Source organism: Hyperolius riggenbachi, chromosome 5 (assembly GCF_040937935.1).
Source record: "Hyperolius riggenbachi isolate aHypRig1 chromosome 5, aHypRig1.pri, whole genome shotgun sequence".
NCBI lineage: Eukaryota > Metazoa > Chordata > Amphibia > Anura > Hyperoliidae > Hyperolius > Hyperolius riggenbachi.
Genome location: NC_090650.1, coordinates 15,378,101 through 15,522,279, shown reverse-complemented (window position 1 = coordinate 15,522,279; position 144,179 = coordinate 15,378,101). Strand labels below are relative to the sequence as shown.

Below are 144,179 nucleotides of genomic sequence, written 5' to 3'. Positions count from 1 at the left end.
ACTCCTCACCACTACAGTGCCAGGCACCCCGATACCATACCGATGTCCACCGCTCCTCACCACTACAGTGCCGGGCACCCCGATACTATTCCAATGTCCACCACTCCTCACCACTACAGTGCCGGGCACCCCGATACCATACCGATGTCCACCGCTCCTCACCACTACAGTGCCGGCCTGCCGGGCACCCGATACTATCCCGATGTCCACCGCTCCTCACCACTACAGTGCCAGGCACCCCGATACCATACCGATGTCCACCGCTCCTCACCACTACAGTGCCGGGCGCCCCGATACTATTCCAATGTCCACCACTCCTCACCACTACAGTGCCGGGCACCCCAATACTATTCCACTGTCCACCACTCCACACCACTACAGCGCCGGGCACCCCAATACCATACTGATGTCCACCACCTCTCACCACTACAGTGCCAGGCACCCCGATACTATTCCAATGTCCACTGCTCCTCACCACTACAGTACCGGACACCTTGATACCATACCGCTCTTTCACGCGCACCGGTGCAACGTTTCGGGTGCACCAACTTAACGCATGATCAGTAACAGCTTTGGATGTGCAAACCACTTAGCACCCTAGTTTGCATGTGCAAAGCTTTTAGGCGTGATAACTGTGTTAGCACCCTTTTGTGAATCAAGCCAAATGTATTTATAGCTTAGTGCTCTTTTATTGTATTATCAAAAGTAATGACAGGCAACGACAGCCCGCTGTTTAGGCCAAGAGGCCTTTATCAAGTTGCTCAAGAAGTCATAATCATCTGGCAACTAACATCACATGGTGAATGACATAATGGCATGCAAAGAACGTCAGCTCTGTGGGCAAGTCTTTCCAAATGAATCAATGATTTTTCACTCACACGACAGGTCCTTTTAGCTCACTATTAGAGGTCAACTGAAGTGAGAGGGAGATGGAGGCGGCCATATTTATTTCCCTTTACACAATACCAGTTGCCTGGCAGCCCTGCTGGTCTCTTTGGCTGCAGTAGTGTCTGAATCACACACCTGAAATAAGCATGCAGCTAGTCCACTCACACTTCAGTCAGAGCACCTGATCTGCTGTATGCTTGTTTAGGGGCTATGGCTAAACATATTAGAAGCAGAGGATCAGCAGGACAGCCAGGCAACTGGTACGGCAACTATGCCTGAAATACCCAGGTTATGACTTCTTGAGAAATTCGATAAAGGCCTCTTGGCCTAAACAGCAGGCTGTCATTGCCTGTCATTACTTTTGATGATACAATCGTGATAATTCATAGCACAGCCGCGATAACATTTTCGCACGCAATCATGAATTTTCGCATGCAATTGCAAATTTAATTTGCAATTGCGCACGAAAAATGTGCAATTGCGCGCAGAAATTTGCAATTGCGCACAAAAACGCACGCAAAAACATGAGCGCAGCCATGCTATGAGTTATCACGGTTTAGTGAATCCCATTGTGTGGTGTCGGTCCTTGAAGTGGACATACTGTACATTGTGACCCCCTTGGTACTGGGGAGAGGACCTGGGCACACCATCAAGATTATATTCCTTTTGGCGCTCCTCGATCCACGTTGTTGTAATCCTTTGTTAAAGTGAACCAAAGAAGAAGCACCCTCATGTATTTTACCATATATATCAGTGGGAACATTAGAGAAAACACCTACCCTGCTCTCTGTTTCATCCTTCACTGCTCAGCCTGCTTCCTTTAAGCCCTGATAAAATCCCCAACTGAGCATTCAGTCTGGCTTTGCTCAGGAATCATTATAGCTGAGTCTGTGTTCTCTCATGTCTTTGCAAGTCCAAGCCTGCCCCCTGCTGGCTCTGCTCAGGAATCATTATAGCTGAGTCATTATAGCAAAGCCAGACTGAATGCTCAGATTTTATCAGGGCTGATTAGAAGCAAGCTGAACAGTGAAGGATGAAACAGAGAGCAGGGTAGGTGTTTTCTCTAATGTTCCCACTGATATATATGGTAAAATACATGAGGGTGCTTCGTCTCTGGTTCACTTTAAATACAAATATTGTGACCTACAGGATATTTGTGTTACACAAGTCAAGTTTTAAGCTAATGTGGTTTATCAGAATATTTCCTTTTGAAATGACAGCCTATAAACTTCTAAAATTGATGACATGTACTCAGCAGTTTTCCCCCCCAAGCAATAAGCATGAATTCAGTACTCCTCTTAGAGCTCTCCAGATCACACCCATAGCATTACATTAGTAAGAGCCAGGGGTGTAACTATAGACCCTGCAAGATATGCAGCTGCAGGGGGGCCCAGAAGCCACAGGGGGCCTCCTGGGGTAGAGAATAATATTTTCCCTTTCTTGAGAGACTGACAACTAAGGGCACGGAGAGAAAAAACTTTCATCTTTCTGTACAATTGTTTTAATGACTGCATGTGCTCAGTCACTGATCATGTATAATACAAAGTGTTGTAGACAAAGATTTGTAGACAGTCCCTATTCAGCGTTAAGCAGGGTCTTGTGTACAGCGCTGCTCTACCCCCAGCCTCTCCACCCCCTTCCCAAGTGCTCTGTACTGTAGTGATGCAGGAGAAGGGCGAGGGAGCGGGGGCCCCATCCAAAGATGGTAAGAGCTTTTTACATCTCAAGCGCTTAGAAAAAGCTTCTGGTGGGTTCCAGACCTTAGAGCCCGATGGAATGGTTGTATCTGTGTCAGAAACAAAATGATACGTGCAAAAAATCCATGTGGTATTATAGAAGGGGGCAGTTTGGGCGCCCAAAACATTTCTAGCCAGACAGAGAAGTTTTGAAATGTTTGGAGTTCATGAAAATTTGGGGGACATACCTAAACAATGGGGGGGGGGGGGGGGGAGGGGTTCTACGTAAAGCAAACCTGAAGTGAACATAAAAAAAGTATAATGAATTGTATGTGTAGTACAGATAATGAATTGGACATTAGTGGCAAAGAAAAGAATCTCATATTTTTATTTTCAGTTACCGAATACAACTCAGCCTCATGTGTAAGTCGACTCCAATATTCAATACTCTTAAGCTGGATTTTTTTTATTGGCTCAAGTATAAGTCTACCTAGAAAAGTTAATAGCTGCACTTGGGGCTCAGGAGGGGTTAATGATTGCACTGCATACAGTATTGCAGTCATTAACCCTTCCTGTCCCTAAGTGCAGCAAATACCTCCTCCAGCCCCCAAGTGCTGCAATTATTCACTCCCTTTTATGCAGCCCAGTATTTCCCCCTTCTCCTTTCCTTGTTAGTTGTTGTGGGCAGGACTTTCAGACCGGTGTTTTCTCTGCATTTCCTTTCCTCAAAGTATCACTTACCACTGGGTACATTGCTACACACATTACTCTCTGCTCAGTGTTGCCCATGACTCCTGTATAAGTCTACCCCTATACTTTTATGAAGTGAATCAGACCTACATTTCTAGACTTATACTTGAGTATATACAGTATATAGCTTTTTTTTTATAACATTGCTTGTTTGTCACATTTGCAGTTTTAAAACCACACTCTATCTTTTAAAGTGAAGCTGAGGTAAGAGTGGTATGGAGGGCAGGCTGCCATATTTGTTTCCTTTTCAGCAATACCAGTTGTCTGGCAGTCCTGCAGTAGTGTCTGAATAACACCCGAAACAAGCATGCAGGCAATCTTGTCAGTTCTGACAATAATATCAGAAACACTTGATCTGCTGAATGCTTGTTCAGGGGCTACGGCTGAAAGTATTACAGGACAGCCAGGTGACTGGTATTGCTTAAAACGAAATACATTTGACAGTCTCCATATAACTCTCACCTCACTTTAAGCCAGTGTTCCCCAACCCTGTCCTCAAGGCCCACCAACAGTGCATGTTTTGTGGAAATCCACAGAGGTAGTTAATCAGCTCTGCTGAGACACTAATTACCCCACCTGTGAGTGTTTGTGGTTTTCTGCAAAACATGTACTGTTAGTGGGCCTTGAGGACAGGGTTGGGGAACTCTGCTTTAAGCTATAAAACAAAGCAGAAATAATAACCCTTTGAACTTTCCTGCAGTGAAAATCTCATCTCAATCTTAGGCCCAGTGCACACCGAGCGGTTTTTGGAGCGATCCGCCGGCCGCATCCGCCTGGAAAAATGCTTGGCTAATGTATTGCAATGGGATGGTGCACACCGGCGGTTTGAGGTTTTTGCCAAGCCGCAAACGCGCCTCCTGCTGCGCGTTTGCGGTTTGCTAAAAAACCTCAAACCGCCGGTGTGCACCACACATTGAAATACAATAGCCAAGCGTTTTCACTGGCTGATGCGGCTGGTGGATCGCATACAAAATCCGCTTGGTGTGCACCCGGCCAAATATCTGCTCTCTGCTCCCAAAACGTTAGCGTTTTGACGATCTGCTAGCGGTTTTGGTGTGCACTGGGCCTTATCTCAAGCTGTCTCTCTCATCGTTTCTTGGCTGTTTAGGTGCTTCAGAAAACAGGACTGATCAGAGGAGCTCTTTTTCATAAATAACTGAAGTTTTTTTTTAACTCTTTCTGTACTAGAAAACAATATGTGACTATTTTCTTTGCTACTAATGTTCTATTTCTTAGCTGTACTACACATTCAATTCATTATTTCATATGTTTATTTTTCCTTCAGGTTTTGCTGTAAATCAGGGGGCACATCTGGCTGTACTGGGGACTGGAGGGGGTTCCTAATACTTGGGACACATCTAATTGTCTATACTGGGAAAGGTTTCTTCCTTATACGGTAACCACAAATGTTCACTGAGGGCTGATGCACACCGGAGCGGTTCTGGAGTGTTTTTTAAAACACTTGCAGGGGGAAAACCGCTTGGCTAATGCAAGTGAATGGGGTTATTGGGCCTAGCAGCGGGGAGGGGTGTCGGACCCCCCCCCCTCCCTCGCCTGGGTCCCCCGTCCTCCCCTCCAGCTTTAAAAAGTTGCGTGGCTGGCTGCAGCTGTAAGAGGCAACGGGCGGGGATCACTCACCACTTCCTCGTTCCAGCGTGCTCTCCACTGACGTCACTTCCTGCGGCGTAGCAGGAAGTGACGTCAGTGGAGCGCAGGCTAGGCTGGAACGAGGAAGAGGTGAGTGATCCCCGCCTGTTGCCTCTTACAGCTGCAGCCAGCCATGCAACTTTTTAAAGCTGAAGGGGAGCAGAGGATGGGGGACCCAGGCGAGGGATGGGGGGGGGGTCCGACCCCCCTCCCCTAGCCCCAATACCCCCTTCCTGCCCGCTATCCCCTCCAGCTCGGGCGGGCCCTCACACCCACGGCTTGGTGGGGGGGGGGGTTGCTTGCCTCAGGCGGCAAAAAGTCTAGGGCCGGGCTTGGCTGCACTAACGTGCACCTGTAACGTCCCTGTGTGGAAGCAGCCTAAAAGTCAGAAACAGGCTGTCTACATGAGGGGTTAATGTGGCTGTGTAATATTTAAAGCTATAGGCTTGCTATACACCAGCAGTTCTGGATACTTACCTGGCTTACAGGGGTGAAAAGAGATAATTTGCATATTCGGTAGTGGTGCATTGTGGGTAACAACAACTGTTCACTTATAGCTGAATTATTGCGAGTTTCCTTCTGTTTTAAGAAGGCAAATTTCACCAAGCATTCCTTATACATGCAAACCAAAATGCCTAACATCTCATCATTGACTCTGTTGATCACACAGAGGGCAGCCGCGTTGCAGAGGTAAGATAGTATTTCTGCCTGGCATTCAGCTTCCGTCATACACACACTGGCAGGCGGCGATGTGTTTGGCAGGAGACGGTTGTAAACCTACAGCCAAGACATACTATCAGTATCTAAGACAAATACGATCGGGCTGTGCACTGTGATAAAGCAAGGGAGTCTTACAAGGGCTGCTGCAAGATCACCTGGCAACCGACATCACAGGGTGAATGACATAATGGCATGCAAAGAGTGTCAGCACTGTGGGCAAGTCTTTCCAAATGAATCAGTGATTTTCCACTCACACTACAGGTCCTCTTAGCTCACTATTAAAGCACAATTGAAGTGAGAGGGAGATGGAGGCTGTCATATTTTTTTTCTTGTTAAACAATGCCAGTTGCCTGGCAGTCCTGCTGATCTCTTTGCCTGCAGTAGTGTCTGAATCACACCAGAGACCAACATACAGCTAATCCAATGCAACTCGGACAGAGTACCGGGCTGTCCAGCGGGGGACAGGAGCTGCCTGGGGAGTTGGCGAGGGGGCCGAGCGGCTTCAAGGGGGTTGGAGAAAGCCTCGGGTAATGGGTGCGTTTCCACTAACGCGAATTCGCATGCGTTCCCCGCATGCAAATTCGCATAACCAATAAAAGTGAATGAGCCTGTGTCCACATGTCAGGAAAACGGAGCGTTTTCTTGTGCAGGAAAAGTCTGCTCAGCAGAGCCATCCGAATTCGGACACCGCACACACGCATGCGATTCGCATACAATGTATTTAATAGTGAATTCGCATGGTGTTTTTTCATGCGAATTTTCATGCGAATTCGCATACGATTTCGCATGGAGTCAATGAAAAAGCACACAGGCACTGACATGGTTAAATTCGCACACAGCGTCATCCATGCGAAATCGTATGCAAATTTGCGGTAAAATTCGCATACAACCGCATGCGATTTCGCTCCTGCATGCGAATTCGTCCGCGGAGAATCCGCGGCGATTTCCCACCGCACTAGTGGAAACGCACCCTCAAACCTGAGGTGTAGGTTATCTCAGGTTCCCTTTAAATTTTACTGAGGTTTTGTGAATATAGCCTCATACTTACCACCTTTTTGAGATAACAAAGAGGGGCACTTTAAGACACGCCCCCTGCCACACCTCTAATTACGTTCCCACCACACCCCTCCCCATGCTTATCACAAAGAATTTAGAAGCAAAGGATGCAGTTATAGCCTTCAGACCACACTGTCTCTATTATCAGTAGTTTTCCTTCATTTTAAAGAGAATCTGTATTGTTAAAATCGCACAAAAGTAAACATACCAGTGCGTTAGGGGACATCTCCTATTACCCTCTGTCACAATTTTGCCGCTCCTCGCCGCATAAAGGGCTGGTGCACACCGAGCGGCTTTTTCCGCGTTTTCAGATCCGCTTGCGGCTGCGGATCTGCTTGGTCAATGTATCTCAATGGGGTGGTGCACACCAGAGCGGCAGGCGTTTTGCAGAAACGAAAAATGCCTGGGTGAGGCATTTTTTGGATTTCGGATGCGTTTCTGCCCCAATGTTAAGTATAGGAAAAACGCAAACCACTCTGAAAAACGCCTGTTCAGAGCGGTTTTGCAGGCGTTTTTGTTACAGAAGCTGTTCAGTAACAGCTTTACTGTAACAATATATGAAATCTACTATACTGAAAACCGCAGCAGCAATCCGCAAAACGCTAGCAAAACGCCTCATAAAAATAAAAAAGAGCGTTTAAAAATCTGCTAGCGTTTTGCGGATCTGCTAGCGGGTTTTGGTGTGCACCAGCCCTAAAAGTGGTTAAAAACAGTTTTAAAAAGTTTCTTTATAAACAAACAAAATGGCCACCAAAACAGGAAGTAGGTTGATGTACATTATGTCCACACATAGAAAATACATTCATACACAAGCAGGCTGTATACACCCTTCCTTTTGAATCTCAAGAGATCATTTGTGTGTTTCTTTCCCCCTGCAGCTATCTTCCACTGAAGTGTCAGGCTGTTTCTTCCTGCAGAGTGCAGACAGCTCTGCCTGTATGTAATTCCTCAGTATGTGAAAGCCCAGCCAGCTCAGAGGAGGATTTATCCAGCTTGTAAAAGATAAGAGAGAAGAGAGAAGCTGCCCTAATCTAAATAATACACAGGCAGTGTGCAGAGAGGGGCCTGGAGGGGGGAGATGCATCACAGAACCACAACACTGAAGAACTTGGCAGCCTTCCAGACACAGGCTGACAAGTCTGACAAGAGAGAGATAAGTTGATTTATTACAGAGATGGTGATAGTAGAACGTGCTGCAGTAAGCCAGAACACATTAGAATAGCCTTTGGAAGTTGTAGGATGATAAAAAACAGGATGTAATTTTTGTTACTCTTTAACATTTGAAAATAAGAAATAGCTGTTTTGTCAATTTAACTGACAATATATCAATACTTAAAGTCTGTAATAAAACAACATCCCCTGGGGGGTACTCACCTGGGGAGGGGGAAGCCTCTGGGTCCCAATGAGGCTTCCCCCTCCCCTGTAGCTGCAGGCAGTCCAGCGCTGGCTCCCCCCGGAGTGTCCCGGAATAATCCCCCGACAAGCCTGACAAGCGCTGATTTATTTACCTTTCCTGGATCCAGAGGGTGGCGCTGTTGCGGCTCTCAGCATGGAAATAGGTGGAAATAGCCGATCTCTGTCAGGTCCGCTCTACTAGGCAGGCACAGGAGACTTGCACCTGCGCAGGAGAGCGGACCGACAACGATCGGCTATTTCCAGCTATCTCCGAGCGGAGAGCCGATACTGCGCCTGCGCTGGAGCCGGGAAGGTAAATATTTACATCCCAAGAGCTAGTGTTTTTAAAAGTGCTCAGAAGCACTCTTGGGGCCTGATTCACAAAGCGGTGCAAACTGTTTCGCACGGGTGCGTTAAACAGTTAGCACGTGAAGTGCTTTTCGCAGACTCTTGCGTGTGCAAAGTTCCACGATTTGCGCGATCGTTGCGTGCGCAAAAGTCAGTGAACGCGCGAATCGCGGCACTTTGCGCGCGCTAAAGTCCGCAAAAAGCACTTCACGTGCTAACTGTTTAGCACACCCGTGCGAAACAGTTTGCACCGCTTTGTGAATCAAGCCCTTGGTGTGCACCAGCCCTTAGATCTGTACATCAGTCCTGAAAGAGGGACACGTGTGGGAGAAAGATGGACAGGGGGAGCTATGTATACACATATTACATAGATCTGTACATCAGTCCTGAAAGAGGGACACGTGTGGGAGAAAGATGGACAGGGGGAGCTATGTATACACATATTACATAGATCTGTACATCAGTCCTGAAAGAGGGACGCGTGTGGGAGAAAGATGGACAGGGGGAGCTATGTATACACATATTACATAGATCTGTACATCAGTCCTGAAAGAGGGACACGTGTGGGAGAAAGATGGACAGGGGGAGCTATGTATACACATATTACATAGATCTGTACATCAGTCCTGAAAGAGGGACGCGTGTGGGAGAAAGATGGACAGGGGGAGCTATGTATACACATATTACATAGATCTGTACATCAGTCCTGAAAGAGGGACGCGTGTGGGAGAAAGATGGACAGGGGGAGCTATGTATACACATATTACATAGATCTGTACATCAGTCCTGAAAGAGGGACACGTGTGGGAGAAAGATGGACAGGGGGAGCTATGTATACACATATTACATAGATCTGTACATCAGTCCTGAAAGAGGGACACGTGTGGGAGAAAGATGGACAGGGGGAGCTATGTATACACATATTACATAGATCTGTACATCAGTCCTGAAAGAGGGACACGTGTGGGAGAAAGATGGACAGGGGGAGCTATGTATACACATATTACATAGATCTGTACATCAGTCCTGAAAGAGGGACGCGTGTGGGAGAAAGATGGACAGGGGGAGCTATGTATACACATATTACATAGATCTGTACATCAGTCCTGAAAGAGGGACACGTGTGGGAGAAAGATGGACGGAGGGATTGGGTTCACAAAAAAAGGACAGTTGGGGGAGCTTTGGACCCTGAAGGCTAGCTGCCATCAGAGGCCTGATATCTGGTCAACGGAGCGTAAGTATCAGTACGCCGCTGGTTAGCTGGGCTTAGGGTGGGCCGGATGATACCGTTTATTGGCTAACTTAAAAGAAGTTTGGTAATAAATGGCATCATTCTTATTTGAAATGTCTTAATTTTCTCCCTCGGTACAGTCCATTCGATCCTACCCCACCTCACATGGTTATTAAAGGGGACCTGAAGTCAGAACTTCCTCTCTGCCCTGAAAGATAAGCAACAGCATAATAACCTTTAAAGAAAAAACATTTCTTTGTTACAGCTGATCCAAATCCTGCAATAAATCTGCAGCATGTCTACTTCCTGCTTTCAGGGAAGCAAACACATTGTTAACCTCCTGTGTTTACAAATTAGCGGCTCTTCTGAGGCAGCCAGCTGACACAGATGAGAGATCAGATTAGAACTTGTGATTAGTCACAGATGAGGGGGAATTACACAGGCTAAGCTCTCTAAATATATACAGGGTGCATTCCTCTATGCTGTGCAAGAGTTCAGTCCACTATAAGCTATAGAAGCCAAAAAGTATCCTCACGCATAACTCCAACCCTGATTAGGGCCTGATGCACAAACCTTCGGTAATATTGCTGTGCGCATCAGAGTACCGTGCACTGAGCATTTAGTGCAAGTCCCCCTCCTCAGTATAGGTAGCCAGCTGTGTCCTCAGAATAAGGCTGGCCCCCAGTATAGGAAGCAGATATCCCCCTCAGTATAGGTAGCCAGCTGTGTCCCCAGAATAAGGCCGGCCCCCAGTATAGGAAGCAGATATCCCCCTCAGTATAGGTAACCAGCTGTGTCCCCAGAATAAGGCCGGCCCCCAGTATAAGGAGCAGATGTCCCCCTCAGTATAGGTAGCCAGCTGTGTCCCCAGAATAAGGCTGGCCCACAGTATAGGGAGCAGATGTCCCCCTCAGTATAGGTAGCCAGCTGTGTCCCCAGAATAAGGCCGGCCCCCGGGATAGAGAGAGCAGATATCCCCCTCAGTATAGGTAGCCAGCTGTGTCCACAAAATAAGGCAGGCTCCCAGTATAGGGAGCAGATGTTCCCCTCAGTATAGGTAGCCAGCTGTATCCCCAGAATAAGGCCGGCCCCCAGTATAGGAAGCAGATATTCCCCTCAGTATAGGTAGCCAGCTGTGTCCCCAGAATAAGGCCGGCCCCCAGTATAAGGAGCAGATGTCCCCCTCAGTATAGGTAGCCAGCTGTGTCCCTAGAATAAGGCCAGCCCCCAGTATAGAGAGCAGATATCCTCCCCAGTATAGGTAGCCAGCTTTGTCCCCAGAATAAGGCCGGCCCACAGTATAGGGAGCAGATGTCCCCCTCAGTATAGGTAGCCAGCTGTGTCCCCAGAATAAGGCCGGCTCCCAGTAGAGGGAGCAGATGTTCCCCTCAGTATAGCTAGCCAGCTGTATCCCCAGAATAAGGCCGGCCCCCAGTATAGAGAGCAGATATCCCCCTCAGTATAGGTAGCCAGCTGTGTCCCCAGAATAAGGCCGGCCCCCAGTATAGGGAGCAGATGTCCCCCTCAGTATAGGTAGCCAGCTGTGTCCCCAGAATAAGGCCGGCCCCTAGTATAGGGAGCAGATGTTCCCCTCAGTATAGGTAGCCAGCTGTGTCCCCAGAAGAAGGCCGGCCCCCAGTATAGAGAGCAGATATCCTCCTCAGTATAGGTAGCCAGCTGTGTCCCCAGAATAAGGCCGGCTCCCAATATAAGGAGCAGATGTCCCCCTCAGTATAGGTAGCCAGCTGTGTCCCCAGAATAAGGCTGGCCCACAGTATAGGGAGCAGATGTCCCCCTCAGTATAGGTAGCCAGCTGTGTCCCCAGAATAAGGCCGGCCCCCGGGATAGAGAGAGCAGATATCCCCCTCAGTATAGGTAGCCAGCTGTGTCCACAAAATAAGGCAGGCTCCCAGTATAGGGAGCAGATGTTCCCCTCAGTATAGGTAGCCAGCTGTATCCCCAGAATAAGGCCGGCCCCCAGTATAGGGAGCAGATGTCCCCCTCGGTATAGGTAGCCTGCTGTATCCCCAGAATAAGGTCGGCCCCCAGTATAGGGAGCAGATGTCCCCCTCAGTATAGGTAGCCAGCTGTGTCCCCAGAATAAGGCCGGCCCCCAGTATAGGGAGCAGATGTCCCCCTCGGTATAGGTAGCCAGCTGTATCCCCAGAATAAGGCCGGGCCCCCAGTATAGGGAGCAGATGTCCCCCTCAGTATAGGTAGCCAGCTGTGTCCCCAGAATAAGGCCGGCCCCCAGTATAGGGAGCAGATATCCCCCTCGGTATAGGTAGCCAGCTGTGTCCCCAGAATAAGGCCGGCCCCCTGTATAGGGAGCAGATGTCCCCCTCAGTATAGGTAGCCAGCTGTGTCCCCAGAATAAGGCCGGCCCCCAGCATAGGGAGCAGATGTCCTCCTCAGTATAGATAGCAAGCTGTGTCCCCAGAATAAGGCCGGCCCCCAGTATAGGGAGCAGATGTTCCCCTCAGTATAGGTAGCCAGCTGTCCCCAGAATAAGGCCGGCCCCCAGTATAGGGAGCAGATGTCCTCCTCGGTATAGGTAGCCAGCTGTGACTACTTCTGGTGCCCCTGACTATGTTGTGCCCTGAGTGACCACAGGTCAAAGGGCGGCCCTGATACAGGGCTACCCTATCACATTTATAGAGCCAAGGGGTCAGGGTGTAACTAGAGGGAAACCCCCCCCCCCCCCTGTGATCACAGGGGGGCCCATAGCTTTGGGGGCCCAAACTTCTAACCTTCCCTTCAGGGGCGTAACAATAGACCATGCAAGGGATGCAGCCGCAGGGGGGCACATAAGCCGCAGGGGCCCCCGTGGGGGGAGAAATGTATTTTCCCTGTCCTGAGAGACTGACATCTAAGGACACAGAGAGGAAAAACTTTCTGCTCTCTGCACAATTGTTCTAATGACTGCATCTGCTCAGCCACTGATAAGGAATCATACAAAGTCACCATCCAAAGTTTCACAGGGGGCCTAGTGATTTCTAGTTATGCCCCTGCTTCCCTTCCTCCGATACAGCGGACTGCACTTCAGATCAGGGGGTTTTGTGGCTACACTTGTTATGGGTGGAAGGTGATGTCCGCTCTTGTTTTAGGACCCTTGTGAGATGGTCCCCAAGGCCGTGAAGGGCACCAAGGGGAGACAAGGGAAGGGGTGGGACCATTGGGGGCCTCAAGTTTTGCTGGGGGGCCCTCAAATTGTAGTTACGCCACTGCAAGGGGTACACGAGAAGATGTAACCCATAATTAAGTTACTCAGCTATGTGAAAATAAGATCTCTACAGTTTGTGTTATTGTTTCACCTCAACCTGTTGACACACCGTTTTAATTATTGCGTTAATTACTGAAATACAGTTATTATGAATAAGATTGTGTTCTCTAAGCGGAAGGAAGCGTGTCTAGGCGGAAGGAAGGAGGACAGCAGAGCTCGGAATCATCAGTGGAAATTCTCCGATGAGTTTTCCGACACACACAAAGCCCACTCAGTGAGAGTGGCGGGCGTGGCGTCCTGATCCTCCAATAATGGCCTTCTGAGTGTTTGTTTGACAGCCGATAGCTGGTGTGTTTACTCTGTGGATGGAGAGACAGAAGGATCCGGGATGGAGAAACAGGCCAGGATATTTCTCAGCACAGTCATGCTTGGAGAGCCGACATCTACTGATGAATCAGCTCTGGAGACTTGTGGAACTCTAATGATGACGAGTCCTATTCGTGTGACTCAGGCCACCGCTCTCCACTGCTAGACCCATGGATCCAGAGGGTTAACTAAGAGAGCAGACCCTGAAATCCCAGGGGGTCCAGAGCAGTGACTATTGACCTTCACTTTCTCTGATAAAGGGGTCCACCCTTCAGATCGGGTGGTTTTGTGGCCACACTTGTTATGGGTGTGAAGATCCTGATGGCCGTACTTGTTTTATGACCCTTGTGAGACGGCCCCCCAGGCTGTGAGGGTCACCAGGGGAGGCAAGGGAAGGGGTGTGACCATTAGGAGGCCCCCATCAAAGTTTCTTGGGGGGAAGGGCATGATTTGTAGTTATGCCACTGCACGGATCCCATACTTTCTACCATCATCACTAATCTAAAGTTATCTCATCATGCGGCATTACCGAGGGAACATAACAGCCAAAGGGTGGCCATACATTAGGCCTGGTGCACACCAAGCGTTTTTGGAAGCGTTGCGCCTGTGAAAACGCTTTGCTAATGTATCTCAATGGGATGGTGCACACCGGCGGTTTGAGGTTTTTAGCAAACTGCAAACGTGGCTCCTGCTGCACTTTTGCGGTTTGCAGAAGCGTTTCTGCCTCAATGTAAAGTATAGGAAAAGCTCAAACCGCTCTGAAAAACGCTAGGCATGTTTAGAAAACGTTTCTGTGGCAAGAAAACCTCTCTATACATGCCTAGAGTCGCTCTGAAATCTGCTTCAAAAACCTCTAGCATTTTGCGGATCAGTGGTTTTTGCTGTGCACTGGGCCTCAGGGCCGGATTTGTACTCTTTCCCACCCTAGGCCACTGTCACCAGCCGCCCCCCTTCAGTATAGGTAGCGAGATGACCCCTCCCCCTTTCCCTCCAGTATAGGTAGCCAGATGACCCCTCCCCCTTTCCCTCCAGTATAGGTAGCCAGATGACCCCTCCCCCTTTCCCTCCAGTATAGGTAGCCTGATGACTCTCTTAATTACTCCCTTTCCCACTCCCCCCCCCCCCTTTCTGTATAAGTAGCCAGCTCGCCTCCAAGCTGCAGCAGCTATCAGTATTACTCACATTTCTGTTCATCTCCAGCACAGAAGATTCCTCTTCCATTTCAATCAGCCACCGCTGTGCATCTGTCCCTCCAATTGGCGTCTGTTACAAGTGAGGGGAAGAGAAGCTTCTATGTTGGAGACGAGTGGAGATGTGAGTGACTGGCAGCTGCTATTCCACTTCCTTCACTTGCTCCTTTCCAATGTTGCCCAAGTCTGTAGCTTCCCGCCACAATGCCAACGTGTAGAGAGCAGGTCAATCACTCGCCAGATCTTCCTGCACAGCAGCATTTGCAAGCTAGCTAATGCTGCATCAGTTTAGCCTGTTGTTTTGGTGCCCTTGCTCCTGTGGTGCCCTAGGCCATGGCCTAGGTGGTCTTGGCCATCCGATCGATTGCTCTGACTGAATCACTCACCTGTCCACACACTGCAGACAGTTAGTTGCATTAGATTTCAGCAAGTAATCTATTGGAAATCGTCCTAAAGCCTTGTACACACTGGCCAATCACTGAGCAATTTTACCACCTGCACATAGTGTGAGGGTCAACAGATATTGATACTATGAGCAGATTGTGTAGGTAATCCCTCCTACTACAGGGAGGTGGTAACATTGGTCAGTGATTGACCAATCCTAGTTGAAAGTGTGTACCGGGCTTAGCAACGCCCCCTGTAGTGTGCACACACATCCAATTTTGTTTGGCCAATAATTGGCCAATGTTACCACCACCATGTAGTATGAAGGTTTACTCACACAATCTATTCATAGTATTCAAAATCTGTTGCTACATGGAGGTGGTAAAATTAGCAAGTCATTGGCCAATTAAAATTGGATGTGTGTACCTGGCTTAAAGTCTGGTGCGCGCGTATGAGGAATGTTGCTCTGCAGGGGTATGTGCGTGGGGCGGAGGGCCAATGGAGCAGCGCCGTTGTGACATCACTCAGTGGGCATGGTGAGTTGGGGGGTATAAAGCTGTCTGCCAGCGACCAGACAAATCAGTCCACCCAGCTCATAGCTGGGGGCCGCTGTACACATGCTAGATTGTTGGCAGAGGTGGTCGTAATGGCGTGTGTGGATGTGGCGTGGATGAAGAAACACCTGGTGTACTTGTTAGGGCCTGAGATAGCAGGGTGCAAAAGTGAGGAACTAAAAAGTAGATGTGAGTGTTTTCTGTATATAAGGGAACTAAAATGCAAAGCAGTGCCTACATTGTCCCAGGTAGCGAATGAAGATGCAGAAGGAAAAGGGGCCAAGAACAGAACCTTGTGGTACAGATAATGCATTGCATGCTGAAGGTTACAAGAGCAAAAGCATACATGGTGATTAAGCCTACTTGTGCAGCAGAATATATGATCTAGTACAGTGTTTCTCAACATTTCATTGGTATGTACCCCTTTTAAAACCCTGTACTCACCAAGTACCCCCTAGCATAGTAAACATTATTACAAGTACCCCTTGACAAATCTATATTTTATTGTAGTACATGATAATTGGTTCTAAACAATTTCCAAGCATTTACTATTGCTGTTAATTAGCTAAAACATGAATTAGGTGTTTGAATAGGATTTATCATTTTCTAAAACTCTAAATTTGTTATTCTTAGTAAAGTTTATCAAGCCTGAGTACCCCCTGAAACCATCAGAAGTACCCCCTGGGGTACACGTACCACACGTTGAGAACCTAGGATCTAGTAGATATGTTGGTGACTTCAAAAAAACAACTTCCAGTAGCCTCAAGAAGTTGAGTGTAATTAGCAAATAAATGCAGATACATAGACAGTCCTTCAAAATTCCAGGTAAAGGTGAATCACTCTGCTAATAAATATCGACCACATATTCCCATCGCTCAACCCCCAGTTTCATGGTTGGATCACTGTGCCTTAAAGGGGAACTGAAGAGAGAGGTATATGGAGGCTGTCATGTTTATTTCCTTTTAGACAATACCAGTTGCCTGGCAGCCCTGCTGATCCTCTGCCTCTAATACTATTAGCCATAGCCCCTAAACAAGCATGCAGCAGATCAGGTGTTTAAGTGGTTCAGACTTATAAGTCTGATCTGACAAGACTAGCTGCATGCTTGTTTCTGGTTTTAATCAGATACTACTGCAGAGAAATAGACCAGCAGGGCTGCCAGGCAACTGGTATTGATTAAAAGGAAATAAACATGACAGCCTCCATATACCTCTCTCTTCAGTTCCCCTTTAAAGGACACCCGAGACGAAAATAAACTAATGAAATAAACAATTGTATCTATCTTCCTTCTCCTAAAATTGACTTTGAAGATATTCCACAGTTTTATTTTATGTTTAAATCTACTTTTTAAGTTTTTACTATTCTTGTGTATTTGCTCATGCTAATGCTAATGACACATTCAGTGAAGTATGCCAAAACTAAAATCTATGAACTATTGACCCTTTTTATCTCTTTCCTGCTCTCAGAAGCCATTTTCAGCCTGGAAAGTGTTTTATAGTTGTAATTTCTTATCAGTGAGGGTCACGTTGTAGTCACTTCCTGTCTGAGTCAGGACTGAGTCAGCCACTTACATACCTGATATTTAACTCTTTCAGGCAGAGAAAGAAAAAAAGGAACACAGCCTAGTTATTTGTGTGCGAGGCACTGTACATACCCATGTCTATTTCATCATGTCACATGTCACTTCGGGTATCCTTTTAAAGTGAATCTAAGGTGGGGGTTATATGGAGGCTGCCATATTTATTTCTTTTACAGCAATTCCAGTTGCCTGGCTATCTTGCTGATCCTCTGACTCTAATACTTTCAGCCGTAGCCCCTGAACAAGCATGCAGCAGGTCTGGTGTTTCTTACATTATTGTCAGATCTGACAAGATTAGCTGCATGCTTGTTTCTGGTGTGATTCAGACGCTACTGCTGCCAAATAGATCAGGAGGGCTACCAGGCAACTGGTATTGCTTAAAAGGAAATAAATATGGCAGCCTCCATATCACCCTCACCTCGGGTTCACTTTAACACGCAATGTTCTTTTTTTATCAGCACAAATGTATTAGACTTCTAACAGCCAATAAGAACAATGATTAAATTGGACACACACATAAGGATGCAGCGGTGAAAGAACTCAAATTTCGATCTTAAGATTAATTCATTCAGACCAACCAAATTATCAACAGGCCAAAACGTTTGATCATTTTGAATGATTATGTTACTGTTACCCGCTTTGTCTTTTCTCCAAAGAGGATTCCCCTGAGCTCTGACGAGGCTCAGGACAAGGCGGGAACTTTAGGCACCTCCCCTCCTACTTCCTAGCTGCGTCATAACAGTCCTCTGCACCAATGCAGAGGGTGGTCTGTGGTCACATGGGGAGGCCATGCCGGCAGTCATGTTTGTAGTCAGACTCACTTTATTGAGTAACATCAACCAATTTTTTTACATTTCAGTTTTAGGTAGCGTGAGGGAGGTTTGTTACCTCTGGCAGGTTTTTGTTGCTGTCCATGCCTTTACTGGGTAGTTTTCTCTTTACCCCTTTCGGCAAGACAGGAAGTAAGGAACCTCTCTGAGGGAACACAAACAATAAAACCTGATGCATACAGTAACCCCTTCTACTACTTAAAGGGTACCTTAACTGAGAGGGATAGGAATGTTTCCTTTTAAACAATACCAGTTGCTTGGCAGTCCTGCTGATCTCTATGGCTGCAGTAGTGGCTGAATCGCACACCTGAAAAAAGCATGCCGCTCAGGCCCAGATTTACATCACAGGAGCCTATAGGCACAGATGTCCTGGCCCCCTAGACCCCACCCTCCATGGACCTCCAACCCCTGCCAAACTGCACTGCAACTGTGCTGGCTGTCCCAGCTGTTACTTCTCCCTTACTTCCCTTGCCTGTCATAGGTAGCTACAGGTGCCCCTTAGTATTAGGTCGCCAGGGCTGTCTTGTCAGTGGAGTGCCGAGACCTAGTTAAGTAACCTCCCATTTACACTCTTATCAGGATTCTGCATAGGCAAGGGGGGGAAGCACTTGGAAAGGGAAGTGGGCCGCCTTTTCCTCATCAGGCGTCTGTAGGCACATGCCTACCATGCCTTATGGTAAATCCGACTCCGGCCCTGATGCAGCTAATCCAGTCTGACTTCAGTCAGAGAACCTGATCTGCATGCTTGTTCAGGGGCTGTGGCTAAAAGTATTAGAGACACCGGATCAGCAAGAGAGTCAGCAGGAGAGCCTACTCAGTTTAGGTTTCCTTTAAGAACACATTATTTTGATTTTGTTTTCTGTGTCTACATTGGACAAATTCCATCTTAAAGGGAACCCAAGCTAAGTGACATATGGAGGCTGCCGTTTTACACAATACACATTGCCTGGCTGTCCAGCTGCTCCTCTAATACTTTTATCCGTAGACCCTGAACAAGCATGCAGCAGATCAGGTCCTCTGACTGAAGTCTGAGGGGATTAGCTGCATGCTTGTTTGAGGTGTGTCATTCAGACACTACTGCAGCCAAAGAGGTCAGCAGGACTGCCAGGCAATAGGTATTATTTAAAAGGAAATCAATATGGCAGCCTCCATATGTCTCTTACCTTGAGTTCTTTTTGGGCTCTCTCTGTATTCTGCTCTCTCTCCTTGAAGTGGACCTGAACTCAGAACTTCCTCTTTGCTTTAAAAGATAAGCAACAACAGCATAACAACCTTTAGGCCTCTTTCACAGCGCGACGTTAAAGTCGCACGTTAGAAAATGTTTTAATGTGGACTAACGCACAGCAATACTAAGTCTGTGCGACAGTCACAGTGCACACGTTGCATTTGTGTGTAACGTGTAGCGTTATTAGAAAGTGCTGCATGCTGTGCGTTATACACGTTATTAGCTGCGTTGTGTGTGTTGCACATGCTCAGTAATTTTTTTTCAAAAAATGTAACGCATGCGCCGTTTTCGTTCCATCAGTATGCGACGAAAACGGCGCACCAAGAGACACACAACGCAGTGCAAAATTACGTCCAATTTCATAACCTACATGTGCTGCGTTAGGGGCACGTTGTGCGACCTTAACGTCGCATCAAACGCAATGTCCCCCTGTGAAAGAGGCCTTAGAGAAAAGCATTTCTTTGTTACAGCTGATACAAATCCTGCACTAAATCTGCAATGTGTCTACTTCCTGCTTTCATAGATGCAGATATAGGGTTAACATCCTGTGTTCCTGAGCTGACACACCTGAGAGATCAAATTACAGCTTGTGATTAGTCACAGATGAGAGGGGATTAGAAAGACTAAACTCTCTAAATACAGGGTGTGTTTCTCTCTTTTCCTTCTGCTCTGTGCAATAGTTCAGGTCCACCTTAAAGCTAGAATAGAAAGTATTGGTTAGGGTTCTACTTTAACTGCAACGTCTGATGCCCATTGCCCAATACTAGAAGCAGAGATTAGAGTACAAGAGAAGTGCGGTTGGAGGAAGCCCCAGGTATGTATAAAACTTTTATTTTATATGGTCTCTGGTACACTTTAAAGCGGAATGAAAGGCAGCATTTCTATTTTGCTCTAATAGATTATTAGATTAATTACAGCATATTATATACAACCAGCATTTTTTTTCTTACTAGAACTGCATTCAAAGGGTTAACAGGCTTTAGAAGCTTCCCTGCCCAGCAGAGCTGGCCGCTTCTGAACTTTACATAATGTTATCTTGTGTTTAATTGTATCAAGTGAGAAATGTAAACAAAGCCTTCTCTCACACTGCTGGGTCCCCTGAACAATGTCAGACAAGCATAAATGCTCTCTGATGCTTTCTGATTAAGTTAGAGGATGAATAAAGAAGTTATAAATAAAATGCAATGTCAGCTCTCAGAGTAAAATAAGTGTGCTTTAGGAACGTATAATTTCTAAATAAATAATAATTCTTGTGCACAAATGCAAAAAGTAGAAAAACATGTTTTTATTGAATATGTCAGGGTTTTATACCGCTTTAAGGTTAGGCATCCGTGGTGGCGGTTAGGTAGAGGCTTTGGAAGGGGTTATGGTTAGGTATAGTAAGTCATTGGAGGTGGGTGATTAGGCATCTGCTCGGGGGGTGGTTAAGTTTGGGCTTCCGAGAGGGGCTGGCTAGGGTTAGGAATCGGTAGAAGGAGGTTTTTGTGCCAGAGTAGAGTTAGGTTTAGCTGAATTAAAATATCAGTATCATTTACTGATCTTTTACTATCAGAATTTGCACTGCAAAATAGTAGAATACATTTAGTATCTATATATATATATATATATATATATATATATATATATATATATATATATATATATATATATATTACTTTATATTCTACTAGTGGCTATTTCAGGGTGTCCTTTTTGCATGAGACCTGTACCTAAAATGGAATTATTCTGGAAAAAGCAAATGCCTGAAATGTGAAATCAGGCTTGTCTTAAGGAAATACGACATCTGCCAAATATTGTGGACAGTCTGAGTATGTCCCCTTAAATCTAGCAGTTGTTCAGGTTTTACAGCTCAGATCTCAGGATTAAGGTTCACGTGGCCCAAAGCCCAGGCCGGGAAGGTGGGGCCCAAATCCTGTTCCTTAAACAGAGCCACTCCCTGGTCACTATGGAGCTGATTGCTGTGAGCAGACAAAACGTGACGTACTCAGCCCAGATCCAAACATCCAGCTTACAGGAAGGAGAACCTGTCTTCCTCTGATGAATCAGAGCTACTGACCAATGAGAAGCTGGCCCAGCCCTCCAAAACTGGCCACACATCCAGCGTACAGGAAGGAGAATCTGTCTTCCTGCGATGAATCAGTGCTACTGACCAATGAGAAGATCGCCCAACCCACCAACACTAGCCACACGTTTATACAAACACAGAACATTTATATTTCTCCTGGCGGACTCAAAGCGCCAGAGCTGCAGCCACTAGGAAGCGCTCTATAGGCAGTAGCAGTGTTAGGGAGACTTGCCCAAGATCTCCTACTGAATAGGTGCTGGCTTACTGAACAGGCAGAGCCAAGATTCGAATCCAGGTCTCCTGTGTCAGAGGCAGAGCCCTTAACCATTACACTATCCAGCCACTTATAAAGTGTACCTGTAGGGAAAAACATTGCCCCAAAGTGTTACTCCCCTGAATAGAGGAAAGCCTGCAGTGGCGTAGCTAAGGAGCTGTGGGCCTCAATGCAAGTTTTATAATGGGGCCCCCAAGCACTCTATACGTAACAATTGATACCGTGCACCAAAACCTGCCAAGGACAACTACAGTGTCAGAGGTGCAAGAAGGGGATGGGGAACAGTTTGTTAATGATTACCACTATTCAAAGTATCTATATAAGTGATTATTATGAGCACAGGATCAATGGAGAGCTAATACTGTAGTTGAGGGAGGACCCTTCAGGGGGCCCCGTCTGGCCCAAGGGCCCGATGCGGTCGCAACCTTTGCAACCCCTATTGCTACACCCCTGGAAGCCTGTGGATAATTCAAAGGTTTCACCCATCCTCCTCCACCAGGTTTGTGTCCCTTGATAGATCTTCGACAAGCCCTTGTTGATGGCTTAGGCATGTGCAGTGTCATAAATTGCAAACTTTGGCCTCAATTCACTAAGCTTATCTCCTGTCTTTAATAACGTTTCTAGAGTTGTTACCATGGTGATAATGCATGTAGTATTCAGGAAACATTTTACCTCAGGCAAGCCTAAAGTTAACTCTTCTGTCTTTAAGCTAACTCTCCAATCCTTAAAATAACTCCAGAGTTAAAGACAGGCTGTTAATTAACTGCGTGTGAAAATAACTACAGAGGAGGTAACTTAACTACAGAGGAGGTAAATTAACTACAGAAGAGGTAACTTAAGGAATGAAGAGGTAAGATAACTCTCTCACTGTGTGGAGGTAAGTTTTCTCTTGCCTTATTATCTCCAACATGATCTTAGTGAATTGAGGCCACTACTGTGTCGTAATTAGGAAATGCCAAATTTCAGCTCATCACTAGAGGGCTCGAGTGAGAATAGGGTAAGGTTTAGTGATCAGGAAAATCGATAAACAGTCAGTAAGGAATTACCACTGCACAGGGTAAGGCAGCGGCAAGAGAGGCTCTAGCCTCAGGGCGCAGTGTAGGAGGGGGCGCACAACTCACTCAGCTATCATTCCCCTATTGTATGAAGCAGAAAGAAATAAGAAAAGGGGATACATAGCAGTGATTGCAAGCCCGATAACTAGAGATGAAGGTGTTGGGGGCCCTGGGGTGCCTCTTAGTCTAATAGCAATCAGTGTGTGACGGCTGGGGTGGGAGGGATGGGGGAGGAGCCTCTTAGTCTAATAGCAATCAGTGTGTGACGGCTGGGGTGGGAGGGATGGGGGAGGAGCCTCTTAGTCTAATAGCAATCAGTGTGTGACGGCTGGGGTGGGAGGGATGGGGGAGGAGCCTCTTAGTTTAATAGTAATCAGTGTGTGATGGCTGGGGTGGGAGGGATGGAGGGGCGCACTTTTGTGTCTCAGCCTTGGGTGCTGGAGGACCTTGTCCTGGCTCTGCCACTGCACAATAGTAGTACATCTGTAATTTTCCCAATATTCTACTAGCGGCTATTTCCGGTGCCCTTTTTGCATTCCCGCCATCCAGAGTTTTACACCTAAAGCATCTTTCCACTCACTGTATTCTCACTGTATTCTGGGACTTGCTTCTTTTTGTTTTTTTGTTTTAGATATTTGTACAACTGTTTGATTATTAACTTTTTTTTTTCTTATTTTAATTGTTTTCTTAAAAACTTGTGGTTTTACTTTATTTGCTTTTTTGGATTTTTGCAATTTACTATTTTCAAACTGATGGTATCATCATTACTATTATTCTACTGAAGACCTTGTAAAGGGCTTCACCTATATAGAGTTCACTTGAACTGAGAGGAATATGGAGGCTGCCATATTTATTTCCTTTTGAACAATACCAGTTGCCTGGCAGCCCTGCCGATCTTTTTGGCATCAGTAGTGTCTGAATCACAAACCCTGAAACAAGGGTCGGTTGTGCCGTCGTAAACGAACCGTCATGTGTATGATTGTTTACACAATCTCAGCAAAACCTGCAAATGTCAAGGAGGATCGGAACATTTGCTGCAAAAACTTATTCGGAAAAATCGCATCGTAGGTATGGACCTTTAGAGGCAGAAGATCAGCAGGACAGCCAGGCAATCTGCATTGTTTAAAAGGAAATAAATAAGGCAGCCTCCATAGCTCTTGCAGTTCAGGTGCGCTTTAAATTCTATATCTTCACTGGCATCCTGAGTATTGCCTTGCAGTGGCTGATGGGAAATGTGCTAAGAGTCCTGTGAGGTTACAGCATGGCCAATAGAATAAAATAGTAATGTTGTCATTAGCGATGTGACATCCTGTAATGTTGTTATTAATGATGTGACATCCAGGCTGGCATGGAGTAGGTGAAGCATCCTGGGCCACATGTTCAATATTTGTCTGAGCCGCGTGCCAATGACACAAACATGTCACCCCCGCCCAGCATGGGGAGGAAATGAGAGCCAAACGCTTGTCCTCTCCTGTGTACATCAGAGTCTCCTCCTCTTCCTCATTCTTTCAGAAAAATCGTTTCCTCCTGGACATATATCCTACCTTCCATTAAACAGTCAAACATAGGGAAACTAGGCAGTTGCCTGGGGCACCACCTTCTGGAAGGGGCACCGTAAAACTAGATAGGTGCAGACCTGTTTCTTTGTGTGCATGTGAATGTTAGCAGGATACAGAAGCTGAGACTTTGTACAGACTTTATCCTTTCCTGATTATTTAAGATTAAGATCTAAGGTGGGTACAGGAGTACTCTGACGTTGTTGACAGAGATGGCTTAAGATGTAATGGGGCCTTAGGCAAGGCAGTAGATGTGGGGTCCCCATGTGGTCTCTTTGGTAAGTTGAAGGTGAGAGAGGTTAGAGAAGGTGGCAGTTAGGCCCCTTGACATCCACTAGGCCCCAAGCACCTGCCTAGGTTGCCTGGGGGATGATCCTGCTCTGATTGTTGACCTCCAGAGATCCTGATGGACAGGTCGCTCACATCTGACCATCATTGCAAGATCTTATCTTGTAATTGTCACAGCTCTACCCTCCCATAGAACAGAACACACTGTGGCCAGCAGGGCGTCTGTACAAACGGTCACCTGAAATGATCTCTAACCATCATTTTATGCTGCAATCATTTAAAGAAATAGGCTGGTGTACAGACCGTCTATTAACTGACAGCCATTCATTGCACAGAGCAGGAGCCCTTGCCGCTAAGCGTCAGCTGTACAAGTGTTAGGCAGCAGGCTGTGACTGTCACATTGGGCATTAGCTGTTAGGATTAGGAACACTGTGGAATGGATGTACTCTTCATACACATCAATAACCATGTAAGTCAGCAGTCATAATATTAACCGTTAGTCCTTTGCCATGTATAGCAGTGAAATGAGGATATTTGTTCTTTATTTGTGAGGAAAGTAAAATTTCTCTTTAATGGACATAATAAATACAACTTTGGGGATGAGGCAATTGGCTTATAAATAAAAACTCTAGACAGCCCAAACAACGACTATCTCAGAGGGGCAACAAAGTACTTGTGGGGGTATCAGAGCACAAGGTGGATATTTTGTTTCATTTCATTGGACTGAGTAAACGAATAGGATCAGCTCCTCAGAGCAGCCAATCACGCTGTAGCTGTAGAAATAAACATACATTCTGATTGGCTGCTTTGGGCAAATACTTTTGCTACAGTTTTTTAAGCACTTGTCTTAGGCCTTGCTCACATTGCGTTCCGTTCACGTTTCTGTCCGCGTTGAGGTTGTTTTTGAGGTGTCTTTTTTTTCCGATTCCTGGTGCTTGAGTGGGCGATTCGTTTTTGCGCTTAGCGGTTTTCTAAGCGTTTTTTCCCGAGCGGTTTTGTAATTCACTCCCTGACGCAAGTCAGGAAGTGAACTGTTTGACCCGGAAAAGAATGAATACAATGTATTACCCTGTGTATATGTATTAAATGTGTTAACAACGTGAGCGCAATCGCCTTAATGCGCGTTTTTGTACGCGTTCGGCAATTTTCCTATACCATCCATTGACGCAAAATGGCCCCGAAAATGGAACACGCACCGCTTTCATGGCTGCACCGCGAACGACCTGCGCTGATATGAACCTTCTCATAGACATGCATTGGCCACGCGGTCGGGGGGTGTTTTTAAAAAACGTAGGCGGACAAAAAAAAAAGAGACGAAAGCACCTGCAGTGTGAATAAGCCCTCAAAGTGGACCTGAACTCTTACACAGGACAGAAAAAAAACACAGAGAAATGCACCCTGTGTGTATTTAGAGAATTTAGCCCGTCTAATTCCCCCTCATCTATGCTAATCACAAGTTGTAATTTGATCTCTCAGCTGTGACAGCTGGCTGCCTCGGCAGAGCAGCTTATTGGTAAACACAGGCTGTTAACCCTATGTATGCTTCCATGAAAGCAGGAAGTAGGCACACTACTGATTTATTGCAGGATTTGTATCAGCTGTAACAAAGAATTTTTTTCTTTAAAGTGTATTATGCTGCTGCTTATCTTTTAGAGCAGAGAGGAAGTTCTGAGTTCAGGTTCTCTTTAAAGTGAATCTGAAGCCCCGCTATCGATGTAGAGGGAAGGCTTTGATTGTATACATCCTTTCTGGTCATCTTGTGTCCGCGTTCCGCCGCTGTCCCCCGGGTAATTCATTCGACATGCAAGTCAAATAAGTCTTTGGCCCTCGTTGGGCCGGCTTCGGATGTACCAGCGTCCCTGAGTGCTTCCAAAGACAAACGCATCTATACTGCGCTCTTGTGAGTGAACGCTCGCACATGCGCAGCACGGATCCGCCCATCTTCTTAAAGGACAACTGAAGTGAGAAGCATATGGAGGCTGCCATATTAATTTCCTTTTAAACAATACCAGTTGCCTGGCATCCTGCTGATCTATTTGGCATCAGTAGCGTCTGATTAACAACCCTGAAAGAAGCATGGCGCTAATCTATTCAGACTGTAGTCAGAAACATCTGATCTGCATGCTTGTTCAGGGTCTATGGCTATAGGTATAAGAGGCTGGTGATCAGCAGGACAGCCAGGCAATGTGCATTGTTTAAAAGGAAATCAATAAGTCAGCCTCTACATAGGTGAGTAGGATCTGAGGCCTGGAACCCACTACAAAAGGCTATCGCTAATCGCAACCGCTAGCGTTTTGTTTGAGCTTTTTTTAAGCGATTTCATGAGCGTTTTCGAGAGCGATTTTGAAAAGTGTAATTAATTTGTCAGCAGTTGTGTAGCGATTAGTGTTGTTAAAGGGAAGGTTCAGGGAGGGTGGGTAAAAAATAAAAATCAAATTCCACTTACCTGGGGCTTCCTCCAGCCCGTGGCAAGCAGGAGGTGCCCTCGCCGCCGCTCCGCAGGCTCCCGGTGGTCTCCGGTGGCGCGCCCGACCTGGCCAGGCCGGCTGCCAGGTCGGGCTCTTCTGCGCTCCAAGGCCCGGAACTTCTGCGTCCCACGCCGGCGCTCTGACGTCATCGGACGTCCTCCGGGCTCTACTGCGCATGCGCAGAACTACTGCGCATGCGCAGTAGAGCACGGAGGACGTCCGATGACGTCAGAGCGCCGGCGTGGGACGCAGAAGTTCCGGGCCTTGGAGCGCAGAAGAGCCCGACCTGGCAGCCGGCCTGGCCAGGTCGGGCGCGCCACCGGAGACCACCGGGAGCCTGCGGAGCGGCGGCGAGGGCACCTCCTGCCTGCCACGGGCTGGAGGAAGCCCCAGGTAAGTGGAATTTGATTTTTATTTTTTACCCACCCTCCCTGAACCTTCCCTTTAATTCTGATTGGTCCTTTCAATTAATTTTCATTTTGTGACAGTGTGCAGTAATGTAAAATGCTTGCAAAATCACTCTGTGTAGGTTTTGACGAGCGATTACGCCAGCGTTTATATACTTTGCATTGCAGAAATGCTAACGCTCAAAAATGCATGTCCTGAGTTTTGCGATTTGGTAATCGCAATCGCTCCAGTGGAATTTGGCCCATCCACTAACATTAGCTGAGCGTTTAGGGAAATCGCTAGCGGTTTGAATCGCTCCCTAAACGCTCATAAAATCGCTCTAGTGGGTTCCAGCCCTAAAGTGAGTTTTCTCTCTTCAGGTTTGTTTTAACAAATCACCACAGGTACACTTAACAGCCCCATGGAAAATGATTGTGCTATAAAAGTAATAATAAAAGTGTGTATAGCTAGTACAGCCACCCTGCTGACCGCTGCCCCTCCCCCCTTTATTTACACATTCCTTCCTAATACCCGGTTATGGGCGCCATCCAAGATGTTGCTAGCTGGTAACACTGTGACTTCACTCTGCTGCTGTTATTAAACTGCAGAACAATAGGGGGGAATAGTTCCTGTTCTACAAGTTATTTTAGCTGACACTTAAAGGAGAGTCAAACATCACAAGGTATTAAAGGTATTAAAGGTGAACTCCGTCCACATCCGTATGTAGAAAGAAGAAAGATAATGTATATGTATGTATGTAGTGTATTACTGATAGACCAATGGCATAGGTAGTAGATAATGTTATACTCACAAGTCTGGTTTACCGACTGACTCTCATCGCGTATGGGGAAATTAGACCTGTCCCCACTCAGGCTAAAAAAGTCGCTCTCCGTAGAAAAGAAAGGGCATACACACCCATCCACCCAGGGCCGTTTCTTGGGCAGTGCAGGCAGGGCGATCGCCCTGGGCGCAGACCAGCAAGTAGAAGAAGGGGGCGCAGGCAGAAGGACAAAACCGCTACGGAGCTGGTGATGCGCGATGCCGCCAAATGGAAGAAGATTACCAGCGTGATCACCCTCCTGGGCTGCCTGCGTTTTAACGTCAAGTCATCATCACGTCACCACCGCCTGATGACACCTGATGTCCAGTAGCGGTACTGCAGGCTGTCACCACTGCGTGATGCCACCTGATGTCCTGTAGCGGTACTGCAGGCTGTCACCACCGTGTGATGCCACCTGATGTCCTGTAGCGTACTGCAGGCTGTCACCACCGCGTGATGACACCTGATGTCCTGTAGCGGTACTGCAGGCTGTCACCACCGCGTGATGCCACCTGATGTCCTGTAGCGTACTGCAGGCTGTCACCACCGCGTGATGACACCTGATGTCCTGTAGCGGTACTGCAGGCTGTCACCACCGCGTGATGCCACCTGATGTCCTGTAGCGGTACTGCAGGATGTCACCACCACGTGATGACACCTGATGTCCTGTAGCGGTACTGCAGGCTGTCACCACCGCGTGATGACACCTGATGTCCTGTAGCGGTACTGCAGGATGTCACCACCACGTGATGACACCTGATGTCCTGTAGCGGTACTGCAGGCTGTCACCACCGCGTGATGCCACCTGATGTCCTGTAGCGGTACTGCAGGATGTCACCACCACGTGATGACACCTGATGTCCTGTAGCGGTACTGCAGGCTGTCACTACCGCGTGATGACACCTGATGTCCTGTAGCGGTACTGCAGGCTGTCACCACCGCGTGATACCACCTGATGTCCTGTAGCGGTACTGCAGGCTGTCACCACCGCGTGATGACACCTGATGTCCTGTAGCGGTACTGCAGGATGTCACCACCACGTGATGACACCTGATGTCCTGTAGCGGTACTGCAGGCTGTCACCACCGCGTGATGACACCTGATGTCCTGTAGCGGTACTGCAGGCTGTCACCACCGCGTGATACCACCTGATGTCCTGTAGCGGTACTGCAGGCTGTCACCACCGCGTGATGACACCTGATGTCCTGTAGCGGTACTGCAGGCTGTCACCACCGCGTGATGACACCTGATGTCCTGTAGCGGTACTGCAGGATGTCACCACCACGTGATGACACCTGATGTCCTGTAGCGGTACTGCAGGCTGTGTGTGGCGCCCATGGAGGAGTCGGCTTTCCGGGCTCTCTTCGCCTGCGTGTTTTCCTGATCACTGCTTCCTCCTGGATGAGCGGCTGGTCACTGGTAAGTAGGCAGATCTACTTGTGACCTGTGGTTGTCCCTGAAGAGTAAGGCCAGGTTCACATTACGACGCATCCGCCCGTACGTTTGCGGTCCGCTCCGTGAGCAAAGCGGGAACGCAAGGTCCCGCCATGTCGGGAACGTCCACTCCGATGAGCGTAACGCAGGGAACCGAACGGAACGGAGCAATGTGAACTTTCCCATAGGGAAAGCATTGCTGCTGCGTTCCACTCAGAGCAGAACGTAGGCTGAAAACAGCCTAATGTGAACCGAGCCTTAGGGTTTGCAAGTCCACAGGGGTGGGGTGGGGTGCAATTTTTACACCCTCGCCCTGGGTGCAATTTAGCCTAGAAACTGCCCTGCATCCACCAGGTGGATCACAATGTATGAAAAAGTACAGAGGCGCCAGCCTCTGGCGCCTCTGTACTTTTAAAAGTAGATAAAAGTAGTACCAGTTTAAAACCAATTAAAATGTGGGTGGCGAGGGTGGACTCACCTACCCAACAAATAACACAACCACTGTGCGTGGTGAAATACATTTTAATCAAATTTAGTTAGTACTCCAAAAAAACACAATGCAACGCGTTTCACGGGTCTCAAGCACGCTTCCTCAGGCAAAAGTACAAACAGGAGTAACTGAAACATAAACATAAACATAAAAAATTACATGTAAAAATAGATAGATGAAATTCAAGACAACGGCAAAGTCTGAGATGTGTATAATCACCCATCTAAAAGCTGCAGTCGAACTTAAAATACCTCTGTAAGTAACTAATAGTGTGTGTTTTAAATAGCGCCCACATCCGGCAAAAATGAGCCTGATTGTCACCTTCCTTAGATGTAATTTATATGACAAGACAAATAACATTTATATCGTGCTTTTCTCCTGGCGGACTCAAAGCGCCAGAGTGGCAGCCACTAGGGCGCGCTCTATAGGCAGTAGCAGCGTTAGAGAGACTTGCCCAAAGTCTCCTACTGAATAGGTGCTGGCTTACTGAACAGGCAGAGCTGAGATTTGAACCCTGGTCTCCTGTGTCCGAGGCAGAGCCCTTAACCATTACACCATCCAGCCACCACATGATATCCTGTATAATGCAACCAGTGGCTCTAATGACTAATGTGTGTGTCAGCGGTTATTCTACGATTAGTGGGGTATAACCATGAGTGTAACAATTGCTATTGCTAGGATGGGGGGTAGGTGGGTCAGGGGGATAAGGAGGCCTGTCACTCTCTCTACCCCTTATTGCACGTGTTGCTCCGCTCCCTCCTCTACAATCTGCGGCGCGTTAGCGTTCCTCCATAAGGCCCTGATGCATGTCATGTGACATTGTGGAGAGTGAGTGGAGTCAGGTGATGTAAGTATGTACACACTGCGCTGCTCTACATATAGGGGCCCCAGAGGTAACAGACGCAGGACACAATTATGGGGGGAAGGTATTTTTAAGCTTGGAGCACCACAATGTTTTTGGGGAGGGGTAGGGGGAGGGCTTGTACATTAGTTACTACCCTGGGCATAAGGAAGGCAGCCAAAGTTGGCGTTTGTAACTGTTTTGTGTATCAGCAGTTAGGCTCCTTAAATAGCAAAATAGAATTGCAGGGGTTTTGAAAAGCTGCATCGGGCATTACGAGTGCAATGCATCACTTGCAGTGGATCATGCGATCAGGGGTGCTTGGATACCCCTTTTCAAAATCCGAATTGATTTGGACCCGGATACCCAGATATCCGGATCCGGATCGGATATCCGAATCCGAACTTTTTGATATCCGATAGAATTGTATATCCGGACCCAGTATCCGGGATATCCGGGCGGATTCGGATATCAGGATAGAAAACCGGAAGTGGCCTTTAAATTCCTTCTAAAACGTTTTTTAGGGTAAATGAGGCATGTAGCATCATGTTTTTTTTAAAGGGAAACACTATTTGATGATGTGGGGACTTAAAATCCCCCCCCCCCCCCCAAAAAAAATGGCTGTCAATTAACATCAGGCCTGGGTTCCAGACAGCGGTTGTGCAGCCCACATTGTGTCCAAAGTCCAACCGCACAACTGGGACATGACAGTTTTCAGGCCGGACACCTCTAAAAAAATTACACAGCAATTGTGTTTTGGGTTAAACATAGGTGGTATCAGTGGCCTGTGGCACCCTGTCCTGGCGGTGGGAGCTGCACAGGCAGCAGGAGCAGGACAATGCAGCAGCAGCAGGTGTAACGTCTGCCAGGAGCATGCCGGACGTGGCACTTCTACCTACTTAACTTGCTGTGAAATGTCAGGCAGAAGGCTGTGGGCTTTGCAGGACGAGGTGACCGCTCAGAAGATTGGCAGGATGATGGAGGTGTCATAGAATTTCAGGTCAGAGTGCACAGGCCATCCATCCTCCGCCCCACAACTCACTCCATCTGCCGGTCATATCTTGTTTCCAGGGGATGCAGAGTTTGTGGCTGCACCGAGACCCTTGGACTAGAGGGGCCCTCCCTTTAACTGCAGTATTAGCTCTGTATTGGTCCTGTGCTGGTAATAATGACTTCTATTGATGCTTTGAATCGTGGTAATCATTAACAAGCTGTTCCCCATCCCCTTCTTGCACCTCTGACACTGTGGTTGTCTTTGGCAGGTTTTGGTGCGCCGTATCAATTGTTACGTATAGAGTGCTTCGGTGGTGGGGGGGTCAGAGTTAAACTTGCACTGGGGCCCTTCGCTCCTTAGCAACGCCACTGGTTGTTTCCAAGCCAGTTAAAGGATTTGAAGGTTAGGATATGGTGTCTTATGATTTGGAGGTGGTAGAAGCTGCAGGGCTGTATTTCATTTCATTGCAGCAACAAAGGGGCCAAAATCTGCGACAGAGCTTCAACGTCGTACCCCCTTTCTCCCCTTATGAAACACGGTCCCTATACAGAGCAAGTCTTGATGGGCCTCCATGCTAAACCTGGCCATACACAATTCAATATCTTAAAGAGAAACTCCGACCAAGAATTGAACTTTATCCCAATCAGTAGCTGATACCCCCTTTTAAATGAGAAATCTATTCCTTTTCACAAACAGACCATCAGGGGGCGCTGTATGACTGATATTGTGGTGAAACCCCTCCCACAAGAAGCTCTGAGTACCGAGGTACTTCTGGCAGTTTCCTGTCTGTGAACGTTGTTGCATTGTGGGAAATTGCTGTTTACAGCTGTTTCCAACTGCCAAAACAGCATGCAGCAGCTACATAATCTGCCCACAGTAAAAATGTCACCATGTAATAAATGTCAGAATGTAAACCGGGGAGAGGAAGGATTTTACAATGGGCAAACACTGACTAAATCATTTATACATAATTATTGTAAAAATGAAGCACTTTTTTTATTACATTATTTTCACTGGAGTTCCTCTTTAAGGTGGCCACTACCGGTCCAATTTCTAGCAAACAATTGTTTAAGCGATCGGATAATTCTGATCAGATGTGATCAGATTGATTGTAAATAATCTCAGTTGATAGGCACAATCGATTACGAACGATTATAAAACCAGTCGTCCGATTGGATTTTTCTAGAACCAGAATTTGGATTTTCTTGTCGATTTTGATAGATAGGAAGCAAAAATTGGTTTGTTAATGGTGTAGTGAATGGCGTATTATGATATGTCATTCCAATGAGAATTAACTTATTGCTTAACCTATTCGCGTTCCGTCGTTTTCACGTGAGAAATGTTCACCTCCCATTCATTAGCCTATAACTTTATCACTACTTATCACAATGAACTGATCTATATCTTGTTTTTTCCGCCACCAATTAGGCTTTCTTTGGGGGGTACATTTTGCTAAGAGCCACTTTACTGTAAATGCATTTTAACAGGAAGAATAAGAAAAAATGGAAAAATTCATTATTTCTCAGTTTTCAGCCATTTATAGTTTTAAAATAATACATGCCTCCATAATTAAAACTCACGTATTGTATTTGCCCATATGTCCCGGTTTTTACACCGTTAAAATTATGTCCCTATCACAATGTATGGCGACAATATTTTATTTGGAAATAAAGGTGCATTTTTTCCATTTTGCATCTATCACTATTTACAAGTTTAAAATAAAAAAATATAGAAATATTTCATCTTTACATTGATATTTAAAAAGTTTAGACCCTTAGGTAAATATTTACATGTTGTTGTTTTTTTATTGTAATGTTTTTTTTATTTTTATGGTAAACATTTTATTTGGGTAGTTTTGGGAGGGTGGGAGGTAAACAATAGATTTATAATGTAAATGTGTGTTACTTTTTATTTTTTTTTACTTTCAGTTGTAGTATTACTTTTTGGCCACAAGATGGCGGCCATGAGTTTGTTTACATGACGTCACTCTAAGCGTAACACACGCTTAGAGTGACGCATCGGGGAGGGAACGGCCAGAAAAGGCGCAGCTTCCGAGAGAAGCTGTCGCTTTTTCAGCGGGGGAGAGGAATCAGTGATCGGGCACCATAGCCTGATACATTGATTCCGTGGCTACCGAATCCGCGGCCGGGAGTGCGCGTGCACGCGCGCGGTAGCGCGTATGGTTCCTGGACGTAGTTTCTACGTCCAGGAACCAAAATAGGTTAAGCAATTTTTAGCTAGAAAGTGGATCGTTAAGCGGCTGCTTTTAGGGGGGTTTTTTTTCTGACCAGACAAATCTGATCAATAATTCCCCTTGTTCGAATAATCATAAAAAATTGAACCAGTATACCATACACTTATGATCGATTTTGCCAAAGATATCACAGGATTGAATAGAAATGTCAGGTTTTGTATTTTTCTATCATTTTTCCAACATATCCAATCAGATTTTTATTGAGAAAAAAAACTGATCTGTTTTTATTTTTATAAAAAAATGGGAAAATTGATCGATTTGATAGCATTGTGTATGGCCATTATTATTATTATTGTGGGTTGAGGTGTATTTAATTCCTGTGAGACGGACCAAATGGCGATGGGAGTCACCACGGGGGAGGGGGGAGATGTGTTAATATAGGCGGGGCATTGTAGTTTTGCTTGGGGCATTGATTCTAGCTGTGAGCTTTTTCAGGCCTGGAACCCACTACAAATTGCAAATCGCTAGCATTTCTATCTAGCCTTTTGTAAGCGATTTCATGAGCGTTTTCTGGTGATTTTGGTAGCAATATTAAAACGTGTAAGCTTTTTGGCAGCGATTTGTGATTAGCGATTTCAATACTGATTGGTCATTTCAATTCCTTGTAATTTTTTTTACAGTTTCCAGTCATTTAAAATTGCACACAAATTGCTATTTGTAGCGATTCATGAGCGTTTTGCCATTTATTTACATTGGCAGAGCACTTAGCGATTTAAAGCGCTCCCTAAACGCTCAAGAAAGCGCTATAATGGGTTCAGGCCTCTAACAGTTAAAGAAACAAAATATTAAGTGCGTTTCATTTAGGGGAGCATATATGGAATGGAGCAGGGGCATGCAGGGAGCTGTGGTTCTTCTATGGGGCATGCTGGGAGTTGTGGTGCCTCAATGGGAGGTCTGTGGGAGCATGGGAGGGGGTCCACTAGAAGATCAGGGAATGCTATGGAGGGACTGGCAGATAACCTGGTGACAGGTAGCCCGCCCAGCAGAAAGCCAGACCAGCCAGCACAGAAGCCAGGTAACTCTGCCTAGTTATGTTTAAAGGGAAGGTTCAGGGAGGGGATTAAAAAAATAAAAATAAATTTCCACTTACCTGGGGCTTCCTCCAGCCCGTGGCAGGCAGGAGGTGCCCTCGCCGCCGCTCCGCAGGCTCCCGGTGGTCTCCGGTGCCCGACCCGACCTGGCCAGGCCGGCTGCCAGGTCGGGCTCTTCTGCGCTCCATTTCCTGGCACTTCTGCGTCCCACGCCGGCGCGCTGACGTCATCGGACGTCCGCCGGGCTGTACTGCGCAGGCGCAGTAGTTCTGCACCTGCGCAGTACAGCCCGGCAGACGTCCGATGACGTCAGCGCGCCGGCGTGGGACGCAGAAGTGCCAGGAAATGGAGCGCAGAAGAGCCCAACCTGGCAGCCGGCCTGGCCAGGTCGGGTCGGGCACCGGAGACCACCGGGAGTCTGCGGAGCGGCGGCGAGGGCACCTCCTGCCTGCCACGGGCTGGAGGAAGCCCCAGGTAAGTGGAAATTTATTTTTATTTTTTTAATCCCCTCCCTGAACCTTCCCTTTAAGTGACACTGCCTATTTATGTGATATGCTGCATTGTTTTTTGTGTTGCGGGGGCTTCATCCAACATTTTGCTGGGCAGGCCTACTTAGACTGTAAAGTTCATGTAAATTTGGCTCCACCCATGACCACACCCACATTGAGGTGCATGGCCACATCCATTTTCCATCTGGAGTGCTCGGAAGTGCCGGGGATCTCTTAGAGTCCTAGCAACGACTTTAGAATGGAGTATAAATATAATGTCTCTGGAACATTCCGCTTTTGGCCATGCCTACATGCCGCAAGCGTCGCTGTCAATCACCCACGTTGTCTGCAGTGTACTGTGCAGACGCAAAACTACTGTGCATGCGCAGTAGACTGCAGACAATGTGGGCTTGATTGATAGTGGCGTTCTCACAGGCACAGTAGAGGAGGCCGGCGGCCTCTGCACTGTCGGTGACCCCGGGCCAGCGGCTAAGAGCGGAGATGCTGCGAGGGACATGTCAGCTGCAAGGGGCTGCAGGAAACCCCAGGTAGGTATATCATAAGGCAGCATTATTTGACAGATGATTCCTCTAAATAGCAATAATCATTAACACACTGTTCCCCATGTCCTTCTTGCACCTCCGACACTGTAGTTGTCCTTGGCAGGTTTTGGTGCGCCGTATCAATTGTTATGTATAAAGTGCTTGGGGGGCTCCAATGTAAAACTTGCATCGGGGCCCACAGCTCCTTAGCTACGCCACTGTCAATAATGTATTATTATGATTAGTATTTGGTATTTATATAGCGCCGACATCTTCTGCAGCGCTGTACAGAGTATATAGTCATGTCACTAACTGTCCCTCAGAGGAGCTCACAATCTAGTCCCTATCATAGTCAGATGTCTATTTTATGTATTGTAGTCTAGGGACAATTTAGGGGGGGAAGTCAATAAACGTATCTGTATTTTTTTGGGATGAAGGAGGAAACCAGAATGACCGGAGGAAACCCACACAGACACGGGGAGAACATACAAACTCCATGCAGATGTTGACCTGGCTGCGATTCGAACCAGGAACCCAGCGATGCAAGGCGAGAGCGCTAACCACTACGCCACCGTGCTGCCCATATGCATAATATTTACCCAGTTTTAAAGATATTTGGGACTTGTTACTCCAGTAGGTTTAGTAATTTACAGCATTTATAGCCATGTCACTGACTGTCCTCAGAGGAGCTCAAAATCTAAACCTGTCATCGTCTAATGTCCTACCATATTATTATTATGTATTTATAGCAGTGACATCTTCTGCAGCACTATCATAGTCATAGGCCTTGATTCACTAAAGGGTGCTAAGTGTTAGCATGCCAGTGAAAAAGGACTTTGCATGTGCTAACTAGGGTGCTAAGTAGTGCAAACTATTTTGCACCGTAGTTAGCACATGCCAACTACTTACAGTAGCACCGTAGTTAGCACATGCCAACTACTTACAGTAGCACCGTAGAAAGCACATGCAAACTACTTAAAGTAGCACCGTAGTTAGCACATGCAAACTACTTAGCACCGTAGTTACCACATGCAAACTACTTACAGTAGCACCGTAGTTAGCACATGCAAACTACTTACAGTAGCACCGTAGTTAGCACATTCAAACTACTTACAGTAGCACCGTAGTTAGTACATGCAAACTACTTACAGTAGCACCATAGTTAGCACATGCAAACTACTTACAGTAGCACCGTAGTTAGCACATGCAAACTACTTACAGTAGCACCGTAGTTAGCGCATGCAAACTAATTACAGTAGCACCATAGTAAGCACATGCAAACTACTTACAGTAGCACCGTAGTTAGCACATGCAAACTACTTACAGTAGCACCATAGTTAGCACATGCAAACTACTTACAGTAGCACCGTAGTTAGCACATGAAAACTACTTACAGTAGCACCGTAGTAAGCACATGCAAACTACTTTGCACCGTAGTTAGCACATGCAAACTACTTACAGTAGCACCGTAGTTAGCACATGCAAACCACTTACAGTAGCACCATAGTTAGCACATGCAAACTACTTACAGTAGCACCGTAGTTAGCACATGCAAACTACTTACAGTAGCACCGTAGTTAGCACATGCAAACTACTTACAGTAGCACTGTAGATAGCACATGCAAACTACTTAGCACCGTAGTTAGCACATGCAAACTACTTACAGTAGCACCGTAGTTAGCACATGCAAACTACTTACAGTAGCACCGTAGTTAGCACATGCAAACTACTTACAGTAGCACCGTAGTTAGCACATGCAAACTACTTACAGTAGCACCATAGTTAGCACATGCAAACTACTTACAGTAGCACCGTAGTTAGCACATGCAAACTACTTACAGTAGCACCGTAGTTAGCACATGCAAACTACTTACAGTAGCACCGTAATTAGCACATGCAAACTACTTACAGTAGCACAGTAGTTAGCACATGCAAACTACTTAGCACCATAGTTAGCACATGCAAACTACTTACAGTAGCACCGTAGTTAGCACATGCAAACTACTTACAGTAGCACCGTAGTTAGCACATGCAAACTACTTACAGTAGCACCGTAGTTAGCACATGCAGACTACTTACAGTAGCACCGTAGTTAGCACATGCAAACTACTTACAGTAGCACCGTAGTTAGCACATGCAAACTACTTACAGTAGCACCGTAGTTAGCACATGCAAACTACTTACAGTAGCACCGTAGTTAGCACATGCAAACTACTTACAGTAGCACCGTAGTTAGCACATGCAAAGCTTTTGTGAATCAAGCCCATAGTCTAACCTCCCCTTGTCTACGCATAACATCAAACAACCCCCCCATGCCCCATACACAGCTAACAATAACCCCCTATCTATGCTAATGTTAACTAAGTGTCAGCAAGGGCCATGCCACAGCGATTACTCCCACCCTCTGCTACCTCTGCCCAAGGCCGGATTTATACTTTTTCTGGCCCCAGGCCAACTATCTTGCAGCTTCCCTCCCATGTGCAGCACCTCCTCCTATTCCTTGTGCAGCCCTCTCTTCCATGTCTAACATTCATGTAAAGCAGCCTCCTTCAGGTCCATATGGGTCCCTTGGGCAGCAGCTCTCTATTTCCATGTGTTGCTCCTTATTTGCAACCTCTATATTCCATTTGCAGCCTCTTCTTCTATGTGCAGCAATCCCTTTTCCATGTCCAGCCGCCCCTTGGACAGCTGCCGCCCAAGGCCCAGGCCTTGGTGGCCTTCCCAGAAATCCAGCCCTGCCTCTGCCAGTAGCCAGAGTTTGGCTACATAATAACTTAACCAAATGACTCAGTTGGCAACACCATGGGCTCGATTCACAAAGCGGTGCTAACCCAGTTAGAGACTTAAGGCGTGATAACCATTGCACCACGCTGGTGAAAAGCCAGTTTAGGCGTGATAAGTTTAGGTGTGATAAGTTTAGGCGTGATAAGTTTAGATAAGTGTAGATAGCGCACAAAGTCCCGCATGCAAAGCAGCGCCATTAAACTCTATGCGAAGTGCACCAGACTTTGCTAGCGCAAAACTTTTGATCAGCTGTGCACTGCGGTGCTCACCCAGTTGGTGCTTAAACTTATCATGCGTAAACTTATCACACCTAAACTTATCATGCCTAAACTTATCACACCTAAACTTATCATGCCTAAACTTATCACACCTAAACTTATCACACCTAAACTGGGCTCGATTTACCAAGCGGTGCAAAGTGTTAGCACCGTGGTGAAAAGGCCCTCTTCACGCCTAAAGTCACTTTAGGCATGATAAGAAGGGCTTCGCGCGAAGTTGCCGCGCGTAAAGTTTTGCGCGCGCTCCCGCGTGCGTGCGCGCGAAGCGCCCCTCACTTCGCGCGATGCGCCCATTAAACCCTATGGGACTTTGCGCGCGCGCCTGTGCGGGTGCGCGCGCAAAACTTTGCGCGCGATAACTTCGCGCGAAGTGCAGCCAAAAACGGTGCTAACTCAGTGGTGAAGAGGTCATCACGCCTAAAGTCCTTTAGGCGTGATAACTGGGTTAGCACCGCTTGGTGAATCGAGCCCACTGAGTTTAGGCGTGACAAAGGGCTTTTCACCAGGGTGCTAACTGTTAGCACCGCTTTGTGAATCAGGCCCCACGACTGCAAATTACACCTCGCTCTGTGTGGTACCTAAAAACCTACTGAAAAGACCTAAATCATGGCTGGGGGGGCAATGCAGGCCGGCCACCAGGGATCTACACAATGCACAAGTTAAAGTGACACTCCAGCCCAAACCAGCCTGCTGCGCTCCTTGCTTGATAAACATGAGTGTTTTAGCCTTTTCTAGCCAAGTAGAGCAGCCTAATCCTTTTCTAGAGGCCCCCACAGGGATGTCTTAATTTACATTGCAACAGGCGGAATCTCCAACGGATACTTTCCCCTCTCACTTTCTCCTGCAGGCGATATCCAATCACAAGTAGCCAAATCAGCCTTCGGGCAAATCACTATCTCTCATTTAAGCTTACCTGGACTTGGCCGGCCGCCCAGTTATTATAAAGAAATCAGAGTCAACCCCCCCTCCCCACAGCAGTTGTAAAAGAAAGAAGATTTATGGGAGGCGGGTTCATCTTCACAATACGATAAGCAGCTTAGCGTACAGGTATGTGGTGCTATTGACATGCAGATGAGTGGGAGGGGCCAGGTGTGCACAGGTGTATATAGGGCTCAGGTGAGCAGCTACAAGTTACTGACTCCAATCTGAAACGTATCCCTGCCACAGCGGAGGTGAGTGAGCTGACAATTCAGTCATTCTTTCGAGAATCAGGCTCGGGTTACCTGGGCACAATTACCCCGGTGGGCAGGAGGAGGGGGGGGGGGCATTGAGAGAATCATCCTTTATCTTCTTTTCTTTTAACTTTCTGGGTCTCACATCAAATCTGATAAAGGTTGTTTTGATTCCCTGCAATCCGCCGCTTTAACTGTCTGTCTCCAAGGCGACCGTTTAATTAACGCTGTAGGAAGTTTGCCCAGCAGGCGATATCGGTTCTCAAGACCGCCATTCAAAACGCTCGCCAAAAACAGAAAAAAAAGTCGGATTTGTTTAACCCTGTGCTGTTCTTGTGTTAAGCGCTGCGTGGGGCTCATCCACACGGGCGTAGATTCCCGGCGTTCTCCAGGGTGCTTAAAGCCTGGAAAGCGTGACTTTGTAGAAATCTATCAGTCCGGGTGGGCGATCATTCGCAGCATGCGGTAGGCATTGCACTGAGGGTGCGTTCACACTGTGCGCATTGCGCAATGAGTTATAATCGCAAAGCAATGCGTTACGATGATCGGGCGATGGGTAAAGTGTCACCTTTGTGTTTCCAATGCAGTGTGGCGGATTCCATCGAAGAAAATACGAGCTGAGCTGTGTGCTAGTCACACGGCGCACGTTATGTCTGCTGGCGGTGTGGTATTCTCGATTGTGACACAATCGTTACTGGAAGACGCAAAATTTGAAATTTCTTGCAAGCATTGCAGTGTGAACCTGGTACACACCTTCAGTTTTGAGCAGTTTCACCAACCACCTCCATGTAGTATCAGAGTTTACCTACACAATCTGCTCATAGTATTCACAATCTGCTGGCCGCATACTACATGGCGGCTGTAAAATTGGCCAATCACTGGCCAATCAACATTGAAGGTGTGTGCCAGGCTTTAGGGAGTGTACACACATTCAATTTTAATTGGCCAATGATTGGCCAACTTTACCACTACCATGTAGTATGAGGGCAGTTTGAATACTATGAGTAAGTAAGCTCTTATACTACATGACGGTGGTAAAATTGGTCATGGATTGGCCAACCATAATTGAAAGTGTGTGCCAGGCTTTACACTACTCATACCACCCCAGTATGCTATAAAATAAGCTGTTCCTCTGCACCTGTATTGATAGTAAAGTAACTGTACTGTCAGCGTATCCTTATTCCCCATTGAAAAATATGTTCCCCCTCTTTACCCTGGTTGTAAATTATTTCTCTCCACTCATCTCACCCAACAAATACTGATTCAGGTAATACCTGTAATGACTAACTGAACTGTACATAGTTTACTTGCACACTTATAAACTTTGTTTCTTCTTCAGGTGTGATACAGAACTTGATCAGCACTAGTCCAATTCTGTATCATGCCTGAAGAAGGAACTTTTAAGTTTCGAAAGTTTGCTCTATGCACAGCACTATTTGCTGGCAGGGTTGATGTCAGCAGTTTTGGCTAGAGTTCCACTTAAACTTAGTAAGATGTTTTAAGTAATGGTTACGGGGGCAGGTATTATGTTTATTATGTTGTTATTTTAAGGTTATAATCTACATCATTACTGCAGATTATTGGTGTCATTATAACTCCTAAGCATCTGTAGATATTATTTGTGCTGCAGTTTGTTTACACAGTTGAGATGTAGGAAAAGTGATCCTGCCAGTTCTTATCACCTATATAATTGTAGTACAGTATTATCATTGGGTTACTTGTACTTGGACCATTCATTCATGCATATTTAGCATTCTTGGTCAGGAGAAGTTGTAGAGTTTGAAGGTACATTTTTAAAAACAGCTTCTGCTCTATAACTGAATCAACATACGACCCCTTATTCAATTTAATTTTCTCAAACTTTTCTCCTTCACACCTAATCAATAAAATGTATTTTAAGCCATCAGCAACTACTCTGGATAATTTTGAAATTATGTTTTCTACTTACTAAGTTCTTTTTCAGTTGCAAAGTACTGAAAAGTTATTTTAAACAGAAGAGGATAAATTATCTCCTAGGAGAAAACACAGGAGAAATAGTGAATTGAATAGGGGACAAGATAGAGTCACTCCACCCTAAACAGATACTTTAGCTTTTGGTAGAGGTCGTAGAGCTAAATAATACAGAATACATCTGGTCAGCACAGTGGTGTAATTGATAATGGATAGCACTCTAGCTGTGCAGCACTGGACACTATATGCATGAAGTTTGTATGTTGTTTGAAAAGAGTTTTCTCTGGACAGTCTGATTTTCGTCTCCAAAAACATACAAACAAGTAGTTTATCGTTAGGCAATGATGGATATATGACTATGACTATGGTAGGATTGTGAGCTCCTCCGAGGACAGTCAGGCCTGGTGCACACCAAAAACCGCTAGCAGATCCGCAAAATGCTAGCAGATTTTGAAACGCTTTTTCTTATTTTTCTGTAGCGTTTCAGCTAGCGTTTTGCGGTTTTGTTTAGCGGTTTTGGTGTAGTAGATTTCATGTATTGTTACAGTAAAGCTGTTACTGAACAGCTACTGTAACAAAAAACGCCTGGCAAACCGCTCTGAAGTGCCGTTTTTCAGAGCGGCTTGCGGTTTTCCTATACTTAACATTGAGGCAGAAACGCCTCCGAAATCCAAAATCTGCAGCAGCCCGGGAGTATGCGTTTCTGCAAAACGCCTCCCGCTCTGGTGTGCACCAGCCCATTGAAATACATTACCCTAGCGGATCCGCACCTGCAAGCGGATCGCAAACCGCAGCAGAACCGCTCTGGTGTGCACTAGGCCTCAGTGACATGACTATGTATTCTGTAAAGTGCTTTTTACTTAGAAAAAAATATGCACCCTAAGCCTAAAGGCCCGTACACACGCCGGACTGGAGGCAACGACGGGTCCATCGTCACCTTCCGCTGGGTGGGCGTTTCAATGACAGTCCGGCGTGTGTACGCGCTGTCGGCGGACTGGTACGGCTGTTTCTGAGCGATCCGTCTTCACACCTTCAATATTATCATTATGTATTTGTATAGCACTGATATCTCCTGCAGGCAGCGCTTTACAGAATACATAGTCATGTCAATGACTGTCCTCAGAGGAGCTCACAATCTAATCCTACCATAGTCATAGTCTAATGTCCTACCATATTATTATTATGTATTTACAGTATATAGCACTGGCATCTTCTGCAGCACTTTACAGAGTACATAGTCATAAATTAATAATATGGTAGGACATTATACTATGACTATGGTAGGATTAGATTGTGAGCTCCTCTGAGGACAGTCAGCGACATGATTATGTACTCTGTAATGTGCTGCAGATGACAGTGCTATATAAATACATAATAATAATATGGTAGGACATTAGGCTATGACTGTGGTAGGATTAGAGTGTGATCTCCTCTGAGGACAGTCAGTGACATGACTATGTACTCTGTAAAGTGCTGCAGAAGATTTTAGTGCTATATAAATACATAATAATAATAATAATCCGAACATTTATATAGCACTTTTCTTCTGTTGGACTCAAAGCGCTCAAGAGCTGCAGCCACAGAGACGCGCTCAGGAGGCCACCCTGCAGTGTTAGGGAGTCTTGCCTTGAACTCCTTACTGAATAAGTACTGGCCCTAGCCAGGATTCGAACCCTGGTCTCCCATGTCAAAGGCAGAGCCCTTAACCAGTACTCTATTCAGCCACTGCTATGGCAGGACATAATACTATGACTATGGTAGGATTAGTTCCTCTGAGGACAGTCAGTGACATGACTATGTACTCTGTAATGTGCTGCAGGAGATGTCAGTGCTATATAAATACATAATAATAATAATAATAATATGGTAGGACATTAGACTATGGTTATGGTAGGATTACTGTGAGCTCCTCTGAGGACAGTCAGTGACATGACTATGTACTCTGTAATGTGCTGCAGAAGATGTAACTGCTATATAAATAGATCATAATATGGTAGGACATTAGACTATGACTATGGTAGGATTAGATTGTGAGCTCCTCTGAGGACAGCCAGTGACATGACTATGTACTCTGTAATGTGCTGCAGAAGATGTCAGTGCTATATAAATAAATACATAATAATATGGTAGGACATTAGACTATGACTATGGTAGGATTAGACTGTGAGCTCCTCTGAGGGCAGTCAGTGACATGACTATGTACTCTGTAATGTGCTGCAGAAGATGTCAGTGCTATATAAATAGATCATAATATGGTAGGACATTAGACTATGACTATGGTGGGATTAGATTGTGAGCTCCTCTGAGGACAGTCAGTTACATGACTATGTACCCTGTAAAGTGCTGCAGAAGATGCCAGTGCTATATAAATACATAATAATAATATGGTAGGGCTGCGGGCATTAGACTATGACTATGGTAGGATTAGATTGTGATCACCTCTGAGGACAGTCAGTGACATGACTATGTACTCTGTAAAGTGCTGCAGAAGATGTCGAGCGAACGTGCGGGTGCGGCCGGCAGAGAAAGACCTAGAGCCCGCTTTTAAACGGGCGTAGGTCAGCTAGTATAAATACACAATGATAATAATAATATGGTGGGTCATTAGACTATGAATATGGTAGAATTAGAGTGTGAGCTCCTCTTAGTCCATTTTCAAGCTGCATATATTTGCATAAAAATTTACATAAATCTGCATGAACTCGTAAATATTTGCATCTCATTGATCATCGCTAATTCACCAGTCATACGGGCAGCTCTGTTACTCCACCTAATGGTGCTTGTTAGGAATGGCTCAGGAGAGGTAAAACTAGTTTAAAATTCTCTCTCATTCAATTCAAACAAATAAATCTTAAGGGGGATAATACATTATGTTGACCTGCACTTTCAGCAGCTATGCAACATAGCATAAGAGATGTCTGCTGCAGTTTTCAGACAATAAAGGGCGCTGTCACAATCTCAGCTGCACATTTAAAGGATACCCGAAGTGACATGTGGCATGATGAGATAGACATGGGTATGTACAGTGCCTAGCACACAAATAACTAGGCTGTGTTCCTTTTTTTCTTTCTCTGTCTGAAAGAGTTAAATATCAGGTATGTAAGTGGCTGACTCAGTCCTGACTCAGACAGGAAGTGACCACAGTGTGACCCTCACTGATAAGAAATTCCAACTATAAAACACTTTCCTAGCAGAAAATGGCTCCTGAGAGCAAGAAAGAGATAAGAGGAATTTCTCATCAGTGAGGTCACACTGTAGTCACTTCCTGTCTGAGTCAGGACTGAGTCAGCCACTTACATACCTGATATTTAACTCTTTCAGACAGAGAAAGAAAAAAAGGAACACAGCCTAGTTATTTGTGTGCTAGACACTGTACATACACATGTCTATCTCATCATGTCACATGTCACTTCGGGTATCCTTTAAAATCTATCAGGTATTAAGCCTGGTACACACCTTCAATTATAATTGGCCAATCACTGACCAATTTTACTCCATGTAGTATGAAAGTTTACCTACACAATCTAATCATAGTATTTAATATCTGCTGACCCTCATACTACACGGAGGTGGTAAAATTGGTCAGTGATTGGCCAATAATAATTGAAAGTGTGTACCAGGCTTTACCTGTGACTTTAGCACAGAGAACCTGAAATCTAAACTGCGCTGATCAGTACAGGCCACGCCCCTGGCAAGCAGCTGGTAATGGTAAACCTGTGTAACCCAACCCGTCGCTGGCAGAAACATCACGTCTTGTTCACACCTGTCTGTATCCCTGCAGATCCAAGCCAAAGGCCAGTAAAGTCTGGTACACACCTTAAAGGCCGATGCCCACCAAGAACGCTTCGGAGCGCTTTATAAAAATGCCCGCGCTTTGAAAAGCGGTTGGCTAATGTATTTGAATGGATGGATCACACCAGAGCGATGTGATTTTATCCCAAACGCAACCGCGGGTCCTGCAGCTTTTCTGCTCTTTTCTGAGGCGATTCAGCCTAAATGTTAAAGAGGAACTCCAGTGAAAATAATGTAATAAAAAAAGTGCTTCATTTTTACAATAATTATGTATAAATTATTTAGTCAGTGTTTGCCCATTGTAAAATCTTTTAAATCCCTGATTTACATTCTGACATTTATTACATGGTGACATTTTTACTGTTGGCAGGTGATGTAGCTGCTGCATGCTTTTTTGGCAGTTGGAAACAGCTGTAAACAGCTATTTCCCACAATGCAACAATGTTCACAGACCAGAAACTGCCAAGAGTAGTACTCAGAATTTCTTTGTGGGAGGGGTTTCACCACAATATCAGCCATACAGCGCCCCCTGATGGCCTGTTTGTGAAAAGGAATAGATTTCTCATGTAAAAGGGGGTATCAGCTACTGATAAAGTTCAATCCTTGGTCGGAGTTTCTCTTTAAGTGTAGGAAAGAGGAAAATCGCTCTGAAAAGCGCTAGACCAGAGCAGTTTTCCAAGCATTTTTGTTACAGAAGTTGTTCAGTTACAGCTCTACTATAACAAAAATAAAATACGCTACACCAAAAACACTCCAAAAATTGCTAGGCACGATTCGAAAATCGCTAGGCACATTCCTACAATCGCCTAGAAAAATCACGTCACTGAGCGTTTGGGATTACGCTAGTACTTTTTGGTGTCCACTGGCCCTCAATTATGATCGAGAGTTTATCTACACAATCTGCTCATAGTATTCGATAACTGTTAACCCTCATACCACTTGGAGGTTGTAAAATTGGTCAGGGATTGGCCAATCAAAATTGAACCTTTAATTTTGGCCAATGATTGGCCAATTTTACCACCTCCAAGTAGCAAAAGGACCAACAAACATTGAACACTATGAACAGATTGTACTGAGAATTTAGAAATCAGTGAAAATAAGGACTGGTCTCCCAGAATGCCATGGGAGGAGAATTCCACATAGCTAAACAGCCTAGGCTAAGCATCACTGGGAGGGAGGAGCTAGATGCCAATATACAGCAATCCATATATAGCTATAGGAAGTGTTTCTGATGCTGAAAGCAGGATATTTCCGGAAAATGTTGGTAACTGTACTGCATTGTGCTATTTGTCACTACAGGGCCTCTTGAAGTTGTGGCACAGTGATGCTACATGCATTGTTGTAAGAGGAAGTGAATTCAGCACATCGCTGGGCGCAGTGACGTCTGCGCGGGTTAATGAGTAAACACAGAGGATAAACCATTTACCTAACTTGCTTATGTTCCAGTACGGAGATCACTTATCTACAAAAAAAGACAATAAAATTGTCTAGTGCTCATGATAAACACTAGCAGAATTTTTCTAAAGCTTCAGCTGAGCAGGACCTGGATAGTGGTAGTGTGACAGCTTTACACCACCACCACAAAGAATGTGGGGGAGGGGGGATTTTCTAGGGCCCACCTAGGGCCAGTTATAGGAACAGGTGGGACGCAGCACAAGAGGGGGAGCAGTAGGCACACACAGGAAGTAGAGTGAGCGGCGCTACAGACATAGAAGACCGGTGTAATGTCTGATCGCGCTGCCTGGAAGCTCCCCTCCACACTGAGTAGCACACATGTGCAGTGTGAAGTTAATTATGCTGCTGATGGTAACATAATAAATATCTCCGCTTCCAATCCACACAGCCTACACTCCTCAAATTTTCAGAGAAGGGAGAGGATCCCCAGAACGACCTCTATGCCAAATTGCAGCCCCCTAGCCCCGCTGGTTCAGAAGATAGATTAGAGAAACCAGGAACCAGTGGGGCTCGGGGGCTGCAATTTGGTAAAGAGGTAGTTCGGGGGATCCCCTCCCTACCCTGTAAATTTGAGGAGTGTAGGATGTGTGGAAGCAGAGATATTTATTATGTTACCATCAGCAGCATTATGAAATAGGAAATGTGACTGCACAGTCTCCTACTGCGCATGCGGGGCAGCACAAATCCACAGGCAGCGTAATCAGACACAACACCGGCAATTTGTGGAGTTCCATCACATGGAACACGGAAGAGGTGAGTCCGTGTTCCCTGCCCGCTATGCTAATTACAAGAGGGGGGAGCGCTGAAGGCGGGCCCGAGGTGAGGCAAGGGGGAGACGGCCCCTCTCCCTGCGGCTGTGTGTGCCCACTGCTCCCCCTTTAGGCTGCCTATACTGGGGGAACCTATACCTGGCTACCTATACTTAGGGCACCTATACCTGGCTACCTATACTGGGAGCACCTATACCTGGCTACCTATACCGGGGGCAACTATACCAGGCTACCTATACTGGGGGCACATATACCTGGCTACCTATACTGGGGGCACATATACCTGGCTACCTATACTGGGGGTACCTATACCAGGCTACCTATACTTGGGCAACGATACCAGGCTGCCTATACTGGGGTCAACTATACCTGGCTACCTATACTGGGGACACCTATACCTGGCTACCTATACTGGGGACACATATACCTGGCTAGCTATACTGGAGGCACCTATACCTGGCTACCTATACTGGGAGCACCTATACCTGGCTACCTATACTGGGGACACCTATACCTGGCTACCTATACTGGGGACACATATACCTGGCTAGCTATACTGGGGACACCTATACCTGGCTACCTATACTGGGGGCACCTATAACTGGATACCTATTCTGGGACACCTATAGCTGGCTACCTATACTCGGGGCACCTATACCTGGCTACCTATACTGGGGGCACATATACCTGGCTACCTATACTGGGGACACTTATACCTGGCTACCTATACTGGGGACACCTATACCTGGCTACCTATACTGGGGGCACCTATAACTGGATACCTATTCTGGGACACCTATAGCTGGCTACCTATACTGGGGGCACCTATACCTGGCTACCTATACTGGGGGCACATATACCTGGCTACCTATACTGAGGGCACCTATCCCTGGCTACCTATACTGGAGGCACATATACCTGGCTACTTATTCTGGGGCACCTATACCTGGCTACCTATACTGGGGGCACATATACCTGGCTACTTATTCTGGGGCACCTATACCTGGCTACCTATACTGGGGGCACATATACCTGGCTACTTATTCTGGGGTACCTATACCAGGCTACCTATACTGGGGCAACTATACCAGGCTGCCTATACTGGGGGCAACTATACCAGGCTGCCTATACTGGGGTCAACTATACCAGGCTGCCTATACTGGGGGAACCTATACCTGGCTACCTATACTGGGGGCACATATACCTGGCTTCCTATACTGGGGGCACCTATACCTGGCTACCTATACTGGGGGCACCTATACCTGGCTACTTATTCTGGGGCACCTATACCTGGCTACCTATACTGGGGCACCTATTCCTGGCTACCTATACTGGGGACATCTATACCTGGATACCTATACTGGGGGCATCTATACCTGGATACCTATTCTGTGACACCTATAGCTGGCTACCGATACTGGGGGCACCTATACCTGGCTTCCTATACTGGGGGCACATCTATACCTGGCTACTTTTTCTGGGGCACCTATACCTTGCTACCTATACTTGGGGCACATATACCTGGCTTCCTATACTGGGGGCACCTATACCTGGCTACCGATACTGGGGGCACCTATACCTGGCTACCAATACTGGGGGCACATATACCTGGCTACTTATTCTGGGGCACCTATACCTTGCTACCTATACTTGGGGCACCTATACCTGGCTACCCATACTTGGGGCACCTATACCTGGCTACCTATACTTGGGGCACCTATACCTGGCTACCTATACTCGGGGCACCTATACCTGGCTACCTATACTCGGGGCACCTATACCTGGCTACCTATACTGGGGGTACCTATACCTGGCTACCTACACTGGGGGCACCTATACCTGGCTACCTACACTGGGGGCACCTATACCTGGCTACCTACACTGGGGGCACCTATACCTGGCTACCTATACTCGGGGCACCTATACCTGGCTACCTATACTGGGGGCACCTATACCTGGCTACCTATACTGGGGGCACCTATACCTGGCTACCTATACTGGGGGCACCTATACCTGGCTACCTATACTGGGGACACCTATACCTGGCTACCTATACTCGGGGCACCTATAGCTGGCTACCTATACTGGGGGCATCTATACCTGGATACCAATCTTCTCGTAAATTTGCCTCAGGCGGCAAAAAGTCTAGGGCCGGCCCTGCTCCCGCTGTGTGACACAACAGACCGCTAGCAGTTCTGGCTTCAGTCGCACTTCAGTTTACTCCATTGTGTTGTTGTGCAATAGGTCGTGTCTGCACTTCAAACCAGAAGATCTGGATGCACAGGTTGGCAGAAGAAAAGGAATGTATGGAATGATTGCGCCGTCTGTACAGATCATTCCATTCTTTTAAAAACGGATGTTATAGTAAATTTTCATGATTTACAATGCATAATTATTTTTGTCTTTTTGCATTGCATGCCCGTATTTTTTACAATAAATGTATTTCAAATACCAGGCTGACTAGCTTCTGGCTGACACCTGTCGCTGCCAGCGGATGACCATGGGAGAGGCCAATGCTATGGGATGCACAGGCACTGCTCTGGGGAAGGGCTATACTGGGCGGGGGAGGGACATTTGGGGGGGGGGAGGGGACCCTGTGATCTGTAGTTATGCTTTTGCTGCCCTGCCTGTGATAATCATCTCTTAGGGTGGGATTACACTGGGTGATGACAGGTGATGTCATGTGATCTATGCTCACCGAGGAAGGGGGGGGCTGGGAGGGCGGCGAAAATAGTAGCAGTTAAAATCTGACAGCCAACAGGTTTTGGACCAGTCCATGATCTATTTGTGGGGGATTCTCAGGGTTTTCTTTGTTTTCAAAAGCACTTACTGTACCACAGTTGCTCAGTCTAACTGCCAAAATAGTAAGATACCACCCTCCCTACTCCCTTGCACACTATTTTGGCAGTTAGACTTAGCAACTTCTGCCGTTCAGGAAATGCTTTTGAAAATAAAGAAAACCCTGAGAATCCCCCACGAGGAGATGGACTAGTCCAAAACTTGTCGGTAACGTCAGATTTTACCTGCTTACTATTTAGATGCTTAGAGCGGTCCTTTACATTGTGCATTGCTAATTCATGCAAATTTACTTTGACCTGCAATTATTATTATTATTATTTTTATTATTATTATTATTTAGTATTTATAAAATTGTGTGGGACTGTGACATTAATTTAGGTTGTGAAACAGCACAGATAATCAATAACCGCCATCGTTGTGCTTTATTCCAGGAGACGCCATGGATTCCGTAATCAAGTCAGTCTTTGTGTTGCTTGTGGCTACCTCCGTCTCTCTGGCCAAAGACCCCACTCCAAGCAAAACTACGGAACCCACGAAGCCTCAGACCCTCTCCAGAGGTAACCCAGGAGGGAAAGCATCCATGAGCGAAAGCCACAAGTCAGAGTTTATGGGGGAACGTCCAGAGACGGGGCCGGATTTACCATAAGGCACTGTAGGCACGTGCCTACAGGCGCCTGATATTGGAAAGGCGGCTCTCTCCCCTTCCTGAGCACCTCCCTCCCTCCTTCCTTATGCAAAGTCTTGATGAGAGTCTAAATGAGAGGTTACTTACCCGGGTCTCTGAGCTTACTTCAGCCAGGGGTAGCTCTAGCTACTTAATACTGAGGTTACCTAATAGTTGGGGGTCACCACTAGCTACTTAATACTGAGGGTACCTCTGGCTACCTAATACTAAGGGGCACCTGTAGCCACCTATGATGGTCAAGGGAAGTAAGGGAAAAGGTTAGCTGAGCCAGCCAGCACACTTGGCAAAGTCTAAGGTGCCAGGACATCTGTGCCTATAGGCTCCTCTGAGGTAAATCTGGGCCTGCCCAGGGGCGTCGCTACAGATCATGTCCCGCCCCCGCAGAAACTGTTATGGGGGCCCCCTTCCTACTTTTATGTTCACTGAGCCCCGCAAACCCCACCCCCTCAACAATCAATCATCTGATCCCCAACAGGGATCCTTTTCTTTACCACCTCATCAAGGTACCCATTCCGTGCCCCCCTGACTGTCACCTCCTTTTAACAGACCCGCAGATCAGTGCAGTGTAGGGTATCCCCCCGCAATGTTGGGAACCCCCCCCCCCTGTCTCGCAGAGACGGATTAAGGTAAAATGGAGACTTAGGTAAGCAACAGCTTTGAGCTCACCCTTAATGGCCACCTGACTTTTTTTGGTAAGATTTGTTGGGGGCCAGCATAAACGGGAGCCCTAGACTCTCTCCAGGCCCTAGGCACCTGCCTAAGATGCCTTGAGGATGACCCGGCTCTGTTGTCCGTGTGACAAATGATGCTGCCGTGCACAATGTTACCTTTTGTTTTGTTTTCTTGCAGGTTGGGGAGACAAGCTGGACTGGGTACAGACCTATGAAGAAGCTCTGTTCAAAGCAAAGACTGGGTCAGTAACAGGATGATTCTTCTAACATTGCTGTGTGTTTGTGTGTTTTTGTTTTTTTTTATGCAAAGCTGCCATCTAGTGCTCCAATACAGTATTACAGTCACTCATTTCCAGTGTAGGGCAGTAAGATCACTATTGCCATTACAGATGTAAAGGACCTATGTCACGAAAGTGTAAATGGGACCTAAGGCAAAGATAGGGGAGAATAAGTGTTAAGAGAAGGTGGAGGGTGGTTAGTGTTAGGAGTTGGTGAAGGGTGGTCAGTGTTAAGCAGTGGTAGGTCTATTGTTGGTGCATTTGACATTTGGATGCCTCATTATTGCTGCATTTGACACTTGGAGGCTTCATGATTGCTGCATTTGACACTTGGAGGCCTCATGATTGCTGCATTTGACACTTGGAGGCCTCATGATTGCTGCATTTGACACTTGGAGGCCTCATGATTGCTGCATTTGACACTTGGAGGCCTCATGATTGCTGCATTTGACACTTGGATGCCTCATGATTGCTGCATTTGACACTTGGAGGCTTCATGATTGCTGCATTTGACACTTGGAGGCTTCATGATTGCTGCATTTGACACTTGGAGGCTTCATGATTGCTGCATTTGACACTTGGAGGCCTCATGATTGCTGCATTTGACACTTGGGGGCCTCATGATTGCTGCATTTGACACTTGGAGGCTTCATGATTGCTGCATTTGACACTTGGAGGCCTCATGATTGCTGCATTTGACACGTGGAGGCCTCATGATTGCTGCATTTGACACTTGGAGGCCTCATGATTGCTGCATTTGACACGTGGAGGCCTCATGATTGCTGCATTTGACACTTGCACTAAATGCGCTACAGGTTGTCAGCTGCCCCACCAGTGGATCCAGAACCTGCCTTCACTATAAAAAGTCTGGAGCTGCCTTGTCTCCTAGTACAGATAACCTGGTGCAGTGTTTTGGTTATACAATAACGAAAACTCCGCACTTTATTCTACTGCAGTGTTTCGGCAGTAGAATAGCAGTAACCCTGTGCCAAGCTTAATAGATGCTACATTTTTCCCCTGAGTCTGTGCAAAGCATGATGGGATTTCTGATGTTGTTGCTCTCATTTTGCTGTTTTGGTTTGAATTTGTGATTTGAAGCCTAGCGTGCGCAGCTGGGAGGGGTGATCAGGGCACAGGACAGTTGGAACTGTCTCATGCTCCATGTCAGTCACCTCCTTTCAACCAAAAAGATGGCTGCCCCCATGAAATCACAAACATTTGCCTGTTCTTTTAAAACAGGGTGGACAAGAGATTATATTACCTATCTATTTTAATTAACATAACTAATGTAACTTAATGACAGTATGTTTGTTTAGGCTGGAGTTCCCCTTTAACTGGTCTGATGTAGACCATGTCAGAGATAAGTTGAGCATAAGATTAAAATCACAGCAGTATGCGGAAGGGAAGATCTGCATGGTAATGGAATGTTCTTATTTTACAGAAACAAGCCAGTCATGCTGATAAACCACAGAGACGACTGTCCGCACTCCCAAGGTAAATTGCCTATTTTTCTGTATTTTTTGCTTTTGCCCTCAGTGGGGATTGTAAAGCTACGTAGCTGTAGCAGGTCCACCTACCTTCTCCTATTGGTTTCCAATTCCCAGTATGTACCACTGGCCAATAACTGGAGATTCCAGCTGAGGCAGACAGGCTCCTCCTCTTGTCAGTGTAGTGGAGACACAACACGCCCCCTCTGGGTGGCTATATGTATTGCTGAGAGATATAAGAAAGTGAATGCAGCTTCAATCCTGGAAAATACTGAATAAGATTTTGGGGTCAATTTGCACTTTTTTTTTTTTGGGAGCCCTGCTTATGTAAAATTACACCTAATGAGTTTTGTAAAATAACATTTTGAAAATATAATATTGTCAATATTCCCATCTCTTTGCTTTAGCCCTGAAGAAGGCCTTCGCCGAACACAAAGGAATCCAGAAATTAGCTGAACAGTTTATCCTCATCAATGTTATTGTGAGTAGTGTTTATCTATCTATCTATCTATCTATCTATCTATCTATCTATCTATCTATCTATCTATCTATCTATCTATCTATCTATCTATCTATCTATAACCTGATTTCCAGATGCTGTTTCAAATGTAAATAAAATTGGAATGTGGTGATTGGAAATTCAAAGGTGAAAACTCTTGCCAGATATCAAATTTCAGCTGGTCTACAGTTCGGGGTCCCAAGTGTCATATTTTACTTTCATAAAGTGCCAAATGGTTTCTATAGTGACAGGCTTGCATTGCAGGCAGCCCAGATTAGCACATGCACTTTTTCACTACATGTAATACGTGCTGTTGTAATACGTGCAAGAAGCAGTTTGGCGTTGAATTGCTGCAATAAGGCCTTCTCTGAACAAGATGTCATCTGAATGGCAGCTCTTCATAAATAAGCTCGGGCCCAGAGAAGGCAGCTGTGCTTTGTGATCATGTTTCTATTGGTTTCTGAGGCTGAGGCCTGGGGCACACCAGAGGAGTTTTTCTGAGCGTTTTGAGTTTTTAAATCTGCTGCTAATGTTATCCTATGTGTCTGTGCACACTGGAGCAACGAGGTTTTGTAAAAAAAAACCATAGCATTACATTGGGAAGAGCTTTTAGAGGTTTCAAAAGCTCTTCTCAATGTAATGCTATGGGTTTTTTTTTACAAAACCTCGTTGCTCCAGTGTGCACAGACACATAGGATTACATTAGCAGCAGATTTAAAAACTCAAAACGCTCAGAAAAACTCCTCTGGTGTGCACCAGGCCTGAAAGCTCACATTTCTGTACAGAAAAGCATACATTTTTTTTGCCTTGTGCATTCCTGTTTTTATTTTTTTTTGTGCATTTTGCAATTTTGGGTGTGCGTTTTTGCATGCGTTTGGGATTGCATTTTGCATTTTTCATGCCTTGGTATTTTTTTAATATTCTCCCCTCTTCAATGGAAAAAAAATACAGTATCATATTTATTTTTTTTAAAGAATGCAAAGTGCATGCTTTTTGCATACAGTATGCAGAAATAAACTATTGTTGAGCATTTTAAAAACATTGTAGCACACAACGCAGATAGCTATGTTTTTGCACTGCAGCCCATAGACTTTCATTATGTACCATTTTGCACGCATTGTCCACATCCCCGGGAAATGCGCACAATTCAAACAAGTGTTCTCCCAGCCTCATGTCTGTTTTTTAATGCTGTACCATCTAAGGGCCTGAAGATCACGGCCATCCAATACTGACTTTGGCCTTGTCCCTTCCATGCAGAGATTACTCTTCTCAAGGATTCTCTCTTTGTAGGGCCCATGTACACTTAAAAGCGCAAGACGCCAGCGATTGCCGCCAGCGTTTTGCGGGAGTGATTTTTCCACGATTTAAAATGGAAAAATCACTGGATACTGAAGGGATTTTTCCGCGATCGCATTTAGCTCTTCTATCGCACTGAAACTTGATCGCCAGGAAATACTGGAGGCAGGCTACACGTTTGCGTTTGGCGATTTGCGTTAGTCGCCGGCGATTTACACAAATTGCCCAAGTGAGAATGGACCCATAGGGTATTATTGCACTAGCGCCTTGAGCGTTTTGCTGAAATTGCCAGCAAAACGCTCTAGTGTGTAAGGGCCCTTATAACCAGTCATGTAAATTACCTGTTGCCATTTTTCCCTTATTTGTTGTGAAATGTTACCCCGGGCTTATTTTTATTTTTTTTATTCTTCAACTGTTTTTACCTATTGAACTATTTTGTAAATTTTTGCCACCTCTTAACCACAGTGAATTATTTTTACCAAGTGCAAATCTTTAATGAAGTTACGTGTTGGTATGTAACACCTTCCTCCATAACAGACAATGGTAATAAGGTGGTTGACCCACTCCGACTCATACACACACAGAAATATCTGCCACCATGTACTTTCCAGTTGACACACTACCCTAACGTCAGACTGGCCGGTGTAGCTGCAGTTCTGAGCCCTTCTTAGGCACTGTATACTCTCGAATGCTTCATCGGTTTCCGAGATGGATGTGACATCCAATTTCAGGTCCAAATCCCCCTGCCAGGCCAATGCTCAGCAATGGGGATTCAAACACAATTTTTATTTCTTCATGCAAATTGGAAGCAGCCTATTGATTTCAATACTCCGCCCTCCCAATGATGCTTAGCCTAGGCTGTTTAGCTGTGCAGAATTCTTCTCACAGACTATTCTGGGAGACCATGTATATTTTGTACTGGCTTTAGAACTCTAAGTAAACAAACATTCTGCAGAGTTGCACCTGACAGCACTACAGCTGTCACCGCCTGTGAGGTAAATCGGGGTGAGGAAAAGTTTTACAATGGGTAAACACTGACTAAATCAATTATAAATGAATATTGTAAAAAAAAAAGTAATTTGACTCATTACATTATTTTCACTACAGTTCCAATTTATGTGATGTTTACTTGAAAAATTTTGATTCCCCTCGGTTACAGCGAGCTTTCTCTGTTTTATTGTCTTTCAGTACGACCCTACAGACAAGAACCTGCTCCTCGATGGACAGTATGTTCCCAAAATTACATTTATCGGTGAGTTTCGTTTTTTTGCTGTTGAAAATTACAAGATATGTATTGAAGTACTAATATAGCGAAAATAATAAGCACTCTAAATCTGACAGAACCATCAGGTTTTGGACTAGCCCATTTGTAACTTTTCAAATGCATTTCATCAACAGCAGTTAAGTGTAATTGAAAAAAAAAAGCCTTCCTGCACACAGAAACAAAGAAACCCCTGAGAATCCCCCAGGAGGAGGTGGACTAGTCCAAAACCTGTCGGTCCTGTCAGATTTTAACTGCTTACCTTTTTCACTGTAGTGGTCCTTTAAAGCAGGGCTTTTCAACCTGTGGTACGCGTACCACCAGTGGTACTTTGCTATTGGCCAGGTGGTACACACCAGGTTTGCCTGCCACTTGTCCTGGTCCCATCTTGCATCCACAAAGTTCAGCTCCCCTTCGCTCTCTCCTCGCTGTGTTGCCCTGCGGCATACTTTAGACCTCAGATCAGTGGTGAAAAGACAGCCAGGGACACGGTGCACAGTGACAGGGAGATCACTGCTCACTTCCTGTATTTGAAGTATACATGCTGTCACTGTGCACCTTTCGCCTGTCTGTCTCTTCACTGTGGTCAGGCTACCGCTGATCTGAGGTCTGAACTGTTCTGCAGGGCAGAACAGCGAGGACCTCAGTGGGATGTCTCAATGCTAAAGAGGCTTCCCCATTCCTCCTCAGTAGAGGGGATCCAGGGATAGGACCCCCTGAAGATCTTTGTCAGCATGCCTGCATGAGCAGTAGTGTGTCACGTACCTGGAGGTAAGGAGATCGATGTGCTGAGGGCAGCAGCCCCTGCGGCTTATCAACCAAAGGCCCTGAACTGGAAACAGGTGCCTCTGGTTAACACGGGGCAGGAGTGCTCGCAGATCCAGTTGTTGGAGCAAGCAGGAACTGGAGACTCCCGCAGGACGGGTCTGGTACTGCAATGACCCGTACACCAGAGATGATGTTGCCACGCAGGTCCTGTAGCAGGCTGGTAGAACAGCAGATCCTTGGACGGTCCGGGGTCGGTAACAGAGCAGGTAGTCAGACAGGCAGGGTTCGGCAACAGAGCGGGTTATCAGACAGGCAGGGTTCGGCAGCAGAGCGGGTTATCAGACAGGCAGGGTTCGGCAACAGAGCGGGTTATCAGACAGGCAAGGTTCAGCATGGAGTAAGGTCAGAGATCAGGCAGACAAAGTGTCACGTCACGGGAGCAAACTTGCTGCAATACCACAGCACAGAGGTCTGGGCTCTCCAGGCTTAAATAGGCCGTTTGGCGCGCACCGTGCAACGTGCGCACAACGTAGTGCGTCACGCGCGCATGCGCAAACGCAAACACGCGCATGCGCACACACGCACAACAAGAAGAAGATGCATAAAACAGCCGTCTTCGCGCGTGCGCAGCAATCATGCCCACGCCTTGCGGCGCCAACACTTTCGCCGCACAACGCCACACGCGCTGGAGAGCACCGACAGACCACCCTGCCGGGAGGCCCGCCGAGACCCCCCAGAACGACTGCCAGCATCCGCATGTGCTAGCCGCCTTACCTGGACAGGTAACTGACGTGACATAGTGGCTCTCCGCACGGATTTCGGTGGAACAGACGAGCCCGATCGGGTCCACTCTACTGCGCAGGTGCACAGGTGGTACTTGAACATTTTCAGGTGATAAAAGTGGTACAATTAGTGAAAAGATTGAAAAGCCCTGCTTTAAAGGACAACTGTAGCAAGAGGTATATGGAGGCTGCCATATTTATCTCTTTTTAAACAATACCAGTTGCCTGGCAGCCCTGCTGGTCTATTTGGCTGCAGTGGTGTCTAAATTACACCAGAAACAAGCATGCAGCTAATCTTGTCAGATCTGACAATAATGTCAGAAACACCTGATATGCTGCATGCTTGTTCAGGGGCTATGGCTGAAAGTATTAGAGACAGAGGATCAGCAGGACAGCCAGGCAACTGGTCTTGCTTAAAAGTAAATAAATATGGCAGCCTCCATATACCTCTCACTACAGTTGTCCTTTAAGTTCTGTACTTTATTCCCTCACTACAACTCTCATAAAGCAGTAATATGATCAAGTACTTCAGAAAAGACACTGAATAAAAGTTATAGCAGGCGACTGGCTCTCTGGCTGACACTCCGGTATTTGCAGAATAAGCACTATGAACTCTGATCATTATTCTGAATATGGCACCAACTAAAGACAACTTTTTTTAATGATTGACAGCTCTGCAGATGTCTGTATTATGATCCAGTGATATGATTGGTTGTACTGTTCAGGCTACATTCACATTAGGCACTTGCGTCACCTATAACAGTAAAAATGCAACAATGAAGATGCACCTCGCGTTATCCACGTTATGTCACACATAGCGAAGCATACAGTCGAGGAAAGTATGCTTCACTGTTAATGCGTGTTTTGCATGCAGCGCGTTGTGAATGGCGCATGCTATTAGAGCACACCAGCAGCATTGTGCGATGTTCTTCGTTACAATGAAGCTGTTAACACCACGCCACTGTGAACCTAACCTTGGTGTGTTTTATAAACTAAAATATTTATTATTTTTTTTAGATCCCAGTTTGGTGGTCAGAGCTGATATTCCTGGGAAATATTCCAACCACCGTTACACCTATGAGCCTGAAGACATCGATCTGCGTAAGTGGAAAAGGGGTCGTTATTGAGGGCGGCATTCTGTGTAGGGGTTGATAATGCTGTATGTCAGGTGATCATTTTGATTTACTCTATGTATGGTATGGCACTGTGCTTGTTATATGCGGAACATGATGGCTGCATTTTTATATGAGTGACATGACATGATACAAAATTGTGCAGAATCATCAACTCTCAGGAAGATAGTGTCATATTGCAACAGGATCTGGATAGGATGGCTATATGGGCACATACATGGCAGATGAAATTCAATGTTGACAAATGTAAAGTCATGCATTTTGGTCGTACCAATGGTCTAGCACCATACAAAATAAATGGGATACAGTTGGGAACATCAAACTTGGAGAAGGACTTAGGAGTACTCATCGACAACAAGTTAAATAATCGTACTCAATGCCAAGGCGCTGCAGCTAAAGCTAACAAAATTTTGGGATGCATTAAAAGGGAAATAAAAACTCGAGATGCTAGCATAATATTGCCCCTGTTTAACTCTCTAGTAAGGCCACATCTGGAATATGGAATTCAGTTCTGGGCACCACATTACAAAAAAGATATTGCAGTTTTAGAGCAGGTGCAGAGACGAGCTACAAAATTGATACGTGGGATGGAAGGTCTCGCTTACCAAGAAAGGTAAGATAAACTGGGTTTATTTAGTCTAGAGAAAAGACGCCTTAGAGGAGATCTAATTAACATGTATAAATACATCAGAGGGCAATTTAATAGCTTGGCGGATGAGCTTTTTGTCCCTAGGCCTTCTCAAAGGACTAGAGGACATGATCTGCGCATGGAGGAAAAACGTTTTAGCCATTTATTTAGGAAAGGGTTCTTTACAGTAAGAGTGATTAAGATGTGGAATGCATTGCCACAGGAAGTCGTTATGGCAAACTCTATACCTGCATTTAAAGGGGGCTTAGATGCTTTCCTTGCGTTGAAAGACATCCATGGCTACAATTACTAGGTTATGCCTAATGATGTTGATCCAGGGATTTTATCTGATTGCCATCTGGAGTCAGGAAGGAATTTTCCCTTTTGGGGCTAATTGGACCATGCCTTGTGGGGGTTTTTTCGCCTTCCTCTGGATCAACAGGGGTATGTGGGGGACTGGCTGGAGTTGTACTTTGTACTGGTTGAACTCGATGGACGTATGTCTTTTTTCAACCAAAATAACTATGTAACTATGTAACTATGTAACATGATGGCTGCACTTGTTACATGCAAGATATGATTGCTGCATTTGTTATATATAGGGACATGATGGCTGCACTTGTAATATGGGGGATATGATGGCTGCACTTGTAATATGGGGGGTATGATGGCTGCACTTTTTATATGGGGGATATGATGGCTGCACTTGTAATATGGGGGATATGATGGCTGCACTTGTAATATGGGGTATATGATGGCTGCACTTGTTATATGGGGGGCATGATGGATGCATTTGTTATATGGGGGGCATGATGGCTGCATTTGTTATATGGGGGAGATGATGGCTGCACTTGTTATATGGGGGAGATGATGGCTGCACTAGCTATATGGGGGATATGACGGCTGCACTTGTTATATGGGGGGCATGATGGCTGCATTTGTTATATGGGGGGCATGATGGCTGCACAGAATTATTATTATTAGCGCAGCCAGTGATCACTGTTTGGCAATTTAATTTGTCTGAATGTTTGTTTTGTCATCTCTTTTTTTATTGATCTGATTTTTTTTTTCTTATTTTCAGTTTTCGAGAACATGAAGAAAGCCCTGAAGCTGTTGAAGTCGGAGCTGTAGAGGATTTTTATTGCCATTTTTATGTAGATTGAATATTCTTGTTATAAATGCGTCTCTTAATATTTCATTTCACAACTAACCTGCCAATATAATGGTGAAGGAAAGTTTTTTTTTTTAAAAAAACTATTTAAAGTCTTCTTGACTTTTTTTTTTTTAATAAATCACCCCGGGACTATTTATTTGTTTGTGATTATTTCTGTGCATGTTTTCAAAGTCACAGTAAATGATGGCAAAGTACACACAGGGTCGTTATCCTTGCCTTATTTACAGCTACAGTGGCTGCGGATCGCCAATCACATCCTAGGAATCGCCAGGGGAATAAATTTGGCATTAAAGATTTTTTTTTTTTTTCAGTGAAAACGGCAGAGCCTGTTATGTACAGTATGACTCTGTCCTATAGTGGACCTGAACTCTTGCACAGGACAGAAGGAAAACAGGGAAATGCACCCTGTATGTATTTAGAGAGTTTAGCCTGTCTAATTCCCCCTCATCTGTGAATAATCACAAGTGTAATTTGCTCTTTCAGCTGTGTCAGCTAATTTGTAAACACACTGCAGATGTATTGCAGGATTTGTATCAGCTGTTACAAAGAAATGTTTTACTGTAAAGGTTATTATGCTGTTGCCCATCTTTTAGAGCAGAGAGGGAGTTCTGAGTTCAGGTCCACTTTAACCACTTAAGTCTATCTGGATGGATATATCCGACCAGATAGACTGCCCTGCTGCTGCTGTGCCGGGCTAGCGATCGCGCGCGCTCCCGCAGCCTTCCATTAGCCCTGAGATCAATGAATGGGAACAACGTTCCCATTCCCCGGCAGAAAAACAGACCGCCTCTTATCAGAGGCCGCGGTATTTCTGCACAAAAAAAGTTTCCTGTCCTCCTAATGACTTTTTGACTTTGGCCATCTTGTGGCCAAGTAGTAAAAATACACCCACGTGCATTTTTTTATTTTTTATTAACTAAACACATATTACATTAAAAAATAACTGTTTACCTCCCACACCAAAAATTACCCAAATAAAATTTGTAATTAATTTTTTTTTTTTTACACATTACAATTAAAAAAAACAACAATAGTTACCTAAGGGTCTGACATTTTTGAATATGCATGTCAAGAGAGTATATTAATATAATGTTTGAAATTATAAGCTTGTAAATAGTGATGGACGCAAATTGAAAAAATGTACCTTTATTTCCAAATAAAATATCGGCGCCATACATTGTGATAGGGACATAATTTAAACGGTGTAATAACCGGGACAAATGGGCAAATAAAATGCATAGGTTTTAAATACCGTAGCCTGTATTAGTTTCAAACTATAATGGCCAAAAAATGAGAAATTATTTTTTTCTATTTCTTTCTCAATCTTTCTGTTAAAATGGATTTAGGATAAAATAATTCTTATCAAAATGTACCACCCAAAGAAAGCTTAATTAGTGGCGGAAAAAACAAGAAAAAGTCATTTTAGTTTGATAAGTAGTGATAAAGTTATTGCTGAATGAATGGGAGGTGAAAGTCGCTCGGATGCATAAGGTGAAACGACACTGAAGGCTGAAGTGGCTAAAGGACATTCAAGCTGACAAAAGTATACACAGATATACTTACCTGGGACTTCTTCCAATCCCTAGAAGTTTGTGTGTCCCTCACTGTAGCTCCGCTGTGCTTCAGAGTTCCGCTCTCAGCCCTGTAGTGCCGAGTTCCCAAACCCTGTCCTTAAGGCAATTCTGGGCCTGCTCATGGTTACATCAGCGGGATCAAGGGCACGTAAACACAGGCGTAGTGGTTTTCAGACTTTAAAGTCTAAAATTCCAGAAGTGAACCGGAGGCGGGGCCGGAGCATCGGTGAGTGGCTGCGCGGGCACAGGATGTCTGCGGGGACCATTAGAAGGCCCAGGTAAGTTCAACTCATTTTCCTCCGACTTCCCCTACAGTGTCCCTTTAAAACAATGCTAGTTGACAATGACAAATCTGGTTGCCTATACTGAGCAGCCCTCTCGCTACCTATGCTGGAAGCTACTTCTAGCTACCTGTACTTGGGGCACCTCTTGCTACCTGTACTGGGGGCTACTTACATACCTTCAGGCTGAAAACGGGGTCTGGTTCTTACTGGCCTTTGGGTAGAGTCACTGAGCTCTGGGTCATAGGTAACCAACCACTATTCCCCCACACACTCCACTTCCATCCTGCTTTGCAACCAGGCGTGTAAGAATAGCTCCTGCAACCCCCACCATCACTGGGGGGCCCAGGGGATATGGAGTACAGAGTAGGGCAGCAGTGGGGAATATTTTATCACATCCAGCAGCAGGACAGGTCCTCCACACATCCGTTCAGTGTAGCCACCGTGCAGCCAAACAGCTTGTGGCTCCCGATTCATGTCACATGACATTCAGTGTCGCAAGGTGCTGGGGTGCAGGGCGTGGCTACACAGAGGAGTGAGGAGGAGCTGTCCCACCCGGGACTGAGGTAAATAATGAAACCAATCCGCAGCCGCTGTGCAAGATCAGTGGGGAGGGAAGGAGAGTTCTGGAGCTACCCGTAGAGGGGGGGGGGGAGGGGCTGGGGGAGGGCCAGTGCACACATAGCTTTTTTTTTTTTTTACAATATCCATTTTACATACCTCCCAACTTTTTGAGATGAAAAAAAGGGACACTTAAGCAACGCCCCTGCCACACCCCTAGTCACATATACCATAAAGATTTCATAAGAAAAATATGTTGTTTTATAATTCAAACCAGTAATATATCAGTTTAAAAGATGGGAATAAAGTTTAGAGTCAATCAAACACATTTTTGGTATAGAAATACCGGTAGATATATTTATATAGAAAGAGGCACAAAGTCCTGAAAGAGGGACAAATGAGGAGGAAAGAGGGACAGGGCTCCCAAAAAGGGACTGTCCCTCCAAAAGAGGGACAGTTGGGAGCTATGCATTTATAGATTAGTTAGTGTAACATTTTCTTCTGATTTACATTCTGGAATGTATCACTTTGTGGTGACATCTTTAGTTCTGCCAGGTGATCTGTACGGAGTGTTCGTTACTGAGAGTTCTATGCACAGAGGGAGATACTGCTTGGTTGGAAAAAGCCGCTATTTTACACAATGCAACAAGGTTCTCAGACAGAAAACTGTCAGGACCATGGTCATGACATCACACTGTGGGAGGGGATTTGAGAAAAGGTAAAGATTTCTCGTGGGAATGGGGGTATCAGCTACTGATTGGGATGAAGTTCGGTCCTGGGTTACAGTTACTCTTTAAAGGGGAGGGACATGGAGGTTTCCTTTTAAACAATACCTGTTGCCTGGCAGTCCTGCTGATCTCTTTGACTGCAGTAGTTCCTGAATCACACACCTGAAACAAGCATGCAGCTAATCCAGTCTGAGTTCAGTCAGAGCACCTGATCTGCTGCATGCTTGTTCAGGGGCTGAGGCTAAGTGTATTAGAGACACAGGGTCAGCAGGAGGGTCAGGCATCTCGTATTAATTTAAAAGGAAAAATCCATATCCTTCTCAGTTTAGGTTCCCTTCAATGCAACTGAGCACACTGTTTCAAACTGGTTGATCCTCCTCAGTGCATGACATTACTCCCAACTGTCCCTTTTCAGACTGACAGTCCCTCTTTGGGAACCGTCCCTCTGTCCCTCTTTCTTCCTTATTTGTCCCTCTTTCAGGATTCATGTACAGATCGGTGTAAATATATGTATTTTTCTCCTGAAAACATGTTTAATTGACTCTAAACTTTATTCCCATCCTTTACATTGATCTATTTCTTATTTTCAAATGTTAATATGAAGGAAAATGAACCAGGATAGAAAAAAAAGACCAGTGTGGTTTGAATAAAATGTTTTTTTTTCTGGTATGCATGACTAGGGGTGTTTCGGGGAGAGGCAGGGTTTAGAGGTGTGGCAGGGGTGTGATTAGGGGTGTGGTTTAAGTGTCCCCCTTTGTTATATCAGGAAGTTGGGAGGTATGGATACGTAGGGGGCGTGTTTTGCTTTACAGAAATATTGGTCACTGCACACAAGCCTTCCATGCACACTAGTCAAATCCATTCACTAAAAATAAAGACACCTTTACCAGCCCACAAGGCTTCCATTTCAGATTTTTATCAATCATGAATGCAGTGCAAATTGAGATCGGAGTGTATTCACAGCATGAAAACATAACAGGATCAAATAAAACAACACAATATGATCTGCAATACACCAAAATAAAACAATATCAGTTGTAGATAGAACCAAGTACAAAATATCACTAGCTGATTGGGGGGGGGGGGGGGGGGGGGGGAAAGAAACAGCATCGGATAAACATACAAGCAATCACAAGGCCCGAAATAAACCAAAAACTGAGCGAGGCAAACCTCAACGTGTTCGTGATAATTGGTGGAGATCATTATCTTTGAAATGTAGCTTTTTAAGGTTAAAACACCCCATTGTTTGATTGTCTGCAACTGTGCCCCTATCCATACAGGCTTATAACCGCTAAAGGTGCGTACACACGGCCAATTTTGATTGGACAATTTTACCACTTTTATGTAGAGTTGAAACTTATACATATACACTGTTTATAATATTCAAAATCTGTTTGCAATCATGCTACATGGAGGTGATTAAAATTAGCCAATCAAAACTGGATGTGTGTACCTGGTTTAAAGTACAAATGAAGTGAGAGGGATATGGAGGCTGCCATATTTATTTCCTTTTAAAGAGACACTGAAGCGAAAAGAAAATGATGATATTATGATTTGTATGTGTAGTACAGCTAAGAAATAAAACATTAAGATCAGATACATCAGTGTAATTGTTTCCAGTACAGGAAGAGTTGAGAAACTCCAGTTGTTATCTCTATGCAAACAAGCCATTAAGCTCTCCGACTTTAGTCGTGGAGAGGGCTGTTATCTGACTTTTATTATCTCAACTGTAAGTGAACTGTTTACTTTTTCTCTGCTAGAGGAGAGGTCATTACTTCACAGACTGCTCTGAAAGTCTCATTTTGAATGCTGAGTGTTGTGTAATCTGCACATATTATAGAATAATGCAATGTTAGAAAAAACACTATATACCTGAAAATAAAAGTATGAGAATATTTTTTTTGCTGCTAATCTTCTAGTAATTATTCATAGTACACAACCAATTCACAACCAATTCACTATATCATATTTTTTTTTCCGCTTCAGTGTCTCTTTAAGTGATACATGTTGCCTGGTTATCCTGCTGATCCTCTGCCTCTAATACTATTAGCCATAGCCCCTGAACAAGCATGCAGCAGATCAGGTGTTTCTGACATTATTGTCAGATCTGACAAGATTAGCTGCATGCTTGTTTCTGGTGTTATTCAGACACTACTGCAGCCAAAGGGATCAGCAGGACAGCCAGGCGACTGGTATTGTTTAAAAGGAATTAAATATGGCAGCCTTCATATCCTCACATCAGTTGGCCTTTGACCTTCCTGCTTACTTACAATTTCTTACTACCTCTTCTAAGGACCAGCAAGTCTGCATCCTTAAAGTGAACCAGAGACGAAGCACCCTCATGTATTTTACCATATATATCAGTGGGAACATTATAGAGAAAACACCTACCCTGCTCTCGGTTTCATTCTTCACTGTTCAGCTTGCTTCTTATCAGCCCTGATAAAATCCCCGACTGAGCACTCAGTCTGGCTTTGCTCAGGAATCATTATAGCTGAGTCTGTCTTCTCTGGTGTCTTTTCAAGCCCAAGCCTGCCCCCTTCTGGCTCGACTCAGGAATTATTATAGCAGAGTCATTATAGCAAAGCCAGACTGAAGTCTCAGTCAGGGATTTTATCAGGGCTGATAACAAGCAAGCTGAACAGTGGAGGATGAAACAGAGAGCAGGGTAAGTGTTTTCTCTAATGTTCCCACTGATATACAAGGTAAAATACATGAGGGTGCTTCGTCTTTGGTTCACTTTAAGGTAAAATACACACTTAATACTATAAGGCAGGGGTGTAATCTGGCATCTATGGTTTTTTCAACTTGTGTGTCACATGGTCACACCTAACTGACCCACTCACCAGCTGAATGCAGAGAGGACAGGACGCAAGCTGCACTGCAGTTATTAGCACATTTGTCCCATGAAATGGGCATTCTGTTTAGTAATTTGGTTCTATACACCTATTATTAGAATTTGTCTTACTCACTTTTGGGTATATTTAGTCTTTAAAAAGGGCCAATCAGTGCTGCCTTGTACAAGTAATCGCTTTAATTCCAACTCAAAAGTAAAAAAGGAACTATTTACATGGCTCCACCCACTGTTGTAAAGTGATGAATTATGGGTGTTCCATTTTAGACAAGAGGAAGCATCAATAATTCTAAGTTGATGCAAAGTCTATGCATATTTGCACAGCCCAGAAATAGACCAAATCAAATAGAGCAGCTGCATATAATTTGCATACAATTAGCACCAACTCAGAATTACTAGCATGTAAATGGCCGTCCCTTATCCATTACCTTTTATTGTGCAGTAACATTTATTACCAGCAATATTTTATTTGTCAGGAATAAACCCCTTTCTGTACAAAGGGCAAAAGACTTTTAATAACTATATTCAAAGCTCAAAGGAGATGATGTAATCGACAACCAATCAAAGATATTCTGTGAAAAAGAGGATTCTGGATTGGTGGGTGGTTGTGGATTACACCAACTCTGCTGCGCTCTGTACTGCGCTCAAGGCCAAATAGATATAGCTCAGCAGTGCTCTCCCAGGCTCTTTTAGCCGGGTGGTACACCCAGCGAATTTTGGGGAGCACCCGGCTGTCATCTGCTTGCCACCTCATCCTCCTCCTATGCTGTAAGTAGAGTTGTGCCGACCCTGCATTCCCACCCATCGCACCCCACCCGGCTACTTTTTCATGCCACACAGCTGTAAAAGAAAAAATTCTGGGGAGAACACAGCTCAGGAGCCTATAGGCCAGGCCTGGGCAAAGTTTACGCGACCTGGGCCCCATTCTGCAGACCGCGGTCTGCATTCCTTGAACAGAAACTCCGACCAAGAATTGAACTTTATCCCAATCAGTAGCTGAGACCCACTTTTACATGAGAAATCTGTTCCTTTTCACAAACAGACCACCAGGGGGCGCTGTATGGCTGATATTGTGGTGAAATCCCTCCCACAAGAAGCTCTGAGTACCGTGGTACTCCTGGCAGTTTCCTGTCTGTGAACCTTGTTGCATTGTGGGAAATAGCTGTTTCCTGCTGTTTCCAACTGCCAAAAAGGCAAGTAGCAGCTACATCACCCGCCAACATTAAAAATGTCACCATGTAATAAATGTCAGAATGTAAATCAGGAACTTAAAAGATTTTACAATGGGCAAACACTGACTAAATCATTTATACATAATTATTGTAAAAATGGAGCACTTTTTTATCACGTTATTTTCACTGGAGTTCCTCCTTAAATTCCTACCCCTCTCCCTCCCAGCAGAGATGCGAGAGGGCACCGTGGGGGCAGGGACGGATCTAGGGGGGGCAAGCGGGTCTCTTGCCCCAGGCGCAGTTTGTTGAATTCTTAAAAAGGCGGCAAAACTTGGATGGGGAATGGCAGTTTAGGCGCCAAAACCTGACCTTGCCCCAGGCGCAACTTGGTCTAGATCTGTCCCTGCGCGGGGGTTTGAAATTCGCCTCACTCACCGATGTCCTGCATACACACTGGCTGCCAACGTGTAACACGATGGCACGTCCTGACGTCATGTGACGCCCTGTTACCATGGAGACGAGACACTGGATATCGGTGAGCAAGGTGAGTTTCAAACCCCCTGGTGCCCGCTTGCAACTATGCAGGGAGGGAGGGGAATCCGGCCGCCTGTCAGTGGGCCGGAGGAGCAGCGCACGCGGGCCAGATGCGGCCCGCGGGCCGTAGTTTGCCCAGCACTGCTATAGACACATAAGCTCTGGTGCCCTAAACCCCACCCCTTAACACAGGCCACACCTTCCCAAGCCATGCCTCTGATGTGCTCCATTAAGCAGCCTCCCCCCCCCCAGATGTGTCCCCCTTTCCCCATCCCCCCAACCAGTACAATTAGCCTCCCCTCCCCAGTGCCGATGTCTCTTCATATATGCACTGCTCACACTCTGGAAAGGGAGGGAGGGAGAGAAGGGGAGCACTTGGAGCGGTCAGTGAGCTGCCTTACACACATGCCCCGCCTGTAGGCACTAGCCTACAGTGCCTATTAGTAAATCCGATCCTGACTGCACTAATAATCCATACTCCGTAGTATTGAACTCACAATGACGTCCAGCATCTGGTTGAACAACGGCCTGTGCACACGGGTAGCACATGACATCACTCCTATGTACTGCGGCTATGGCTGTCAACCTGGACTAGTTGGCCCAGAAATATACCAGCAATGGGAGGCAACACCTCAAGGAAAAGTGAGACAAGTGGGCATGGGGTATAATGCACAGACATTTCCAAAGCAACCCGGGCGAATGCCAAGGTTCTCAGTAACTGCAACTAGGGACATATTTAAACCTCCACAAACTTTTCACCTTACTGGCTATAGGTTTTCCTCACAACTCTCGGTAAGTTTTAGCCCCACAAGGGCATCCTATTGGGCCATTCCCATCAAAAATAAAATAGCCAGACTGTACCACTATATTTTAGCCTATTTATAGATTAGAACTGGTGAGTAACTACTTCACTAGAAAAAGCCCAAACAAGATTATACAGTATTGAGGCACAAAATACAATTTGAACTCACTGTAGTAAAATGGACATGTGATTGGTTGTTGTTCACCATTTCGTTTTTCTCTATGCCATTTCTTTTTTTACATTTTTGCTCTATACGCTGTGGGATTACATCAGTCTCTAGAATCTCAGCCTTCAGATGGAGAGAATTGTACCTGTCTCTGCAGTATATTTTTTGTAGCAGGAAAAATGGGCGTCGGCTGTGGGTGGACGAAAAAGGCGCCACCATAGATGCAATTATCGGTGATACGGCGAAAAAAAAGCAGAAAAATTGTCGCCGCAATAAAGATCGTTAACAACATAGGACCATTACCGTTTTTGAAGTAGGTTATCGTTTTAGAAGCTTGCAATGTTCTAGTTTTTGTCATATTATTTCATTTGTATGTACAGATTTTACGTTATCAAAGATATTATCGTTTCTATGTGTAAAAGGGTGTTTCTGCAGAGGGAGTGGTTAAGGTTACCACCCGGGGGAGTGGTTAGGAAGCACCCGGGCAGCGGATAGCTTTAGGCAACACCGGGGGAGGGGGGGCGATGGTTGGTTAGGTTTAGGCACCACCAGGGGACGGGTCTGTGTGACAGTAGGGTTGGGTTAAGCTGTATTGTCAAATTACGTTATGATTTTTTATGTTAATATCTTTTCGTTATTACTTCCCGTCTGTTTTTACAACAGTATTTGTTGTTAACCAAGTTTGACAAAAATGTTTATCGTTATCCACCGGATAAAATAATTGCCAGACTATTTTTTTTCTTTCCATACATTTTTTTTTTTAATATTTCTTACTTCCTCACCGCTCTCTAAAAATTAAACATTAAAAAAAAATGAAATGTTTTTTCTTCCAACAAATGCTTCAGAACATTCTAAACCACATAAGGCAAAAAAAATATCATGGTTATGGAAAAGAAAAACAAAAAGAAAAAAACAAACACCACAAAACCCATTTTATGATGTTGCTATCAAGTTAGTGCATTAATCATTTTTTTCTTACAAAAAACAAAAACAAAAAACCTATAAGCAGCACGGTTCTGGAGTGTCACATTTGCCTCATCAAAGGGAATGTATAGCAATTTTTTTTATTTGGAAAATATGAAATATTTGAAATGAAAATGTCACATTTGTTTACAGGTCCGCCTGCTGGCTTAACCAGGAACTTTATACATCAGTATCTACTTATAAGCCTTAGATTTTGTAATGTTAAAAACGTCTTTACAACAAGAGTAAGTCAAGGCTTTTTCCAATTCACAATTTTGTTTTTCAAAAATTACCAGCAGGCGGAGCTTCAAAATGGCAAACGCTTATTTGGAATATTTCAAATTTTCCTAGTAAAATAAACATACATATATTTTTCTTCAAAAACACAATTCTTCATGCTAAACGCAATAAAACGTATAGGCATAAAACAATATACATCCTCCTGTGGCATAATACGACTTTCTCGTATTTTATCTTTTTAATCAACATTTGAATTTCAGTAGTGTTTCTATGGAAACAGAAGACAATCGATAGGCTTTATAATGCTTTTACCTCGCTCCCCCCTTCCCCCGCCACTCCCTCTCTCACATTAGCGTTCCTCCAAACAGTTAACATAAATTAATAGTGGTGTTTCAAAGTTCTTTTTAAAAGAAAACAAAAAAAGTTTAGATTAAACTCGAGTCCTTCAAACATATAAAACAAAAACAAAAAAACAACCACAGCAATCAGGAGGTTGTAGAGAATTCAGTAGTGGTAGAGGGGACGCCCAGTCTTAGAAAGGGAGCGGTCCATCAGAGAAATGCGCTGGGATTGGCTCGCGGGTCCTTCTGGTTTCTGTATCTGTAAGTCAGCCAAACTCCGAGGATCTAGAACAGATTAATAATAAATACATAAATAAAAAAATGTAAAAGTTAAACATTTTATGAAGGCAAAATCTAGATTCAAGTTTAAGGGACTCCGAGCAGTGCAGAAACTATGGAAAGATGCATATCATTTTAAAGCTCTCTTTCTCCTCTTTCCAATGATATGTAAACCACCGCCCTACGCCTTTTAGTTTTCGCTATTTTCGCGATTGAAATTGCAGCGGCCGCAATTTCAATCGCGAAAATAAAGAAAACTAAAAGGCGTAGGGCAACGATTTAGGTGTCGCCAGAAAGAGGAGAAAGAGAGCTTTAAAATGATATCCATCTTTCCATAGTTACTTGTATTACACAAGGCGACTTTTTCTGCTGAATGGAGCTGCTGACACTGGGGAAAGTGTCGTCCTGTGTAATACAATGTAACTATGGAAAGATGCATATCATTTTAAAGCTCTCTTTCTCCTCTTTCTGTTGACACCTAAATCGTCGCTCTAAAAGGCGTAGGGTGGCGATTTATATATCATTGGAAAGAGGAGAAAGAGAGCTTTAAAATGATATGCATCTTTCCATAGTTTCTGCACTGCTCGGAGTCCCTTTAGTCTTCATAATGTGCAATTTTTTTGTGCTAATTTATTAAGCAAAATTCGGCTTTGAATTAACTGGCTTGGGACCACAGAAGTGAGAATCTGCGCTGCATCTGCTGTTCTCCATCTTTGGTGCAGTGTAGATTCTACACCGCGGCTTTCCGCAGCCCCAAGATGATCTCTGCTGAGCTTCCTCCTATGGGTATGAAGACAGTTTCATTAGCTCCTTACCAGGTGATCACTGTGAGCCAATCACAGTGATCACAAACCAGCAGAATGTAAAAAAGCGTCCGGTCCTTAAAGAAGAACTGTCGTGAAAATCTTAAAGTGAATGAAATAAAAAAAGTCAGATACTCACCTAAGGAGAGGGAGGCTCTGGGCCCCATAGAGCTTTCCCTCTCCTCTCCCGGTCCTCGTCATTGCGCTGGCTCCCCAGTAGAGGTATTCGACCGTTTCGGTCAAATACTGCTGTTCCCCCGCCGAAGGGAGGCTTCGGAAATGCTTCGGGAGCCCGAGTGCTCCCGAAGACGGGCCGCTCTACATTGCGCCCGAGCACCCTCTATGACGCACTCGTGTGCGCGTCGCCTATCTTCGGGAGGACTTGGCTCCCGAAGACTTCCGAAGTCCCCGCATCGGTGGATGCGAACGGGGGAGCCAGCGCAGCACCGAGGGCACCGGGAGAGGAGAGAGAAGGCTCTTTTGGACCGAGCCTTCCCTCTCCTTAGGTGAGTATCGGACTTTTTTTTAATTTAAATATGGGGTTACATTAGCTTTAAAATTTAAAACACTTACTCAGGAAGAAATGTACTTATTTGTATAACGAGCAATAAATTAACTTTTCTCCTACGTTCCTGTCACTTACACTATGTAGTAGAAATCTGACATTACCGACAGATTTTGGACTAGCCCATCTACTCATGGGGGGTTCTCAGGGTTTTCTTTATTTTTAAAAGCACTTAGTGAATGGCAATTGCTCCGTCCAACTGCCAAACTAGTGTGCAGTGAGCAGGGAGGCGGGCCTGCATCTTTGTATAAAGATTTTTCAGGGAACGTCTTTATAAAGAATAAAGGCCATGCTGAGAATCCCCCTATGGAGAGATGGACTAGCCAAAAATCTGTCAGTAATGTCAGATTTCTATTACTTACTGTAAGTGACAGCAATATAGGAGAAAAGTAATTTATGGCTCATATTACTCTGGAAGAAATGTACTTCTTATTTGTATGGGTTTTAAATTTTAAGATTTTCGCGACAGTTCCACTTTAAGTAACCAGAGCCTGCCGGTACTAAATCAATTAAAATGGATAGACAATACATTTTTAATTTAACGTGATTAAATAGTATATTTTTATTTTATGTTGTAGCCAGCTATGAATTTCCAAAACTGGCTGAGGTTGTTGTTCTGTACAAGCTTGTAGGGCTGGTCTCTGAAACGCTAATAATTCCAAGTTGATGCAAATTGTTGATGCAATTTAAATGGGCCAACCCAATGTAACAGCTACTACTTTTGATTGGTCCATTTCCAAGTAGCATAAATTTGCATAAACTATCCCACCGCCCGTCCCAGCAAGCCTGGCACCTGTCCCCTATTTTTGTTGAGTGCAGCCCAGAAACTTCTTATCTGGATGTGAAAGTAATTAGTTGCACAGAATTGGAGTCATCATTATTCATTTTCACTAATAGGTTTACTGGCAGCAATCCCAACACTCCCATATTTGTCTATCCGAGGATCTGTGTTCAGCTGCTTATCATTCACATCTTACACATTTATGTATCCGCAAGTTAAAATATACCTTGCCATTAATCTCTGCAGTAAATGGAGATGGACTGAAGGACTCCCTTCTTCCTAGCATTATCGGGTTCACACGTCAAACAGATCCCATGTTTACAAAAAGTCCCACCAAAATATAGACTTCACTCCCTGAAGCCATTCAAGTCATAGAATCAGAATATCAGAATATACTGTTGACTTCAATTCACAAAGCATTACTGCATGCGATAAAGCAGAAAATTAATTGGCGAGCAGGTGATTTCAGAATTTTAGGGAAATGTCAATTCGCTGAGGTTGTTACCGCATGGGAAAAACACTGCTGACTAGTTAAGCAAATTACCAACCAGTGCAGTAAATCCTATATAATAAAGGCTATCCCAGCGTCCTTCTGTGGCCGAGCGCAATACAGTATACACGATGAAGAAACTTACTGCGCGATTGTAAAACCATGGAACCATTTCCTCCCCCTAAAAACCACCTGGGGTACACTAAGCAGAAATGTTCCCAAAAAATTGTGCAAGTCCAGGAATTTTGATTCACAACAGCTCCTGTGGGTCCACCTCCATCCGCTTTTATTAATGTAGCACGTTTTAGAATCACCGGCGACCGTCTGCCATTCTACTGCACAGCTGAAGGCACTCTGGGGGCCCCGGGCCTGAGAAACAGTTTCATTCACTTTAAATACGGACTTACCTCCGTGAAGCTGAAGAAGAAGCCGATGCCGCCCACCACTCTCAGCACTTCCTTTGCGTGCGGCTCAATGATGGAACCGCAGGAAACGCAGTCAGAAGACGCAACACATTTCTGTGGGAGAAGAGGAACATGATCAGCCAGGAGAGTCAGGTGATCAGCCAGGAGAGTCAGGTGATCAGGCAGGGGAAAGAGTCAGGTGATCAGGCAGGGGGAAGAGTCAGGTGATCAGGCAGGGGGAAGAGTCAGGTGATCAGCCAGGGGGAAGAGTCAGGTGATCAGGCAGCGGGAAGAGTCAGGTGATCAGGCAGCGGGAAGAGTCAGGTGATCAGGCAGCTGGAAGAGTCAGGTGATCAGGCAGCTGGAAGAGTCAGGTGATCAGCCAGGGGGAAGAGTCAGGTGATCAGGCAGCTGGAAGAGTCAGGTGATCAGGCAGCTGGAAGAGTCAGGTGATCAGGCAGCTGGAAGAGTCAGGTGATCAGCCAGGGGGAAGAGTCAGGTGATCAGGCAGGGGGAAGAGTCAGGTGATCAGGCAGCTGGAAGAGTCAGGTGATCAGCCAGGGGGAAGAGTCAGGTGATCAGCCAGGGGGAAGAGTCAGGTGATCAGGCAGGGGGAAGAGTCAGGTGATCAGCCAGGGGGAAGAGTCAGGTGATCAGCCAGGGGGAAGAGTCAGGTGATCAGCCAGGGGGAAGAGTCAGGTGATCAGGCAGGGGGAAGAGTCAGGTGATCAGGCAGGGGGAAGAGTCAGGTGATCAGGCAGGGGGAAGAGTCAGGTGATCAGGCAGGGGGAAGAGTCAGGTGATCAGGCAGGGGGAAGAGTCAGGTGATCAGGCAGGGGGAAGAGTCAGGTGATCAGGCAGGGGGAAGAGTCAGGTGATCAGGCAAGGGGAAGAGTCAGGTGATCAGGCAGGGGGAAGAGTCAGGTGATCAGGCAGGGGGAAGAGTCAGGTGATCAGGCAGGGGGAAGAGTCAGGTGATCAGGCAGGGGGAAGAGTCAGGTGATCAGGCAGGGGGAAGAGTCAGGTGATCAGGCAGGGGGAAGAGTCAGGTGATCAGCCAGGGGGAAGAGTCAGGTGATCAGCCAGGGGGAAGAGTCAGGTGATCAGCCAGGGGGAAGAGTCAGGTGATCAGCCAGGGGGAAGAGTCAGGTGATCAGCCAGGGGGAAGAGTCAGGTGATCAGCCAGGGGGAAGAGTCAGGTGATCAGGCAGCTGGAAGAGTCAGGTGATCAGGCAGCTGGAAGAGTCAGGTGATCAGGCAGCTGGAAGAGTCAGGTGATCAGGCAGCTGGAAGAGTCAGGTGATCAGGCAGCTGGAAGAGTCAGGTGATCAGGCCGCTGGAAGAGTCAGGTGATCAGGCCGCTGGAAGAGTCAGGTGATCAGGCAGCTGGAAGAGTCAGGTGATCAGGCCGCTGGAAGAGTCAGGTGATCAGGCAGCTGGAAGAGTCAGGTGATCAGGCAGCTGGAAGAGTCAGGTGACCAGCCAGGAGGATGGTCACAAGATCAGCCAGGAGGAGGGTCACAAGATCAGCAAGGAGGAGGGTCACAAGATCAGCCAGGAGGAGGGTCACAAGATCAGCAAGGAGGGGGGGAGGAGGGAGGGTCACATCATCAGCCAGCAGGAAAGCGGAATTATACATGCCTTGTGGCTAGTTAGATGTAGTTTAGGCACTAATTATGTGTGAGAAGCCCCAGAACCTGTATAACTTAGATGTGCCGGTATTTAAAGGGATGAGGTGGCAACCCTGTGTGCAGGAGAACTGGCAGAGGATGTTATTGTCACGGAGTACGGCTTCCCTCCCATTATGAGGCAGGATGTCTGGGGAGGAAACATCACTTATCTGGCTGGACTGAGGCCCCGGCCGCCATCCACCCCTTTCCTGACCATCTACACTGACATCGCTTCCTACAGCCCATCATTAGTGAGAGCGTCTGCTGCTTGTGTGCATTGTGATTAACTTTTGCAGGGAGTGATTTAAAATACCTTAAAAAGAGGACCTGTAGTGAAAATATTTTTTTTACAATATTCAATAATAAAGGATTTCGTCAGTGTTTGCCCATTGTAAAATCTTTACCACATGTGGCAACATCTTTAGTCCTGTCAGGTGCAGCTCTGCGGAATGTTCGTTTCTGAGAATGCCGACGCCAGTACAAAATACACCTGGCCTCCCAGATTGCTCTTTATTTAAAATAACACAAATTAGACAGGTGTATGGAGATTCGGTAAAGCAACATTGACTCTCATAGAAGTCCAGTGCTGAGCTGAATTAACCACTTGCCGACCGCACACTCATAACGTGCGTCGGCAAAGTGGCAGCTGCAGGACCAGCGACGCAGTACTGCGTCGCCAGCTGCAGCCTAATTAATCAGGAAGCAGCCGCTCGTACGAGCGGCTGCTTCCTGTCAAATCACGGCGGGGGGCTCCGTGAATAGCCTGCGGGCCGCCGATGGCGGCTCGCAGGCTAGATGTAAACACAAGCGGAAATAATCCGCTTTGTTTACATTTGTACGGCGCTGCTGCGCAGCAGCGCCGTAAGGCAGATCGGCGATCCCCGGCCAATCAGCGGCCGGGGATCGCCGCCATGTGACAGGGGACGTCCTGTCACTGGCTGCACAGGACGGATAGCGTCCTGTGCAGCCCGGATCTCAGGGGGGGGGGAGCAGGTAGGAGAGGGAGGGGGGAATTTCGCCGCAGAGGGGGGCTTTGAGGTGCCCCCCCGCCACCCACAGCAGGCAGGAGAGATCAGACCCCCCCAGCACATCATCCCCATAGGGGGGAAAAAAGGGGGGCAATCTGATCTCCCTGCCTGCACCCTGATCTGTGCTGGGGGCTGCAGAGCCCACCCAGCACAGATCACTCAAACCAGCGCTGGTCCTTAAGGGGGGGTAAAGGGTGGGTCCTCAAGTGGTTAAAGTACTTAAAAAAAATTGGAGCTCGGAAATTTAGGACAGATATGCAGTATGTCCCTATAAGTAAGTTACAATATATTACAGTTGCAGTTATATTTTATTCCTATTTATTTAACCCTTTCTCAAGGAGACAGTCAGTGACAGTTATTTACTCTATATAAATAAATGATGATGATGATGAAGATGATAACAGTAATAATAATATGGTAGGACATTAGACTATGACTATGGTAGGGATTAGAGTGTGAGCTCCTCTGAGGACAGTCAGTGACATGACTATGTACTCTGTAATGTGCTGCAGAAGAAGTCAGTGCTATATAAATACATAATAATAATATGGTAGGACATTAGCCTATGACTGTGGTAGGATTAGATTGTGAGCTCTGCTGAGGACAGTCAGTGACATGACTATGTACTCTGTAATGTGCTGCAAGAGATGTCACTGCTATAAAAATACAAATATAATAATAATAATAATAATAATAATAATAATAATAATAATAATAATAATGGATATAATTATATAATAATAATAATAATAAAATGTTATTGTTAACTATTGCCAACTCACTTTTATACAAAAATAAAAAAATATCTCCTTTATTCACCCTGAATGAATACATTGCTAGCGTTATTTTTTTTATTTTTTTTATATGGATGAGGGCAAATTTACGATATGTTTAGCACTGAAGCATTTTTTAATGCAATGCAGTGATAAGTGTGACCACTAGAGGGAAGACTTCTCCAGTGTTGCAGCAGCAAGGTCACAGCAGTCATTGCTGACACAGAGAACACATACAGGCCTGCTCAGAAGAGTTCTCATTAGAATCCATGCTGTAGCTGCTGGCGTTACATTATAGGCAGGGGAGGTTTTAGGTAAATTAAGGCAAAGGTGAATATGCGACCCCTTACACATTTATGCAGCACTGAATGGGACCTGCACATTCCCTGACTTGCGGGACCCCCTATGGAGGTTGGGGCCCTGGGCTATTGCCTAGTTTGCCACTCTGGCAGCACCGGTCCTGGTTACGGCAATACTCACCGCTGTGCAGGTGTCGTTGCTCTGGACGGGGCTGTGGAAGCCGCAGCAGTTCAGGTTCTTCTCGATGTCGGATTTGGTGTTGCCGGTGTGATTCCAGCCCAGCTCCAAGAGCTCTTTCTGGAAGACGCAAGAAAGGGAAAACAGATCAATATCTGAGTCTAAATGTTCCGCAACTCCCATGAGAAATATACAAAGGCTGACATAAGAACACAGGGGCAGAGCAGGATCATCCACCAGGCAACCCAGGCAGGTGCTTGGGGCTTAGTGTGTGTCAAGTGGCCCACCTGTCACATTCTCTGACCCTTGTTCACTTCAGGTTACCAAAGGGACCATAGGGGGTGGTACCAAATCTACTACCTTGCCCAGGGCCCCAATACATCTTAATCCATCACTGCACATGGCAGTTTTAAAAATAGACAAACCAGGCAGATGCCTAGGGTGATACTTGCTTGAGGGGCACACCAATGAGCTACTCTCAGCAGACTGTGCTTTATGGCATTCTTATAAAGAATTGCTGGTCCCCTTCAGACAGTACTGAATGGTAATTGTAACACCTAAATGGGCACCACTGATTAATAGTAATGGCCCTTTTACACTTTTTTTTTTCTTCATAGCAGTGCAGTGTGAAAAAGCTTCAGTTTTTTAGCATATAGTGTGAAAAAGGCCATAGGGAAGTATGGACCTTGTACTGCACATCAGTTGTCCTTTCCGTTATAATTGACAGCAACTGACCTAGGGTAAAAGAACCCTTAAAGAGGAACTCCAGGGAAAATAATGTAATAAAAAAAGTGCTTCATTTTTACAATAATTATGTATAAATGATTTAGTCAGTGTTTGCTCATTGTAAAAACTTTCCTCTCCCTGATTTACATTGACATTTATTACATGGTGACATTTTTACTGTTGGCAGGTGATGTAGCTGCTGCTTGCTTTTTTGGCAGTTGGAAACAGCTGTGAACAGCTATTTACCACAATGCAACAAGGTTCACAGACAGGAAACTGCCAGGACCATGGTCCTCACAGTTTCCTGTGGGAGGGGTTTCACCACAATATCAGTCATACAGCGCCCCCTGATGGTCTATTTGTGAAAAGGAATAGATTTCTCATGTAAAAGGGGGTATCAGCTACTGATTGGGATAAAGTTCAATTCTTGGTCGGAGTTTCCCTTTAAGGCCCCATTCACATCTGAGCGAGAATCGCGCGATTCCTGCTCACCGCAAACCACTAGCGGTTTTTATTTAAACGCCTAGCCCATGTATTCCTATGACAGTGTTCTCACTGCCACGATCACTGGCATTTTGGGATTACTGCTGCTGCACAGCGTCTTTCCGGAAATGAACTTACATAATTGTAATACATGATAATGGTATCATGTAGGGTTTGGAGCAGCCATGTCGCTATGAGGAATAAGACAACGTGGACAAAAACGTATACATCTGAGAGACAATCACCTATGACTGAATTTACCCAGAAGCCATTGTCAGTAACCTGCACTTGAGACATGAACAGACACATTGTTGCCATCTCATGCACAGACCGGTTGGCAATTGTTACTTTTAGTTACTTGTTGTTTTTTTTTATTTATTAAACACAGAGCAGAAAAAAAAGTCTCTAGTTTGGTGGATGTGTTTGTGTACACACCAGACACTGGTTATACAGGTTACCAACGTGACACTGGCTGCTGTGTAATGACAGCTATAAATAATGTACAGCCAGGTAACCTGCGCAGGCAACTCCATCTCACCGACAAAACTAAAACGTAAGAATTAGACTCAGAGGCGAATCAACAACAGAAACATTTGTAAAGCGCTTTTCTCCCGTAGGAGCCAAAGTGCAGCTTGTCTCAGATCAGTACATAGTGATGTATACAAGGAAATGTGATCATAAATGCCAGACTAAACAGGTGGCTTTTCAGATAGGATTTAAATGTGTCCAGAGTTGGAGCTCTCTTGATTAAGTTTAGCAAGGCATTCCACAGGGTAGGGGCAGCATGACAGAAAGCTCTGACTCTTTAGTTGGACTCTGGGGGTGATTTAGTGATTGGATCTCAGAGAGCGCCTTCTGAAATCCCTCCCTGCAGAACGCAGAGAGAGGAGACAGCAGTTTCTTTTGTTTGTTATTTTTGAAATCCTGCACAGAAAGAAGAACCAGCAGAAACAGTCTCTCCACCCCCAAATTATATACAGGTTTTTCTCTTTTTTTTAAAAAAATGGCGCAGAGCAGAGAGAGAGTCTCCCTCCAAAATGTCTCTCTTCCCCACGTCATATACTATATATTTTTTTCAATGGTGTACAAATAGACGAGACAGCAGAGTACATTATATGTCCTTTTTTATTATTTTTTTTAAAGGACACCTGAAGTGATAGGTATATGGAGGCTGCCATATTTTTTCCCCTTGTAAACAACACTAGTTGACTGGCAGTCCTGTTGGTCTATTTGGCTGCGGTAGTGTCTGAATCACACCGGAAACAAGCATGCAGCTCATGTTATCAGATCTGACAATAGTGTCAGAAACACCTGATCTACTGCATGCTTGTTCAGGGGCTATGGCTAACAGTATTAGAGGCAGAGGATCAGCAGGACAGCCAGGCAACTGGTATTGCTTAAAGGATACCCCAACTGACATGTGACATGATGAGATAGACATGTGTATGTACAGTGCACTGATAAGAAATTCCAACTATAAAACACTTTCCTAGCAGAAAATGGCTTCTGAGAGCAAGAAAGAGGTAAAAAAGGGGAATTTCTTATCAGTGGGGGTCACACTGTAGTCACTTCCTGTCTGAGTCAGGACTGAGTCAGCCACTTACATACCTGATATTTAACTCTTTCAGGCAGAGAAAGAAAAAAAGGAACACAGCATAGTTATCTGTATGCTAGGCACTGTACGTACACATGTCTATCTCATGTCACATTTCAGTTGTGGTTTCCTTTAAAAGGAAATAAATATGGCAGCCTCCATATCTCCTCTCACTTCAGATGTCCTTTAAATCATTTCTGTAGCTCTATGTATAGCAAAGAAAATGGACAGAATACCTTCTTTAGAATGGACATACAAAAAGGAAACCGGTACAGTATAAATGTATGCAGCTTACCTGCTGTTCTTGGTTGATTGCCAGGGAGGCGCAGGAGACTGAGAATTGCACCACAAACACCAGGAACAGGATAATCATGTACTGTACGACAGGCGCTAAGGAGCCTCCACAAACATTCATTATAGGAGAATTATATATATCATTTAATAGTAACCTGGCGACCATAAGAAGTATGAGTAACGTGAGAGAGAGGGCACAGCGCTGGTTCCCAGGGAAGAGGGGTTTGCCGTCAGTGAAGGGACATTAGGAGGCGGGAAAATAGAGCTGCGTATACAGAGACCACCAGGGGCGTAACTAGAGGGGAGGAGCCCCGGCAGGAGGGCCCCCAACCTCTAACCTTCCCTTCCTCCGATACAGGGGACTAGACTTCAGATCGGGTGGTTTTGTGGCTACACTTGTTATGGGGGTGCAGATCATGATGGAAGCTCTTGTTTTATCACCCTTGTGAGATGGGCCCCCAGGCCTCATGGTGGCCTTCTGGGGGTCCTTGCTTATCCCCTCCACTCCTATTGTTCACATGAAGTGGGGTGTAGCTATCCCACAGTGGAGCTGAGACTTCACCAGTCAATAGAGGGTTGTGAGAAGGGAAGATCAATACTCTGTCACAATGCAAGTCAGAATAGTTGACAGACAGTGGTAGATCCCCCCCCCCCCCCCCCCCCCCAAAGTGCTGTCTCACAACTACATCCATATACATGACGGGTAAACACATAAATGATGCCACCTTCCATAGAGGTCTATGTACCGCATAGCTCCCAACTGTCTCTCTTTTGGAGGGACTGTCCCTCTTTGGGAGCCCCGTCCCTCTGTCCCTCTTTCCTCCTCATTTGTCCCTCTTTCAGGACTTTGTCCCTCTTTCTATATAAATATATATTTCTCTACTAAAAAATGTGTTTGACTCTAAACATTATTCCTGTCCTATAAATTGATACATTTTAAAATGTTACTATGAAGGAAAATGAACCAGGATAGAAAGGACCAGTGTGGTTTGAATTATAAAACATATTTTTCTTATGAAACCTTTATGGTATGCGTGACTAGGGGTGTGACGGGGCGTGGTCATGGGCGTGGCTTAAGTGTCCCCCTTTCTCATCTCAAAAATTTGGGAGGCATGTGTACAGCACCATGCACTTTTGGTAGCATCATTTATGTGACAGGATATTGACCTTCCCCTTCTCACAACCCTCCATTGACTGGTGAAGTCTCAGCTCCACTGTGGGATAGCCACACCCCACTTTGTGTGAACAATAGGAGTGGAGGGAGATAAGCGAGGACCCCCACAGGTCATATGAGCTGATATCCCTATTTCAGGACTTCACAGTAGTACCTCCCCTGACAGTGGGATTCTAACCTTTTTTATATTCATTTAAAGAGAATCTGTATTGTTAAAAATCGCACAAAAGTAAACATACCAGTGCGTTAGGGGACATCTCCTATTACCCTCTGTCACAATTTCGCCGTTCCTCGCCGCATTAAAAGTGGTTAAAAACAGTTTTAAAAAGTTTGTTTATAAACAAACAAAATGGCCACCAAAACAGGAAGTAGGTTGATGTACAGTATGTCCACACATAGAAAATACATTCATACACAAGCAGGCTGTATACAGCCTTCCTTTTGTATCTCAAGAGATCATTTGTGTGTTTCTTTCCCCCTGCAGCTATCTTCCACTGAAGTGTCAGGCTGTTTCTTCCTGCAGAGTGCAGACAGCTCTGCCTGTATGTAATTCCTCAGTATGTGAAAGCCCAGCCAGCTCAGAGGAGGATTTATCCAGCTTGTAAAAGAGAAGAGAGAAGCTTCCCTAATCTAAATAATACACAGGCAGTGTGCAGAGAGGGGCCTGGAGGGGGGAGATGCATCACAGAACCACAACACTGAAGAACTTGGCAGCCTTCCAGACACAGGCTGACAAGTCTGACAAGAGAGAGATACATTGATTTATTACAGAGATGGTGATAGTAGAACGTGCTGCAGTAAGCCAGAACACATTAGAATAGCTTTTGGAACTTGCAGGATGATAAAAAACAGGATGCAATTTTTGTTACGGAGTCTCTTTAAAGGATACCCGAAGTGACATGTGACATGATGAGATAGACATGTGTATGTATAGTGCCTAGCACACAAATAACTAGGCTGTGTTCCTTTTTTTTTTTTTTTGTTTCTGCCTGAAAGAGTTAATTATCAGGTATGTAAGTGGCTGACTCAGTCCTGATTCCGACAGGAAGTGACTACAGTGTGACCCTCACTGATAAGAAATCACTCTTTTTTTTTTATCTCTTTCTTGCTCTCAGAAGCCATTTTATGCTAGGAAAGTGTTTTATAGTTGGAATTTCTTATCAGTGAAGGTCACACTGTAGTCACTTCCTGTCTGAGTCAGGACTGAGTCAGCCACTTACATACCTGATATTTAACTCTTTCAGACAGAGAAAGAAAAAAAGGAACGCAGCCTAGTTATTTGTGTGCTAGGCACAGTACATACACATGTCTATCTCATCATGTCACATGTCACTTCGGGTATCCTTTAATAATAAAGCCAACAGCTTTTATATTTATTCCTATAGGGCTTGTCCTTAGTGTATATATAAAAGTTCTATATTCGTCCGGTTTACTTTCGATCATGTAAATTGCATTTGATGAAAATATTGTATTATTAACCAATTAAGGACCAGAGACCGCTGGTACAATAACGATGGCATATACCCGTCGTCACCGCCGCATGCCGGGATCCTCAGGACATTCGCTCTGCCGTCTCTATGATGTCAGAGTCATGTGAGCCGGTCAGAAGCCTCTTTCATTGGCTCCTGACCGGCTCACAGGGTTCTGCAGTCATAGAAACAGGCAGAGCCTGTGGGCTGCGGCGAGAGACGTCGGGATTGAGCAACGAGATCGTCGGGAGCGACGGAAACGGTAGATGCGTGCTGCTGCGGTGATTGAAATCTATGCCCTGCCAGCCAGGAGCCCACCAAAACAGGGCATAGATTTCAATCACTGCGCTCCGAAAGTAGTTAAAGGGAAACTAAACTGAGACAAAAAAAAAAAAAGCAGTTCATCTTACTGGGGCTTCTAGCAGCCTCCTGCAGCCCCCTTGTGCCCGCGCCGGTACCGAGCGATCCTCCGGTCCCCGGCACCCACTAAGTGTTGATTTTGGCAACTGCGCCAGTCGATGGCCACTGCACCTATGCGGCCCTGGCTGCGTGTGCCCTTGATCAAGCTCCCATCACCAGGAGTGTCCTGCGCATTCGCAATATGAGATTTTCTCGATCTGCACATGCGCAGGACACTCCCGGTGGTGGGAGCATGATTGAGTACATGCTCGACCAGGGCTGCGCAGGTGCAGTGGCCATCCACTTGGCTGAGTCGCCAAAATCAAAACTTAGTGACTGCTGGGGACCAGAGGATCGATCCGTGACGTAGCGGGCACAGGGCGGCTGCAGGGGGTTGCTAGAAACCCCAGGTAAGAGAAACTCCTATTTTTATTTCAGTTTAGTTTTCCTTTAATGGGCACCCGAATACCAGACCTAAAATTAGACAAGGTGAGTTCTGAAAAGCCACCATGTTTATTTGGGGTAAATTTTAAGGCTAAGTTCACAGAGGGACGTTATGGTCGCGCATTATAAAGTCTTATAGCGCTGCTTACGTTAAAGAGACTCTGTAACAAAAAAGTTCCCCTGAGGGGTACTCCCCTCCGTAGGGGGAAGCTTCAGGGTCCCAATGATGCTTCCAGGGGCGTAGGGCCTGTGGTCGCAACGGTCGCCTCGGCGACCGGGCCCGGCTCCTGAAGAGGCGGGGGAGGGGCCCGGGGGGCCCATGTCCGTTTGGACTCGGAGATCCCTGCGTGCGTTATTGGGAGGGGGGAGCTGCAGCCGTGCGGAGGGCAGCCCGACCTCTCCCCGGGCCCCCCCCCCTCAGATGCAGAGTGCGCGGCGCACGGAAGCGCTGTAGGCAGAACTCACCTGCCTGCGTTCCAAGCGCCGCTGGTCTCCTCCCGCTCTGCATAGATCTGCTGTTACACACTGCTTCCGGCTAAACAGGAAGCAGTGTGTAACAACATCTATACAGAGCGGGAGGAGACCAGCGGCGCAGGGACGGAGGTGAGTTCCGCCTACAGCGCTTCCGTGCGCTGCGCACTCTGCATCTGAGGGGGAGAGGAAGGGAGGGAGAGGGCAGCTAGCGACCTACCTACCTACCTAACCTACCCTGGGGGGCCAGCTACCTACCTAACCTATCCTGGGGGGCAGCTACCTACCTAACCTACCCTGGGGGGCCAGCTACCTACCTAACCTATCCTGGGGGGCCAGCGACCTACCTAACCTATCCTGGGGGGCCAGCGACCTACCTAACCTATCCTGGGGGGCCAGCTACCTACCTAACCTATCCTGGGGGGCCAGCTACCTACCTAACCTATCCTGGGGGGCCAGCTACCTACCTAACCTATCCTGGGGGGCCAGCTACCTACCTAACCTATCTTGGGGGGCCAGCTACCTACCTAACCTATCCTGGGGGCCAGCTACCTACCTAACCTATCCTGGGGGCCAGCTACCTACCTAACCTATCCTGGGGGGCCAGCTACCTACCTAACCTATCCTGGGGGGCCAGCTACCTACCTAACCTATCCTGGGGGGCCAGCTACCTACCTAACCTATCCTGGGGGCCAGCTACCTACCTAACCTATCCTGGGGGGCCAGCTACCTACCTAACCTATCCTGGGGGGCCAGCTACCTACCTAACCTATCCTGGGGGGCCAGCTACCTACCTAACCTATCCTGGGGGGCCAGCTACCTACCTAACCTATCCTGGGGGGCCAGCTACCTACCTAACCTATCCTGGGGGGCCAGCTACCTACCTAACCTATCCTGGGGGCCAGCTACCTACCTAACCTATCCTGGGGGCCAGCTACCTACCTAACCTATCCTGGGGGGTCAGCTACCTACCTAACCTATCCTGGGGGGCAGCTACCTACCTAACCTATCCTGGGGGGCCAGCTACCTACCTAACCTATCCTGGGGGGCCAGCTACCTACCTAACCTATCCTGGGGGGCCAGCTACCTACCTAACCTATCCTGGGGGGCCAGCTACCTACCTAACCTATCCTGGGGGGCCAGCTACCTACCTAACCTATCCTGGGGGGCCAGCTACCTACCTAACCTATCCTGGGGGCCAGCTACCTACCTAACCTATCCTGGGGGCCAGCTACCTACCTAACCTATCCTGGGGGGCCAGCTACCTACCTAACCTATCCTGGGGGGCCAGCTACCTACCTAACCTATCCTGGGGGGCCAGCTACCTACCTAACCTATCCTGGGGGGCCAGCTACCTACCTAACCTATCCTGGGGGGCCAGCTACCTACCTAACCTATCCTGGGGGCCAGCTACCTACCTAAGCTATCCTGGGGGGCCAGCTACCTACCTAACCTATCCTGGGGGGCCAGCTACCTACCTAACCTATCCTGGGGGGCAGCTACCTACCTAAGCTATCCTGGGGGGGCAGTTACCTAACCTATCCTGGGGGGGCAGCTACCTAACCTATCCTGGGGGGGCAGCTACCTACTTAACCTATCCTGGGGGGCCAGCTACCTACCTAACCTATCCTGGGGGGGCCAGCTACCTACCTAACCTATCCTGGGGGGCCAGCTACCTACCTAACCTATCCTGGGGGGCAGCTACCTACCTAACCTATCCTGGGGGGCCAGCTACCTACCTAACCTATCCTGGGGGGCAGCTACCTACTCTAACCTATCCGGGGGGGCAGCTACCTACTCTAACCTATCCTGGGGGGCAGCTACCTAACCTATCCTGGGGGGCACCTACCTCATCTAACCTATACTGGGGGGCAGCTACCTAATCTAACCTATACTGGGGGGCACCTACCTATCTAACCTGGGGGCACTTAATTGTCTAACCTGTATTCGGGGCACCTAGCTAGCCTATACAGGTGGCAACTATACTGGCTACCTATATTGGAGGCACCTACCTAACTAACCTATACTGGGGGCACCTACCTATCTAACCTATGCTGGGGGCAACTATTCTGGCTACCTATATTAGAGGCACCCACCTAGCTAACCTGTACTGGCGGCGCCTGCCTATCTAACCTATACTGGGGGCAACTATACTGGCTACCTATGCTGGAGGCACCTACCTGGCTAACCTATACCGGGGGCAACTATACTGGCGTACCTATGCCTGGCTACCTATACTGGGGGGACCTATAGCTGGCTATAGGGATTCGGATATGTGTGTGCGTCGGGTGTTGCCGGGGGAGGGGGGGTTGTTGTTGCCGTGGGGGGGGGGGGGCCCACATCCAGATTCCGCATCGGGGCCCAGAGGTTTGTAGCTACGCCACTGGATGCTTCCCCCTCCCCTGTAGCTGCAGGCAGTCCAGTGCTGGCTCCCCCGAAGCATCCGGCAATCCGGGCTCGACAAGCCTGAGAAGGCTTGCTATATTTACCTTCCCTGGCTCCAGCGGGGGCGCTGTTGTGGCTCTCAGCACGGAGATAGGCGGAAATAGCTGATCTCTGTCGGGTCCGCTCTACTACGCAGGAGACTTGCGCCTGCGCTGTAGAGCGGCCCGACAGCGATCTGCTATGTCCGCCTATCTCTGAGCGGAGAGCCGATACTGCGCCTGCGCTGGAGCCGGGAAGGTAAATATTTACATCCCCGCTGTTCGGAGGGGCACAGCGCGACTGCCGTGGGACGCAGGAGGACGGGGGAAGCCACCATAGGATACGGAAGCTTCCCCCACCCGAGGCGAGTACCCCCCAGGGGAGCTTTTCTTTGCTACAGGTTTTCTTTAAGTCTATGCGACGTTCACAGTGTGGCGATAGCGTTACGTTGTAACGTGTAGTGTTATGGTAACGCACTGCATGTAGGTATTACCTCTAAAACGCACACGTCATCAGGTACAGGGAAGCATACTTTTCATTGTCTGTATGCTTCACTGTACCTACTGTCCGCAACGTAACGCGGCAGTCATTTTTTGTTGCGTTCCTGTTGAACAGAGAAACAACGCAATGTCCCACTGTGAACTGAGCCTCAGCCTCACCTGCAGAGGTGAACATCGTCCTGTTTTTATGAACATGACTCTGTAAGCAGTTATCACCTGATGTGTGTACAGTACAGAGCACCAGCTGCTCCCACTAATCAAACACAGCGCCATAGCATGACTCATGGCCACGCCCCTCCTGCAGATGCCTGGGGGCCGGTTACAACACGCTGCACTTTCCACGCTGTACACATCCTGGCAGCTCACTTTCGCTTTATAAGCACCTGCTGGAGCCGTCTGCAGCAAAGTACAAGAATAAGGAACGCCTTCAAGGACTGCAGGGTTTAACCTAATGAAATGGTTTCTATACATTCTAGAAGCCCTCTATAGTAAACTCCAAGGGACCAGGAAAAGTAGTTGAAGGTGGCCAAACATCAGATGACTTGGAGGCCTATCGACCACCCGATTATTATAATCAAATGAAAATTTGGTGCCGCCAACTGCATGTCCGTCCGACAATGCGACCAATTTAGGGACGAAACTGTTCGCACGAATCGGTCGGACATGCTGCAAGATGTCGGGGCCATCGCGGTTGGTGAAGTGCACGGCAGTAACGGTGAGCGACATCGGGAAAAGCGACGAACGCAACAAAACCTCTGGCGCTGTTCCCCTAATGTGTATTTGTGTGTATCTATACATCACCTGTCCTGTGTCGCGGACGGTGCCGTTGGTCTTCCGAATCCGCCGCTCTCCTTTACACTTCCAATATACGGCTGCACAGACACGTAGTTGGCCTGCCCTGTAGGCTAATGATGTGTTCTGTGCAGGGAAGAGAGGGTAGGGGAGGGTCAATGGGGCGGCAAAGACGTGACATCAGCAGCGGGTGGGGCGAACAAAGCTGTTGGCTGGCTGAATTGATCTGCCTGGCGGATCGCTGCCTGGGTGGCGGTCTTGGGTTGGAGGCTGCTGTATACACACCAGATTATCTGCAGAGGCGGTTGTTGTCGGCTGCCTTAGCTGACTTTAACTTAGCATGTGTACAGGCATTAATGCAAGTAATTTGTGTCAACAGTGAGTCAAATGGATAGTCTGGTTCGGGGACCTAGGGGGCCGTATTAAGTCTACTTACGCCCTGCGTGCTCGTATAGTTTGGTACATGACGGGAGCACCATGATATTGTTTGCACACTATAATGGACTTGCGCCCTTTAAAGTTATACTTAAGTCAAACAAAAAAAAAGAGTTTTACTCACCTGGGGCTTCCAATAGCCCGCTGCAGCTGTCCGGTGCCCTCGCTGTCTCCCTCCGATCCTCCTGGCCCCGCCGGCAGCCACTTCCTGTTTCGGTGACAGGAGCTGACAGGCAGGGGATGCGAGTGATTCTTCGCGTTCCTGGCCACAATAGCGCCATCTATTCTGCTATAGCATATATCATATACCATATAGCAGCATAGAGGGTGCTAATGTGTCTGGGAACACGAAGAATCACTTGCGTCCCCAGCCTGTCAGCTCCCGTAACCGAAACAGGAAGTGGCTGCTGGCGGGGCCAGGGGGATCGGAGGGAGACAGCGAGGGCACCGGACAGCTGCAGGGGGCTATTGGAAGCCCTAGGAGAGTAAAACTCATTTTTATTTTTATTTTTTACTTAAGTGTCCCTTTAAGGGATACTTGAACCTGTGTAAAAAAAATAATTCAGTCCTACTCACCTGGGGCTTCTACCAGCCCCCTGCAGCCATCCTGTGCCCTCACAGCCACTTCAGTCCTAGTTTCGTTTTCGCTGACGGGCTTACTGCGCCTGCGCAGGCCTGCCCACGCGTCTCATTCTATGCGTTCCCAGTGTCCGCTATAGCTCCCTGCGCAGGATGCTATTGCAGACGGGAACACCAAGGCAGCTACGCTTAGCCAGGCCTGGTCCCAGAACCAGACTAACGAAACTAGCTGGCAGCAGGGGACAGGAGGATCCGAGAGTGACTGCGAGGGCATGTGACAGCTGGAAGGGGCTAGTAGAAACCCCAGGTGAGTAAAACTGATTTTTTTTTTTAACACAGGCACAATTCCAAAGACACAATTCCATGATGCATACAACTTGCATTACCTTTGTAGGATTTAAAGAGGAACTCCAGTGAAAATATTGTAATAAAAAAGTGCTTCATTTTTACAGTAATGATGTATAAATGATTTAGTCAGTGTTTGCCCATTGTAAAATATTTTAAATCCCTGATTTATATTCTGACATTTATTACAGGGTGACATTTTTACTGCTGGAAGGTGATGTAGCTGCTGCTTGCTGTTGTGGCAGTTGGAAACAGCTGTAAACAGCCATTTCCCACAATGCAACAGGGTTCCCAGACAGGAAACTGCCAGGAGTACGTACTCAGAATTTCTTTGTGGGAGGGGTTTCACCACAATATCAGCCATACAGCACCCCCTGATGGTCTGTTTGTGAAAAGGAATAGATTTCTCATGTAAAAGGGGGTATCAGCTACTGATTGGGATAAAGTTCAGTTCTTGGTCGGAGTTTCTCTTTAAGTATCCCTTTAAAGAGAATCTGTAAAAAAACAAATCCCCTGGTGGGTTCTAACCTCGGGAGGGGGGAGACCTCTGGATGCTAATGAGGCTTCCCAGTCCTCTTTACAAGCAGCCATGTGAATATTTACCTACTGGGATCCTGCGCAGGCGCAGTAACAGCTTTCCGATGGACTCTGGCGGAAATAGCTGAGCCTGATCAGGTCTGCTCTACTGCGCAGGAACACGGTAGGTACTGTACATATAGCAGCAGCTACTGCGCCAGCGCTACAGCCGACCAGCTTGTCAGCTGATTTTTTTGAAGGCTGCTAGCGCTGGATCCCGGAGGATGAAGAGGACGGGGAAAAGCCTCATTAGGATCCAGAGGCTCCTCCCTCCTGTGGTAAGTACTCCCCAGCGGTTGGTTATTTTTGTCACAGATTCACTTTAAGGCAGATGGATAGTGTACTAGCTGAAGACACTGTTTTTACACAAGGGTTCAGTGTTCGAATCCAGGCTGGAGCCAGTTACCTATTCGGTAAGGAGTCCTTAGGCAAGACTCCTTAACACTCCAAGGTGGCAAACTTATTTTTTTTCCTTAAGTATTTGGTATAAATTGCCGTGTTGGCACTTTGGGCTAGATAAGTGGGTTTTGGGTCACTGCTATCAGCAGGAAGCGTCCAAGGACATACCTATAACTTTACCACTCTTGTTATAAAAATTCCTTCAGCTCAAGATCTAATGAACTTCCTGAAACAATATGTAAAATCTCTGTACAGATGTGTGATGTCATAGGTCAAAGGCTGGGGAGGGGAGGGGCTACTTTCTCATTTACTCTCTTTGTAGGCACCTGTTGAAATATGGGCCAAGACAAAGATCCTAAAAGAGAACACATAGCCCTGCTTTTTCTGTGTTTTAGTAAGTGAGCAAAATATTAGAGTATACCTGAAGTGAGAGTGATATGAAGGCTGCCATATGTATTTTCTTTTAAACAATGTATTTTGCCTGGCAGTCCCGCTGATCTCTTTGGCTGCAGTAGTGTCTGAATCACACACCTGAAACAGGCATGCAGCTAATCCAGTGACACGTCAGTCAGAGCACCTGATCTGCATGCTTGTTCAGGGTCTCTAAGAGTATTAGAGGCAGAGGATTAGCAGGACAGCCAGGCAACTGGTATTGTATAAAAGGAAATCAACATGGCTGCCTCCATATCCCTCTTTCAATTCAGTTGTGCTTTAAAGGACAACTGAAGTGAGAAGAATATGCAGGCTGCCATATTTATTTCATGTTAAACAATACCAGGTGCCTGGCAGTCCTGCTGGTTTATGTGGCTGCAGTAGTGTCTGAATCACAAACCAGTAACAAGCATGAAGCTAATCTGATAAGGTCAAAATCACCTGATCTGCTGCATGCTTGTTTAGAGGCTATGGATGAATGTTTTAGAGGCAGAGGATCAGCAGGACAGCCAGGCAATGTGCATTGTTTAAAAGGAAATAAATATGGCAGCCTCCATATCCCATGATAGACATTTAAAGCAGTGCTGGTCGGAATGGAAAAATCTACGCTTACGGATCATTACTCGTAATTTTACGCTATTACGCAATTACGGTTACGGCGTAGGAAATTATCTACGGTACATCACTATAATTACGCGTAAACTTACGCAGTTACACGTAAGGATACCGTAATGTAGGCGCTTAAACTACAATGTTACGCGTAGTGCCGTAATACCCATTAATGCGTATTTTTTTACGCATACGAACGATATGTACGCAATAGCCGTCAATGTGACAGTTATTGCGTACATATCATTCGTATGCGTCAAAACGTACGCTTATACTGAAGGGCGGGAGAAGATACTATTGGTTGCTTAGGATGTTGACTGATTGGCTACTCTTAGAAAAGGGGAGTTTTTACGTTAGTAATTACGCGTAAAATTACGCGTAAGTGTTCGTAAAATTACGCGTACCTACTACCTAGCAATTACGGTAGACAGTGTAATTACGATACCACTTTACTGCTTACGCGTAAATAATTACGCGTAAGACCGTAAGTTGCGCGTAGCGCTTACGCGTAAATTTACATTGAATTACGATGCGTAATTACGCTCATGCGTAATTTCGGCCCAGCACTGATGTAAAGCAGATTTTACAGGCATTTGCACTACTGGAATAATTTGCTGATCATTGAATCTTGCACACAGTATTTGGCATTGCCTAAAACAAACTTTGCTATATACCGTAATTCTATTTATGATATAAAGACAGTGGTTGAATATATATCGGTTTTATTTTCTGTATAAGCCCGGCGTAACCACTCGCATTATACTAGGGCGGACGTGCCAAGGTGGTAAAATCAATAATGCAGGCATGTTGCATTATTGATTACAGCCTCATTTTAATTTATATTAAGACGCAACTAACTACGGTGCCACTTTAGGTGTTATATTTCCCTCTGTAGTTTGTCTTGTCCATGGAGACATACCAGCCCGCCTTCTCCGCTCCACCAATGACCAGCGCCTATTCGCACCGCGCACATCTCACTCCCACGCTCGATTGCAGGACTTCCCTAGGGCTGCATCCAATCTCTGGAACTCGCTCCCACCAACCCCCAGACTCCACCCTCAATACCTTCAACAAGCCCTCAAGACTCCCCTTTTCATGCTCACATACCCCCCCTCCTACACCAGCACCATAATACTTTCTGCTGCCCACCCTCTCAACAGGCCCACATATTGTCTATACCTTCACCCTTAATGCTGGGCATACACAAGTCGATCCGGTGGCTCGATTAGCCGCCGGATCGACTCCCGCCGCGTCCCCGCTCGTCCACCCGGATCGATTCCCGCTCGTCCCTTCTTATCTTCCGCTCGATTCGCCTCCATTGTCCGCCCGCGGGTATCGAGTGCGGAATCGATCCCCGCAGTGATCGGACATGTTGGATATTTTCAAATGGCTCGATTGATAAGCCTCACTCAACGCCGTGTATGCCCAGCATTAGATTGTAAAGGTGGCCATACATCAGGTGACTTGGCGGCCGATCGACCAACCGATTTAATTATAATCCAAATTGGTGCCGCCAAGCGCTAGCCTAATCAACAATTCGACCAATTTCAGGTCGAAATTGGTCGCATTAGTCAACTGGGTATGCTGCAAGATGTAGGGCTGACTTGCTCGATCGGGTGTGCGGCAGTAACAGCGAGTGATATCGGAATGAATAACAACCGTGACAAGACCCCCGACGCTGTAACCCCCCCTAATGTACAATGTGACTGCCCAGGTGGCCAGTGCACTGTACATTACCTGTCCCTGGCCTCCGCTTGCTCCGGGCGCACTCCTTGCTCCATACGCGCACACCACGTGGCTGCTGGATGAACGGGGAATGATGTCACACGCGCCCATGGTACTAAGCAACCACGTGGCGTGCGTCTATGGACAAGCGGCGGACAGGTAATGTATATAGCATAGGGCACGGGGCGGGGACACACATTAGGCGGGACTGCAAGGCGGGGAACAAGGCAGACTCCGGATCAATTTCAGCATGAAATCGATGGGGAATTGGCCTGTGGTGTATGGCCAGCTGACAGATTTCTCTCCAATCAGATTTAATCAGAGAGGGATTGGTCTCTTAGTCGAATCTGCCCATCATTGCTAGATGTATGGCTAGTTAAAGGAATTCTGTGGAGTTAAAAAAACAAAAAACAAACAAACAAAAAAAAAAAGGCAAAACCAGACACTTACCTGGGGCTTCTATCGGCCCCCTGCAGCCATCATGTCCCACGCTGTCCTCCTACGATCACCCGTTCCCCGCCGCCGGACCCGGTCTAATTATCCCTTCAGCGAGACTGCGGCTGCGTGGCCGTGCGCTTCCGCTCGCGTCTCCGGGAGCTTCCTGAGCGGGAGCGCGCACTATTTGTCTTGTTAGACGAATAACTGACCGGTGCCGGCGGCGGGGAACGGAGGATCGTATGAGGACGGCGCAGGACATGGCAGCTGCAGGGGGCCGATAGAAGCCAGTAAGTGTCCGTTTTTGCTTTTTTTTTCCCCCCCACAGAACCCCAGTGAAAATAATGTAATAAAAAAAAGTGCTTCATTTTTACAATAATTATGTATAAATGATTTAGTCAGTGTTTGCCCTTTGTAAAATCTTTCTTCTCCCTGATTTACATTCTGACATTTAACACATGGTGACATTTTTACTGCTGGCAGGTGGTGTAGCTGCTGCATGCTTTTTTGGCAGTTGGAAACAGCTGTAAACAGCTATCTCCCACAATGCAACAAGGTTCACAGACAGGAAACTGCCAGGAGTACCACGGGCCTCAGAGTTTCTTGTGGGATGGGTTTCACCACAATATCAGTCATACAGCGCCCCCTGATGGTCTGTTTGTGAAAAGGAATAGATTTCTCATGGGAAAGGGGGTATCAGCTATTGATTGGGATGAAGTTAAATTCTTGGTCATAGTTTCTCTTTAAGCCTCTGGCAGGGCCCACCCCCGTAGTGTTTCCAGCTTGATTATGCAATCTTACTGTCTGTCACCCCTATTGTGGACTAGAACAGTCTATTTTGTCCAATGACACTGAACTACTGTTATCAAAGACATTTGCATGACCTTGTTTTGTTGTGAGCCACTTGTATATCCTACCTTATGTGTTAACCCTATTTATCTATTGTCCAGCGCTGCGTAATATGTTGGTGCTTTATAAATAATAATAATATGCAACTCAGCGACTGACCTATCGATCGATTTTGCACACCTTTGCTTTGCCCTTTCTTCATTCCAGTCAAGCAGATTCAATTATGGTCAGTTTGGCCTGGATGGCCATAAAGTGAGATGCTGCGATTGATCACTGTGGTTTGGGGGGGGGGGGGGGGGGGGGTTGTGGGGGATTTTAGGGTAATTTCCAGAGTCGTGAGTGACACGAAAGACGAGTTTCTCTGTGATTTCTTTCTGCGTCATCGTTGCTGCATGACAGAATCTCGTGTCTGCTCGGCTACAGACGGGAACAGCCCTTATGCAATATTCATAGCGAAGAGAGACAGGCGAGATGAGAATCCTACCGCCCGTGACAGCTTTACAATCATATGACACGTTATACGAGAAGGAGGCGTGGCCTAACATGACAAACACACGTTTTTACAAGGCAATAAAAGGATACGAAGAACAGCAACACCTGGTGGTGCTTAATGGCTCCAATCAGACCGACGAGAGCGATCAGGAACAGGAGGATGCCAACCGCCACGGCAACGCCGACCACCCGCAGGCTGGAAATCAGGCCGAACTCGAGTCCCCACGCGGCTACGCCAATCAGCAGGAGGCTGACCATCTGCAAGAGAACAGAGAGAGATCATTGGTCAGAGCTCACCAGATATCCATCACCGCACACAAGCCATCAGATCAACCGAGAGATTAATAACATTCAATATTTAATTTAAAGGACCACTTTATTGAAAAATTGTAAAAATGAAAACACATGCATATAAAATGTAAATTTCTTCAAGAGTATAGTTTACTGTAAATTACTTTTTTCCTCACTTGCAGCAGGCATTAAAAAGCAATTTAGATTAGTCAATCTGCTCATGGGAGTTTCTCAATATATTATGTATCCTTTACAAAAACACTCCCTGGAAAGGAGCTATCCTTATACAAAGATGTTGGCAAGTCTCCTTCATAGTTTGCAAACTATTCTGGCAGTTGTATTGAGAAACTCCCATTAAGTAAGTGTTTTTGTAGATAAAGAAATATCTGGGAATCTCCCATGAGGAGATTGATTAGTCCAAAATCTATCAGATCTTTCAGTGTTTTTGCACCTATCGTAAGTGACTGCGACATAGTAAAATGCACTATAAATTTATTTTTTTCCCTCTGGTCGGAAACTACATTTTATACGTACACATTTAAAATTTTACAATTTTTCAGAGGAATTTCACTAAGCAGAACAAAACTAAAATGCTGATTTTTTTTTTTTTTTTACAATATTACTTAATACAATTTTTTAGTCAGCGTTTGTACATTTTTCCTCGACCCTTATTTACATTCTGAACTTTATCACAGGTGATAACATCATTAATCCTGTCAGGTGCAGCTCTGAGGAATGTTTGTTTACTGTGAGTTCTGAAGTCAATAGAACTAATACCTGCTGTACCAGAATGCTCTGGGAGAAGAATTCTGCACAGCTAATCAGCCTAAGCTAAGCATCACAGGAAGGGCGGAGTTGCATACAATATACAGCAATATATACTGTAGATATAGGAAGTGTTTCTGATTCAGAAACCCGGAAAGTTACCATAAAAGTAGGGATCCTTACCAATTTACTACATACTACTATTTGCCATTACAGGGCCTAACAGTAATGAATAGACTGACTCAGGCAGGAGAAATAATGGTATTGTATGATCTGGGTCTAAAAATGTGCTTTAATAGTATGGTTCACATCAGCAGAGACACTCAGCAAATCAAATCACTTTAATTATCCTTAAAGTGAACCTGAGGTGAGAGTTATATGGTGGCTGCCATATTTAAACAATACCAGTTGCCTGGCTGTCCTGCTGATCCTCTGCCTAACACTTTTAGCCATAGCCCCTGAACAAGCATGCAGCAGATCAAGATTAGCTGCATGCTTGTTTCTAGTTTGATTCAGACACTACTGCAGCAAAATAGACCAGCAGGGCTGCCAGGCAACTGGTATTGTTTAACAGGAAATGAATATGGCAGCCTTCATATACCTCTCACTTCAGTTGACTTTTAAGCAGCCTGAATCTCTGCCACTAGGTTTAAAGGTCACTAGAGCTTTATTACAGTTCTGATCCAGGTCCACATCATGCCTGAGGAAGGAACAGACATTTTTGAAAGCTTACAAGAACAACAACACACAGTCAGCCACTAATGGTACTTCCTGAATTTGCTGGTTTTAGGCCAGCACAGATGGGCACCGAGAGGCTAATAATACCAACATGCGTGCAACATCAGTGCGCACTGCATGCAGCCTGGCACTGGACCAATCATGCACTTACTGTTCAATTTAACTGGCACAATTCCATGATGCATACAATTTGCATTACCTTTGTAGGATTTAAAGAGGAACTCCAGTGAAAATAATGTAATAAAAAAAGTGCTTCATTTTTACAATAATTATGCATAAATGATTTAGTCAGTGTTTGCTCATTGTAAAATCTTTCCTCTCCCTGATTTACATTCTGACATTTATCACATGGTGACATTTTTACTGCTGGCAGGTGATGTCACTGGAAGAAGATGCTGCTTGCTTTTGTAGCAGTTGGACCCAGCTGTAAACAGCTGTTATTTCCCACAATGCAATGAGGTTCACAGACAGGAAACTGTCAGCACCATGGTCCTGACATCACACTGTGGGAGGAGTTTCACCACAATATCAGCCATACAGAGCCCTCTGATGATCCGTTTGTGAAAAGGAAAACATTTCTCATGGGAAAGGGGGTATCAGCTACTGATTGGGATGAAGTTCAATTCTTGGTTACAGTTTCTCTTTAAGCCTGGTACACACATCAAATTTTGATTGGCCAAGCAATGATCAATTTTACCCGCTCTATTTTACCTACACAATCTGGTTCATAGAATTCAGAATCTCATGGCCCTCGGCTCCTTCTACATGGAGATGGCAAAATTGGCTTCACATTCATCTTATTGGCCAACTGTAATCAGGAGCTCAACTTGCTTTAATCAATCATCCGGCCTATCAGGCTTGGTTCACACATAAGGCCAGGTGCACACCGAGCGGTTTTTGAAGCGTTCCGCAAACCGCTTCCGCTTGTGAAAACGCTTGGCTAATGTACCTCAATGGGATGGTGCACACCAGCAGTTTGAGGTTTTTAGCAAACTGCAAACGTGGGTCCTTTTGCGGTTTGCAGAAGCGTTTCTGGCTCAATGTAAAGTATAGAAAAAGCTCAAACCTCTGAAAAACGCTAGATCAGAGCGGTTTCCCAGACGTTTTTGTTACAGAAGCTGTTCAGTAACAGCTTTTACTGTAAACATACCTAGAATCGCTCTGAAAATCTGCTTCAAAAACCTCTAGCGTTTTGCGGATCTGCTGGAGGTTTTTGGTGTGCACTGGGCCTAAATATGTACATTTCTGGTCCAATCCAGTCCTGTCAGTTTTTCATCAGTTTTATCAGTCTTACCTGCTCAGTTTCTGTCACCCAACATTTTATAGGTTTCTGCTTTTATCGTGTTGTTGTGAGTCATGTGACAGCGCAGCACGTATTGCACAACTCTCAGCTGATACTAGAAGGACGCTGAGCGGCTCAGGGGTTTTCTGCAGGATTTTATTGCAGTAAAAAATGCCCTTTTCACCCGACACCTTTGTGCTCGTTTAGTGCTTACTGGGTTAAGAAATATTCTGCGTTTCTCTGCAAACACTTATCAGCCCGTCGTATACGGATGTTGGTCTGCGGCCAGCCAGAATTTCTGTTCTGTACAGGGTACAGTTTTATCGTGAGACGATGAAGATGATTAGGGTAACGGTATGTAGGCACTGGCAGTGGGGGACTCTGTGTATCGGGGCATATGACAGGCGAGTCAGCACTACCCATGTCACCGCAGATGACATCACTGGGGGAATGCTACAGACTGGTCTGGCGAGTGTCCCTGATACCTTTTACCCACTTCATCTTCTAAGTGGTTGGAGAGCACAACTAGCTCTGGGGCAATATGTCTGTGAAAGCGCTCATTCCTCCGGGCCATAGAATGGTCGAAGAGACAAAAAGAGAAAAAAAAAAAAAACGATTACTGCAATTGGACACTTTTCTGGATTCTAGAAGTATCCCTCATAAAGCTCATCTGCAGTCAGAGAGATATGGAGGCTGCCATATTTATTTCCTTTTAAGCAATGCAGATTGCCTGGCTGTCCTGCTGATCTCGTCTCTAATACCTTTAGCCATAGACCCGGAACAAGCATGCAGCACATCAGATGTTTGATGCATGCTGTTTAAAGTGGACCTGACAGAAGGAAAACAGAGTAATGCACCCTGTGTGTATTTAGAGAGTTTAGTCTGTCTAATTCCCCCTCATCTGTGACTAATCACAACTGTAATTTGTTCTCTCGGATGTGGCAGCTGCTGCCTTGGCAGAGCAGCTAATTTGTAAACACAGGATGCTTACAATAGGTCTGCTTCCTTGAAAGCAAGAAGTAGACACACTGCAGATTTGTTGCAGAATTTGTATCAGCTGTAACAAAAAGGTTTTCCTTTAAAATGTATTATGCTGTTGCGTATCTTTTAGAGCATAGAAGGAAGTTCTGAGATCAGGTCCGCTTTAAAGTAAAACAAAAGTGGTCTAAAAAAAAAATTAAAAAAAAATACCATAGTTAGATACTCACCTATGGAGAGGGGAGGACTCTGCAGTGTTCTCCCCAGGCTCTTTTAGCCAGGTGCTCTACCCAGCTAGTTTTGGTGAGCACCCGGCTGTCATCGGCTCACCACCTCCTATTCTGTAAGCAGAGCCGCGCCAGCCCTGCATTCCCCTGCCGCACCCCACCCAGCTACATTTTCATGCCACCCGGCTGGAAAAAATTTCTGGGGAGAACACTGCTCTGTATCCCATAGCGCCTTCCTGCTCGCTCCTCTTCCCATCCCCTCGTAACGCCGCCGGGCCCCAGCTTGGTTGATTACGAGTTCTTTAGCACGGCTGTGGAGTCGATACAAAAATCCACCGACTCACCGACTCAGACTCCTCAGGTTAGGATTCCACCGACTCCGACGCCGGGAGCGTACTACACCTGCGCAGCACTATTGCGCAAGTGCAGAACGTTCCTGGCTGTGGAAGCGGCCTGTACTGACTGGCTGAATTACCGGCACTCATAGCAGAAGATACTGGTGGCAGAGGAGGACAGCGAGGGACTGATTAGCCTGAAGGGGGCTGGAAGAAGCCCCAGGTATGTATAAAACGTTTATTTTCATCCGTCTCAGGTATCCTTTAATTCGTAGTCATCAAACCAAATTTTAACAACATATCAAATTATTTGATTTTATCAGCAAAGGGAGTGCCACATTTGCATAAATCAGCATCAATGCAGAATTATTTCCATCTCATTGACCATCTCTATTAGTGACACAGCTACACATCAGGCTTTATACTTACAGCATAGATGTTATTTAGTATATACAGTGGAGGAAATAATTATTTGACCCCTCACTGATTTTGTAAGTTTGTCCAATGACAAAGAAATGAAAAGTCTCAGAACAGTATCATTTCAATGGTAGGTTTATTTTAACAGTGGCAGATAGCACATCAAAAGGAAAATCGAAAAAAATAACCTTAAATAAAAGATAGCAACTGATTTGCATTTCATTGAGTGAAATAAGTTTTTGAACCCTTACCAACCATTAAGATTTCTGGCTCCCACAGAGTGGTTAGACACTTCTACTCAATTAGTCATCCTCATTAAGGACACATGTCTTAACTAGTCACCTGTATAAAAGACACCTGTCCACAGAATCAATCAATCAAGCAGACTCCAAACTCTCCAACATGGGAAAGACCAAAGAGCTGTCCAAGGATGTCAGAGACAAAATTGTAGACCTGCACAAGGCTGGAATGGGCTACAAAACCATTAGCAAGAAGCTGGGAGAGAAGGTGACAACTGTTGGTGCGATTGTTCGAAAATGGAAGGAGCACAAAATGACCATCAATCGACCTCGCTCTGGGGCTCCACGCAAGATCTCACCTCGTGGGGTGTCAATGGTTCTGAGAAAGGTGAAAAAGCATCCTAGAACTACACGGGAGGAGTTAGTGAATGACCTCAAATTAGCAGGGACCACAGTCACCAAGAAAACCATTGGAAACACATAAAACCGCAATGGATTAAAATCCTGCAGGGCTCGCAAGGTCCCCCTGCTCAAGAAGGCACATGTGCAGGCCCATCTGAAGTTTGCTAATGAACACCTGAATGATTCTGTGAGTGACTGGGAGAAGGTGCTGTGGTCTGATGAGACCAAAATAGAGCTCTTTGGCATTAACTCAACTCGCTGTGTTTGGAGGAAGAAAAATGCTGCCTATGACCCCCAAAACACCGTCCCCACCGTCAAGCATGGGGGTGGAAACATTTTGCTTTGGGGGTGTTTTTCTGCTAAGGGCACAGGATAACTTAATCGCATTAACGGGAAAATGGACGGAGCCATGTATCGTGAAATCCTGAACGACAACCTCCTTCCCTCTGCCAGGAAACTGAAAATAGGTCGTGGATGGGTGTTCCAGCACGACAATGACCCAAAACATACAGCAAAGGCAACAAAGGAGTGGCTCAAGAAGAAGCACATTAAGGTCATGGAGTGGCCTAGTCAGTCTCCGGACCTTAATCCAATAGAAAACCTATGGAGGGAGCTCAAGCTCAGAGTTGCACAGAGACAGCCTCGAAACCTTAGGGATTTAGAGATGATCTGCAAAGAGGAGTGGACCAACATTCCTCCTAAAATGTGTGCAAACATGGTCATCAATTACAAGAAACGTTTGACCTCTGTGCTTGCAAACAAGGGTTTTTCCACTAAGTATTAAGTCTTTTATTGTTAGAGGGTTCAAAAACTTATTTCACTCAATGAAATGCAAATCAGTTGCTATCTTTTATTTAACGTTATTTTTTCGATTTTCCTTTTGATGTGCTATCTGCCACTGTTAAAATAAACCTACCATTGAAATGATACTGTTCTGAGACTTTTCATTTCTTTGTCATTGGACAAACTTGCAAAATCAGTGAGGGGTCAAATAATTATTTCCTCCACTGTATATGAGATTCCTGTGTACACATCATATATACAGTCACAATCAGATGTGTATATCTGACCTTAAAAATACGGGGACTGCTTTATTGAAGCAGCACAAGTAACTAATTTTGATTGGTTCATTTCATTTTTGTGGACTAAGCACAGCTATTACTGTATGTATAAATTATTTATGATGACTATTATCTGAGAAATAGAACATTTTATCATCTTTTCTATTTTAATTACAGGTTAAATTCATTAGGAGTGGGAGTCATTCAGTCAGAAGCATTTGGGGACCCGAGTGGTTCTGAGCCCTTACGAGGAGTCCCCAAGGTGCGGAAATTCAAGAGGGGACAGCGGTGGACTAAGAGTGCAGAGGGGGCTGGGACGGCTCTGTAGGACCCAGAGCCTTACTTCTACATAGGGGAGTATTATTAACCTCTTCTGTCCAGCTTGTTTCACATTTGCTTTGAAACAAAATAAATATGTCAGTCTCCATGTCTCTCACTTCAGATGTCAAGCTATGTACACACTAAAGCTGGGTACACACGGTACAATTTTTTGGACAGATCGACGGATCTATTCGATCATTTCTGATACGATCGATTTTGCAATCGATTTTGGGTACTTAATGCAAAATCAATCACAAAATGTATTGGAAACAATTTGGACATCTACACACAATGCAATTTCTTATCAGATAACTGGTTGATGTAAACTAAAACTGTACCATGTAGATGAGGCATAAGAATAATGGTTGCCTGAAACAATCGTTTATTGTACAGATACACTAGCTGGGCTATTTGCCACGCTGCCTGTGGAGATGGGGTGATGAGCATCAGACACTTCACAGTGGGCTTTCATGGTACACACCATACAATCTTCACTTCAGATCCCACTCGAGCGAAAGATTCGATGAATATTCAGATCTGACAATATTGAGAGCCTTCCATCTACTTAGGTAAGTAACTAACCTGAAGCCAGTTTCCTCCTGAGTTTCTGCCAAGGTGATACTTTTGTATCTCATCAATAAAATTACAGCAAGCAAGAAAATACTGAGAATTAAGGTGGCCATACACTGGTCGATTTGCCATCAGATCGACCAGCTGACAGATCCCTATCTGATCGAATCTGATCAGAGAGGGATCGTATGGCTGCCTTTACTGCAAACAGATTGTGAATCGATTTCAGCCTGAAACCGATCACAATCTGTTGAGCTGCTCCTGCCACCTGCCCCCCCCCCCCCCGTATACATTACCTAAAGCTGGCTCCGTGTCCTCTTCTCCACGCTGCACCACATCCCAGCGTACACTGTGTCACTCCGTGACCAGGAAGTTCAAATAGAGCGCCCTCTATTTGAACTTCCTGGTCACTGCAGTGACACAAGAAGTTAATGTACGCTGGGATGGAGCAGGAACAGAGCGGTGCAGCGCGGAGAAGATGCCTGGGAGCCAGCGTCAGGTAATGTATACCTGTATCGGATGCCGCTAGCGACGTGCTCCCTACCTGCGGGCGATCGACGGTATTTTTCCGCACGGCGCGATCGACGGACCGATCCGATTTCGGGAGGAAATCGGATCGGCGGGTGCGTTTAGCGCGAACGATTGGCAGCAGATTCAATCCCAGTGATCGAATCTGCTGTCGAAACGGCCGCAAATCGGGCCAGTGTATGGCCAGCTTTATAGATTTGCAGCAGATTCGACCATCAAATAGATTTCTGTCAGATGCCTGTCAAGTGGAATCTGACCGGAATCTATCTGATGTGTGCCACACACTAGGAACAGATTTCCAATAGATTTCAGAGTAAAATCTATTGGAAATCCATCTAAATGCATTATTGGACCATTAGATCCAATTAAACTCTATGGGCAATCGATCTGCTGCCAGCAGCAGATCGACCTAGATTTTCTGTCCTATAGATCAAATCCATCAAAATCGATCAAAATCATCTGCAAATCGATCAATCGACAATCAATTTACAATCGATTTGATTGATCGAAGGCCGAAATCGACCAGTGTATGGGCCCCTTAACTTTCATTGTCCTTTTCACTTACTTTTTGGTACTGTTTCAATTGCAGAGCGCTGTGAAGTAATTTTAAACAGAAGATGAAAAATGATTTCCTTGGAGAAAACTTAGTTGAAAAAGACTTGAATAAAGGCCACTGTATCCTCTGATTACCTCCTCATAATCTTAATGCTGCTGAACAAACAGTTACCGGCGTTCTGCAGTCATGTAACACATACGTAGTGCAAGGAGAGCAGATGATATCCTGACAAACCCAAAGCTACATTACACAGAAATATCACCTTGCGTGGCAGACAGCTTATGCTAAGCACACACACTATTCAATTTCCCGGCAGATCGATGTCCAATCGATTGGGTGCCGATCAGACATGTCAGAAATAATCGTTTCAACCAGTTGAAACCTGTAGTCCAGGTTTGCTAGATAACAAGTTCAGGAACTGGACAGCGTTTGATGATGTCACTTCCTGCCGGCATTTCCTGGACTTCCTATGCAGGAAGACGCACAGAAGCTGACATGGGAAGACAAGTCCCTGAGCTCAGCACACAAAGGGAATCTCTTGCACTATAAGGGAAAAGCTTCAGGCTCATGTAATTGTCCAGAAACAAGAAATAATGAAATAGAAACAATTAAAATAAAAGAGGCTATCACCATTTTACACACTCTTTTTACATCTTCAGTCAGAGAAACAGGACAGTGTTGCTTTCTTTCTATATGAGAATACTCCACTATAAACCAGGGCTGTGGAGTTGGTACAAAAATCTTTCGAATACGACTCCTCAGTTTATGAAACCACCACTCCAACTCCGACTCCGGGTACCCAAAATGGCTCAGACTCTGACTCCTCGACTCCAACTCCTTAGTCTAATACTTAACAGGGCTGTGGATTTTGTACAAAAATCATCTGACTCCGACTTTAGTTTATGAAATCAATGACTCCGACTTCAACTCCGGGTGCCCAAAATTGCTCCGACTCCACAGCCCTGCTATAAACCCTACTACGGTAGTCAGGTCAAATATTAGCATAGCTCCCAACTGTCCCGCTTTGGGGACCCTATCCCTCTTTCTCCCTCATTTGTCCCTCTTTCGGGACTGATGTACAGCTCTATGTAACTATATGTATTTTATCTATTGAAAAATGTGTTTAACTGACTCTAAATGTTATTTCCATCATTTACATTGATATATTTCTTATTTTCAAATGTTAATATGAAAGAAATGAACCAGGATAGAAAGGAACAGAGTGTGGTTTAAATTATAAAACTATATACGGTAATTTTCTTATGACATTTTTATAGTATGTGTGACTAGGGTGTGCCCAAGACATGATTAGAGGCGTGGCTTAAGTGTCCCTTATTTTAAAAAAATAGGAGGTATGAGGAGGGGCAGGAGAACAGGCAGGAGGAGGAGGGGCAGGAGAACAGGCAGGAGGCCTCCCGCAGGAGCTGCAGCAGGAGCTACAATCATGATCCAAACGGCGGCATCACTAAAGGAAAGGTGAATAACACTGGGAAATATCGATGCTCGATGAGTTGCTGATAATTGCAGGTTGCAGGACAATTCAATGCGAATTGTATGCAGCTTAAAGAGGAACTCTAGTGAAAATAATGTAATACAAAAAGTGCTTCATTTTTACAATAAATATGTATAAATGATTTAGTCAGCGTTTGCCCATTGTAAAATCTTTTAAATCCCTGATTTACATTCTGACATTTATCACATGGTGACATTTTTACTGTTGGCAGGTGATGTAGCTGCTGCTTGCTTTTTTAGCAGTTGGAAACAGCTGTAATCAGCTATTTCCCACAATGCAACAGGGTTCACAGACAGGAAACTGCCAGGAGTACCACGGTCCTCAGAGTGTCTTGTGGGAGGGGTTTCACCACAATATCAGCCATACAGCGCCCCCTGATGATCAGTTCGTGAAAAGGAATAGATTTCTCATGTAAAAGGGGATATCAGCTACTGATTAGGATAAAGTTCAATTCTTGGTCGGAGTTTCTCTTTAACTCTGATTGGCCTAATTTCAAGCTAAATAATATTGCATGTCATTAACCATCCCCGTGTAGAAAACACCTGCACCCCACAAGACTGACTATGAGAAGTAACCATTATCTGATAAGTAACATGTAAGGGCCCATTCGCACTTAGCACTAGTGTTTTGCGCAGGTGATTTTACCACGATTAGCGCTGTACACTCTCTCAATTCCTGAGCGATCATCGCTTTTAAAGCACTGTATCAATTGCTCTAGAAACATGGAAAAATGCTGCAAGCAACACGCTTTGCGATTGTTGCTAATCACCAATCACCCGCGATTGGCGGCAATTGCAGCAGTGAGATCACTGCCAGTAAGTTTATATTGCGCAAGCGCTTTGGCGATTAGTGGGAATCATCGCCAAGTGAGGTGTCCATTAAAAAGGCCACTATCACCAAACATGTACGAGTTACATTGCATACAATACATATAAAATGTAAATTTCTCCCAGAGAACAACGCACAGCATATTACTAGTTTCCTACATTGCTGTCACTTATAGTAGGTAGTAAACACCCTGGAAAGGATACAAAGATGCCGGCCATTCTCCTACCTCGCTTGCATTTTTCCAGTTAGGCCACTGCACTTCAGCAAGTGCTTTTGTAAGTAAAGAAATAACTGAGAATCCACCATGAGGAGCTGACACAGCACAATGCCCAGGACAATAGCTTGCATTGTGCCGCTGAGCCCAGCCAGACGGCCCCAGCCCCCGATCCACGACAGGACTTTACATTTAATCACTGGATTCATTCACTTTATTCATCAATCCCAGCCGCCTGCCACGCCCACCTCCGTGGCGGGAACCACACCCAAAAATACAGAATCCACCTGAACTCCCAAGTGTGTCCTCCTATATCGATTATTTATTTCCAGTATTTATATAACAAAAGAAATATTAAATAGCACTTTACTGGGAATGTGGAAACCTTCTGGGTGGGAATACACTGGGCAGAAACGCTAGCATAGCGGAAAATGCACATAATGCAAGTCAATGGGCCGCATATAAAAAAAAAAACACGTTTGCGTTCTGCAATTTTCCTTTTTTTAAAAAGCAGGACTTGCTGTATATTTTTACAAAACGCATCTAAAAAGCTCATAACGAAAGTCAATGGTGATGCAGAGGTATTGCGTTTAAAAAAAACAAACAAACTAGTTTGATGATGCATTTCCGCTTCCTGTTGACTTACTAGCAATTAGCATAAAACGCATACAATATGGATATGCAATTTATATATGCGAACCACAAGCGCATTAAAACGCACGCAAAACGCAAGAAAAACGTATGTGCATAATAAGAACGCAAACGCACTGAAAACGCACATGCAGCAAAACGCTGCCTATCACGCACAGCCTAGAGTGCTCCTACCCTCAGCCTCTCAGCAGAACTCACAATCTTAAAGGATATACGAGGTGAATAACAGCAGGGTCACGCGAGCGATTAGTAGCTGGAGTGTGTTAGCAATTAGTTAGAAATTAGTAAAAGCAAGAAGTTTTGAATCAGGATGATACCATTTATTGGCTAACGTTAAACAAAAACCTTTACGTTAGCCAATAAAAGTTATCATCCTGATTCAAAACTCAGAGTGATTAGATCTATGCAATCGTATTGGCAGAAAATAAACCTTGTTGCCCCAAATGAACTGTGAACAATTTGAAAGTTGATCGATTGTTCACCAACAATTTAGATGATTGGAAAACTGTTTTTACAATGATCTGAGATGGATAGGATTGGTTCATTGATGGTGAAATAATCAACATATCACAACATTTCATTTCCGACTGCATTTATCTGATTGCTTGGGCATTTTCTGCTGAAAATTATGGTGTTACCTGGCACCTTACCGGCAGGTACACACATCAAATTGACTGCTCGATATATAATAATAATAATAATAATAATACTAACATTTGTATAGCGCTTTTCTCCTGTCGGACTCAAAGCGCTCAAGAGATGCAGCCACTGGGACGCGCTCAAGAGGCCACCCTGCAGTGTTAGGGAGTCTTGCCTTGAACTCCTTACTGAATAGGTACTGACCGTAGCCAGGATTCAAACCCTGGTCTCCCATGTCAAAGGCAGAGCCCTTAACCAGTACTCTATCCAGCCACTATATCCTAACCCTTGACAGTTGTCAATATAAACAAGGTATTTACTTGGCCTGACAGCAGTTTTAATGTTGTGTGCTCTCTGGCTGGTCTGACTGGTGTACAAACTCCAAGCAGGTAGTGTCCTGGCTGATCTGATTGGTATAAAAACTCCATGCAGATAGTGTCCCTGGCAGTCTGATTGGTGTACAAACTCCATGCAGATAGTGTCCTAGCGGAGTCATAAATCAGTTATCGGTGGACTCTGTAGCCCGGGGACGGCTCTACCCTCCTGTGACTATCATAAGAAAGTTGTTGGCATCACTTCAGCTGACTTTAGGAATTCCACGACTTCGCTGCACTTTGAACAGACGGGACAATCCCGATAAACCGCTGCGATGACATCACCGCCATACAGAAGCCGGTGACAAAACACTCCTATTCAGTAACAGAGCGGTGGCAGATTTCTGCCGTAATCCCTCAAAAAGCCTGTAGAGTATAAATTCCTGAGCGATGCGGTCACCTAGCAACCGGCCACAATGTCCCTCCATTCACTGGCTGTAACACCACACCGCTACTTAACCCCATCACCGCCACTCGTCACCTAGCAACCTGACACAGTGTCCCTCCATTCACTGGCTGTAATGCCACACTGCTACTTAACCCAGTCACCACTGCTTGTCAATGGGTGAATAAACCGCTCACAGACGCAACAATGGTCCAATCAAATGGTGGTGCCAACATAGTATAAAAACAGTTTAAAGAGAGGAGGCAGTGGTGGACTTACCTCCTCCAAGAAGACACCAAAAATTGTTGGTTTATAGTAAACAACAATTTATTCACAATACTCCAAAAGTGCAGAGCGTTTCGCAGGTTTAATCGCGCTTCATCAGGCAATAACACACTTTGTTCTTCTACTGACCGCATATGCTATTACTCCGTTGTTATTGCCTGACGAAGCATAATTAAACCTGCGAAACGCGCGGCACTTTTGGAGTATTGTGAATAAATCTCATGATGTCACATCTGCGCCATTCCATCCTCCCGCCCCCACACAGTGCAATAGAGCGCACCATCAGTAGGCTGGCTCTGCCTCTGTACAGCCTCAGCCCAGCGATGTTGTTTCGGAGATCGGCTCACTATCCGTCAGGCAACATCAAGTGCAAGGGCCTTTAAAGTGAACCGGAGATAAAAGCGGTCTCAGGTTTTATACTTATCTGGGGCTAAAGGCAACCTGAGATGAAAGGCTTTCAATTCAGGCACACTTTAAACATTTGGGGACCGCATGTAGTAAATCCTACGCCGCACTTGTGGCTGCCTAAGCCTGATGCGGTGTAGGATTTACGCCACCTGCCATTTCCGCTCCCAACGTGATCGTGCGCACCAGAGAGGGGAGATTAAGCTGTCATATGACATCTCCCCTCAGTGATCAGCAGCCATCGCGATTGGCTCCTGATCATGTGATCACTACGATCGCAGGCGGAGCATAGTGATCACTATTGGCAACCGTGGCCTGAGGGAAAGAAGAGGATGGGGACTCACCTGCCTGACGTTTCCCCCGGCGATCGTCGCTCCCTCCGCTTGACGTCATCAAGCCATGACCCGGAACGAGCCGCGACACGGCAGTGCGAGCGTGGATAGAGCTGCTCATCGCTGTAGCCTGGGAGGTAAGTAAAGGCTGCTGGCTACACTGGGGACATCTGGCTACACTGGGGACACCATGCCCAGCTAGCTAGACTGTGGATCCGGCTGCCTGACCCCCCAAATGCGCTTCCCCACATGTAAAATGGCCTGGTCCTTAATGGGGGTTAGGCAGAAGGTCCTCAAAGGGTTAAGGTGAACAGGAGAAGGGATGAAAAAAAAAAGGTCCTCCACGCAATACTGCGCAGGTGCTGCCATACTTGCGCAGGTGCAGTACGGCTTCCCTCATGGAAGAGGAGATGCATGGGTGCAACCTATCAGAGGGTCCCGGGCAATGACGGTGGTCTCGAGGACGACATGGGAGGCCTCTGGAGGATTTTTAAAGCATACTTTGCGTAATTTGCAATAAACACGCATGCAAGCCTGCATTCGCGTCCCACTGATCAGCAGAGTTTCTTCCTGCAGAGGTGAAAAACCTCCACAGACCAGGTAGCCAAGCGGCGAGCGACATGATGCGATGAACGGTTATGATGTGACACGTGATAGCGGCGGATCGGCTGCGTGAACGCCGTTGTGTCAGCGAGCCCACAGAGCGGAGATCCTCTGTCACCAGCGTGCCGGCTAATTACCATCACAAATACCGCGTCTCCCGTTTCACTTCTGCGGCCTGCGCTGTATGTTTGTTTTCCTGCTAAAAGTCCCTTTTTAATGGAGATTCTTTCAACAAAGACTGAAAAGCTTCCTTTTCTCTCACAGCTGCTGCGTTTGGGTCAATGTCTCACATTAAGGGTCTCAACAAAGCTGGACGCCCCTCTTACCCCCCTAATGCCATCACCATCCCCCACCCCAAACTCCACCAATAATCTGTGGGCCCGCTGGGCTGTCATTGGGGCGTTTAAAAAAAATTTCTATCTCGAGTTCCCCATATTGTAACTCTTACTTAGGGCTGGTGCACACCAGAGCGGTTCTGGAGCGTTTTTTTAAAACGCTTGGGGATAGAAAACCGCTTGGCTAATGAAAGTGAATGGGCTGGTGCACACGAGAGCGGTTTGTTTTTCCACAAACGCAAACTTGGGGGCTGCAGCATTTTTTAGATTTCTGAGGCGTTTCTGCCTCAATGTGAAGTATAGGAAAGTGGAAAACAGCTCTGAAAAGCGCTAGATCAGAGTAATTTTCCAGACGGTTTTGTTACAGTAGTTTGTTTACTGTTACAATATTTGAAATCTGCTACACAAAACTTCTCTAAACATGCCAAGAATCACTCTGAAATCTGCTTCAAAAACCTCTAGCGTTTTGCGAATCTGCTAGAGGCTTTTGGTGTGCGCTGGGCCTGAGTGAGCAGTGATCACACTTGCCTACAGCGCACCTGAAGTGAAAGGTTTAGGGTGGCCAATAACGGAAAAAATAAATAGTACATGTTATTTTAAAAAAAATTTTTTTTTAAAAAAACTCACTCCATGCAGCAGCAATCAGAGCCCACCAACAGCGATCAGAGCCCACCAACAGAAAGCTCTGTTGGTGGGCAGAAAAGGGACTGAGGGTCATTTGTGTGCACGTATCTGTGGCATTGCAGCAAGCCATTAAAGCTGTAGATCCCCAATTTGCAAAAAATAGTGTAAGGGTAAAGCCTTTGGTCCTTAATGGTTGAAGAGACCCAGAGGTGAGAGGAGGCTGCCATATTTACTTCCTTTTAAGCAATCTTAGTTGTCTGGCTGTCCTGTTGATCCTCTGCCGCTAATACTATTAGCCATAGCCCCTGAACAAGCATGCAGCAAATCACTTGTTTCTGACATTATGGTCAGATCTGGTTGTCTAGTGCCGTCCCCCCCCCCCTCATAACACTCCCTGGTCTTCTAGTGGCCACCCCAACTCGTAATAGTATTCTCTGGTCATCTAGTGGTCGCCCCTAAACCCCCAAAATATTTCCTGGTATTTTAGCGTAGTGGTCCCCCAAACCTCAATTGTATTTCCTGGTCATCTTAAAGGGAAACTGAAGTGAGAGTGATATGTTAGCTGCCATATCTATCTCCTTTTAAACAATACCAGTTGCCCGGCTGTCCTGCTGATCTATTTGGCTACAATAAGGTCTGAATCACACCAGAAACAAGCATGCAGTTAATCTTGTCAGATCTGAAGAAACACCTGATCTGCTGCATGCTTGTTCAGGGGCTATGGCTAATAGTATTAGAGGCAGAGGATCAGCAGGATAGCCAGGCAACTGGTATTGCTTAAAAGGAAGTAAATATGGCAGCCTCCACATCTCGCTTACTTCAGTTTCCCTTTAAGGTCCCCCATAACATGTGGGGCTCTCCAGCACAGATCCGGGGCTCAGACCTCTGTAACGATGTATATTTTGACAATTGTGAAAATGAAACCAATCTTACACAGGGATCTTAGTAAAAAAAACTCGCTTTGTGAGATCTCCCTGCAGGAAAGGATGGAAAGGTCGGCGTTGTGGATCGATGAGCAGCACCTCCTGACAACAAAGCCACAACCCAGCCAACCATGGAAATGTCACATGAAAGACAACTCCAGCATATACACACAGACCACACACCACACACACACCACACACACACACCTTACCAGCTAATCTTACAAGCAGCTGATCCTGGGACTGGAGGGTAGGGTCAGGAAACCTCCAGGGATACCTGCACTAATGCTAGATTCTGAAGACTGGTACATGCATCCAGTTTTGATTGGTTAATTTTACACCTCCATGTAGTATGAGGGTTTACCTATACAGTTGCCCCTCTTGCTACATGGAGTTGGAGGTAGTAAAATTGGTCAGTGATTGGCCAATCAAAATCTCACGTGTGTATGAACCCTGAGCCAAGAAGGCCCCGCGAGTCCACCTCAGTCGAGTTCAATCGAGCAGGTATGAAGCTCCACACATGCCGGAGCGAAGCTTTGACAAGAGACAATCACACATTACCTGGATTTTACAAACTTTTGGAAGCATACTTACGCCCCATACACACCAGACTATAGTCTTTGGAAAATGAAAGATCACAGACCAATCTTACCACCCTTCATGTAGTATGAGAGCCATACCTTCCCAGTCTTTTCTATGGAGCTGAGCTCCCCATCAGATAGAAATCTTTGCAAGATGCTGCACACACAGATGCTGTACAGACACAAAAGATTAGTATCTGCAAAAGATCTGTTCCTGCCAAAAATCCATTCCTGCAAATTGCAATGATAGTCTATGAGATCTGCAGATCATCATACACACATGATTTAACTGACATTCATCTGCAGATCAGATCCACCAGGATGGATTTTCAGATCTGCAGATGATTGCTTGATCTGCAGATGAATGTCAGTTAAATCATGTGTGTATGATGATCTGCAGATCTCATAGACTATCATTGCAATTTGCAGGAATGGATTTTTGGCAGGAACAGATCTTTTGCAGATACTGATCTTTTGTGTCTGTACAGCATCTGTGTGTGCAGCATCTTGCAAAGATTTCTGTCTGATGTGGAGTTCAGCTCCATAGAAAAGACTGTGTAGAGTATGGCTCTTATACTACAGGAAGGGTGGTAAGATTGGTTTGTGATCTTTCATTTTCCAAAGACTATAGTCTGATGTGTGTATGTGGCCTTTAGAAGGGAGTGAAGCGTCAGCACAGCCACAGAGCCACACAACCATCTCAGCTCATTCAGCAGAATAAGAGCACAAACCGTCATACACATGCTCAATGTCGTCATTAACAACTGGTACAGCGCCCGCTATTTATCCAGCACTGCTTCCTTGCGGCGGGGTTGGCGGCGATAGCTGGGGGGTTAAGAGGCAGGAGGAAAGTTTGTTTGTGTGTGTGGGTGGGGGCTAGGGTGTTGGGGAGGAGTTAGGGGTCAGTAAGGACGTTTTTGTGGGGGAAGGTGGGTTACACGTCAGGCTCTGAGCCCATTGCTGCTCTTTCAAACATTTAAAAAACGCACTAAAAACACATGCGGTTTTATGCGTTTTATAAATGCAGCTGTGGGCCCTTAGGGTGTTTGGGGGGGAGGGGCGGGTTATGTTAGGCATCAGGTAGGAAGTGTGTGCAAAGGTGTGTGTGTGTGTGTGTGGGGGGGGGGGGGGGGGGGGTTCTGTGTGAAAGTAGGGTTAGGTTTAGCCACAGTAAAATATTGTTAATAACAAAATGTTACTATCGTGATTGCTGGCTGCCCACATTTCCATGCACCTTTTTCGATGGATGCAGATAGGTAAGTAAAATAAATAATTTCTTATTGGATGATTTATTTTAATTTTTTTCGGTTATAATGGCATTTCATTCCACAGCGCCTGACATGTCAGGTTGCCCCCTTATACTGGAGGTTTGTTTTCAAGCGGGATTGTCACTCACCATAAAAATCAAATTTCAACAGCAACTGGTCTGAGTGTATTAAAGAGACACTGAAGCGAAAAAAAAATGATGATATTATGATTTGTATGTGTAGCACAGCTAAGAAATAAAACATTAAGATCAGATACATCAGTGTAATTGTTTCCAGTACAGGAAGAGTTGAGAAACTCCAGTTGTTATCTCTATGCAAACAAGCCATTAAGCTCTCCGACTAAGTTAGTCCTGGAGAGGGCTGTTATCTGACTTTTATTATCTCAACTGTAATTGAACTGTTTACTTTTCCTCTGCTAGAGGAGAGTTCATTACTTCACAGACTGCACTGAAAGACTCATTTTGAATGCTGAGTGTTGTGCATTTTGAATGCTGAGTGTTGTGTAATAATGCAATGTTAGAAAAAACATGATATACCTGAAAATAAAAGTGTGAGAATATTTTCTTTGCTGCTAATCTTCTAGTAATTATTCATAGTACACAACCAATTCATTATATCATATTTTTTTTCCGCTTCAGTGTCTCTTTCAGTGATAAAGATGCTAATCCTGCTTTCAAAACTTTTTCTGCTGTTATGATTTGGAGGTCCCACATACATAAGGAGCACTGGCCCTTTAGTAGTCAGTGCCAAACCGTTGCATGCTGGGGGTTCTTTTTTTATCTATATATCTTATCTGAAACACGATCCCCTGCTCACTTGTGTCTACAAGCAAGGCTGAGGTGACTCAGCAATTGGAGGAGAAAAGAAAAAAGTAAAGGGCAGAAATGACATCAGGATTTAGCCTAAACTGTGGGCAAAAGACATGGCCCCCACCAGGAACAGAATTCCCTTTATTTACTATATAATATTCACTGAAATCAAGACGTGGACAGTATAATACATGTGTTATGTAAGTAGATCAGGTATTTATCTACATATATATATATATGTGTTTTTTTTCCCTGGCATAATATGGCTATTCCTACCACTTGATTCAGAGCCAGCAGATACTCACAAAGGGAGGCTGTGAGCTGAGAGACTGTGTGAAGCAGCCAGAGACAGGTGACTGTCACATGACACAGCCACACAGTCACGTCACCAGGCTACGGTAAGAGTGGTAGTGATCACCAGACACCAGGCTGTGACAGTGTGCATAATGCAGGCCGCCTTTCAGTGCCGTGCGTGGCAGCCTCACAGCAGAGCGTGTATCGTTTCACACCGCCTATCACATGTCACCCGCTGTGTTTTTCCATGCCTGACAGGACAGCGGACTGAGGAGAGACACGGAGTCCCCCTTCCCAGAGAGGGGCCACTGCCAGCAGCTCTGAGGACCGGAAGCAATACGACTAGTTATACCAAATCAAGGCAAACACGTCCCCCTCAGCTATAAAGCATTACTAATATTAACTCTCTTCAAGGGACACTTGAAGTGATGGGATATGGAGGCTGCCATATTTATTTCCTTTTAAACCATACCAATTGCCTGGCTGTCCTGCTGATCTCTTTGGCTGCAGTAGTGTCTGAATCACACACCTGAAACAAGCATGGAGCTAATCCAGTCTGACTTCAGTCAGAAACATCTGATCCGCATGCTTGTTCAGGGTCCAAGGACAGAAATAATAGAGGCAGAGGATCAGCAGAACAGCCAGGCAACATGCATTCTTTAAATGCAAAGAAATTTGTCAGCCTCCATCTCGCTTCAGGTGTGTAGCGGACCTGAACTCAGAACTTCCTCTATGCTCTAAAAAATACACAACAGCATAATAACCTTTAAAGAAAAACATTTAAGTATATGTTACGGCTGATACAAATCCTGCAACTAATCTGCAGTGTGTCTACTTCCTGCTTTCATGGAAGCAGACATGGGGTTAACATCCTGTGCTTACAACTTAGCTGTTCTGCCAATCACTATGCTGACAAAGCATAGAGACCAAATTACTCTTGTGCTTAAAGAGACTCTGTAACATGAAAAAGATCCCCTGGGGGGTACTCACCTCGGGTGGGGGAAGCCTCCGGATCCTAATGAGGCTTCCCACGCCGTCCTCTGTCCCACGGGGGTTTCGCTGCAGCCCTCCGAACAGCCGGCGACAGAGCCGACTGTCAGTTCAATATTTACCTTTGCTGGCTGCAGCGGGGGCGCTGTGGCTGCTCTCGGCTCCGAACTACACGGAAATACCCGATCTCCGTCGGGTCCGCTCTACTGCGTAGGCGCCGGAAACTTGCGCCTGCGCAGTAGAGCAGACCCGACAGCCGTCAGAGCGCCTGCGCAGGAGCTGGGAAGGTAAATAATGACGTCATCTTGTACGGAGGGCTGCAGCGAGACCCCTGAGGGACGGAGGACGGTGTGGGAAGCCTCATTAGGATCCGGAGGCTTCCCCCACCCGAGGTGAGTACCCCCCAGGGGATCTTTTGATGTTACAGATCCTCTTTAATCACAGATGTGGGGGAATTAGACTAAACCCTCTAAATACACAGAGGGTGCATTTATCCTATCATTTTGCAAGGTTTTCAATTGCTCTGTTATGGTAGCATCACACGCCTCACCAATGGGTTACAGGGAATGGGGTGGGGGGCGGGACTTCATATTCATGCTGCTGAACCAACTGTTACCAGCATTCTGCACTCACATGACAGTGCAGGGAGAAGAGATGCAAATAACCTTACACTGAAAGAATAGCTTAAACAAATGTTATTTTTTGGATGACCCTCGTACTTTAAAGGACATCTGAAGGGGGAAGGGGTATGTAGGCTGCCATATTTATTCTCTGTTAAACAATACTAGTTACCTGGTTGTCCTGCTGATCTTTTTAGCTGCAGTAGTGTCTGGATCACACACCTTGAACAAGCATGCAGCTAATCCAGACAGCCTTTAGTCAATCATTTAATCTGCATGCTTATTCAGGGTCTATTATTATTATTATTATTATTGATTTATAAAGCGCCAACATATTCCGTGGCGCTGTACAAAGTAAGAGACAAACATGGGGTACATAATAATACAGACAATGGTGTACACTAATATACAAGATACATAATTAGTGACAAAATACAAAGAATGATACAAAATACAAATTATAGAAGTGGTAATGACAGTGATAAAATTAACATGATGAATAAAATGTATAATGGTTACCAAGACACAAAAGGGGGAGAGAGCCCTGCCCTTGCGAGCTTACAATCTAAAGGGAATGGGGGGAAACAAGAGGAGGGGTAGTATACGATAAAATATATAAAGGCTTTGTGTTTTAGGATACCTAGTAGGTGTGCAATTTGGTCTTAGTACGAAGGGAAGTGGCCTAAGGTAGCGCATGTGCTTGTCGGAACAAGTGTGTTTTTAGAGAGCGTTTAAAGGTAACAAAGGTTGGCGAGTGACGGATGTGTTGTGGGAGGGCATTCCAGAGGAGGGGTGAAGCGCGTGCGAAGTCTTGTAAACGTGAATGTGAGGAGTTGATTCTAGAGGAGGACAACAGAAGATCATGTGCCGATCTGAGATTGCGATTGGGTTTGTATCTGGAAATTAGTGAGGATATGTACTGGGGAGAGAGATTGTGGAGAGCTTTGTAGGTTAGGGTTAGGAGTTTGAACTGAATCCTCTGGTTAATTGGCAGCCAGTGAAGAGCTTGACAAAGAGGGTCGGCAGAGGAAGATCGAGAAGAGAGATGAATGAGACGAGCAGCTGAGTTCAGTACTGACTGGAGCGGGGCCAGTTTGTTAGACGGTAGTCCACAAAGTAGTACGTTGCAGTAGTCCAGACGAGAAATTATAAGAGCATGTACTAACATTTTAGTTGTGTCTTGAGTGAGAAAGGGACGGATGCGAGATATGTTTTTGAGTTGGAGATGGCAGGAGCTGGTTATGGAGTGAACATGAGGAATAAAAGAGAGAGATGAGTCGAATATCACCCCCAAGCACCGAGCTTTGGGAACTGAAGTTATGGGAGTGTTATTAACATTTATTGTTACTTCAGGCAGGGAGGTGGACAGAGAAGGTGGAAAAATTATTAGTTCAGTTTTACTCATATTAAGTTTTAGGAAGCGAGAGGACATGAAGGAGGATATAGCAGACAAGCAGTCAGGAACACGTTTAAGGAGGGAGTTAAGGTCTGGGGCAGAGAGGTACAGTTGTGTATCGTCTGCATAGAGGTGGTATTGAAACCCGAATGAGTTGATTAAATCACCAAGACCATGCATGTAGATGGAAAAGAGGAGGGGACCAAGGACAGAGCCTTGGGGAACTCCGACAGACAAAGCATGAGGAGAAGAGATCTGATCTGAGTAGGAGACTGTGAAGGACCTTCCAGAGAGGTAGGAAGATAACCATGTGAGAGCAAGGCCCTTTATTCCGACATTTGAAAGTATTTGTAGGAGTAAGGTGTGGTCGACAGTATCAAATGCTGATGACAGGTCAAGAAGGATGAGTATGGAAAATTGACCTTTGGATTTGGCTGTAAGAAGGTCATTGGCCATTTTGGTAAGGGCTGTTTCCGTGGAGTGGTTAGAGCGAAAGCCAGACTGGAACTGATCAAGTAGGGAGTTAGCAGATAAATAATGGCTTAATTCTGCATGTATATGGCGTTCAAGTAGTTTGGATGCAAATGGGAGAAGTGACACTGGGCGGTAGTTGGCAAGTGTGGTAGGATCTAGAGAAGGTTTTTTAAGTAGTGGTGTCACAACAGCTTTTTTGAGTGGGGACGGAAAGATGCCAGTAGAGAGGGACAGGTTAAATAGCGTTGTTAGTGCAGGCATGAGAGATGAGGATAGCTGCGGAATGAAATGGGAGGGAATAGGATCCAAAGAACAGGTGGTTAGATTAGCTTTGGCAATTATAGAGGAAAGAGAATGTTCAGAGAGTGGAGAGAAGGCAGTTAGAGAACAGTCAATGAGAGGTGTGGAGGTGGGATTTGAGGGCTGCGTGGAGAATTCACTTCTGATTTTGTCAATTTTATCAGTGAAGTATGTTGCAAATTCTTCAGCTGATAAGCAAGATGAAGGAGGAGGAGGAGGGGGATGGAGAACGGAGTTGAAGGTGCTGAACAAGCGTTTTGGATTGTGTACTTGGGCAGATATTAGGGAAGAAAAATAGGACTTTTTTGCCACAGAGAGTGCGTTTCTGAAGTTGTTCAAGGCAATTTTATATAAGATGAAGTCCTCACTTGTGTTACTTTTCCTCCAGCGCCGTTCAGCTGCTCTAGAGCATCTTTTTAACTGTTTAGTGGTTTTGGTCATCCAGGGTTGGCGACAGACACGGTGAGGGCGGGCATTGACGAGGGGGGTGAAGTCATCCATGACTTTTGTAATGGAGGTGTTGTAGTGTATAGCAGCTGAGTCTGGGTCAGTGAAGGATTGTTTGAGGAGAGGTGCCAGGGCATCAGAGACAGTTTGAATGTCAAGATTGCGATAGTTTCTTCGAGTATGTGAGCGTGCTTGTGCCAGGGTGGTAGGAAAAGAGGAGGAGAGAGAGAAGCTAAGTAGGTTATGGTCAGAGAGTGGTAGTGGATCATTAGTAAAGTCAGTGACAGAGCAGAGACGAGTGAATACAAGGTCAAGCGTATGGCCAACAGTGTGGGTTGAGGTAGAGGACCACTGAGACAAGCCATAGGAGGAAGTGAGTGATAGAAGTTTTTTGGAGACAGTGTTATTGGTGTCAATAGGTATGTTAAAACCCATGATGATGGTAGGGATGTCAGAGGATAGGAGCTGGAGAAGCCAGGGAGAGAAATGATCTAAGAAAACAGAAGCAGGGCCTGGAGGGCGGTAAATCACTGCAATTTGGAGGTTCAAGGGAGAGTATAGTCGGACTGCATGGACTTCAAAGGATGGCAGGGAGAGAGAGGGAATAGGAGTGAGAGGCTTGAAGGAGCATTTATCTGAGAGGAGAATGCCCACACCACCACCATGCTTATTCCCTAAAAGTATTAGTATTGGCTAAAAGTATTAGAGGCAGAAGATCAGCAGGGCTGCCAGGCAATGTGCATTGTTTAAAATGAAATAAATATGGCAGCCTCCATATCCCCTATCACTACAGGTGTCCTTTAACCTCTTGGGGACCGTTGAGCGTAAATCCTTTGCTGCACTTGTGGCTGTCTAAGCGTGATGCGTAGGATTAGGCGTAGGATTTATCCCGAGGAGAACGCCAGCGCATACCACTAAGGCTGCATCTGAAATGACAACCAGCTCATGTGTGCAGCACCTAAATAGACTTTCTGCACACTTCGCATTCAATTCAGATGCAAATCATATGCTAATTTGCTACTACTTATCATGCAAACAGGAAACTAAGGCCACATACACACATCAGACCATAGTCTTTTGAAAATGAAAGATCACAGACTAATCTTACCACCCTTCATGTAGTATGAGAGCCATACTCTACACTGTCTTTTCTATGGAGCTGAACTCCCCATCAGACAGAAATCTTTGCAAGATGCTGCACACACAGATGCTGTACACATTCAACAGATCAGTATCTCAGATCTGCCTGTTCAGTAAGCCAGCACCTATTCAGTAGGAGACCTTGGGCAAGACTCTCAGCACTGCTACTGCCTATAGAACGTGTCCTAGTGGCTGCAGCTCTGGCGCTTTGAGTCCGCCAGGAGAAAAGCGCGATAAGTGTTCTGTGTTTGTTTGTTGTTTAGTATCTGCAAAAGATCTGTTCCTGCAAAAGATCCATTCCTGCAAAATGCATTCATAGTCTATGAGATCTGCAGATCATCATACACACCTTGTTTAACTGACATTCATCTGCAGATCTGAAGATCCATCCTGGTGGATCTGATCTGCAGATGAATGTCTGTTAAACAAGGTGTGTATGAGGATCTGCAGATCTCATAGACTATGAATGCATTTTGCAGGAACGGATCTTTTGCAGGAACAGATCTTTTGCAGATACTGATCTTTTGAATGTGTACAGCATCTTTGTGTGAAGCATCTTGCAAAGCTTTCTGTCTGATGTGGAGTTCAGCTCCATAGAATAGGCTGTAGGTATGGCTCTCATACTACATGGAAGGGGGTAAAATTGGTCTGATCTTTCATTTTCCAAAGACTATGGTCTGATGTGTGTATGAGCCTTAAAGAGAATCTGTACTCTAAAATTCTTACAATAAAAAGCATACCATTCTATTCATTATGTTCTCCTGGGCCCCTCTGTGCTGTTTCTGCCACTCCCTGCTGCAATCCTGGCTTGTTACTGCCAGTTTTAGGCAGTGTTTACAAACAATAAACATGGCTGCTAACCAACATGTGATAGGCTGAGAGAAGCTCAGTCTGTGACTAATACAGAGCCTGGAGGGGGCGTGGAGAGGGTGTGTATAACTTCTACCTATCACAGCAGAGCAGCACATTTCTGCCTGAGCTGACAAACGAAAGAAGATTAGATTATATAACAGAGATAATACAGCCACTGTGCAACTAGGAAAGGCTGCAGCAAGACAGACCACATTAGAACAGGTATAGGAACTTATAGGATAGAAGAAATAAGGCTGAAAATTTTGTTACAGAGTAAGGCTGCTCCCAAGGTTTTAAATTTAGGTTAGGTCACTTGCCCGGAGGTCTGCCTCACCGTGGCGCAAGTGTCTAGTACTTTATACTTTGCATGCAAACCATATTGGAAGCTAAAGTTCCTTCCTTCCTGTAATAAAGGTTAGCATTGTTTTGGATGCAGGGCATGCATTTTTCAGTCTGATAGAGGCGGTGTATGCCTATGCGATTAATCATTCAATTGCAACATGTGTTTAGGGATGCCTTCCCCCCACTTTTTTCTTAACTCTGCGAGTATATAACTATCAGGTTAGCTGCTCCCAGCCCCTCCTCAGTTTCCTGTTTGCATGATAAGTAGTAGCAAATTTGCGTAGGATTTATACCACCTGCCATTTTTGCTCCCGACGTGATCGTGTGCACCCGAAAGGGGAGATTAAGCTGTCATATGACAGCTGACATCTCCCCTCGGTGATCAGGAGCCATCGCGATTTACTCCTGAATCTGATCACGTGATCACTATGATCGGCAGAGGATCGTAGTGATCACTAACAGAACAACAGGGGTCTGAGGGGAAGAAGAGGATCCACTCACCTTCCTGACGTTCCCCCGGCGATCGTTGCTCCCCTCCACTCTCTGGCCAGCATCTGAAGCAAGTGTCGGGTCCCGGGTTGATGACATCATCAAGCTGCGACCCGGAACTTAAGGCAGTGCCAGCGAGGATGCCAGCCAGAGCGGAGCGGGCTAGAACTGCTCATTGCTGGAGCTTGGGAGGCGAGGAAAGGCTGCTGGAATTTCGGGGGACACCTGGCTACACTGGGGACACCATACCCGCCTAGCCCTACCCACCCCCCACCCCCCCCTCCCCGCATGTAAAATGGCCTGGCCCTTAAGGGGGGTTAGGCAGCAGGTCCCCAGAGGGTTCAGCAGCCCAAGCGATAGTGGAGGGGTTGCCTGGCGTTATTTGCCCTCTGTGTGTGATACCGCTGAAGATTAGGAGTATTGCTGCAATGCTGCCAAACCAGACAGACGGGATTTTCCTCCTGCAGGATATACTCCTACCTCTGATCAACCTGCAGATCTCTTCCTCCTCCATTTACCTGTAACCTGGGGGGAGTGAGTCAGAGGAATGACAGGTGCTCAGCGATAAGCCATGAAACACCCATGTGTGCTCACAATTCACATGTGTGACTGAGCCATCGTTACCCCCTTATCCACATAACAGCGCGGCATTCAATGAGTCACAGCAGGGTCATGTGACCAGCGTCACCTTGAAGCACTTCTGTCCTGGGAGGCATACAGAGGCGGCCATTGTCGGCCTTTTCTGACACTGACAAATGTCCTGTCTGCAACGCTGACCTCCCCCCTACGGACATCCAATTAAAGTGGACCTGATCTCTTGCACAGGGCAGAAGGAAAACAAAGAAATGCATACTGTATGTATTTAGAGAGTTTAGCCTGTCTAAGGGCCCGTTCACACCTATAATCGCAAATTGCCTGCAAACCGCTGCATGCAGAGCGCTTGCGGTTAACGCTAGCCACAAACGCGGCAGTGAGAACACTGCCATTTGCTACAATGTGTAGCGGTTTTTACAAAACCGCTAGCGGTTTGCCCTGAGCGGTATTCGCGCAATTCCTGCTCAGGTGTGAATGGGCCCTAACTCCCCCTGACTAATCACAACTGTAATTTGATCTCTCAGCTGTGTCAGCTGGCTGCCTTGGCAGAGCAGCTAATTTGTAAGCACAGGATGTTAACCCTTTGTCTACTTTCATGAAACCAGGAAGTAGACACACTGCAGTATTATTGCAGGATTTGTATCAGCTGTAAGGGCTGGTGCACACCGCTTTTTGAGCGTTTTTGCAGTCGCTTTCGGCTGCGGATACGCTTGGTCAATGTATCTCAATGGAGTGGGTCACACCAGAGCGGGAGGCGTTTTGCAGAAACGCATACTCCCAGGGTGAGGCATTTTTTGGATTGCGGAGGCGTTTCTGCCTCAATGTTAAGTATAGGAAAACCGTAAACCGCTCTGAAAAACGGCAGATCAGAGCGGTTTTGCAGGCGGTTTTGTTAAAGAAGCTGTTCAGTAACAGCTTTACTGTAACAATATATGAAATATGCTACACTGAAATCCGCAGCAGCAATCTGCAAAACGCCTCATAATTAAAAAAAGTGTTTAAAAATCTGCTAGCGGGTTTTGGTGTGCACCGGGCCTAACAAAGAAAAGTGAGTATGCTGCTGCGTATCTTTTAGAGCAGAGAGGAAGTTCTAGGTGCAGGTCCGCTTTTAAGGGAACCCAGGGTGAGAGACATACGGAGGCTGCCATATTTATTTCCTTTTATACAATACCAGTTGCCTGGCAGCCCTGCTGATCCTCTGCCTCTAATGCTGGGCGTATGCTCGACGCAGGCTTATCAATCGAGCCGCTGATGGATCGATTGATAATATCCGACGTGTCCGATACCCGCGGCCGGACAATAGCGGTTAATCGAGCGGAAGATAAGAAGCGCGGGCAGGGACGCGGCGGGAGTCGATCCGGCGGCTAATCAGCCACCGGATTGACCCATGTATGCCCAGCATAATACTTCTATCCATGCACCCTGAACAAGCATGCAGATCAGAGGTTTCTGACTGGAGTTTGACTAGATTTAGCTGCGGGTTTGTTTCAGGTGTTTGATTGAGGGTCCTTCAACACTTGGTGTGATGCAATTTGCTAACGGCAACATGGCTACCGCAACGCATCAAACTGTTACTCTCGCTTTGTTACATGCGGTAGACTGCGCCGACAGGGAAACCGATAACAACCTGCCCCCAGGAAGCCTCAACCCTCAGTCGCACGCGCACTGCCGGACAGGAAATCTGCCACCTGAAAATCCACATCTCCGCATGTGTACTGCTACTGCAAGAAAAATTGAAAACGTTTGCGTTATAACTGACTTGTTTCCAAAAGCTCAGCCGGCCTCTGCGCAGCGGCAAGCCTCAGCCGGCCTCTGCGCAGCGGCAAGCCTCAGCCGGCCTCTGCGCAGCGGCAAGCCTCAGCCGGCCTCTGCGCAGCGGCAAGCCTCAGCCGGCCTCTGCGCAGCGGCAAGCCTCAGCCGGCCTCTGCGCAGCGGCAAGCCTCAGCCGGCCTCTGCGCCTTTGTCCAAAGGAAAGAAAAGTAAGGCCCTGTTTACAATGGCCTAAAACAACAGAGGCTTTAGAGAAATGGAACACACAAGAGTGGATGCGAATGGATACACTGTTATCCAATAGATCTGTTCACATTGGTCCGTTCAAACGGTTCCGTTTAGCAAGTTCTGCCAAACTGACTGCAAGTTACCATAGTTCTAGAATAACCGGTAGTAAAATCTCCTTTCCTCCATACACAGTTATTTCATTGCATTCTGTATCACACAATGCTTTACATGTAGCCACTCTCAGCCAGAGCACCTCCTTAGGTCCCGGCATATCCCTGCAAAAGATCATCAGAGAATTCAACTGATACCAGGATTTCCCCTGCCCTCAGATATCCCAGGATATCCCCCAGCCACAGAGATCCCAGTATATGCAGCGCACACAGAGCTACCAGGATTTCCCCACCCTCAGATATACCAGGATTTCCCCGCCCTCAGATATACCAGGATATCCCCCAGCCACAGAGATACCAGGATTTCCCCGCCCTCAGATATACCAGGATATCTCCAGCCACAGAGATCCCAGTATATGCCGCGCACACAGATATACCAGGATATCCCCCAGCCACAGAGATACTAGGATTTCCCCGCCCACAGAGATACCAGGATATCCCCTGCCCTCAGATATACCAGGATATCTCCAGCCACAGATATACCAGGATTTCCCCGCCCACATATATACCAGGCTATTCCTCAGCCACAGAGATCCCAGAATATGCCCCGCCCTCAGATTTACCAGGATATCCCCCAGCCACAGAAATACCAGTATATGCCCCGCCCACAGATACCAGGATTTCCCCGCCCTCAGATATACCAGGATTTCCCCGCCCTCAGATATACCAGGATATCTCCAGCCACAGAGATCCCAGTATATGCCGCGCACACAGACCTACCAGGCATTCCCCACCCTCATATATACCAGGATTTCCCCGCCCTCAGATATACCACAATATCCCCAAGAGATAACTCCTCCCCTGCCCATAGAGATACCATGCTATACCCACCCCCCTCCCTCTCCCCAGGTACCAGGTTATCCCTGCCCTACCTCCCTGCAATCCTAATGAAATCCACATTGAATAGTAATGAGAAGGCAGTGTGTAGTGATGAGATCAGAGTGTCTCCTCTATCCAGGCTGAACTATAAATACTAGACTGGTAACAATATACCAACTGTGGAGGAGGACATCGATCAGCTCCTTCCTCCAGCAACCCAATCCCTGCAGCTGCCTGCAGTGCGCACGAAATGTACTGGGGGGGGGGGCTGCATGGCTTACATTATATCACCTGGTGACCGCATGGCATACATTATATCACCTGGAGACCGCATGGCATTCATTATATCACCTGGAGACCGCATGGCATTCATTATATCACCTGGAGACCGCATGGCATTCATTATATCACCTGGAGACCGCATGGCATTCATTATATCACCTGGAGACCGCATGGCATTCATTATATCACCTGGAGACCGCATGGCATTCATTATATCACCTGGAGACCGCATGGCATTCATTATATCACCTGGAGACCGCATGGCATTCATTATATCACCTGGAGACCGCATGGCATTCATTATATCACCTGGAGACCGCATGGCATTCATTATATCACCTGAAGACCGCATGGCATTCATTATATCACCTGAAGACCGCATGGCATTCATTATATCACCTGAAGACCGCATGGCATTCATTATATCACCTGAAGACCGCATGGCATTCATTATATCACCTGAAGACCGCATGGCATTCATTATATCACCTGGAGACCGCATGGCATTCATTATATCACCTGGAGACCGCATGGCATTCATTATATCACCTGGAGACCGCATGGCATTCATTATATCACCTGGAGACCGCATGGCATTCATTATATCACCTGGAGACCGCATGGCATTCATTATGTCACCTGGAGACCGCATGGCATTCATTATATCACCTGGAGACCGCATGGCATTCATTATATCACCTGGAGACCGCATGGCATTCATTATATCACCTGGAGACCGCATGGCATTCATTATATCACCTGGAGACCGCATGGCATTCATTATATCACCTGGAGACCGCATGGCATTCATTATATCACCTGGAGACCGCATGGCATTCATTATATCACCTGGAGACCGCATGGCAGTCATTATATCACCTGAAGACCGCATGGCATTCATTATATCACCTGAAGACCGCATGGCATTCATTATATCACCTGGAGACCGCATGGCATTCATTATGTCACCTGGAGACCGCATGGCATTCATTATGTCACCTGGAGACCGCATGGCACTCATTATGTCACCTGGAGGAGACCCCATGGCATTCATGATATCACCTGGAGACCGCATGGCATTCATGATATCACCTGAAGACCGCATGGCATACATTATATTACCGGGAGACCGCATGGCATACATTATATCACCTAGAGACCGCATGACATACATTATATCACCTGGAGACCGCATGGCATTCATTATATCACCTGAAGACCGCATGGCATTCATTATATCACCTGAAGACCACATGGCATACATTATATCACCTGGAGACCGCATGGCATACATTATATCACCTGGAGACCGCATGGCATACATTATATCACCTGGAGACCGCATGGCATTCCATATATCACTTGAAAACCGGATGGCATACATTATATCATCTGGAGACCACATGGCATACATTATATCACCTGGAGACCACATGGCATACATTATATCACCTGGAGACCGCATGGCATTCATTATATCACCTGGAGACCGCATGGCATACATATCACATCACCTGAAGACCGCATGGCATACATTATTTCACCTGGGGACTGCATGGCATTCATTATATCACCTGGAGACCACATGGCATACATTATATCACCTGGAGACCGCATGGCATACATTATATCACCTGGAGACCGCATGGCATACATTATATCACCTGGAGACCGCATGGCATACATTATATCACCTGGAGACCGCATGGCATACATTATATCAGCAATTAGGAAGGACAATCACTCGACTGCACTGTGGAAGGCCGTGCTGGACCATAGGCAGCCAGGCCTAAATACTGTAGTAAAGAAAGATGCGGTCCGCAACAGAGTCTCTCCACAAACTCTGCAGTTTATTCAGGACGTATCCACACAGCAGATAAAAAAGTACAAGGCTGACATGTTTCGGGCCTAGCAGCCCTTAATCATAGCACACAGCCATAGCTTATGTTTCTCAGTTAAAAAAAGGGGGGAAAATAAGTGACACACCCAAATGTGACATAGGCCAGCCCAAACATGGGAGGGTCCAGCACAACAACTACAAACTGTCACTCCATGGGTGGGCACCACCCCCATACATAAAGTGAAAAACATCAATTAAAAGGTATAAATCTTTAGGTAATATAAAACCAATGAAAACACTTAAAGAACAATCGAAGTACATGAAAGGAGTACAAAATGTAATACAATACTTGATCACCTACATCAGTGGTTCCCAACCTTTTTGGAGTCGTGACACATCAAACCAAACGTTTAGATCTCCGTGACACGTAGACTAAATGCATGTAATGAGAGACAGCGTTTCCCCACTAAATGCACATAAGAGACAGCGTTTCACCAGTAAATGCAGGTAATGACAGACAGCCTTTCACCAGTAAATGCACATAATGACAAAAAGCCAGTTGTCCCCAGTATATGTAGCCAGGGATATATGTGCCCAGTATATGTAGCCAGGGGTATATGTGCCCAGTATATGTAGCCAGGGGTATATGTGCCCAGTATATGTAGCCAGGGGTATATGTGCCCAGTATATGTAGGCAGGTGTATATGTGCCCAGTATATGTAGCCAGAGGTATATATGCCCAGTATATGTAGCCAGGGGTATATGTCCCCAGTATATGTAGCCAGAGGTATATGTCCCCAGTATATGTAGCCAGAGGTATATGTCCCCAGTATATGTAGCCAGAGTTATATGTGCCCAGTATATGTAGCCAGAGGTATATGTGCCCAGTATATGTAGCCAGAGGTACAGTGGAGGAAATAATTATTTGACCCCTCACTGATTTTGTAAGTTTGTCCAATGACAAAGAAATGAAAAGTCTCAGAACAGTATCATTTCAATGGTAGGTTTATTTTAACAGTGGCAGATAGCACATCAAAAGGAAAATCGAAAAAATAACCTTAAATAAAAGATAGCAACTGATTTGCATTTCATTGAGTTAACAAAGTTTTTGAACCCCTACCAACCATTAAGAGTTCTGGCTCCCACCGAGTGGTTAGACACTTCTACTCAATTAGTCACCCTCATTAAGGACACCTGTCTTAACTAGTCACCTGTATAAAAGACACCTGTCCACAGAATTAATCAATTAAGCAGACTCCAAACTCTCCAACATGGGAAAGACCAAAGAGCTGTCCAAGGATGTCAGAGACAAAATTGTAGACCTGCACAAGGCTGGAATGGGCTACAAAACCATTAGCAAGAAGCTGGGAGAGAAGGTGACAACTGTTGGTGCGATTGTTCGAAAATGGAAGGAGCACAAAATGACCATCAATCGACCTCGCTCTGGGGCTCCACGCAAGATCTCACCTCGTGGGGTGTCAATGGTTCTGAGAAAGGTGAAAAAGCATCCTAGAACTACACGGGAGGAGTTAGTGAATGACCTCAAATTAGCAGGGACCACAGTCACCAAGAAAACCATTGGAAACACATTACACCGCAATGGATTAAAATCCTGCAGGGCTCGCAAGGTCCCCCTGCTCAAGAAGGCACATGTGCAGGCCCGTCTGAAGTTTGCCAATGATCACCTGAATGATTCTGTGAGTGACTGGGAGAAGGTGCTGTGGTCTGATGAGACCAAAATAGAGCTCTTTGGCATTAACTCAAATCGCTGTATTTGGAGGAAGAAAAATGCTGCCTATGACCCCCAAAACACCGTCCCCACCGTCAAGCATGGGGGTGGAAACATTTTGCTTTGGGGGTGTTTTTCTGCTAAGGGCACAGGACAACTTAATCGCATTAACGGGAAAATGGACGGAGCCATGTATCGTGAAATCCTGAACGACAACCTCCTTCCCTCTGCCAGGAAACTGAAAATGGGTCGTGGATGGGTGTTCCAGCACGACATGGACCCAAAACATACAGCAAAGGCAAGAAAGGAGTGGCTCAAGAAGAAGCACATTAAGGTCATGGAGTGGCCTAGTCAGTCTCTGGACCTTAATCCAATAGAAAACCTATGGAGGGAGCTCAAGCTCAGAGTTGCACAGAGACAGCCTCGAAACCTTAGGGATTTAGTGATGATCTGCAAAGAGGAGTGGACCAACATTCCTCCTAAAATGTGTGCAAACTTGGTCATCAATTACAAGAAACGTTTGACCTCGGTGCTTGCAAACAAGGGCTTTTCCACTAAGTATTAAGTCTTTTATTGTTAGAGGGTTCAAAAACTTATTTCACTCTATGAAATGCAAATCAGTTGCATCTTTTATTTAAGGTTATTTTTTCGATTTTCCTTTTGATGTGCTATCTGCCACTGTTTAAATAAACCTACCATTGAAATGATACTGTTCTGAGACTTTTCATTTCTTTGTCATTGGACAAACTTACAAAATCAGTGAGGGGTCAAATAATTATTTCCTCCACTGTATATGTGCCCAGTATATGTAGCCAGAGGTATATGTGCCCAGTATATGTAGCCACGGATATATGTGCCCAGTATATGTAGCCAGGGGTATATGTCCCCAGTATATGTAGCCAGGGTGTATATGTCCCCAGTATATGTAGGCAGGGGTATATGTCCCCAGTATATGTAGTCAGGAGTATATGTCCCCAGTATATGTAGGCAGGGGTATATGTCCCCAGTATATGTAGGCAGGTGTATATGTCCCCGGTATATGTAGCCAGGGGGTATATGTCCCCAGTATATGTAGTCAGGAGTATATGTCCCCAGTATATGTAGTCAGGAGTATATGTCCCCAGTATATGTAGTCAGGAGTATATGTCCCCAGTATATGTAGTCAGGGGTATATGTCCCCAGTATATGTAGGCAGGTGTATATGTCCCCGGTATATGTAGTCAGGGGGTATATGTCCCCAGTTTATGTAGCCACGGATATATGTGCCCAGTATATGTAGCCAGGGGTATATGTCCCCAGTATATGTAGCCAGGGGTATATGTCCCCAGTATATGTAGCCAGGGGTATATGTCCCCAGTATATGTAGCCAGGGGTATATGTCCCCGGTATATGTAGCCAGGGGTATATGTCCCCGGTATATGTAGTCAGGGGTATATGTCCCCGGTATATGTAGCCAGAGGTATATGTGCCCAGTATATTGTAGCCAGCCCCCCCCCCCCCCCCCCAGGAGGAGAGAGCGAGGGAAGGAGAGCGGCACCTCAGGGTGCTCTCCCTCCCTCGCTCTCTCCTCCGGAATGAAGTGCGGTGGCTGGCAGAGGGGCGGAACTTACCTTCCGTGTCCTCCGTCTGGTCTCGTCGCCGGCGCGGGATGATTTGCCACTACTCTGGCCTGATCCAGACCAGAGCAGCGGCTGCGACACCAGAACTTCCGGCCGGCGCATGGAGCGACACGGAAGATAAGTCCCGCCCGCTGCCAAACGCCGCCGCACACACAGATCGGAGGGGAGAGCGAGGAAGGCAAAGCACCCTAAGGTGAGAGAAGGGGGGGAGATGGCCCCCTTCTCCGCCGCTGCCCACAGCTTTACCTCCGCTGCGCTGCTCCCCTCAGAGAGCCGTGACACATACCCGAAGCTGCCGCGACACATACCCGAAGCTGGGTTGGGAACCACTGACCTACATTATTCATAGACATAAAAGCCATTACATAGATATTATAGAACATCATGTTATTTTACATATGATTAAATTAAATTAACCTGTAATCAAGGCTATATCCCATCTGGCATTAAGTCCCTTTGGGGCCCTGGTTCCAAGGCGAAAAATCCACAGAGCCTCTCTTTTGCCGATAGCAGCTAGTAGCAGCTGATACATTATATCACCTGGAGACTGCATGGCATTCATTATATCACCTGAAGACCGCATGGCATACATTATATCACCTGGGGACTGCATGGCATTCATTATATCACCTGGAGACCACATGGCATCCATTATATCACCTGGAGACAGCATGGCATCCATTATCTCACCTGGAGACAGCATGGCATCCATTATATCACCTGGAGACCGCATGGCATTCATTTTATCACCTGGAAACCGCATGGCATACATTTTATCACCTGGAGACCGCATGGCATACAATATATCACCTGGAGACCGCATGGCATACATTATATCACCTGGAGACCGCATGGCATTCATTTTATCACCTGGAGACCACGTGTCCACAGTACTCATTGGCGCCCCACATGGCAGCTGGTGTTATAGTAGGCGGGGCGTATGTGACATCACAGACACGCCCCACGTGCCATATACCGGTAGTCACGAGGGGTGTCAATGCAGAAATAGAGCGGGTAGTGTGACGGATTAAGTATTGTAAAGTGTGGGCACCGGGGCGCACATAAAAATTTAGAGAGGACAGCGGACAGAGGGCCTGACGTTCACAATTGTCGCACATTGTTACCACCATGCACCTGATCGACCACGTCAACCCGAGACTCCCCAGCTTGTCAAATCCTTCATCAAGCATGGTTGTGGAGGAGCCGAATTTAATCCGATTCAATGATTATTTAATGAGATGGACAATCGGACACCAAGTTGCTAGATATACATACATACATACATTAGACAATGGCCATGAGATTGACCATCAGGTAGATCCCGCTCAAATCAAATCTGGCAAGAGAGAGAGCCCATATACAGCAGACAGATCTACAATAGATTTCAGCATGAAATGTGATACAATGAATACCGTACAATCCAATGTGATACAATGGGCTCTATCCTCAAAGACTTCCCGCATGCGGTAAAGTACATGCGGGAAGTTTGCACCCAAAATACCGTCAAGTTTGCATTCTCTAAATTTTCCGCATGTTTTTCCCGCATGCGGAAAAAGTGTGGTAAAAGTGCGGGATTCATGCGGAGAACTTTCCGCAAAAGTCGGTATTTTCCGCAATAAAAGATCAATTCTCAAAAATGTTCAGGCGCATCATTTCGTCGTTAATTACCGATTTTTTATCACCTATAAGTAGTAGGTGATATATTCCGCATCCCATTGACTTTAATGAAGTGTGGAGGCTTAAGGGCTGTGCTTGCTGGACTTTCACTTTTTTTTTTAAACATTTTTTCATGCGACCTTTTTACCGCATCAATCCCGCATGAATAATGGCTGTTTCCGCATCTTTTTTTCCCGCATGCGGAAAACATGCGGAAAATATTAGTGAATGTGGAAAAAATGCGGAGTTTACCGCTGGCGGGAATATAGCGGTAAAATTTTGCGGAAAATCTGGCTCTTTGAGAATAGAGCCCATTGAATGCAATCCAATCCAATTTTATACAATTTATACCATACAATCCAATGTAATACAATGTATACCGTACAATCCAATGTGATACAATGTATACCGTACAATCCAATGTGATACAATGAATGCAATCCAATGTGATACAATGAATGCAATCCAATGTGATACAATGAATACCGTACAATCCAATGTGATATAATGTATGCTATCTAATCCAATGTGATACAATGTATGCCATCCAATCCAATGTGATATAATGTATGCTATCTAATCCAATGTGATACAATGGGCCTGATTCACAAAGCGGTGCAAACAGTTAGCACACTGGTGAAAAGCCCTTTATCATGCCTAAACTCAGTTTAGGCGTGATAAGTTTAGGCGTGATAAGTTTAGGCGTGATAAGTTTAAGCACCAACTGGGTTAGCACCGCAGTGCACAGCTGATCAAACGTTTTGCGCTAGCAAAGTCTGGTGCACATCGCATAGAGTTTAATGGCGCTGCTTTGCGTGCGGGACTTTGTGCGCTATCTACACTTATCTAAACTTATCACACCTAAACTTATCAGGACTAAACTGGCTTTTCACCAGCGTGGTGCAATGGTTATCACGCCTAAAGTCTCTAACTGGGTTAGCACCGCTTTGTGAATCGAGCCCAATGTATGCCGCACAATCCAATGTAATACAATGTATGCATGCCTTCCAATCCAATGTGATACAATGTATGCCATACAATCCAATGTGCAGTGGTTTAGCTAAGGAGTCGTGGGCCCCGATGCAAGCTTTACATTGGGGCCCCCCAAGCACCCTATACATAACAATTGATACGGCGCACCAAAACCTGCCAATGGCAACTACAGTGTCAGAGGTGCAAGGATGGGATGGTGACCAGTTTGTTAATGATTACCACTATTCAAAGTATCTATAGAAGTAATTATTATGATCACACGCTCTTCCGATGCAGCCCCACTGTGCCGTTCTCTCCACTGGTTACCCATTACCCAGAGGATCCAGTTCAAACTCCTGACTCTAACATACAAAGCCCTCCACGAGTTGTCTCCTCCATACATCTCCTCACTAATCTCAAGATATTGTCCCTCCCGCAACCTTCGCTCCTCCCAAGAAATTATCCTGGCCTCTAAGCTGATCACCTCCTCTCATGCTCGCATCCAGGACTTTACACGAGCATCAGCCCTTATCTGGAACTCTCTTCCACAGCCTGTACGTCATGCTCCAAACCTGGACATCTTCAAACGCACTCTTAAAACACACCTTTTCAGACAAGCTTATAACATTCTATAGCCCTTTATTTACTTATTTGTCACAATGTAATCAGAGGCAAAGAATCACTGCCTCATCCATCCTCCACCCCCTTACCTGTGTCCCCCACAACCCATTAGATTGTAAGCTCGCAAGGGCAGGGTCATCCTCCTAATGTTTACTGTCTTTGTAACAATATTTGTGCTGCTTGGAACTCTGCTGTATATTTGTTAGCTGTATCTATGTTCCCCTTGTCGTCTTATTGTGCTTTGTAAAGCGCTGCGGAATATGTTGGCGCTATATAAATAAAAAATAATAATAATAATAATAATCACAGGACCAATAGAGAGCTAATACTGTATTTGAGGTAGGGACCTTTGGGGCCCCTCTGGCCCCAATGCAGTCGCAACCTCTGCAAACCCTATTGCTACGCCCCTGCCAATGTGATATAATGTATGCCATCCAATGTGATACAATGTATGCCATCCAATGTGATACAATGTATGCCATCCAATCCAATGTGATACAATGTATGCCATCCAATCCAATGTGATACAATGTATACTATCCAATGTGATACAATGTATGCCATCCAATCCAATGTGATACAATGTATACTATCCAATGTGATACAATGTATGCCATCCAATCCAATGTGATACAATGTATGCCATCCAATCCAATGTGATACAATGTATACTATCCAATGTGATACAATGTATGCCATCCAATCCAATGTGATACAATGTATGCCATCCAATCCAATGTAATACAATGTATATCGTACAATCCAATGTGATACAATGTATGCCACCCAATCCAATGTATGCCATCCAATCCAATGTAATACAATGTATATCGTACAATCCAATGTGATACAATGTATGCCATCCAATCCAATGTAATACAATGTATACTATCCAATGCGATACAATGTATGCCATAGGGGGACAGATCATGCGACACACAGATTGGGGGGACAGATCATGTGACACACACACAGGTATTGGCACTTACACTGTAGAGCAGGTTGAGCGCACATAGGGGGACACATAGATTGGGGGGGGGGGACACATGTGACACAGATTGGGGGGTCCACAGGTATATGGCACTTACGATGTAGAGCAGGATGAGGGGGGACAGATCATGTGACACACAGATTGGGACACACACAGGTATTGGCACTTGCAATGTAGAGCAGGTTCAGCGCACATAAGGAGGGGCAGGGGACGGGACACATAGACTGGGGGACACACACAGGTATATGGCACTTACGATGTAAAGCAGGTTGAGCGCACATAGCGAGTTCTTGGAGCAGGTGAAGCCCCCGCACACCATGCTGCCGGCTCTCCGGGGGCTGCTGGGCTGGGGAGAGGCTCGGACGGGTCTGATGGGCTGAGAGATGCGACAGCTGTGACCACAATGTCCCCACCTCTCTGCTAAGGTGGAGATACGCGGGGGGAGGAGAGGGGGCTGAGCGCAGATCTGACATACAGCCGCATGGAGGAGGCTGCACTCTGCTGGCCATCTGCGGAACTGCAACCTTCCATTCACAAACTCACGTATAGCCGCATGGCGGAGGCTGCCCTCTGCTGGCCATCTTCGGAACTGCAGCCTTCCATTCACAAACTCATGCATAGCCGCATGGAGTAGGCTGCCCTCTGCTGGCCATCTGCAGAACTGCAGTCTTGCATTCACAAGGAGAATGGAGGTTAGTACACCTGTCAGCGGAGAAGGATGGAGGCTGCTAGGGCTGATCTGCTCCTCCTGAGAGCTTGGTCTTTTCTGGACATAATCCTTTAAATACCACACATGTAGTGAGGGCTCATTCACACTAAGGGCGCGTTTTTGCCCTTTTTTCAAGCGTAGGCGATTTTCAAAATCGCCCACAAACTGCTTGTGCAATGATTCTCTATGAGAAGGTTCAGATCTGTGCGTTGCGTCCGCTATGCAGTCCACAAAGTTGTGCCTGTACCATTTTTTGGGGCGTTTTTGCTATAATGGAAGGTATAGGAAAAAGCAAAACGCTCACAAAATCACTTTGTGCAGTGATTGCGTTCGCGTTTTTAAGAATAAATACATTGTATTTATTCTTTTCCAGGTAAAAGAGTTAACTTCCTGACTTGCATCAGGGAGTGAAGTACAAAACCGCTCTGGAAAAACGCTTAGAAAAGCGGAAACGCATCGCGCAGTGGAGCAGCGGGAGGATGGAGAAAACGCACAAAAACGCTTGCATTTTCGATTTTAGGTGTGAATGAGGCCTAAGTCTGTGGACCCGTACTGTCATAGAAAGCGCATGTGCAGACGTGTGGGTATGCGATCAATTATTATGTCGGCTCGAAAGGCCAGTTCTTCGATAAATTCAGCTTCTTATTCTTCTACGCCCCCCAATTTCTATACACTCCCCCTTTCCAAAGTTTTAGGGCTACAAACTTTCCACAGTCCTTCCACCTGTAGCCAAGTACATTGCTTGTGCTTTAATAAGCGATCCCACCCTCCGCGCCCCTGCGGCAGACCACCCAAGACCCCTTTTTCACCATTGAGTTTGACAGGGAAAATTTTCAAATCACTGCCATTCGTACAGTTTTGAAGCTACACCCCCCAAACTCAGACCTCACATTGTTGGTGCCAACACAACTGAAAGAAAATTTATATGGGGGTGTTTACCCAAAAGTGGGCGGGGCTACCAACAGCCAATGAAAAGGTAGCTATTTTCTATATGCTACTCCTCCCATAGTTTTAGGAGCACAGTTGTGACATGTTGCACAGGTCTTCGGCCCATAGCCGTGTAGGTTGCTTGTGCTTTGTTACAATCCCACCCAATGTGCCCCTGGAGAGGCCCCCCAAACCCCTATTTTTTCCACTCTTAGAAGATAAACTCACCAAACTCAGATAACTTAGTTATGGGGTCAACCTGAAAAATTCTGTCTCATTTTGGGGAAGCGAGATCAGATTTTCCCTATTGACTTCAATGAGAAAATTTTAAAAGCTTCCATTCTCACAGTATTAAAGGAGCACTATCATGAAAAAAAGTAGGTTGTTAAATTCTCACAGAAGCGATAGGTTTTGGGCCACTCCATCTCCTCATGGGGGATTCTCACGGTTTTCTTTATTTTCAACAGCATTTCCTGAACAGCCATTTAAAGAGAACTAGAGATGAAGCACCCTCTTGTATTTTACCTTATAAATCAGTGGGAACGTGACAGTAAACACCTAATCTGCTCTTTGTTTCATTGTTCTCTGTTTAATCTAACTGTTATCACCTCTAATAAGAATCCCCGACTGAGCACTCAGTCTAGCTTTGCTATGGAAAGATTATAGCTGAGTCTGTCTTCTCTGGTCTTTTCAAGCCCAAGCCTGCCCCCTTGTGGCTCTGCTGCTATAACGACTCAGCTATAATTATTCCCTGCAAAGCCAGACTGAATGCTCAGTCCGGGATTCTTATCACAGCTGATAACAGACACTTTTAGTAGTGAGGATGAAACAGAGAGCACGGTAAGTGTTTTCTCGAATGTTCTTACTGATATATATGGTAAAATACACAAGGGTGCTTCATCTCTGGTTCCCTTTAACGACCAAAATAGTAAGATACCAGCCAGCCTCCCTACTCACTTGTACACTATTTTGTCAGTTAGACCCAAAAGTGGTCTAAGTGACAAAATAGGAGGACGAGATCCCCACACTTTGGCCCAATAGGCTGCCTGTCAAGTGACAGGCAGTCTATTGGGCCAATCAAAGTGCGGGGATCTCGCCTTACAAAGTCACTGGACCTGACAGGATCCAGGGTGGGACAATTGAAGTGGCCGTAAGTTTTGGGGGGAGCGCGAGTAAGTTAGTAGTGCATGCTACAGCACTAGCGTGCACTACTTTGAAAATTTTACTTGCTCTGCCACACTAAGCTGTGCTGCTGGAGCAATGTAGCTTAGCGAAGCAACCCCCAACTGTGACCCAGATGTAGCCATTAAAAGAGCCACATCTGGCTCCCGAGCCATAGGTTCCCTACCCCTGCTATAGCTTATACATTTTACAGAGCCACAACAACCCAATATGCAGACGGCCTGTCCAATAAGGGTGCATAATACACACATACACATTTGACTGGTGAAAGAATGGCCAATTCTACCTCTTCTTTGTAGTATGAGGATTTATCTACACAGTGGCCTCAATGAGCTGTTTCTAGAGTGGTCACCATGGTAATCAGGCATGTAGTAATCATGTAGTAATCAGGCATGTTCAGGCAAACCTAAACTTAAAGGTGCGTACACCCGCACTACTGCCGGCAACGATGGGTCCGCCCGACCGTCCCACTCAGCGGATCGTTCAGAAACAGCCTTATCAGTCTGCCTGACAGACTGTACACACGCACCACTGTCACTGGAACGCCCGCCCAGCGGAAGGGTCCAGCAGACCCGTCGTTGCCAGCGGTAGTGCGTGTGTATGCACCTTAATGCTGGGAATACACGGGTCCATCTGGCGGCCGATTAGCCGCCGGATCGACCCCAGCCGCGTCCGCGTGCACGGATCGATTACCGCTCATCCCCGCCGGCGCTCCTTATCAGCCGCTCGATTCCCTGCCATTGTCAGCCAGCGGGGATCGAGCGGGCGGGGGTCGAGCAGCGTGATCAGACCAGCTGAATATTATCAGCTGCCCGGATCAGCTGTAGAGATGTCCCGAGCGGTTTGGCCGAGAACGGTTCCAGGCGAACTTTAGGTGGTTCCGCCCCATAATTCTCCATTGAGCAGAACTTTGACCCTCTACATCACAGTCAGCAGGCACATTGTCTTCAATCAGACTACACTCACTCTTGGAGCCCCCCCCCCCCCTTATAAAAGGCAAGGTTCTGCAGTCGTTTTACTCACTCACCTGCCTCCAGTAATTAGTTAAGGGACAACTGCTGACAGACTCTGCTAGGGAGAGTTTAGTTAGGATCTTGTAGATTTGTTCCTAGCTGATTGTTATTCCTTATACTTCTATACCTCTCTCCCTCCTCCTGGAGGGTCTCATCTTCCAGGGAATTGTAGTATTTCAAAAGCCAGCTTACATACCGTGGCTGGGGATTGAACCCAGGTCTCAGTGTGCAGTAGGTAACTCATTTAACCACTATACCACCAACACCACTACATGCTAAAACTTCTTGGAGCAGACTTACTTCCTTCCTCCAAAAGACACACATACATCCCCATAAAATCATTCAACAGCAACTGCATGCACAGTCTTTGCGGTACACAGTCTGTGTGGCACAATTGGTTACTGCGTTTGGCTCTTAACTGCAAGGTTGGTGGTACAAGCCCATCCAGGCATGGCCTTGCCTTTTGTGTTCAACAGTTGTCCGAAGAGAACCCCAGATAGCCATGTAGATTCATCTCTCTCTCTCTCTCTAGTAGGGATGGTCACCGCTTTCCGCGGAATTGTATTTTCCGCAATTTTAGGCGGAAAATGGTCATTCCGTTCCGTTTGGTCGGAACGGAATTGCTTTTTCAATCTGGCGGAATTCCGAAATTGCCTTTGAAATTCTGCCGATAACCATTGATGGTTTTAAGCTGAAAATTCACTTCTAGAGAGAGAGAGAGAGAGAGAGAGAGAGAGAGATCATTTTTCTCTTGGGTATATCACAATGGTACATGCTAGGCTGGCTTCAGCATGTAGTGTTGTTGGTGGTGTAGTGTGTAAATGAGTCACCTATCGCACACTGAGACCTGGGTTCAATTCCCAGCCACGGTATGTAAGATGGCTTTTGATATAGTACAATTCTGTGGATTAAGCAAGCTAATTTTTCTCCTGGATTGATCATAATGGTACATGCTAGGCTGGCTTCAGCATGTAGTGTTGTTGGTGGTATAGCGGTTAAATGAGTTACCTACTGCACACTGAGACCTGGGTTCAATTCCCAGCCATGGTATGTAAGCTGGCTTTTGAAAAACTACAATTCCCTGGAAGATGAGACCCTCCTCCCTCCGGGAGTGAGGGAGAGGATGCCTGATGTCATAAAGTAGTGTAGGCCTGCAATTAAATATTCAATGAGATTTCTGACCTTAAAACACTGCTTTGTATGAAATTCAGATTTTTTTATAGAACTTTTCATGTGTATTTTGCTCAATCATGTCTTCCTCCAGGTATTAGACCCCATGAAACATTCTATCATTTTTCCAGTCAGCAGAAATTTTTTAAAATGTTGAAGTTCGCTTCCCCATTGAAGACAATTGCGGTTCACGAAAGTTCACACGAACCGAACCTTCCGCGAAAGTTTGTGAACTGTGTTCTCGAACCGAAAATCGGAGGTTCGCGACATCTCTAATCAGCTGCTCAATACACGGTACAGAAAAGTACAGTGTATCCCCAGCATAACTCTTCTGTCTTTAAAGGACACCTAAGGTGAAAATAAACTAATTAAATAAATGATTGTATCGATCTTCCTTCTCGTAAAAATGACTTTTTAAAATATCCCACAGTTTTATTTTATGTTTAAATCTACTTTTTAAGATGAACTGTTTTATTGTTTTTGCTCAATGACACATTCATTGAAGTATGCCAGCGCTAAAATCTATGAACTATTTTCCCTTTTTATCTCTTTCTTACTCTCAGAAGCCATTTTCTGCTAGGAAAGTCTTTTATAGTTGGAATTTCTTATCAGTGAGGGTCACACTGTAGTCACTTCCTGTCTGAGTCAGGACTGAGTCAGCCACTTACATACCTGATATTTAACTCTTTCAGACAGAGAAAGGAAAAAAGGAACACAGCGTAGTTATTTGTGTGCTAGGTACTGTATATACACATGTCTGTCTCATCATGTCACATGTCACTTCGGGTACCCTTTAAAGAGAAGGTTCAGGGATGCTACAAAAAAATAAAAATCCACATCCACTTACCTGGGGCTTCCTCCAGCCCATGACAGGCAGGAGGTGCCCTCGGCGCCGCTCCACAGGCTCCCGGTGGTCTCCGGTGGCCGACCCGACCTGGCCAGGCCGGCGGCCAGGTCGGGCCTCTTCTGCGCTCCATTGTGCGTTCCACGCCGGCTCGCTGACGTCATCGGACGTCCTCCGGGCTGTACTGCGCAGGCTCAGTAGTTCTGAGCCTGCGCAGTACAGCCCAGAGGACATCCGATGACGTCAGCGTGCTGGCGTGAAATGCACAATGGAGCACAGAAGAAGCCCGACCTGGCCGCCGGCCTGGCCAGGTCAGTTCGGCCACCGGGAGCCTGCGGAGTGGCGCCGAGGGCACCTCCTGCCTGCCACGGGCTGGAGGAAGCCCCAGGTAAGTGGATGTGGATTTTAATTTTTTTTTGTTGCGTCCCTGAACCTTCCCTTTAAGCTGCAATTCCAAAAGCACTAGGCTAATAAAAAAATCAATGGAGATAAACCCACAGAAGAGATTGCCTTTACCCAAATCACAATCGTGGGTCTTGCAGTACTTTTGGAGTTAGTGCGCTCCAATACAAAGTATAGGATCGCTGCAAAACTGCTTTTCAGATGCTGCACAGAAGTGATTTTTCTACACAGAAAAAAATAAAACGCAAATCACAATCCTTGTACAATCCCTAGCATTCAATTATAGATTGCTAGCAAAGGTGCTTAGAGATTGTGAGCATGATCTTTGTTTTCCAGCATGCCCCAGGCCAGCCCTAACTGCTTCTCATTGGGCAGAGTACAGAGTGTGTGTTTTGAAGGTTTCCAGGCTCGGAGCATGACGGACAGGCTGGGGGAGAGAGTTCCAGAGGAGAGGTGACACTCGTGAGAAGTCCTGGATGTGGGCATTAAAGGAGGTGACCAGACTGGATGACAAGAGGAGGGAGGAGCAAAGGTTATGGGTGGGATTGCTGTGACATCACTCTCCAATTCCTGCTCCCTTTGCCACAGCTTGCCATTCAGCCCTCAGACACACTGAGGGTGTTCTGAAGGCATTCATATATGTATTCAAAGTAACCTTTTGGATTGGTTAGCAAGTCCACATACAATACAATCTCAATTGTATGTACAATCGATACAATTGCCAATCTTGTTCGGAGATCCAGTAAACTTCCACAACTTCTCATTAGCATGAGAATATTATTATAACTATTATTTATAGTATTTACATAGCGCCAACATCTTCCGCAGCGCTGTACAGAGTACGTAGTCTTGTCACTTACAGTACCGTATATACCCGAATACAAGTCGACCTCGTGTATAAGTCGACTCCAATATTCAACCCTCTTAAGTTGGAATTTTTTATTGACTCAAGTATAAGTCTACCTAGAAAAGTTA

The 144,179-nt window shown here is 45.9% G+C and overlaps 2 protein-coding genes across 2 annotated transcripts; one reads left to right on the top strand and one right to left on the bottom strand.

Moving 5' to 3' along the window:
- Positions 1-40,209: 40,209 nt before the first annotated feature.
- AGR2 (anterior gradient 2, protein disulphide isomerase family member) lies at positions 40,210-61,845 on the top strand. The gene is made up of 8 exons (XM_068238502.1): positions 40,210-40,283; positions 51,481-51,606; positions 52,584-52,647; positions 54,125-54,177; positions 54,578-54,651; positions 57,154-57,217; positions 59,794-59,877; positions 61,619-61,845. The coding sequence occupies exons 2-8, from the start codon at positions 51,489-51,491 to the stop codon at positions 61,666-61,668; spliced, it is 507 nt and encodes a 168-aa protein (XP_068094603.1). The 5' UTR covers positions 40,210-40,283; positions 51,481-51,488; the 3' UTR covers positions 61,669-61,845.
- A 7,843-nt stretch (positions 61,846-69,688) lies between these two features.
- TSPAN13 (tetraspanin 13) lies at positions 69,689-137,395 on the bottom strand. The gene is made up of 6 exons (XM_068235114.1): positions 137,214-137,395; positions 96,934-97,101; positions 82,296-82,376; positions 79,201-79,317; positions 75,253-75,363; positions 69,689-72,212 (listed from the first exon to the last, which is right to left on the bottom strand). Exons 1-6 carry the CDS (start codon positions 137,274-137,276, stop codon positions 72,138-72,140), a joined length of 615 nt encoding a protein of 204 aa, XP_068091215.1. The 5' UTR covers positions 137,277-137,395; the 3' UTR covers positions 69,689-72,137.
- Between the last annotated feature and the right edge of the window lie 6,784 nt (positions 137,396-144,179).

Bases quoted from the DNA above. Each gene is read 5' to 3' on its own strand.
- AGR2 (XM_068238502.1), top strand. From the start codon at position 51,489: ATGGATTCCGTAATCAAGTCAGTCTTTGTGTTGCTTGTGGCTACCTCC. The intron at 52,648-54,124 runs GTCAGTAACAGG...CTTATTTTACAG, and splicing joins CTGTTCAAAGCAAAGACTGG to AAACAAGCCAGTCATGCTGA. The intron at 57,218-59,793 runs GTGAGTTTCGTT...TATTTTTTTTAG, and splicing joins TCCCAAAATTACATTTATCG to ATCCCAGTTTGGTGGTCAGA.
- TSPAN13 (XM_068235114.1), bottom strand. From the start codon at position 137,276: ATGGTGTGCGGGGGCTTCACCTGCTCCAAGAACTCGCTATGTGCGCTC. The intron at 97,102-137,213 runs GTAAGTGCCATA...GTTCTCTTGCAG, and splicing joins CGCTCAACCTGCTTTACATC to ATGGTCAGCCTCCTGCTGAT. The intron at 75,364-79,200 runs GTGAGTATTGCC...CTTCTCCCACAG, and splicing joins GCAACGACACCTGCACAGCG to AAATGTGTTGCGTCTTCTGA.